Here is a 122,336-nt window from a genome sequence, read left to right on the forward strand (position 1 = left end):
CAAAATAGATAAAAACAATCATCCATCTACTAAATGATGCATGAATGCGCTGTATACTGTAATGATTCAGAAGCACGTTTTTAAAATATCTGCACAACTGCGAACAAAGCACTTTTTGTAAATCTTCCATGTTAAAGAAAATAAATAACATGTGAGACTGTGCCATACCACCTCTCACATGGTACACACATAGAAAAGTATGTGATCTCACATAACTCAACATGTAAAAATGAAAAAGAAGTTCTGCTTTAGTGATATTAAAAGCAGCAGAGACATTAGGCCTTTCATGTATGTGTTTGTAGTCAGGATTGTTATCCTCTGACTGGCCACCAGAGGACGCTCTTTACAAAAGAACCTCCGGTACATGCTCAGAGTGACACTGACAGCTCTGATGCTCAACACTGTCTCAGTGACAGTGAAGACATGCAATCCACCCATCAGTATAGTCTTTATGAGAGCAGGCTGATAGCAAAACAAAAGAAATATCAACCAGCGCTTCAAGAGTTTTATTAGTTTCAGTGTGTCTGGACAGAAACCCTGTAGAAAGAAAACAATCATGTCTTCCAAGCACAGAAAAGCACTCGTACAGTCCAAGAAGCACCTGTTTGTTTGGAGGACACGATGTGGATCTGGAAAAACGTACATTTACTCATGTGAAATAAATGAAACACATACAGCACATAGTTTAACTCAGAGGCACAAACAGTAGTTTTATCCATAATTAAGTTTATTTTTTCTTGTTTTTCATCAACATATTTTGTTTTCTAAAGGTCATAATTACATTTTAAAAGAATAAATATCAAGTAATGTTAACAATAAATACGTCCTGGTAGATCATTAATAGTTCTATGTATGTATAGTACTAAAAAAGTGAATGTGTGATAAGCAGAGAGGTGCAATAAATGTATTAAATTAGTGTTGAGTGCTCATTTTAAATTATCTGCTTTAATAATTACGTACTTTACTAATAACTCATGTATCATTTGTGACTTGAAATACATGTTGGAATTGTAATACACACATGAGTCTAATGAAGCCAAAGAACTGGTGAACACAGTGATATAAATCTATATAAATACAACAGCTAAAACATCTAAATTCATATTTCTTTGAACAGGCTGATGCCAGTGTGACAGATCCAGTGTGAAACTTGAGGTGATGTAATGGCACAAACATGATATCAAGCTTCTTTTTTTTTAACACTCATAAGTCAAATATTTCATTTTAAATCAATATCACCCGAAAAAGGGAAAATGTCAAAGGTTAAAATCTATTCTATTCATGTAAAGTAAAATAGGCTATTTGTGTCCATAAAGATAAACTCTCAGTATTTTTGACAGGATTCAGAACAAATAAAGGACGTGACAAAATCAGCAGATTAACGTAGATGGAAAATATTTTGCTTATCAAAACCTTTTGGTGAATTTATGAACAATAACGATGTGAGAATATTCTGTCACACTTGAACGTACCGTGTGCTGCATCACTAACCTCCATTATTCATGAAATACTTCACTGTTGTGTCTACGCTAAAAAAATAGAGTGAGGTCACGACAGGTGGCGGTCGAGCAGGAACGAGGAGGAAGAGCAGCGGTTCAAATTCACATCATATGAAAAGTATTAGCGTGTCTGAATTCAGAAGAGACGCTGACTCGACAGCATCGCTCTGACGCCGCCGCCTGCCGCGTTCAGTGCTGAGTCTCACTCACTAAGCTTTAGCTGCGCTGGACTCTGTGTCGGTGGGCCTCCTGGACAGGAACCACACCTTCATCGGCTCCTTCTTTCCTTTCATGGTGACGGGGCCGCGATACTCCAGGTTAAACTGAGGGTCAGCGTTCTCAGCGGACTGCAAACACCTGGAAACAACATCAGCACCGCGTCAGATCATTTTCAAACCCGCCGAGCGAAACATCACACCTGCTGGTTTGTGCTTCAACTGGCTTCCTTACAAACCCCTTCAAACCCCTCTAACTTCTCTACAGGTGTGATTAAAATCCACAGGTGAGAACATGTCGCTGATACGAAAGAAGGAGGTGCTTCTACGTACCGGTACGTATATTCCGAGACGTTTATCTTCCCCTTTTCACCGGTAGTTTCTGTACGACTTGTGAGGTTGACCGTGTTTCCAAAAAGGCAATACCTGGGCATCCTCTGCCCAATCACCCCGGTCACCACTTCACCTGTGTGGATCCCAATCGTAATCTGGAAAGACACTTCAGTTAGAGTTGAACCAAAAGTCCCTCATTTCATGTCAAATACTGGAAAAGCAGGAGGAAATATTTATTGTAAGATATTCACAGCACTAACCGGTTATCTGCAGTGAATTCATTACTTAAACATGAAAACCTTTGATTATCTGCTCATGGCAACAGGAAATGCACAGTATTCAGACAAACTGCTGTAACACTGAGAGCTAAAAACAACCCAGCTGAGCCCCCTCTGAGTCTGATTCTTCCAGCTCTCAACAGAAAAGGTGCAACGTTCAGGCGGATTTAAGGTTTACTCTGCCAGAAATTAGATTTTTTTTATTTTTATTTTAGATTTTCAATAAACCAGCAATTCCAAAAGTAGCCCCAGACAATCTGCTGGCTAACATTTACACACGTCGTCTTCAGAGCGCGAACACGCTGAGCGTCTCCGACAAATGAGGATCTATTTTTAGACGCGGGGCCGTGAGATGATCCGAGTCTGTTCCCGCGAGCGAGCCGGGCTCTTCTGCCGGTGCCACGTCCAAAAATAAACAGCCCTTCGTTAACCAGACAGCGTTTTCCAAACTTCAGCCTCAGCGGTCATCGATACAATAACAGTCTGCAGCCGTCGGTTAAACAGAAGTCTGCTGTTTTTTATCCGACTTTTCGCCGCTCGTGGGCTCAGCCTGGAAACACGACGCGCAGATCATTCTGAAACCGATCCCTGAGGGGCTCGAGTGACAGTTTACAGTTTGTCAGCTGCAGAAGAGACGCTCACTAGTTTTAAATGTGATTTTTCAAAGCAATATTAGGAAATTAACAGTGATCTCTGCCAAGTTACCAGATGCATTGCTAAAAAAAAACAAACTCCAAAATAATTAAATATGTGAAGAAAAATAGAAATACCGCTTGCTGGCATCACACGAACCATCTGCCAAATGAAAAATGTCACTGAGATTTAAGTCGGCCAAAATGACGCCAGTTTAAGACGTTAAATGTAGAATTATTAAAATAATTAAACGTGTTGTGATCATTAAAAACACTGGATGAGACTTTTTTCTACTTTTCACTTTGCTAAATTCCTGCAGTCGCTGCAGAGTTTGCACTGAGACGACCATGTGCTGCCACCTGAGCGCCACTTGGAGGAGGGAGTTTCACACCATCCACCACAGTGCTGCGGCACCGTTGGCACCAACCGAAGCTTAAACACACTTTGATTCACTGAGTGAATTTAACAGGAGGAAAAAGTGCGTCTCCACCTCTCGACACGATGTACAGACTGTTTTCTGTGCAGCTGCTCTCATTCCATGATAGCAGAGCGGTCGCCCTTACATTTAGCAAAATAACATGCTAACATCATAGAGAATAAACAGGAAACACTTCTGAAACCGCTCACACCTGCACCGGCTCATCGTCCACTTTGACCTGTCCAGCAATCTCCAGCATATCCAGAGCGAGGTGGCAGATGGACTTGGCGTGGTGGGTGCACGGCTCCGGTAGGCCGCTCACCGTCATGTACTTATCGCCCACTGTTTCCACCTGCGCGAAGACATACGTGAATTATATCATGACCTGTTTTGCATGTAAAATCATCTGCCCCCCCCCGCACTACCAGGGACCGAGCAGCCAGAAATAAACTGAAACACCCTGAAATAAACACTTAAACACTCGCATCAGCTTCCAGACATGCAGGGCCTCTTTGAGCCCGGCTAAGACCCCGGGACCACCTAGCCATTCAGACCCGTAGAGTAAATATTACTTCTTTTGGTGACCCAGTGCCTGAAGCCGCTCCCCTGGCAGCGCAGAGATCTGTTTGACTTCTTAAAGTGCATTCTTGTCTGAAAGCCTGGAGTGTAAATCAGCTGCACGAGGCCCATAAAGTGCTGCAGAGACTCTGTAAAGCTACACTGTGTTTAGAAGTTAGGACTCCTCTTCATATGGTGAAAAACTCGAGTCAGCTGATATAAATAGTCTCTTACTGACATGTATGTGCGGAATTGCGTAACATCATTCACCAAGAGAGGCGGAGTGCTTCACGAGTGCGAGATCGTAGTTCAACCGCTCAGATTCTTCATTTTAGATCGACTTCATGGCTTTGCTGCACTAATCCCTGTTTTTCTTCCTTCACTGAGAGAAACGTACACACATGCATGATGTATTGTGATGGTAAAATTCTTGCTTCCAACCTTGTATACATAAGGGTTATTCCGAGAGTCTGTCAAGATGTCGAACCGCGTGTAAACATCGTTGAGCAGGTTGACTATCTTGATGGCCCCCTCGGCCGAGGCGTGCTTGCTGCAGAAGGCGTTGAACCCCACGATGCCGCTGAAGAGGATGGTCACGTTGTCGTAGCGCTTTGCCGGGACCGGCCGCTTGTGTCGCAGCTCGTTGGCAACGGATGGCGGCAGGACGGAGTAGAGCAGTCTGAAAGAGAGGAGGAGGCGTGAAGAGTCCGGGCGAAAGCGTCGCCGCGGTTCGGTTCGGTCGAGCAGCAGCGTGACGGGCTGCCGCGCTCGGGTCCGTCGGCAGTTTATTTGCTAACCCGCCATCTTTGGGTCGTTTCGCTTTGTGAGCTGCTCTCGGATGGGAGGGTGGTGTTTCTATGGTAACTAGTTAGATCATGGCTGCCTGTTAAAAGCAAAATACTTTCCATGATGCATCATGATTTCAGGACACACGATGTATTTATCTGTGACATCTGCAGACGTGAGCAGGCGGTGTTGTCCTGACACGGCTGAACGGCAGCAAAAACAGCATGAATGCATGTTTTCATGAGCAGAAAACCGACAGCGACGGTGCAGCAGCAGCTCTCTTAAATATTTACAGAGGAGCCAAGAATTGTAATGAACGCTTGGAGCCCGGGGCTCATTGAGACCGGAGAATAACACAGCGATCCGCCGGCGCAGTGAAAGTCTTGTTCTGTGAGAAGCCACAGCAGTCTTAATAAAGGCTGCGCTCCACCTCCGTGCTGCGCTCCAGCTGTCACCTACTGATGTGCCAAATCACTACGACAGGCAGAGTCAGGACTAACTGAGGAGTAGCTCAGGCCAGTATCAACCTGGGTTTAACAATAGAACCTGACCCTCGGGGGTCCGACCGTCATGTAGCCTCAGCGCGGCAGCATGGGACCGAGACCTGTTAGCGCCCCGCTGTGTCTTCAGTGTTTCTTGTCTTCAGCTTGTCTCAATACTTGAAGACACTATTCTTTCATCTCGCTCGAAGACGGACGAATGAACAATCTTTGCCAATTATTTTTCCGACCAAGAGAGACGAAACGAGTGAGAGCAGTGATGTGATGATGTGACGCCCGGCCTGCAGGGGCTGTGTGATTAAACGTCACTCTGACAGTGTGTGAAGGACAACGCTAACGTATGGTCTGAATAAAATCTAGATTTCTTTGCTTTTTACTGGGTAAAAGTAGGTACTTTTACCTCATCAGGCCTCTAAAAAATATTAAAATTAACTGATTTTAGGGGGTAAAAAACCCAAACTATCCCTTTAATGTGTGGATATAGTTTTTCTAGTCGAGTAGCAGCAGCAGAGAAACGGTCCCACCTGTCTGTCTTCTTCTTCTCGTCCTCCAGGGCCCGGAGCGTGTGCTGCAGACGGTCTGTCAGGATTTCCAGCTCTTGGGTCAGCTTGTACTCCTCACGGAACTGCTCGCCCAGCAGCACCAGGTCCCGCGTGGCGTCGTGCAGCGGGATGTCGCTCAGGTACAGCCCCCTCCGCGTGAGGTCATCCAGGTTCATGACACTAGAGAAACGGAGACATTGATTTGTGTCAGTGGCTGCGAGGAAACTGGTCTCGCTCATGTCAGAAATGAAAGTACAAAGCGATGAGTTCCTGCGGCGGGCCCGTCCAAACTGCTCCATGAAGGGCCGTGTGGCGGCAGGAGGGGCACACCAGGCTGGATCCACGTCTTCAGCTGATAATTAGGGGACCTCTTGATTGGTCGGAACAGAAACCTTTTACAGAACAGTGTGGACACGCCTGGCCTACGGTGACCGTCTCCGGGTAGACCCCCCTCTCTGGGATGAGGTCAGACGCTGTGCTGGAGCTGTTGAGGTTCTCCGGTCAGGTGAATGAGCGCTTCAGCCCCTCTTATTTCCTGCCAGGCAGCGACCTTTAGTGAAAACACCGACCTCGTCCTCTGCCGAGTGTCTTCCATCTGTGAGGACAAGATCTCTTGAACTCTGCCCCCCTGCGTCCGATATGTCCGCTGCTGACTGAAGGGCCGCAGAGGCTAATGGAGGTCGCAGCAGAAGAGGCAGTGTAATAATTACCAGCTCGCAGGTTCCTCTGCTTCTCTCTTTGTTTTCCTCTCAACATGGACTCAAACATTGTTATTGTGAAAGCGGAGAAGCAGAAAACATGTGAAGCAGCTGATAAACTGTTTGATTATCATGTAACAACATGAAATACATGATGTACTGCTCTCATACTGCAGTTCAGAATAATTAAAATACTAAAATAAATACTGTCAACAAATCCCTTTAAAAGCTGAAAACCAACAATGAATTCATCGTGTTAGAACTGTGTGCTTGTGAATACTGATGTTCATGTTCATGGACCATTAAAGGGACTAACGGGTCCATTAAAAGGGTTCTCATTTTAGACGTAAAGATCAGTTACTTTGCACAGGATGGAGATGAGGTGTTTTAAGTGTGATCTTTTGAGTCAATCCCATAAAAACTGTCCTGCTACCATAAATACCTGCTATCGCGTGTTAATCCGCGTCTGAAAATAGTTCCCAACAAATGAGCACCTTTTACTCCTGTTTGAGTGACATTTGCCCATCGAGCCTTTTTCTTTTAAATAAAAGAAAGAGTTTGTGTCCTGTTTGTTAAAGCCTTAAAGGATAACGTTTTTTTACAACCTGGACCTTATTTGTAGCATTGAATACGACCATTTACTCCCCCAGACAACTTTGGTGGCATTTGGAGTCGTTTTGAAGAAATTAGCCCCAGAGGAGCGGCGCGTATATCCGTATAATGCGAGTACTCGGGGCATCCATGCGCAGCCTCTATATAACACATAATCTGCAGAAACTCGTTCATATTCCAATATTTTGTTCTGATATGCTGGTGCTATTCCCCTCTGAGCCGGCGGTCGGCTAGTTTAGCTGTAGTTTGGCACAGCTGTGGTTCGTTATTGCGTATTCATAGCCGACCGCCGCAGAGTCAGCCGTGTTGTGGCTGGCTGCTCGCAGCGCGCGGCGTTCGGTAATGACATCATCCACGTCAGAGGTAGTTGCCTAGAGATGCCGGATGTTGATAACATGCCACCACGGGCTCAGAGGGGAATAGCACCAGCATATCAGAACTAAATATTGGAATATGAACGAGTTTCAGCAGATTATGCTTTATATAGAGGCTGCGCATGGATGCCCCGAGTACTCGCATTATAATACGGATATACGCGCCGCTCCTCTGGGGCTAATTTCTTCAAAACGACTCCAAATGCCACCAAAGTTGTCTGGGGGAGTAAATGGTCGTATTTAATGCTACAAATAAGGTCCAGGTTGTAAAAAACGAAAGTTATCCTTTAAAGTCTCCAGAGGGACAAATGTCCCAAACCAGGAATGGAAAATACTGAGGGAGGGACCGAGTCATTGTAGTTAACCAGCCTACGTATTAGCATGTGGGACAGAGGAAACACTAAACACTCAACCAAACTGTTTCAGTGTCTTAATTTGACTTTAATTTAATTTAATTCTGGTTTATGTATAAAGTCGGTTTGAATTGTGAATTCAGGACTTGGGCTCACCTGGGCGAGCACAGAAAAAGGATGTTCTCCGCCTCCGGCAGGTAAATCATCTGTCCTTTCAGCCTCAGACAGCTGATCTCCACCCCCGTCAGCTCGTCCTCGTTCTCCACGGTCTCCACGTTCAGCAGGCCCTCCTGTCAGGATGACATCACTCGGATGAATATTTCATCATGTGCTCGTCTCTAAATCTGCTTCACAACCGGGCTCCAGCTCGGCTCACGCTTTATTTTTAAACCTGCGTGTTTCTGTGTTCCACGTATCGTCCAGGTTTGACTTCAGAGTCGAGGGAATGAAATCAGATTTTATGCGTCATCTTTTTTGTTCTTGCATCGTGTCTGAAGCAGCCTCCCAGAGACCAGAAACAGCTCAGCATTTTCTGTCTCATGAGGACACACAGGTGTGAAAATGCTCTGACTCCTCAGTGAGATCTATGCTCCACCTGTCTGCTCTGCCCTTCCTCCTACACGTCCAGTAAACGTCTAGCTGTCTGTTTCAGGACATTGACGCTCCTGCTGTCGCTGCCTTGTGCACAAACTGCGATATTAAAAGCTTCTTCCATTGGTTCATTGCACACATGCTCTTTGATCTCTGCATGTTAACAATCTCCTCCTCATTAAGTCAGGAGTCAAAATGTTATGCAGCTGCTAAAAATGTCACTGAGCTCATAAATATTAATGGATAAGAGTATAAAAACATTGTGTCGTGTACAGTGAATCCATGTTTCGATCCTTTACGGTGTGTCGGTGCTTTCGTGCCTCCTGGTCGACAACAAACACTGAGTCAGGTGTGGTGTCTACCTTGCTCCGCAGAACGAACACAGTGTTGATGTGGGAGAGGATGCCGTGGAAACTGAAGTCGATGTGAGGCCGGACCAAAGAAAACACGGAGGGGAGGATGCAGGTACCGGGCTGGAGCTGGGGAGGAAAAGAACACGTGCACATTTCAGCTACATCAAATTAGAGGTGATTCCTTCGTCTGGATGATTCATAGCTGCTGGACTCTGGACATGTAAGAAGTCCAGTCCTGCTAACACACAGCAGAGTGCTGACTTCATGCGGTTTCTGCTGCATGTTAACAGACTTCTGCACACCTGAGGCAGGACTCGATAGATGGCGTTCCCACACTGCGTGAGCATCAGGTCTTTGTCGAACATGAGGTGGAAGGGGAAGGCCTTGCAGAAGGTGTAGGGGCTGATCCGGGTCTCCTGCGTGCCGTTCTCCTCGAAGCCGTCCAGGTCCTCGTAGAACGCCTCCTCCTCCGAGTCCTTCTCCTCAATCAGAAACTTGATGTGGTCGCACTCCTCGTTTTTCGGCTGGATCATCTGCATCAGACCAAGATGATGTTAATGTTGCCAAACTGACATTAGTTAAACTGGACCACATGTGGCACTTTGATTCAGCAATTAATGTTTTTTATTAAATATTTCACATTATTAGTGTCATTAATATTATCCAATGAATCACACTGCTGACCTCACGTCAGTTATTATAGAATTAAGGCTGTGCATGATGACATTATTCAGTGGGTCTATGGGCATAAGGTACGCTGACGTCAAGCTGCTGTCTCTGCACCCTGTTGCCACAGCAACAGTGGCTAATATTTCCAGAAATTGGGTGTCACATTTGGAGCGTCTGCCATTTTCTGTGCTTTCATTACACACACGACGGCTGAAAAATGTTATCCTGTCTGTACAATGTGATTAGGTTTGAGGGAAAATGTCACTCGGTCATGAAACGAAGAGGAAACTCCCGCCAGAGTAGAAGGGACGTCTCGGGGGGGCAGTCACTGGTGCAGATTACAGGCTGTGGCAGCGTATGATGTCCAGCTTTTCGTATGACTTTACACAAAACCTGATTATCTGGTGGAATAAATGAGCCAGGGTGAAAAAACCATGCATCTCTGCTCAGCATGAACGATCTAATAAACGTGCAGTTAATTTAAATCCGTCCTCAGTTTGACAAAGTTCAACTAAAATCACGGAAAGACGAAAAAAAAAAAGACTCCCGAGCTCCAGACTCGATCACTTAGATCTAAAAATATCTGGTGACTCAGACGCTGGGCTGTTGTCACGGCGCAGCGCTGCTCCCGGTTTATTTTGGAGCTTTCTGTTGTTGGATCTTCACATTATAACCTCCTCGATCATATTCTCAGACACAAGCACACACGCTACGACTCAAAGCATCGCAGGGACTCAAAGGCTCCACTGAATGCTGATTAGAGTGAATCTGAGAGGAGCAGAGAAAACTGTGAAGTCGTCTTCATTCACCGTCGCGAGCAGAGCGAGCCATCAGAGCTGTGGGTTCAGTGTGCGAGAGAAGAAGAGGGGGCAAAACCAGCAAGGCAGACCTTCATCTCGATCTCTGTTCCGTGGATCTGCTGGGCCACCGTTTTAATGATGCCGATCACGATGTCCTGCAGGCCTTCTCTCTCTGAGTAGTAGTGAAGAATCAGGTTGTTGCCCTTCTCTGCATCCGTGCAGCGGAACGAGGGGGCCCTCATCCCAGGGTAGATGGTGCCCAGGTGGTCATGCAGAGCATCCAAATTCTGAAAATTGAGATTAAAGATGAAATATGCAGCATCCAATCAGAGCACAGTAAATTAAAACCTGGCTGAGGTGCAATGAGTTAAATGATGATGCTGTGACGTTATACATGAAGCATTTCAGGCCGAGATGTCCTAACTTTCAGTCCGGAGTATGTGTCAAGTTCCACAAAGGCTGGATCCTACAATTCCCATAATGCAACACGATAGTTTACCTGCCCGGTAAAGCTCACATGTTTAAAACTTCACACGCTCAGTTATCGACGCAGGATTTCTGTGGAAAATTTAGTCTCAAGCCCAAAGTGAGACGACCCTGATGACATCACTCTGACATCAGCAGGGGTTATTTACTCAGGCTCGTGCAGAGGCACAGAGGTCATCATACGACGTTTTCCATTGGCTGAGCAGACCTCGCTGTCTCCCATCAAAGCTATAATGTGTAAGAAGTGAGCTAACAAACAGCGCAGCATATGACCAGAATATCCGCTAACTGCTGCTCGCTGTACTCTGCTGTAGCTTTCTGTAGCTGCAGCTACTAGCTGCTGTTAGCTAGCCAGCTCAGTTAGCCATGCATGGTGATCGTCGGAACAGGGGAAAGTCAAACCAAGACAGTTTCGGTGAGTTTTATTTTGTTTCTGTTCGAGTTTAACTTGGTGATCAAGCTCGATCAGTAAACGAGAGAAACTTGAATTCAGAAGGTGCACGGTTGTATTTTTCTGTTCAAGAAAAATGTAGCCATGCTACATGTAGCAGAGTTAGCAAAGCATGCTAACTTCAGTAGATATCTCTGCAACACGACACACAGACGTCTTTGACAGAACGTCAGAACCGTTCCTTCTACATGTTCTGTTGATAATGTTCATTTTTTACTGTTTTAAACTAAATTTCTAGCCATACCTCACACACTGCACCTTTAAACAGCGATTTTACAATCATTTGGGTTAGTTTTACAACCAGTCTTTGAACTCTGCTGCCCACCTGCAGGAACTCACGAACATTCGACCCCAGCACTCGTAATATGGTGTCGTATCCCGACTCCTGGCAAAATTCAAAAAACATCTTCCCAAACAACTGCAAGATGTCTCCCGCGTCGATCTCTGAAACACAGGAAGGAGCTCGTCAGCGCTTCAGCTTGTGATGCAGAAACTTAAATGCTACAAAGCTCCATTTTTTTGTCGCATCATTTTTGTTCCAATAATTAAAAGAAAAAAACATGCTTTCACTTACTGAGAACTTTACTTGCAGCAGCAACAAGATCGTATGTTTTGGCATCTTCATATATGATTCTAACCAGGAACTGACCCTCGATATCGAGCTGAGCCTCCCTCCTGAAAACAAAGAAGGCACCAGTCATGAGCTTCAGCAGAAGTAAACAGACCCTGTTAGCAGCTTGTTCAGGCAGCCAGCGACTTCGCCTTCGTGGAACTGCGTTCTGTTGTTGCTTAAATCACACACGGACTTGTGTTTACAGCAGCGTGGAGTCCAGACAGTCAGAGGCAACTTGATTTATACTACAGTAACGTTAAAATATGTTTTTTTAAGTGGTCTTAAAGCTACCCAGTCGATCAGGTTCAGATCTAAGCAGACACACTTTGCTATTTCTACATTTGACGATCCATTTTACACAGCATTGTCAGAAAACTTAACGAGCTTCTGATTACGACTGTTTAGCTAAGAAAACAGAAATGATTTACAGGCCTGACCGGCAGCTGCTATTTTATCAGAACGTGTAACAGCTGAAAAAACACACGAAGCCTTGGAAGCTTTTGCAAAGAAAACAAAAGTTCACTTTTAAACTATTCAGCCCATCAAAGTCCGAACAAACACGATAAATATGAGGGAGCTACATTTGCAGAGATAACAAAAGACGCTGCAGAGCGAGCGCTTTGAGGGCGCTGACACTCGCCAGCTGCTGCAGCTCCTGCTTTTTTTAAGGCTTTTTTTAGGCGGGGTCGAGTCCGGGACAGTTAAAACTACAACTGGAAAATAAACTAAGACTGAGCCAAACATTTCAACATGCTGAAAAAATGACATGTTAACATTAGAGTGGACGACTGGAGTTACAATCCGCATGTGGGTTTGTTGGAGTGGGTCATACCACAGTCTCCCTCTGTACCCCCAAGAACTGCATCGCTGTGCAGTACGAGCTAAGATACAACCTGCCCATGGTGGAATGTGTGTAAATTAGTAAATCTAGTGATATACTGTAAGTTCAGCTTGAAGGAGGTGACGTAGCTCCCACTGAGGACCCTGAGGTCGTCCTTCATCCAACAAATAAAGAATAAATAAAGGATTGTTGATCTTCCCAGAGGAACTGTATCCCTGGCAGTCTGCAGAGAGTCCAGTGAAAACCATGTGAATCTCAATTTTTCAGATCAATTGAAGGATTAAATGTTAGTTAATGGGCTGATAAAATTCCCATTCTTCCTATGCTTAATAAACCAGTTTGAAACAGACCATTTGTCTGAAAATGCGGTGGCACACAGCTGGAAACAGGGCTGCTCGTGTTGGGAGATGAAAGCTGCTCACAGTTATTATCAGTAAACAGAGAAATCTGAGACTTTATTTCAGGTGTCTGCTTTGAGCTCAGTATTTCTAACACTCTCACTCCAGCCTGTTTTGAGGTACTTGTACTTGAGTGCTTCTGTTGTACGTTCTACTGCACATCCCAGTGGGAACAAATGCACATTTTAACTCAGAACATTTATTTGACAGCTGCAGATTACTTTGCAGATGAGTTCACATAAAAAAAAACATATCACCTTTTGTAAAATATGATCATTTGTTTTAGATAAAGTCGGCCAAAAAATATTTAATGACACACAAATGAGTTCCACTGCATTCAGATAACATATTAAAGTGTAACTCACACATTTTTAGCAATAATAATATAATATGACACTTAGAGGAACCACTCTTGTTTCATAATGAGTACTTTCACTTTGGATACTTGTAAGACAATTTTGCTGATCACACCTGCATATTTGTACTTCATTAAATGAGTTGAATACTTCTTTTAACGATGCAGCCTAATTACCAGCAGTAAACTAATGTTTCTGGGCCACATTTCAGCCACAATCTGGAGCTGTGGGATAGAAAATGTGAGCTTCTTCCACTTATCTGAGTTTCAGAGTTTCAGTGTGAGCCTGCAGAGGCCGCAGGTTAATCATTACAGTTACAGCAGGTGTGTGTCCCTGCTCAGGTGTGTGTCCCTGCTCAGGTGTGTGTCCCCTCTGACTCCAGCAGGGCCCAGCAGCAAACACTCACTTGATGTCTTCCCACACATCTGGGCCGTAATTCCTTAAAACGAGGAGCTCCAGGGCGTGATTCACAAAGCCATACTGTGAATTAATGAAAAAAAACACGAGCGACGTCAATATTCACTTCATTAAAACACACATTTTTCCTGAAACCTACCTGGTGCATCGCGTTACACGCGTGTTTTTACCCGACAAATCAAATCCTACAAACACAGAATAATGTAGATTGCGCAGGAGTGTCCTGTCCATCTGTGAATGTGCAGTTAGCTCTCTACACACGGTCAAACTGTTGGATAACGGCTCCACCGCGGTGTCCAAGCAGGAAATGTCAAACGCAAATACGCCACATCGCGTGACAAACGGCCTGATTTACCTGCTGTAAAACATCATATAAAACCGTCATGAACGTACCATGATGACAGCTGCTCTGTTTATCCCGATTTTTAAGCAAAACGCGTTAAATCTGAGGCAACATTCATCGTTTGGTACAGATGCTGAGTGTCTCCGTGTCCATTCCCCCGTTTTTTCCTCAGCCCGTGACTGACAGCGACTCTGGCCAATGGCAGATCAGAGAGGGACCGACGTAAAACAGCCTTGACCAATGAGAGCGCAGCTGCGCTGTCCAACCGGTGGTGTTGAGCGTGAAGTCGCCGCAGGCAGCTGAGCGCTTTTAAAGCTCGATGTCAAGTTTACAGTTAAGATCATCTGCGTGCTCTAACACAGAAAATACATTAAGATTTCTCCGAAAAGTGAAGTGAAAGCTGTATTTTTCTAACATGTAATTTGTATGACAAACATACTTTAAGATTTATAGAATATTTTATCATCATCTGTACTCAAGTTCTTCACTTTAGTAAAAGCACTAATGCCACAGTGTCAAACTGCTTTTTATAAGAATAACAATCCTACATTCAAAATTTTATTAAATAAAAATGCAAAAGTATTGCCAGAAAAACGTACTTTAAATGCCAAAAGCAAAAGTACTAAATTTGCATTATGACTCCTTTCAGTGGGAAATATTAATATATTAGCCTGTTTATTACTGCATTACGAATATTGATGCTTTAATATGTAAAAAAGCATTTTAATGTTGCACTTGTCAACAACTGTATATTCCTTTTGGCTTGTTAAATGGCTGACAATATATCAGAGCCTATTTAATAAGCTCATTATACGTTTTTAATGTAAAATTAGTAAATATAGCTGTCAGATAATCGAACACAGTGGATTAAAAAATGCAAAAAACAAAAAAAATAAGGTGGATGTAAAATATTTTGCTCTGACATGTAGTGAAGTAGAGGTGTAAATAAATAAAAGTGCTAAAGTAAAGCTAAAGCTAAAAGTACAGATACCTCAAAATTTTAACTGCACAAATAAATACATAACTTTAATTAAGTTTAATTAATTTAGCTACCTTCCATCATTGCATATCATGTGTTTATATATAAACAGAATATGATACTGTGAAGTCAGTCACTTAAGTCTGTTAATGTCAATATTTATTGCGCTTTGATTACATTACATTAATGATTAAAGCACATCATTATGAGTGATAGTAGAACATTCATTATTCTTCTTGTGTCATATTCCTGCTGTATAGGAAAAGAGTGCCATGAAACCAATGTAATAAATACAGTATAAACACGTGTACAGTGGAAAAAAAGTAAAAAATACATGTACATTACTTATATTAGGAAAATGCAAACTTGGAATGCTTAATGTTTAATAAATGGAAGTCTAAGTTACACCTTATTACAAATATATACTGAGTTGGAACCACAATCCTCTGGAAGAAACTATTGACATGTAAATTCATATTGAACCACATCTAACAATCTAAAAAACCTAAAAAAAAGCAAAGTAAATATAAGTAGAAATAATGAGTTTGAAGCTCTGACATGTGTGATCCTGCCTGTCTGTGTAGTTCCCATAAGGCACCTGAGTCTGTGCTCCTAAATCTGTCAGTAACTTCTTCATCTGCTTCAGCTTTTCTGAATGATTCTTTATTAAACTCACGAAGCCTGTTCAGTTTTAATCTGGAGCTCTCTGTCATACCGACAGGCCAAGGTGCTTCAGCAGGTACCTGGACAGGTGTGAACTGATCAAATGAACCACACTGAGGATCAACATCCAAAATGTATTTCTGCATTATATCGACATTAGGATGGTATATCTAAACTTCTTCACAGCAAACCAGAAGCAGCTACTGACATGTCTTGAAAAATGGCCACATTTAGCGTACGTTTTACATATTTCGTACCTCTTAAATGTCAAAAAGGAACCAAACAGTCTTTCTTTGACAGCACACACATGTGTCTGTGATTCTGGGAGAAAAAAATAAAGGAAGTGAGTATTTCTCACCACTACAGTTGTACAAATGGATGATTATACAGAGACAAGACTCATGTTTGACAGCTCAGTCATTAAGCAGCTGTGAGAGTTTGACTGATTTGCGATATCATCAATATCTAAACAACCCAAACCAAAATATGCAAGGTGTTCACAACGTGTTCACTGGATATGTTTATGCTTCGTCACATCTGACGGTTTCTGGGCTCCGCAGCAGCTGGACTTCATTTCAGAGTCAGTCTTGAAGTTTTGGAGGAGGCCTCCAAAAAGTAACAAACACCAGGGACGTCCTCTGGGAAGTTGGCCGGAAGCTCCTGTCTGCTCCTGGGAACGAACACAAACTCTGGCCGATCCTTCAGCGATCTGGGACGAAGAGCACACAAATAAAACATGAATCTAAAAATAATGTGGCAAATTATTTGACACGGGAGGAAACACAGAGGTCTTCTAAAAGTTACGTTTCCTGTCGAGAGAACTTTTTTTCTCTGCAACAGCCACATCTGGAAATGAACGATACAGCTGTCGCTTTAAAATCTGTGTATTTAAGGTGGTTGACATTTACTTATTTTTGCATCTTTTAGTCAAATAAAAACATATTAAAGAGTGATTTTCACCCTGGACCAGCCACGTCACCTCACCTGTGGGTTGTAGGGCTGATGTTGATTTTTCCTGGTTGGCTGCAGGACTCAAACTTGTTGGCCAATGTGACGTTGTTCCCGAAAAGACAGTAGCGCGGCATCTTCACCCCAACGACGCCAGCCAGCACTGAACCGGTGTGGAGGCCGATACGCATCTGGAGAGAAGTGCCACAGTCAGCATGGTTCAGGCTTCTGTTGGCTTTTACACATCAGTAGCACCACCAGAGTGCACAAAAGGCGTCCGCTCCACTTTTTAACCATGTATGTTTGCAGTACTTGTAATGTATACATTGGCGGGCAGATCCTATTGGTCAATATTGGCCTATCATAGATATCAGTATCAGTAGCGGCATCGGCCCCAGAAATCCCATAAAATGTAAAAGATCCACAATAAATTGGGTCTTGAAACAATCCCACGAAAGCACCGTAAACACTCGCTAACACGGCTGAAAATAGTCCTCAACAAACACATGACTTCCCAGTTTTAAGTTCCCATGAAACAGTCGGTGGAAGCTATTAGCTTCTGCAAATTGACTTGCTAGCTGTAAAAGGCAGCTAAAAACCAGCTGACTGGACCGGGAGCTCCCGGTGAACACAGCCGGACTGCGGAACAGCCTCAGAGACTGACGTAGGCCAGTTAATGGGACTGCTAGCATGGCTAACTGAGCTAACCAGCAAAGGGCAACTACACTTAGCCGCAGTTAGCGGCTACGTTAGCAACAACTGAAACCGTCTGTGTATCAGGAGATCAGTGAATCTCCTCAGAACTCTAACGTTATATTTCCTGTCATCTGTCGTCCGGGAGGCGCAGTTAGCGGCTACTTTAGCAACAGGTAAAGCTATCTGTCCAGAGCTGAGGCGGAGCAGCCAGCAGACATCAAAGAGAAAACCAGAATATATGATCCAGCTTGAGCCAGATCACTAAATCTAGTTCTAAAGTTGTGTTTTTGTACAGAAATCTCTTTGCACATCATGTATCATGAAAGCTGAGAAAGCGTTTCATTGGAGGCAAAGTTAGTGAATCCCCCCGAGAGCAGGATGGGACCTTTAAAGGGACGCTGTGCCGTTGTTGACCACTAGTGGTGCTGTGGAGTAATGTTTTCATGGGTGGATGCTCGTTATGTCTGTATCGCGCAGGCAGATGACGACACACATTAACGTGGACAAGCAACCGTTTGTTTTCCGCTCATCAACAGCTGGTGGCGGTAGCATACTACATATCATCTATCGTATGTTTATATCATGTTTATTAGCACATATGAACCCAAAACCCAACACGCCATACTGTTTCATGGCTGGACATCCGCAGCGAATGGAAAATCCTCCCTGCCTTTGACATCATTTTGTAAACATTTCCCAGAAATCTGCCTTTTTTATGTTTACTTAGATCAGTTCTGATTAAATGGCACAGCTGACGCAGCTCTCAGTTTTCAGTGTGGCAAGAAAAATCGCTGATTTCTAAGTAGTCAGCAGATCTTTGGCTGCTCGTAACATTTATTCACTGGTAAATGCTAGGTTCTGTAAAGACAAGATAAAAAAAGTGAGATAATTCCAAGACTTATAATTCCAAGGAATAAGGAGCAGTACTCGACCCTCACCTGTATCGGTTCTCCAGTTGGCGTCATAACGTCGTCTGAGAGCTCCATCATCTTTAAGGCCATGAGTGCTATTTGGACAGCGTGAGTCTCGCTCTCCTTGTGTAAGCCACCAGCTACACAATACGCGTCCCCAATGGTCTCCACCTGAACGCAGTGGATGATCATTACTGTGATTTCTAAGCTGGCAGCTGAGACAGAAGAAAGGATTTAAAAAGCTGTTTGTGTGCCCGCCGACCCAAAGTCAAGGACTTCTTTACCCCTGAAGCTGTACGGTATTTAACCTGAAGGATTAAACTTTATTAAAAAGGTCAAGTCAATAAATCTTGAGCAAGATGACTTTCATCAAAAACTCTTTACGATGTGACCTGTTCTCCATCTTACAGTACAAGACAAAAAGTGCACAGAACTGAGGAGTCATATAACCTGAACTGTAACAGTACTTGATCCCCCACCATTAAAAAAGTCCGTATATATCTCTTCTTCCTCTTCTTCTTCTTCAGTTTTGTATGTGTACATCTGGTCCGGAGAGCACTCAGCAGCCATGAGACAAAGTGAAACTATTTTTAGGCTCATGCCTGCGGAGTGGAAACAGGGTCCTGAAGGAACCTCTGACTTCCTCGACTTTTACGAGATATTTGTCAAACACGCTGCTCTCTCTGTTATACCTCGGTGACACTTTGATTACATTATCCAGCCTCCCTGTAGATTAGGAGCGAGCACTGGCGGAGCTACAGTTTCAGTCTGTCCTTTCAACCTGTTGAATGTTGGATTATTCTGTTCAAAATGTTTAATATGTTTTTTAACCTGTGAACAATTTTTATATTTTTGAGTTCTTCATATTTTAATGCATGTTTTAGAAAAATGACCAATTAAAGGGCATCCTTAGGTTTTTTCAGTGACCAATCGCTGCTGTACCACAGAGGTCCAAGGCCTGTATTATCTTCTTGGACTTGAGGAGTTTTGAGGCTGATTCTGATATTTTTCTAAGCTAATTAGCCAAATATATGAGAATATAAGACGACTTTATAAAAAAAATCCATAAATTAAACATATTCTCCATCACAATCACATGCCTGGCTGCGTAGAACATTATTCTGGGAGATCAAATTTACAGGAAATATAGTTGAACAGTTAAAGGAATCAATTAGATCTTAGATGTGATTTGTTTAAATGCTCCTCTGGCTACAGGGTTCTTAAAATATCTGCACCAGTGACTCTCACTCACTTACAATTCATCTAAAACACTGGGATGTTAAAGCTGACTCGGTGTCGTACGATGTCATTCATGCTTGGAAAAAGAAACGTGACAGTTTGACGTAACGCAGAGTCGTTCACCTGCTGCTGGTTTCCTGATGTTTGAGACAACTCTGTGTGAGTGTAACCGTCATCAACTGTCTCCTCAGCAGTTGCTAAAAAGTGCTTAAAAATATGCTCCTATGTTGCATTGACTCACCTTGTAAACATCAAGCTCTCCACAGTGGTGGTCGAACCTGGTGTACAGCTCATTGAGCATGGTGATCACCTGCATCGGGGTGCAGCGCGAGCAGACGGCCGTGAAGCCCACGATGTCGGAGAAGAGCATCGTGACTCGCTCGAACTTCTTGGCCTGGACCGTTTGGCCCTGCCACAGCTGCTGCGCCACCGTGCCGGGGAAGATGGAGAACAGGAGGTCCACGGTCTTCTTCTTCTCCTCCTCCAGGGCTCGGTGAGCGTGCTCCAAGGCCGCCTTGGCCTTCCCCAGCCGCTTCTTCAAGCCGTCCTGGGCTTTGGCCTGTTCGCCGACCAGCACCACGTCACGCAGCGCGTTGTGAATGGGGATGTCTGACAGGTAGAGGCCGCGGCCCGTTAGCTCCTCCAGCTTGTCCACACACGGCGAGCCCAAGAACAAGATGGCGTTGGACTCGGAAACGTAGATCATCTGACCTTTAAGGTCCGTGAGCTGAAAGGAAGAAATCAACTGATGAGACAAAATTCTTTTTGGTGGAGTTTCGTACGTGAACAGCACGTCCTCGCAGCTCGAGGATGTGCTGCTATTAGCTCCTTTTAGTTTCTGAAAGTATTTTATTTTATATTTCCCACGGCCAAACATGGAAAGATAATGTTTTTTTCTCTTAGTGGCATCTGTGCATTAAAAAATATACAGTTTATAGATACATAAACTCTCTCAACACATGCAGACATTTAAACACTAAACATAAAGCGACGCAAACATGTCCCTTGTGTGATATTTGTGTAACAGCAGCTGTCTGTCAGCCCAACTCAAAGACAGGAGCTCTATTTATGTTCCAGTCGAGCAGAAACTGGATCAACAAAAACATTTTTCACGAGCTACTATGCTACGACATCCGTACAGATGTTCATGGCTCCCAGAGGACGACACCCCCTGACTCTGGTGCTGCTCTGACTTTTAGTGCCGCTGTGAGGTTGACATTTGTGTGAGACGTCTCGACAGCTGTTGGATGGATTATTGTGAAAATTAGTCATCTTAGTGATTTTGTGACTTTTCACGAGGTCAGAGCGGTCATTTGTCCTGAGCTTGGATTTATAACTAACTGCCTTCAAAATGAATGAATTCCCTTCAGCCTCAACTGTGCTTTGTGTCTGCAGCTGATTTGGAAATATTAGAAGGCTAATACCTTAAACTCAGATGGTTCACGTGCTGATGTTAGAAAACGCAAACACGTTAATGCTAAATAATACATGAGCAATTAAAACCGTAGTTACTTGTCATGTCATTACTGGAAGTGGATCAGGATTCAGCAGCAAAACCAAACACTGTGTTTTGAGGTTTTAAACAAACGTGTTTTTGTAGAAGCACAAACTTCTCATGTTTTTAGTTATTGTGATTCTGCCAGTTATCGCTTCACGATGGCCGTAAACTGCTCGGTGTGAAACGCAGCTGCAGGAGTATTTAGAAATTCGTGGCAGACTTCACGTTGAACGTGACACTGCTGTTGACATTTCAGTCGTGTCTGTGCAGAGTGGACCCATCAGCTGAATAATACATCACAAACCCCAGACGGAGAGAGACCGAGACTCTCGCTTTATGCTCACTATGACCTGTTTTAACACGGCTCTGCGGCCACTCGCAGTAAAACTACCACTGGAGCGCTGGCGTTACAGGAAGTGGAAGCATCTCTGACTGAGTGTCGGTTGGTCTGCGCCCCCTCACATAAACAGCGCGAGCGTGGCTGTGCCTTTGATGGTTGAGATGGTTTGACATTTGCTTCTGATCTCCGCTGGGGGTTTAATGTTGATCTCTACCTCAGGCCAAGTGCGCCCAAGTCCACCACTAATAAGCTCGACTGCTCATGAACAGCCTGATTTTCTTCTCTGGATTTAAAATGGAGACGTTTCCGCCTCGTTAGCCGTGAGTCTGGCAGAGACGTGGACGTACCTTCCCTGTGTTATCTGTGGTGGAGACTCCGTGCTTGATCCGAATGATAAACTGTGTGTTTAGCATGGTCAGAATACCCTGAAAGGTGCATCTGATCTGGGGAGAGACAATAGAGAAGTGTTCCTGGAAGGTAGCAGACCGCCTCAGTCCGTCCTTCCTGGTCAGTCTCTTCCTGAGCCCATGTCCTATCTGTACCAGAACCAAGTCCTGGTCCAGGATCAGATGGAAAGGGAAGATGGTGGAGAACAGAGAGGTAGGAAGGGTCCCGGCTGAGGTGGCCCGCAGCGGACTGGGGCTCAGATTTTTAGCATCCTTGACTACGACTGTGTACAGAAGACTGGGCTGCGGGCTGGACTGCAAGATGGTGTCTTTGGCACCGGGGGGGTCCATCAGCACGTCCACAGTTGTGTGATACAGCAGGCGGGCAGCAGCTCTGATGACTCCAGGGAAGAAGAGCTCAGTGGTTGGGCGGGGGTTGAAGAAATAGACAGTAAGCAGACCCAGGTCCTTGTCTAAGCACAGAACCGAAGGTTCGTTTACACAATCCTGTCTGTCCGGGCTGTGCGGCGCGCTGCTCTGTTTCAGCAGGACATTGAAGCTGTTGAGGAAGTCGTGGAGAGCCCCCCCCACCACCCTCAAAATGTGTCCGTCCTCCTCGTAACACATGTTGAAGAGCTCCTCGCCAAGAGCCACTCTCAGAGCTTCCATCTGGGTTTCTGTCGGGAGCACGATGAGAAACAGGTGAAGACAATGAACATTTCTTTTTAGCAGAATTTACACGTTACATGATTTGAGCTTCAGGTTTGACTTTACCTGTTTTGGTTGAGTAAACGTTCATCATTTCCACTAAATGCTCTGGCTCGTCGCTGCAACTCTGAGAGTCTGCACAGCAAATTATCGGACTGGAAAAACAGCAAATATGAAAGTCAGACACATAAAACGCTGCTCAGTGCATCACATCTTTGTCCAGTCACTGAAACACACCAGACTGCACCTATTATTTACATTCATTATCAGTTAATCTGCCAAATATTGTTTGTTTTCTAGGAAAAAAAAAGTGGAAAATGTTGGTTTTGCCTTCGAGTCTTTGTCTGACCAACAGACGAGAATCAAAAGAGATTCAGTCTAAAATGATCAAATATGATTTAAAAAAGCAGCAAATTCTCACATTCGAGAAGCTGCAGCCAATGAATGTTTGGCATTTTTTGCTGAAAAACAACTCAGACAATTAATCAGTCGTCATATTTGCAGGTTACTTTGATCGGCTGCACATCATTTCACATCAGACGGTGATGATACTGAGAGTGTGGAGGGTGTTTCACTGTCTGTGGTCTGTGAGGGATTCCTCTCCACCTCTGAGTCTGCATCTCTGATCAGGATCAGAGTAGTGAGAGAGCAGCAGGAGAAGCTAAACAGATGTTCCAGATGAGGCTGCAGCATCTGCACCATCACCACTGTAATCAGAGACAGCGGCTGTGGTGGCAGCGAAGGCCTGCGGTTTCCAGCAGCAGTTAGTGGCAGCTGTATTCACCAACATTACCTGCCAGAGCCCCTGCTGTGGTCCGACAGCCTCATCAGTCGTCGGAGGGCAGCATGCAGCCTTTCAAACTGTAGGACAAAGTGTTGAGCGAGTTAAAGGTCGACATGAATGTTCAGAACAGGCAGGTGTGTGCGCGCTTCCTGCAGCTGTCTCAGCGTCACACCTGGACCGGAGGAGCTGCATGAGGTGAATATTAATCAGCGTGTTTTAACTCACCTCGGGACATGCCAGTTTTCGGATGCTCTCCCCGAGCGTGTGCAGGTTAACTTTGGCTCTGCTGGGCTTCTGCTGAGGTAGATCCTCGCCTGTTTTTCCGTGCACGTCCTCAGAAATCGGCAGCACATCCGCAGCGTCAGTTGAGCGCTCCTCAAAGTCTCCGCGCTCGTCGCGCCCGGCGCGGCTGGAGAACGGACACTCTCCGGATATCTTCAGCTCCTTCAGCTTCGCGCAGAACATCTTCTCCCCCCGTGGCGCTTCTCTCTTATCTAGTCTCGGAGGGACTCGGTCCTGGTCGAGCAGCCGCGGTCTCCGGGAGAAATTCCATCATCTGTCGGGCTCATCCAGGACGCGCTGGTTCAGATGATCGGCACCAAAAACCGGAGACCACATACAATATTCATTGAGAGCCGCACGAGCGAATGATGGCACGGACCCATCGCTGCCAAAAGCCAATGAGCGCGTGGAGACAGAAAGAGCAGCAGGCCAATCCATGCGCGCGAGGGGCTGGTGGAGCTCAACCTATCAGCAAGGAGACGTTATTTCCAGGCGACTCCTCGCAGGCGATGCACTTTCTTATTTAGAGCAGCCTTTGGACTGAGTCCCACCGTGAGGAAATGACCCCCCACTGGAGAATAATCATCAACCTGCATTCACTGAGGGCTTCACGCGTTCGTGACTGTAATCTGTATGTGATGCTGATTTCAATACTATGTGCCGCTTAATCTGTCTGTCACACACACACACACACACACACACACACACACACACACACACACACACACACACACACATTACAACTTCCCTGCAGAATTAGCGCCTTTAATTCACCATAAAAGCTCAAACAGCAGATCAGGAGCTTTTTAAACATGCTGTCAGTCAGATATATAAATACACCTCACTCACAAAATACATCTGCTCTCTGATCATCGTCACTATGCTCTTATTCTGTAGGGGTTCAACTTATCCAGATGTTTCATCGTCAGTTAATTTGTCAAACACTGCTGGATGAATGTTTGATGAATAAGACTTTCCCAGAGTCTCATGTGGCATCTTCAGATCACTTGTTTTGTCTGAGCAACTTTTCTGCACCCAAAGATATTAATTAATTAATTTACACTCTTATAAGACGAAGAAAAGCAGAACCAGCCACTCTTTGATCATTCTTCTGTTGACCTAATGAGGAGCTCCACATCAGAGCCTGCTCACAGGTTTTGGGGAGCACTTCTGGATATGTGAAATATGTTTGTGGCTGCAGAGGAATGAGTCTAATAACGACAGAATGTGGGGGCGTGGAGTTGGAAAGACCTAGACTTGTATCACAGGAGTGCAATGCTAGATCAGTGCTCTTTTCACTAAATAATCAATTATCAAAGTTGTTATAAATGCATTAATTGACTAATCATTCCAGCTGCAGTTGTCAGATGGCCTCCTTGGTGTGATGTGACTGTGTGGGCATATTTACTGAGATTTTATTAACAATGTGCTTTTATTCTTACATGTTGTGCCTCATTAGTGCTGCAGGGCATCTGTGTTTGGGCCATGACTCCCTTTGTGATGTTTCTGATGTTCGCATTTTATTCAGACTAACATGATTTCTGCTGTGCTTTATCTATCACAGCTTCATGCTGCATGTGCTCTCATCTGTGCTTTGCTTCGCTTCGCTTTGCATTGCTACATACGCTGAACCGTGCATGTTATTCTTATTTTTGCCGCTTCCTGTTGCTCTGCATAGTTTGTCTTAAGAATGATGTATGTTTGTGTTTCTTAACCCGTCACCTCATTGGTTTGAGAACATCCTGCAAAAAACCTCAGTTGAAAAATAGCCGGACAGCTTATACTGGCACATTTACAGAAACATTCATTAATAGGCTGTATCCCTATAAATAAAAGTAAAATGACACTCACTGCGATATTTTCCATTCTAACATGTTCTTAAATGCCACAAAAACACTGTGCGAGTTTAAGAGCAACATGAAATGAATCAGATTTGTTTTATTTAAAACTGCTCAGGAAATGGTTCAGTGATAATTACACATGTCCAGCGATCATTTATAAAACTTACGTCAGGAATAGATTTCATTGGCCGCGATGAGGCTGCGGCTCTGCTCGTTGGCCTTGTTTGGTCTTAAAAGAGCATTTTCATTGTCTAACATAATAAATCCATTTCAGAGCTTAAATTATGCACGGCTTTGTCATTTGGGAATTTTGCTCATGATAACTCTGGATGAGCGGGCTGCTCAGATTGGCGATCTTTCAGGAACAAGACCGGGATGTTGCTACCACATGACAACAAAAAGTTTAAAGGTTCGAGAATCCTTTCATTGGGCCCCCGGGTGGCCACCAGCAGTGCGCTTCACTTCACTGTTGCTTCGACTGTGAGCTCAAAAAGTGGCCATTCTAAAACGTGCAGGATGTTTTATCTGTGACACGTTTATGGTGCATTATTTTAAATAATGAGGGTTTGGTCATTAAGCTCGGTCAGTGGAAGGCAAACAGCCAAATCTGGCCTCACAACGAGTTTTCCATTTATATATTTTTTACATCATTTTTCATAAATATGTTGTAAAAAACAGTGTAGATACAAGACTCGTGTAAATCACACATATGCAGATATGACTTTTATGTTCTGCACAGGCTGTTTGAAGCGTGTGAGGTGGTGAAATCAGCAGATAAATAACACATAAATACCTAAACGAATTCAGACACAGGTCTGATCACATGGCTTCAGCTGCTTCACCTGAGCATCGTAACAGCAGTGTTCAAATTCAACCAAACTGATTAATCTCACTGTTTGTGGTGTGTTGATGGCCTGTCTATCACTGTGCAACACAACACATACATTCACACACAGGAGTTGGTTTCTGCCTTTGGCCACAATCCTTAAAAACCTCTAGAATTTATTCTGAAACATGTTAGAATGAACAAACAATAAACTAACTGATTACTCCTGGTTTTTTGGACTTTTTTAGTCTTTAATCTTCATCTACGTTCTGTTCTGAGCAGAATCTCTTTAATTCTTACACTTTATAGGAAGGATTCTAGGAAATTCACTGAGCTTCTTCTTCAGGTGACTCAACCTGTTTTGGTCTCATCATCAGTTTGTAAGAGAGTGAACTTTCAAACTTTAAACCTGCTGTATCCAAATTTAAGGGTCCTGTCAAACAATCAGACTTTTAAAGGCTGTTAAATATCTTTTGCTCTTGTTTTTCATGGTTTGTTAAACAGGACGTCTTCTTTTTACGAGCACATTTCCCCCAAAGCGCAAGATGATGAAGATTTTTTTTTCTTGCATGTTTTTGTACATTTGTCCGTGAAATGCTGAAGTCACTGCATGGCAACAAAACGCAAACATTTTCTCTTTCAGTGCTTTTCCACTCAATAGGCACATGGCCGCCGTGTGGACCTGAAGCAGAGCTCACAGGCTGCCCTCAGGTCTGAGAACCCATCTGCCCCCACAGAGGTGACGGCTGCTGGACCCAGAGGAGAAGTCACCGACCGCGCTGGCTTCAACAAACCTCTTTGTCATGATTATCTATAACGTGGACCTTCTGGTCTTATGTTTGTCTCTCATTGTTGTATTTTCTCAAAGGTGAAGAGGAGAAATGAAGGAGAGAGCGATGGATTCTGAAGCATCCTTCTACAAAATGAGGAGCACAGAGGATGAGGAGCACAGAGGATGAGGCCACGCCGGGAGGAAGACAGTGGTTGAGTCATTTCTCACTGAGCGTCCTCCTGTGCAGACACTGGACAAAGCTGAAGATCTGCACCAACAGAAAGAGGACTGAGCTGAAGCAGATGACTAGACTCTTCGTCACGGTTAGAGGGCGCTTCTGGCTGTTTGAAGTCGGCTGGAGGTTCGCACGTCGAGATGTGGGAAAGGAGGAAGCAGCTCTCATCCAGGTCTGCAAGGACACAAGAACACGTCCTGAATGACATGAAAAGAAAACAGGAAGTGTGAGTAGATGTGTGTGAGGGTGTGTGAGGGAGTATGAGAAGGTGTGTGTGAAGGTGTGCAAGAAGATGTGTGTGAGGGTGTGTGTCAAGGTGTGTGTTTGTGTTCATGCCAACTGGTTAAAAGGGGGCGTGGTAATGAGAGTAGCCTATCACAAAAAGGCACAGAACTTCTTCTCTTTGTTGAGCGACACAAACACACACACACACAAACACACACACACACACACACACACACACACACACGTGGATACATCCATGTGCGAGGTCGAGTTCATGCTTTATTTTTAAGTGAAGTATTGATGCGACTGTACAATCTTTAAATATTCTGTTACAACTTCAAATCCTGCATTTAAAAATCTTCTATGAGTAAAAGTACACAAGTAAACATTGCAGCTTAATTTCACATTCCAGTGTATTATTACATATTACATTATTGCATTATCATTACTGTGTTAGTGTGTTTCTTTTGAGGTGAAGCTACCATGAGCTGCTTTATGTATACAGGGAAGCTTCATGTATAAACATTTTAGGAAGTGATGATTTTGTACATATCGAAATCTTCAACATAGCCAGTAATAAATATACAAATAAATGTAGTGACGTAAAATGTAGTAGTACAAAGTAGCATAAAGTGGATATACTCAAGTACAGTAAAAGTACCTCCAAACTATAGTGACCGTGTTGGCGATGGGGACAGACCGAGGACCCAGAGCTCTGGTCTGAGTCTGCCGCTGTGAAACCGAGGTCACGATGTTTCCACTTTGTGCAGTTCATCACCCTGCAGCTTCCTGCTGTTTACACAGAAGACAACGTCTTCTCGAGAATAAACACGAACAGCAGCCATTGTTATTATCTTTAATGCCCACGTTACGGTTCAAGATGCTTTTAGTGACTGTCAGCGACACTCAAGTCACAAAGAGCTCCATCTGAACATCAAACCCAGAACGAAACAGTTCACATTCAATTTGTAGTAAAAGCTGAAAAAAGTCCACTTTAACTCCGCTGTCACACACACACACACATATATGTATGTGTGTATAACTACTTTCTCATCACCATTGTTACATCATCATGTCATTTTGTCACAGATATTACACAACCAAATTAATCCAAGTCTAAACTTTGCTCGTGTCCATATGACGAATGTGCGTAGTGCCTGCCATATATCCAGTCCCTGTACACACTCCCCCAATGATCCTAATGCTCTGTTTATGATCCACAGAGAGATAGCCAGTCTCGTCACAAATCAAGCCCAGCACAGTAAATCCACAGGAACAGCCGTGACGTCAGACACTTACACACTGTGGCTGCACTCGGTTTAACAAGAAGACACTTCTTCAGGCAGACTGCGACATTCAGGCACAGAAGGACCTTTAATAGACACCAGCAGGAAATCTGCTTTGGAAATGTTGCATTAATGCATTTCGGTGGACTGTCCATCAAACTCATGCTTCCTTTCCCACATTTTCAAAATAAGTTATTCCCATATTGTTATTGGAGTGAAGGTAGAACACAATGCAGCCGTTTTCATCTGCGTGTTGATCAGAGCCAACACCAGAAGCCGGACACATACGCCGTCCCTGTTCTGTCTGCCACATTTAGACGATTGATTTTGAACACTTGTGTGAGATGAACCGTTTCAGCTCCTTTTCCCAGTAATCCTAACAAGCCCGTGATGATTTTATCCAGAAACAATGTTAGATCAAAACACGAGTGACCTAAAAGTGACCTCATTTTCAGCTCTCCTTCCAGGCATGCAGGGCTTTATTTGACTTTGCGCTAATGAAGAAGAATCGTCAATAACTTTGAACATATTATAGTGTTGTAAGGCGTTAAACTGCTTTCATTTACAGATATTCATGTATTTTAGCTGTGATTTATATGCTGCTCAAAAAAAATTGTCCTTTGTTTGGTGCAAAGCAGTCGATTATTCACTGGTGTCTGATTTGTCTATAAATGCAGCCTTTGATGCAGATTTTATTCTTTCTGTTGTTGAGTTCGAAGAGATATGGTGGTGATGTTTGCTGGAAGTGCTGATTGTTAGAAAGCTTCCACTTCTACATGCAGAACAACACACACAGTGTCTCTAACTACGTGTCCACTCACCCTGCCTGGCCAAGCATGCATGGCTGCCATGTGAGAGCTTGAGGCAAACAGACGCAGAGAAGAGAGCAGAGAAACGGGTTTCACTGCTTTATCATGTATTAATTATGATTCTTTGCACTCTCTCATCATTCTTTATCCCTGTAAAAAATGCATATAATATACAAATAAATAGCTGAATGAAAAGACAGAAATATAACAATGTTGAAGCATGTTTTCAATGTGTTGCATAAGACGGGTGACATGGGCACTGATGCTGGAATAATTAGATATAGTATGCATCACTCAACACTAGTAAAGCAGAACCAGCATCAGGGACACACCTAACACTGTACAAACAGCACCACTACAGGAGAGTGTAGAGTACGCTCATTAGCAGTGAGCAGCATGACTGACAGCACATTATAGTTTTTGCTATGATGATTATTTTGCTCTAAATGTAGGACAGACCCATTCCCACTTTCAAGTCCTCGGTAGTCGGACTTTGTTTCTTTCTTTCCTGGGTCTCTTCACATCATGGTGTTAAATGATCTAAAAGAAGAGCAAGAGGTTACCAAAAAAGATGGCTTGCTCATATGATGTGTGATGCTCCTTATTTAAACATGGAAACACTGTATACTTTATTATAATTATTTTTTATATAATTTCTATGCATGTATATGTAGATCTTTCCCTACTTTCACCAGGTTATCTGTGTTGTACATCCAAAGACTGACACTTTGATGAACCAATGAAGATTTAATAGATTAATTAGGCAAAAAAACTACACGTTTTTGCAAAAGCACACAACAGGAAAAACCAATACCTTTCTCTATTAAGAAAGGTATGACAAAAGTAAGGTTATAACGGCTGGCAAGTGGTTCTGTAGAGAGAAAGAAAGATATTTCTCATACACAAAATTATGTTTTGTTTAGTTTTTTAATATTTTTGCTTTGCACATGTGAAATAGTGACACTTTCACCTCCTCGGACCTTTAAAAATACCTCCTCTGAGGCCATCTAATGTAATTTTACACAAACCAAAGAGATATGGGACCAATCGTCACAATGTGTTCCAGCCAAATGTTTCAATTACGAGTTACTTTGAATGCGCCATAAGTGGGCGGGGTCAGTGTGGGCCACTAGAATGCCGCAGCCAGAGACACGTTCTTACTTCCTCTAACACACATCATGTCAGCCTCCGCTCAGACAACAGCACAGAGTTAAGTGATTTAACATTACACGATGGTGAGTTTACAGCAGATAAACTAGCGTTCGTGTCTCTTTGTGTTTAGCTTTATGTGACACTCAGTTCGCTGTTGGCTAGTAGGTTAGCATGCTGGCAGCGGCTCCTCAGCTGCTTCCTAGCTGTCAAAAAGAGCAGGAAATGTCTGTACGTTAACGCTCTAAAGTCTGTGTACTAGTTTTCTTCCAGGCTAATCACTTGTCCTGTGTTATCTCAGGTTGTTGCTGACCCTCAGTCCTCGGACACAGGGACCGTCCTTCGTGTCAGGGGGCCGCTGGAGCTCAAGTGTCGACTGGACAGCACAGATGGTGCGTTCACGGACGTTTCTCTCCGATGTGTCTGACGTAGCTGTTCCCAAAGATACCCCAAGGTTTAATGGGTCCCAGGAGCAGTTTAATTATATTAGCCTTATTTTGATATATTAGCCTTATTTTGATTACAGGGCTCAGACTCCTTGTTGCTGTTTCCTTCTCTGCTGTGACATCATTGAGTTATTACTAATTGAGAGGTGCGCCTGACACTACCTGCAGGACCGTTAGCCCAGATTTTCAAAATAAAGCAGCCCAGTTCAACCACACCCACCGTGAGCAACTTCAGAATTGTAGTATCTTGCCTCAACGTAACAATAAAATATTATTGGTGAAGTAGGTTATGTCCCATTATTTTAATTTACTTATTTGGCCTTAAACAGTAAACCTCCTGCAGCCCTGCTTCCCCCTGCTGGTTTAATGTGAGTTTAATGTATTTTGGGAATGGCATTTTTAGCTGCTCTACCTGCAGCCAGGTGCAGAGCAGGGCCGTGAAACAAAGGAACAGGAGGATTCTGGTTGTGCTTGTTAGTTAAAGATGAATTCATGTTGATTAAGTGCAGGGCTGTATACAATGATGTGCACTGGTGTCTAATAAATGACATACATGCAACATACATGTGAAAAAGCTCTAACACTGTCTGTCTTCTTTCAGCCCGACTTGTGCACAAAGAAATCTCGAGCACATTTGAGACACTTCGCTCTCAGGTGAGATCTGAATCCTGTGTTCTGACAGTCTGTGACAGTCCTGTTATTATTTGGCCAAACAGAGGTGTTCATGCCACACCTGAAGAAATGACTCCAAACACGCCGTGTGAAGACGTACATCAGTGGATACAGTAAGTCTGCTTTTTAAAGTCTGTTCTTTGTTATTGGGAATCCTGTTTTCTTTTGTTTGTTTGGCTGAATTGTGGTTTCCATTCATTTCAGGACAGATGAACAAGAGATTGGTGGCAAGAGGTCTGCAAAAAAGAAAAGCAAGAAGAGCCCAGCAGCGGTGTGTATGGACATGGTTTGATAGCGTGTTTGTTCATTTTTTGCATAATTCTGAGCTAACAGGGGAATAACAAACGTTTTTTTTATTTTCACCAGGTGAACCACCTGGTTTCTGCCACAGCATCTTAGCAGTATTTCCCATTGTAGATGTAATTGACTAATTGCTTGGTTTGTAAAACTTCTCGCAGTTTCCGAGAGTCCAGTGTGACACCTTGGTTTTATCTCACTAACAGTCCTGAAGACATCTTCAGTTTTGTCTGTATGGAAAATGATATCACAGCAGAGGACTTGTTGACTGAATCTCTAACTCCAGGCACTGTTACTGTTTCTCAGTTCATGTTGCACAGACAGAACTAACAGGTTTGTGTGTTAAAGTGGGGGTTCAGTGCCTGGTGGTGTTCATTGTCACCTACACTGCAGGTTAAATGTTTAGTCTAAACAACAAAAAAAGCACGAACAGAATTTCGAGGTGACGTCTTCAAACGTCTTGTTTCCCATCAGAGAAGAAAAACAGCAAATACTCACATTTGAGAAGCTAGAATCAGTGATGTTTTTTGCATTTTTGGTCAAAAAAGTGACAAACGATAAGTTGATTATGAAGACCGTTCCCAATTAATGTCCTGACGATCGACTAATCGATTAATCCACTAATTGTCTCAGCTGTGAACCTGAGGACATTCACTTATTCCTTATTGTCTCTCTGGTGTCTGTGTGTGCTTGAATGTAAACTCACACTTCAGAGCATCATCAACCTTCGTCTGATGATGGAGGCGACAAAGCCCGGCCCTGCCTCGGCCCCGATCCTCAGCAGAACAGTCCAGAAATCCCACTTCCTGTCTGCAACCCTTCCCATGGACTGTGTCGTCCGAACTACCTGCAATGACACAATCAAAGAGTACGTCTCACCTTAAACACACTCGGCTTTATGTTACTGACCAAACCCGCTGCTGTGGATGGTTCTGCACCGCCCCTCCCTGTGAAAGGTTTCTGCTCTGTCGCTGCAGTGCCTGTGAACGCCTGATGGAGGCGCTGACTCACCAGCTGCACGATATGGAGAAAGTGACCCTGCAGCACATGAAGGGCACCACGCTGCTGGTTCCTGAACTGCTCCACTTCCTCCTGCCAGAGCCAGCAGGACTCGTGACGGTGGTTTACCCAGCCGGACTGCCTGACAGCCAGCTAGAGGCACAGCGAAAGGTAAGAATCCCCAACAAACAGGCATCACGTGGCTCCCTGACGTTACAGGTACTCTGCTGTAATGTTAGCTGACAGCATGAAGCATGGAGGTGAATACTTGTTGATCCAACAGGCAGCAGACCTGCATGAAACACTAGTTAAAAGCAGAGCACTGAATCTGCACCTGGTTTATGTTAATATCTCCTCCAGACGTTCACCTGAAGGGGGTCGTGCCTGTGGGATCTCTCTTACTGCTGGACCCATCAGCCTAAAGTTTTTTGTGCGTTTTCATGCCTTCATGCTCAAGGTCCCCAACATAAGTTTTCATTTCCACACAAAATCTCTGTCTACGTAGGCATTGCATCAACAGTTCGAGCTGCCAGAGGACTGGCCCTATTTTAGAAGAGCCAATGCTTACCACTTTCCCAATGAGCCCTACAAAGATGGTTACCTCCGAAACCCCCACCTGGTCCTCACACATCCCATCCTGGACAATGGAAAGGTGATCACCAAAGTCCCACTCTGTCGCAGATGGATGCTGAGATGAACTCTGCAGGAATTAATTACCCTGGTTTGTCTTTTCTCAAGGTGTACCTGGTCCAGGGGATCTACAGCTACCACCACTACATGCAGGACCACATGGAGGACAATGGCTGGGGCTGTGCTTATCGCTCCCTGCAGACCATCTGTTCCTGGTTCCAGCAGCAAGGCTACACAGAGCGGCCCGTGCCCACCCACAGGGAGATCCAGCAGGTACAGCCGCGGCCCTCTAAATGCACGATGCACTACGTAACCATCACGGTATGCTGAAAGAGTCCAAGTGGCTGCTTTTAAAGGGCTCTGTCCTCTCCAGGCTTTGGTGGACGTTGGAGACAAACAAGCGTCCTTCGTCGGATCACGGCAGTGGATCGGATCCATCGAGGTTCAGGCTGTTCTGAACCAGCTGCTCGAGGTCACATCCAAGATCATGTTTGTGAGGTGTGTTGTGTGACGCCTGTGTGTAGCGCCTTGTGTGGCGATGAACGCGTCGTCTGGGTTCATCTGATGTTTGTGCTCTTCAGTCAAGGTTCCGAGTTGGCCTCCAAAGGCCGAGAGCTGGCCAACCACTTCCTGACTGAAGGGACTCCCGTCATGATCGGTGAGCTCAGAACTATTTCAGAAGTGTTGCCACACTCTGTCACGAGCATTTAAACACCAACACTCGCCCAGCCTGTCATTCATGTTCACACACTCAGTGAAATGAAGCATAAACACAAACCGATGCTTACTGATGTACTGAAGTACGAATTCAGGTACTTGTACTTTACTTGAGTAATTCCATTTTGTGCAGCTTTTGTGCAGTACTTCTACTCCACTACTCAGAGGTAAATATTATACTAAAATCATGTTGTATTGTACTAAAACCATGTATCTCCAGATGTGTTGAATGTTTGAGATAAACTGAAGGATGAAGTTTTCCTTCATGTCTTGAGAAGTGTTTGGATCATTCCACAGGTAAACAGGTTGACAACAGGTAACAGGTGATAGTATCATGATTGAAAGGCTCTGTGGTTCACAGCGAGGACGGAGCGAGGGTCAACACTTTGTCAGCACATGATTGGATGATAAGTAAAAGATCTGAGTATTTCCTCCACTACTGCGTAACCCTGCCATCATCCTGATTTCAGGCATCTTTTCAGGTGAGTTGTTGCTGTGTTGCAGGAGGCGGAGTTTTAGCTCACACTATTTTGGGTGTGTCATGGAGTGAGACCACCGGGCAGATCCGCTACCTCATCCTGGATCCACATTACACCGGAGCAGAGGACTTACAGGTTATCACAGACAAGGTGAGTCTCTGTAAGGTACAGGTCTTCACGTCTTCGTGTGCTGTACCGTGCTGACTGCGGCTTGTTCTCTATGTTGTCTTTTTCAGGGCTGGTGTGGCTGGAAAGGACCAGATTTTTGGGATCAAACAGCTTATTATAATCTGTGTCTGCCTCAGAGGCCGAAGACCGTCTGAGCTCGCAGGTTTCTTAAGTCTCATATAAAGTGTTGTCTCAACAACAAAGACACAACTGGAGGCGGAAGTGATGTTGTGTTCCTCATATCATGTACTGTCCTTTCTGTACGTGCCATTATCTAATATTCATCGAGGTCCTCAGAGTTTTGTCATTACTTTATGTCACCAGTAGACAAACTAACCCACCGTGAGTGATGGAAAGCTTGGCCTTGACTCCATGCTGCTCCTCCTGCTCCTCCTGCTGGACCATATGGCTGATTTTACTCAACATTAAACTGTACAATATATTTTACCGTGTCCTCAACTTTCTTTTGTTCCTTATTCAGATGTTTCAAAGTTACAGCGTAGAGCAGAAACGGTTTGTTCAATAATGGATTAATCAATCGACAGAAAAGCAGCTCGTTGATTATCTTTTCTTTGCTCTGGCCAGTTGTCAAGCAAAAATGTCATATTTTCTTATTTTAGCTGCTCAGATTATGAGGTCTTCATACTTTTCTTCATCATTTTTGATGTTAAAGACTGTTGGACTGTTGCTCAGATAAAACAAGAGATGTGAAGACTTTTTAATGGCCCTTTTTCAATATTTTCTAACATTTTATAGACAATAGAATAACTTAGTCGAAGCCTTGTCACAGCCAACCAGACAACACAGACCCCAAACATGGACAAATGGAATAAAAGTGTGTTTGTCATGAGCATCCACGCTGAACGATGTGATGAATGATGAAGTCAAGTGGAAACTTTTCTCACCAGCAGCCATAATAAAATGTGAATTTTCTTTAAAGCTCTCCGGAGCTCAGACTGCAGAAACTTATTGTCGCTCTTTGTCATTTCTCATCCATGGGCTGATTGTGTAAGCATGGGACAGCGACAGAAATGCCCCCATTCAATCCCCATCTCCAGCCATCCTGCATTGGCATGTAAATTCTATGACAGTGACCAGACACAGGTTTGTGCTATAGATGCACCCCGGTCCCATTGTCCCAGCACGTTGGCATTTCATTGGTGTGTGTCACTTCTAGGTCTAACAATGTCATTAAGAGAGAACCCGTGACAAATTGCAGTGTCAGGGGACGCGCCTTTGGATAATACCCCCTCTTGTTAATGGGTGTGCACTAGGGGGAGCAGTTACTTTGGCATAATGGATCCCCGAGGAAAAACTAATGACCTCCTGTTTATTCCTGCACCAGTCCTTATTCTTTCTGTGTTAAAGTGCTTTAAACTTTTAGCTGAAAGAGTCAAACCACTGCAGCGTCACTTTTTATCTGGTTTCTCTGTAAACTAAAAGCTAACGAGCTGTTTGGGAAATTAACTTCAGCAGTTTATGAAAGAAAATGAGGAGTTCTGTGCACATTCAAAATGAGTTCAAATACATTTAACCCATTACAGCAGAAGGCCTTTTCATTTAATATACATTTTTCAGAAGTTGTGACTGCTAGGATCAATTTCAGAAGTGCAAAACTGACTCAAATCAAAATTACGCATTTTTTTTAAAAATTTTTTTCAATTCAAGTTTTATTTGGAAAAGCAGATGGTACAGAATTTCACTTCTGGGTACAATTTGATGTCCACATCAGCGTTGTGGATGCAGGACCGTTAAATGCTAATCCAGGATTTTAGTAACATAACAGCACAAATATAACGTGTTCAGGAGTGAAGGAATCCCTCCAATTATTCACATCAGGAAAAGAAAAAAAAACCACATCAAAGTGTGTCTGTTAACACAAACCTAAACAGGAATGTATGGCATGACAACCTTTCATATGACAATCAAATTCATTTCACAGAGATTATTCTGTCCATTTTGACCAGATCTTGAAAAAAAGGATTCCCTATGGCCTTTGAGGGTGAATGTCAGTTTCTCCAATGTGTAAATATCCTGTACAATATTGGTCCAGTTTCTAGTGATAGGCTTTTTGCCTGCTGCCAAAAGCATTAACAGCAGTTTGTTATCTTTTAGGGTCCAGTTATAAACTGAAATGTCTCCTAAGTACAGGGCTTCAAACTTACAAGGGATTTTCTTAGTAAAAATATTATTTATATGTTCACTAAAATTACTTTATTATTACTGATAAAAACATTTAAACGATTTTTGTAATCCCAACTCAAGGTCTTTCAGCTGTGTTTCTTCAGTGAATCAACACTTCTAAGTGGATCTTATCTTTAGTTAAAGTACTTCAGGATTAAACAGGATGAAAGAATAAAAATCTTTTCTTGTATTTCGGCTGAGTTCCTGTAAATCAAATGTCGAACTTAAGATCTTTTTTAATTCAAATAATTTTTATTCACTTCCAACTTTTTTTTTTCTTCAATTATTATGAAACTAATCTGATTTAGTTCACGCTTGACGCACGAGACACTGCCCAGCTCTGCAGCTCAGCAACCGTTGCCTGGAAGTGACGTCGCATAGTAACCAGGCACCATGTCGCTCCCGCAGGAGTCAGCTGTAGCTCGCTAACGGTGAATTTATTTTAAATGCAGGTTTGCGTTTAGTTTGTTCGTCTTCTCGACGGATTCCTCCCTCCGTAAAGAAGCAGAAGCTGCTGTTCTTCTGCTGGGACACTGTTTGTGCTGCTCGCCCTCCCCAGGTCAGAAACCGTTACCATACAGCTAAAGTTAGCTAATCTGAACATGTAGGTAGACTAAGTTATGCTAGCTTCTTTAGCTAGCTACCAAGATGAATGTGTGCGTTGTAGGTTTACAACATGTTTAGCCTTCATGGTGTGTAAAAGGTTTACAGATGAGGTATATTGGCAGTCTGTAAGCAACACACTTTACACGCCAATGTGTTTTAAGTTTTAGCCCTTTATGGTTTGTTAGTCAATTAGCAAATTCCTGCAACCTGCTTGAAGTGTGTAATTTATCACAGAAAACATCTGCATCGTGTCTGAATCAGTTTTTGACGATGTTACCTTATTCGTATGTGGTAAAGGAGGTCAAACTCATAACGATCATGTCAGAAAAATGAATCCAGACTTGGATTTCACAACTTAATCAAGTTTCTGGAGTCTGTTAACTCATTTTCATGGTGTATGGAACTGAATGAAATCCAGTGGGTCAGTTTAGTGATAGAAAACAACAGTTAGTCTCAATTCAGACACAGCTGCAGGTTTGAAAAATCATTACCTATGATGTAAGATAAGATAAGATAAGATAAGATAAAACCTTATTGAGCTCACTCAGGGAAATGAAGTTGTCAAGACAGCAATAATATCAAGAAAAAAAGGAGCTGTAGAAGAAGAGCTAATAGACAATAAAACAGGATACAAAATAAAATCAACTGTATTCATGTACATTATTCACAGAAGAGTCTAAAATAATTTTGCCTTGAAATGGAAAAATGTTTGAATGGGTAAGATATGGATAATAAAATACAGTATTTTGGACAATTGCACAGTAGAAAAAATATTTCAGTAAAAAAAAAGTAATACTACTCAAGAAATCTGCATGGATGTAATGGATATTAGCAAAAATTAAACATAAGTAATGGAGTAGTGAAAGTAACTAAGTAAGTAAGCATAAGTATCCACAGTAAGTAGACATAATTTGTATGAAGTGGGTTGAAACATGAAAAAAAAATCCAAACATCTTTAATCTTTAGTATCTAACGTCTCAATGTAACGCTGCCTTATAGGCTGAGTCGCTGGAGAAGACCGCCATGTTCAACCACAGTGATCTAGAAGGTGAAGTGGATCATTCGTTTTTCGACAGTGACGCTGACGAGGGCAGCGTCTGCAGAGATGGAGGGAAAAAGATGGAGAAAGGCTTGAAGGGTGAAAGAGAGGGCCCCCCAGCACTTGAGAGGCTACATGCGAAACAGACTGAAAATACAAAAGCTGGTGTGTCCCCAAGGACTGATGGGACAAAAAAACACCTGAAGCCAGAAGAGAACAGCAGCAGCAGCAGAGCAGAAAGGACAGAGGACAGCTGTCAGTCAGAGGACGAGAGGAGGAAGACATCCGGCGCATCTTCTGTCGCCTGCACGTCAGATAAAGTCATTAGCAGTAGTAGTGACGGTGAGGAAGACTCTAATTTGCGCTCTAGAAGGCCCAATGGAACATTAATGGCTTTGTTGGCTGAGGCCAGAGAGGCAGATTATCAGGATGTTTACAGCCAGAGTCCAGACGAGTCTGAGGAAGAAGCATTACCGTCCAACGCCAAACAACGGAGAAATAAACAATGTCATAAAAAACGGATCAGAAGTCGGCACGCCCGAAGTCCATCCCCCACCTCAACTGAAGCCAGCGTGGACGCAGACTCAGAGAGCTCCTACAGCAGCACCAACGGGAGAAGGAGTTTAGATTCCCCCACCCCTCCCAGGCCCAGCAAGTCTTCCTCATCCCCCGGAGCGAGAAGGATCCGAGTGGGCTCGGCAGGATTTGGGGATGTGCCTGCCAGCCATACAGAGGAGTCAGACGACACAGTGACAGATGTGAGCCCCCTCTCCTCTCCCGACTCCAGCCCTCCCCAGTCTCTGGGCCTGAACCACACAGAGGCTGAAGAGGGAAGCCTTAAAGAGCAGCAGCGACAGGAGGAGGAGGAGGAGGAGGGTGTGCCCTCCAGTGGCCTCAGCAACACACATCAAGCCGAGGACTCGGATCAGGATGTGGAGGAGTGTGAGTAAGCTGGTGCTTCATGTTTGCTTTGCTCTTTGCTTTATGTTAATGATGTGCTCGGTGGGGTGAACAAACAACCCCACCACACTCCGCAATTTAAACATAAAACACAGTAACCCTCTTTTAAAAGGCAGATTTAAGATACCATAACAACAAGTGTCCTTTTCACCCATCAGGTTCTCTCAGTTCAGAGAGTCAGCTCGGAGGTAAGCTGGTCTTCTGCTGTCCTGGAGGGAGGAACCGGAAGAACTACTCGTTCACCAATGATGAGGTCCGATCCATCGACCGCGAGAACCAGCGACTCCTTCGGGAACTTTCGCGCCTTTCTCCAGGGCCCAGACCAGGAAGTGCAGTGGGGAGGAAAATGCGTGCGGCCAGTAACTCGCCGCTCATTCGCCTGTCTCACAGCGCGCTCAACAGGCAGCGGGAGCAGCAACGCATTGAGAGGGAGAACCTGGTGAGTTTGGCCTCCTGAGTTATCAATACTCATTTTAGTGGAGATGCTAAACTTTAATTCCTGTCACTCTGCTTTAACTTCATGGTTCATTATCTGTAGCTGAGTGTTATTGATGTTTAGCACATGCACACAAACTGCACCTCCTCGTATCTCCACCACAGTTTGGAGTGTCCAAGCATTATACCATCTGTCCATGGAGTCCAAGTCAGTCCTTCATCTCAGACCTGTGTCATTCCCGTGTCTGTACCTGTTATTAACAAAGAGAAAGGGACAATTCATCTTGAAACGAGTCTGTGGTGATGAATTTTCAGTTTGGAAATGCTTGATTTTAACTTTTTAAAGTTAGGAATATACTCCTCAAAAGCGCTTGATTGTCAACATGATCTGATGTTTCATCCACACAATCACTGATATGAATCTTTCAGTATTTGAAATGAAGCGATCTCATTGTCATATTTGTTTTGTTGTCTCCTGGCGCAGAAATGAACAAGCATTAAACAATCATGATCAAAACAATCAAAATTAATTTGATCAGCTGTTAAAATAAATAAAGTGACAAGTGACAACAAAATCTATATTCCAAAAAAATCCATATTTTTTTGCAATTGCATTTATGTTAATAATTTTGATGTGATGTCTGGAAATGTATGCTTTAGGTACCTCGAAAAGTCCTTAATGATCTAACCTGATGGTGAAAAACGTAGCTGCTGGCGGCTCTTTGAATCTTCTTCTCTTGGTTCACTGTCAGTGAGGATAAACTGTGTGCCAACAGAAATGAACGCGGCTTGTTGCTTCACTTCCATAACACCACGCCTTCATCTCTATTATAGCCTCCTGACATATTCTCATAAAATTCAGCTTCTCAAGCATCACCAAATTTTCAAAAAGGGCTGTAAATGATGCATTTGGTTGCTTTGATCCAGTCGACTGTGTATCTGCGTCAGTGATCTGCTCAAACACGTCTGCACGTCGGGTCAATCACACACTGATGGATTTTTTAGGAAATGTCCTTGTAGTTGGTTTTAATCAGCTGGAATATAGTTTTCTTTGAGAATCTGCAGTTTAAGTAGTTTTTTTTATTGATTAACATATTTTTCTAATATGTGATGTCCTGGAGTTTTATCACTCATTACGCTGATAGAGATTTGCCTCCTGGCGTGCACCTTCATTTGAGGATACTTGTTTGAGAGGTGCTTGGTGGTGGGTGTCAGACTCGGAGCGTCACCCCTGAAAGCAGACACGGATGGACTTGGACAGATGGCAGCAGGTGGCGAGCTTGCAGCAGCACCACAGAGTGACATTACAGGACAGTTAGCCTCTTACCCCCCTTTACTAACTCTGCTTGACCACTTTGTGATAGAAACACAGGAAGAGACGAGCAGCAGTGTTCAGACATGATTCAGGAAATTAGAACTAGCAGCAAGCACAGAGTTTTTGTCTCCTCTTATTTAAGTGTCGACAGAAAACTTCTTTTCTCCACTGGTTTTGTCTCGTATGTTTGTCCTTCTTGCTCATTAGAGATCTCAGATCAGTCGCGGTTGTTGAGTTTAATGTGTTCCAATCATTTTAAGGACAGGCCATTCTCTCTTTCTCCCTGGAGTCCATCTCTCTACGCCGTCAGGAGTGCTTTTCTGTGCCCTCTCTATTCTTAGAGTGAAGTAACTGAATCTGCCGTGTGATCGGTGTATCCACCCCACACATCACACGGGGAACACACCCCGTTTGTCCTGCACGAGTAGACGTAGTTCTGTGTGTGTCAAGATTGGTCAATCACACATTAAATACTGTTTTCCTATCAAACAGGGAATATTAATATAGATTTAGTGTGAAGAGATTTCAAAGTGATTCATGCGTTGGGAATGCAGGAGGTGACCGGTGTGACTGGAAATAGAGGCCCGCAGTGCCTTTTCATGGCCCCTGGAGGACTTGTGAACTTCAGTTGAACAGTCTCTTGACTGCTCGTTGTCTTGCTTCATGTGCAGTTTTAACTCACTGAAGGATTTCTGCACAGCGTGCATGTGGGAGTGTGACTTGCCTATGCTGTTGTGCCTCATGCTGTTCGGTTGTGTTTGCAGTGAAGCACCAGATATTTTTTTTGTCTTCAGAATCTAGTTGGTATTTGTAGGATGGAGACTGACTGTGCTCTATTTCTGAGGCAGATGCTTGTGTCTTTTGTGAATGGTATAAACATGTTGTGGTTCAAAAGTAAAATGCAGTATGTGGCTATAAATCAAATTCTGGAAAGAACTTTTTTGGTCACATGAGACTCCTGTAGTGAGTCACACTCAGAGGCACTGAAGACTTTAAGAGTATATACGCTGAATAAAGCATAAAGAAAACAAAATATACTAATTTTCTAATCTTTTCTGACATAAACTCACCTGAAAACAGCACAAAGTCAATATATTTAAGGTTTGACCTCATCAGCTTCATTGATTTTTGTAAATATCTGCTGATTCTGAATCTGATACAGCAACTAAAGACTGGGAAAGATGTGGATCGCTCCAAAAACACCTGTTTGGATCATTCCACAGGTAAACAGGCTGATTGGTAACAGGTGATAGCATCATGATTGAAAGGCTCAGTGGTTCACAGCGAGTATGGAGCGACATGATTGGATAAAGAGATTAATACCTGGACTCAGGAACACTTCAGGAAGCTGTGGTCAGGTCTCACAATTTTTCGAGTCAGGGTTTTATATTATGAAGGACCCTGAGGAAGTTATCCATCCATCAAAAATGAAAGAAAGTGTGTGACACTGACTTCATATATATGTGAACATCTTTGAAACTGAATGTGACTGTTATCCTGAAAATCAGTTTGCTAACTCGAACATTTAGCATTTCCAATATGTTTTTATTAGCTACCTGCCAGGTAAAAACTGCCGCTGTGTTCCCTTCAGGCTTTCCTGAAGAGGTTGGAGTCCGTCAAGCCTACACCTGGCCTAAAACGCACGGAACAACTGGCAGACTACCAGCGACAAGTGGGATACCTGGGAGCTCCTTCGTACCCCATCTGTGTGTCCACCGCAAAGACAGCGAGGTCCAGCAGTAAGACACCCTCAGGTAGGTAACACTGACACTGTTTTTAAATCATTTATATACCTGACAGCGTGGCTCAGTCACACATTTTAGCCAAGCAGGCGCCTCCTCGGTCATATATTTCATTTGTGTGACTAAACTGAGCCTGGAGATTCTCACTTTAAGACAACTTTAGAGGTTTGCTGCAGAGCATAAAAGCGGAAAGTGTTTTCGATTCCACAAGAGCAGGCTGACGCCGGCAGAAGTATGTGCATCTGCTTTGCGGCATGTGATGATTTGATGGAGGAAAACAAAAAGGATCGGCACGTGGCGGCGCGCCGCGGCGCTTCTCTCAGATTGAAGGCTGCAGATTTATCACACGTGTCTGACCTGCTGCCGTCAGACGGCTGCAGAGATTTAATTAACAGAAGAAGACTTTCAGGCAGTAAAAAGCTGCTGTGGATGACTCATACTGGTAAGAATCACCCATTCATTAACGGGTGTTCCTCATGTCATATTAAACCTTTTTTATTTGTGTATTTAAATAAATGTAGTGATTAAAGAGTTTAAATATTCTTCGTGGTTTAAGCTTCGTATAAGCTTTCTGCCATGTTTGGGTTCAACAGTCAGCAGCGGGTGTGTCAGCTTACCTGGACTCTACCTGCTTGTTATGACCTGTAATGTCTGAAATACACATATTTAATGTAAGGTGTATTATCTTTGGATAAGAAATGAAAAGGCAGTTAGGTAATCAGAAGATAACTCTCTGTTGTCCAACCAGCAGGTCCCAGGTCAGTCAGTTCCGCCCACCACAGCTCCAGAGCGGTTTCCTCCCCCGACTCCGGCAACACACCTGTACCCAGGTCAAAAAAACTGAGTGCAGCCCGGCCAGCCTGGTGCTGAGAGCGCTGCAGCTCGCTGCTTCCCTTCAGCGGCGTCTCTTGGTGTCCGTTCATCATAATAAAAGTTTGGAAGAAACTGAGTCAGTCAGTCTAATCAGTTATAAACAAGATGCACTTTTTTTCTCTCGTTGATGCTGAAATACAGCAGGTGCTGCTCAGAGCTGTTGTGATGCGTTTGAGTAGTTCAAGCATGGCTTCTGAATACTGCAGCAACTCCTCACACCAGTTAGATCGATGTGTTTTTGTAGGAAATATTGGCCAAGCTTCAGCAGCCATGATGACAGAACAGTTAACAGTTCATCATTTCAGTGAGGATGTTTCATCTGAAATGCTTTTCTTTGTCACATTTTGTCACATTTGTACAGATTATGATGCAAATAGAGAAATATGCTTTAAAACAATGAAAAAATGCTGTTTATATTCTGTTTTGAATAAAAAAAGCTGCTTGTTCCACTAGTTAGCAGTGTGCTGTTTTACAACTTTAAATAGCAGAATGGTGAACAGGAAGCCCTGTTCTGACTCACACAGGTCATAACACATTAGCTTTGTGGTCCGGGCAGTGGATGTGCGTGAAATGAATGAATATCTTGCATGTTTTTAAAAGGCTCAGTGCTGTGGTACAAGCATCTCAACTACTTTATGGCTCATTAGCACATGTGGAAGTCAGGGCGTAGTTACTGGACGTCATTTTTTTCTGGATTGTGGATATTTAACCGAAGTCCTAATTATTTTAACCGCATTGTGTTCTGAATGGAGCTTCTTCATTGAACACATTTTAACGTCACTCTTTAATATAATGGAGCCAAAGTCAAAGTGTCTGCTGCAAAAAAGGCCTGTTTAACTGCAGATGACAGGTTGCCATGACAACGGGAGATGCATCAAACAGAGGGGACTAGTAAATCTTTATTCTTAATAAAATAATGTGTGAGGTGGGACACATGGGTCAGAGTGGTCACAACATAACAACACAAGGGCCTCGGCGACTGCTTTCCAAACTGACTAACATGAGGAGCAGTGACGTCATCCTTTACATCGTCATCATCATCATCACACTGTGAGACTGTGCCTTTTCAATGATGGGATATATACAGATTTGTGAGGAGGCATGGTAACCCGGGTCAAGTATACCTACTGTACCTGTCCCGGGCTGTGGCGGAAGATGCCCACGTTGTAATTCACCACAAGCTGTTATCACTCTATCACAACAATTAAGACTTAAACAAAGTGTGGGGTTTCCTTGGGGACTGGGGGGTGGGAAAGTTTATTATGTGAACTTCTTGATCTCGTCGTACAGCACCAACACAAAAGCACCACCCATGCCTCTGATCACGTTGGACCAGGCACCCTTGAAGAAGGCTTTTGCTCCCTCGTCCTTGAGGATCTTCCTCCAGCAGTCGATTGTGCCCTTGTACATGATGTCAGCTGTGGAAATGGAGACGGATGATGACGCGCAATGCCCGTGAGTGCATGCGTAAAATGCGTAATAATGCCAAACAAATTAAACCCGTCACCATAGAAACGTGCTTCCACAGCCATGAGGGATACTCACCTCCTTTGCGTCCAGACTGCATCATCATACGACGTCTGACGGTGTCGAAGGGGTATGAGACGATTCCAGCTGCCGCGGTCACAGTCTGGGCGATCATCCAGCTAACGACGATGTGCGTATTCTTGGGGTCTGGCAGCATACCTGTATGAGGGAGGAGTAAAGCCACGCGCTCGTCACGAGAAAATAAACGCAAACTTACAGGATAAAAACCTGAAAGTCAGATGGACCAGATGTGCGCACCTTTAGCTGTGTCGAAGCATCCGAAGTAGGCCGCTCTGTAGATGATGATACCCTGCACTGACACGTTGAACCCGAGGTAAAGACCTCTGAGGCCATCGGTTTTGAAGATCTTGGTGAGGCAGTTTCCCAGCCCGGTGAACTCTCTCTCAGACGCGCCCTTACCGATGTCGGCAGCGAGTCTTGTTCTGGCGAAGTCGAGAGGGTAGACGAAGCAAAGCGAAGTCGCACCAGCGGCACCGCCAGATGCTAGATTACCAGCGAAGTAACGCCAGAACTGTGTTTTCTGATCCACACCACCGAGGAAGATCCTCTTGTACTTGTCTTTGAAGGCGAAGTTGAGGGCTTGGGTGGGGAAGTAACGGATCACGTTGGCCAGGTTGCCTCTCCAGAAGGAAAGAAAGCCCTGTTCCTTTGGGATTCTGACCACACAGTCAATGATTCCCTTGTACTGCGTCTCTGCGGTGATCTGTTTGCTGGCATGCTGGACCTGGAAGCAAAGACAATAAAAACTCATTCAATGAGATGCTGAACTATCCCAAAATGTGACTGATTCTATAGTAAAACGTTTGCGTAAAGGTGCATTTGTCCTGCATCCTTCTCTGTTATTGTGTCGCATTTCAATCTTAATAACTGATTACGTTTCATATTTTTAGTGTTTAACGTTTTCCGGCCGGGCATTGCTGCTTGTAGCTGTGCGCCCAGCAGTCCACATGCGCTCTGCTGTCACTTGAGAATCAGCTGTGGATTAGATTACATACCTCAAGTTAAATTTAGCAGTTCAATTTCACTAAATATTACTGCTGGCATCTGCTATGTTGGAGTAATAATCAACTTCAGAAACGTACTAATAGCTCATAAACTAGTGCTATGCCATTTTATTGAACACACATATTAGAATCGCCATCATATAGCAGCCACAGCGCAAAGTCCAGTGCGTAAAACCGTGTCCTCGTTGTCGCTGGACCTCTCACTTGCTCCTTGACATGACGCACCAGACCACATGAACTTAAACTGCACAAATGGACTTTGACTCTGTTAAAAACCTTCTCGTTTGGTTCATCAGTAATCCGACATTTACGCACAATTTACGCACAAACCGGGAACCACGCGGCCATTCATTGGGCAACAATTGGTTCAATTATTTTACCTGCAGCAACAACTTGACCCTCTCAATGGGAGCGACAGCTGTTTTAGAGATGGCAGCGGCGATGCCGCCAGCCAGAAAGTCCTTCATGAAACTAATCACCCCGTCCGTCATGGTTGGATGCTTCTTGTGCAGTCTTGAGACCCTCGGCTGTTCCAAACCTCACTAAGGTCCTCAAGGAAACCCAACGCCCCTCCAAGTGAACGAGGACCCCCCCATCTCTCCTAATATATCAGCGCCATTTATCGCGAGAATTTTGAGTGATGGACTTGCATTTTGTCAAACAGATTAACGAGGCCGAATAAATATCCGAGGTCGAAGTTCAAGGCATGCGCCATGTTCCTGAAGTCAAGAGTGAGTCAAGCCGGGGACGTTTAAAGGACACAATGTGTGTAATATGAAGATTATTAAAACATGGATTTGTTTGTAATCTAATCTAATCCCGATCATGAAGAGGTATTTTACCTTAAATGCTGCTGCCCCCAGCCTCTCATCCACAACCTAAACATACACTTGTGGGTCAGTTGAGTTTCCAGAAGCCTTAAAATGAAGAAAATACTTCTGTCCAGTGTGTCTCCAACGAGATCAGCTGTGAGATACTCAGAGTCACCATTTTAAACACTTCACAGGAGGCCCATGACCCTGACCGACAGATGCAATGACCTCCTTCATGTCCTTATGTTCACATATAAACGTGCTTTTACGATGCTAAACACAGTGAATATTAAGGCTTTTTTCATTCAACGGGGGGGTTTAAGGTTGAAATACAGCGTGTTGATTCTGGGTCACAGGTTGGATGAATGGGCAACTTTTTCTGATAAAAGGAAAACAATGAAAGACAGCATTCACTGCAATCACCGGCCACACTCTGCTCTTGTTTTATTCGTGTTTTATTTCAGACTGCTCTTTTCCTCTCAGCTCACTGATTTTCTGCTGCACTTTCATTTTTGGCACCTGTTGAATACCCGCGTGAAGTCAGCTCGAGGTAAGACGAGTAAGGACGGAAGAGACTGTGTCTTTCAAAATAAGGTGCCACCAGCACCCAAAAAAGCAATAACCTGAGTTTTAGTAAATTTTGTTGGGAAAGATCGTACCGGAAACCTAACTGTCGCTGACTTGACGTTACAAGTGCGCCGTGCACGCGCGTCTGACGCGGAAAAGCAACACGATCCAGTGCAATCCGATCCAGAACGAAGCTAAGAGATGCTGGACATGATGTACTACAGCTTCCACCCCACCAGTGAGGCAACACGACTTCATTCATGTAACTACAAAACCTTCAATGGACTATCGAGCGATCAGTATAACAATAATGCATGAATATTAGAAATATATGAACATATTGCATGAACAAATTGAAGCATTAAGAGGGTTTAGAAAAGCATTCAGAGACGTGCGTCTTTACAAACATAATCTTGCGTTTTAAATTAAGATAAAATGAAAATACAAAATTAAATCAGTGGTGTTAAAGGTTTCACCTGTTTGGTCCTCTGCTCAGGAGCGTAAATACCACCTCATGACCACTTGGCGGCGCTGCTTGACTGTTGTTTCACAGGCCAAATTACAAGGTCTCAACATGTTTCCTAACAGGATAATATCAAACTAGTAGCACTTCTGATGCAACCTCAGTAATAATGACAATAATAGTGATATGACAGAGCTAATGGGCCTAACTGAAGGCTGTGCTCCAACTGCTGGAGTGTTGCTCTGATATCAGACATCAACTCGCACATTTTTTAATTTTATTTTGACTTTACAGAGTTGTAGACTATTTTTCAGCTAATATCATTTATGAAGGAGATGTCACTGCAGGATGAAACACATTTTGAGACTTCTCTTCATGCAGTTTGTTCTATAGTGTTGTAAACTTACAGACTGGGGCTCATCTGAAGCTCACACTGGTTTTACTGTCCCGTCTCCCTGCTGCTGTGCTGTCTAGAATAGTCAGTGGGTGGCGCTACAGAGCTGGCTTACATTAAAGGGCATCAACCAACACCCCACCCAGAGTGCGACCGTGGCACCCAGCGGAACAGGTGCTTTTCTGAATTTACTCCACGCTCCTCTTACGACAATACAAATAATGCACCACTTTACTTGCTCCCCACAGGGAAAAAAATCTTAAGTAACCCCCAGCAGCCGGGTCAGAGGTCAGGCTGCAAATGCAGAGCTGGTTTGGGATTCAGCTCCCGGTTCACTTCAGCACTCCATCAGAGGCAGATGCGCGCTGGCACCTGCTTTTAAAGCAAAAGTCGTCTTTTCTTGTTGTTGTTCAGTTTCACTGCGCACATTTACCTCACACCTGGCCGAGTCTGAGCTGTGTGGGATCGCCTGGTTTTATGACGGTTTTATAAACTCTTATTTAGATCTTGTTTTGGCAACTTCGAATTAAAATACTTCTCGTCTATCATCACAGATTATAATTTGTAGAATAACCTATTATTTCATTGTTAACAAAGATGTCGACTGAAGGAGTTTTATATCAGCAAACGTGCTTCTTCTATTATTATTTTTTTTATAAAACACTAACAGTCACTTGTGTCATAATCATCTAAAAAAATCCAGAGTCTCTCGGCCTCCTCCTCATCTTCACCAGAAAATTTCCGTCTCGTATTATTTGAAGAAAAAAGCTTTAATTCCGCGTTTCGTGCTGTTGAATCTCTTTTTGTGCCTCTATTTAAATCTGATCGAGATTTGCGAAAGTCGTTGCTCAGTAACCTTGGATTGAGGGAGGGGTCGTGGAGGGGGGTGAGGGCTTGGATTTGCATTTTGAGTATGAAGAGCTGCAGGTGTCAGACAGTTAGACCCCCCGCCACACACACAAACATGCACACACACACATATAAAAAGCCGTTACGCACGGCTCCAACACCAATACAGTCACTGATTTTATCTGGTGAGAAGCAACTGTGACAAGCATCTTTTTATTCTCTGGTCCCCTACTGTCTGAGACCTGAGGCCTCCGACCAATGGAGACTGGAAGATAATGGAGATTATGAATGTCAGACAGGGTTAAAACCACAGATATTAGGGTCAAAACTCAGCAGCGTGGAGCCACTGGTTGCTTTTGACTGCAGCATGTGATTTAGACTGAAGACTGAAACTTTTCATGAAACCACACCCACGTATACATACTGTTTTTTTGTAAATTTACATTTCTGAATATTTAAATCTAGTTTGTTTGGATTCTGTTGCTGTATCACAAGGCTGGTGCTGTTCTAGATTTTTGTTATTGTCCACAAATCCCAGGAAAAGACCAAAACCAACAGTGTGTTAGTGCATCTATCAATACTCTCAGACCCATTGGTCCCCACCCAAGACACATTTTTTAAAAACTGGGTCATAAATGTATAGTTTCACTTTTTAAAAAGGCTGACTGATTTCCTAAACCAGCTGGGCACTGTAGTTTTTAGCAAACGTTACTCAGGCGGGAATAAATAGTGCGTTTGTTAGGGACTATTTTCTGCTGTGGATTAACACACATTTGGTGCATGTGTTGTCGGCGGAGGGACGGTGAATGTGGCACTGACTCAAAATGCAGGGCCCATGTTCATTTAATGAAAAGCCAGTCCAACACTGGGTCACGACTAACAAAACCTGTCAGTGGGATCAGTTTGCTTCTGGTTTTGGTCTTTTCATTGCATTTGTTGACAAAAAGAAAAATATAGAATAACTCCAGCCTTACTGTTTAAAAGTCACAACACTAGAGCCTCCACAGTAAAGTCAGATTTATAGGATGCACTTTGCCTCATGTGCTGTGTATTACATTTTGGATGTCTGACATGTACAAGCAGCTTTATCCAGCGCAGAGCGACAGGGCTATGTGTCAAAAAAGCTCAGTTCCCACCTAAAAGAAGATCATATTAGCTGTTTATTCCCTCACAATGCTCAATCCCATGAGTCTCCTGTTTATAGTCGCGACATTAGTTCAATCCTCCTGCTTCAAATCCAGCAGGCTGGATGCACACTGAGTTCTCCTGAGCTGACTTAGAGACTGAGCTCTCCGGGGCTCAGGGGGAAGGAGATTATCGAAGGGTTTCCCCTCTTCTCTGTGGTGCCGTTATTGGCTGTCGTCCTGTTTTCATTCATGTGAAATAGGCTGAGGGGACGGTTTGAGCGAGACGCACATGTGTGAGTAAAGAGAAAGACTGCGTCATGCAGCCGACGTCCCCCGGCCGCCGTCAGGACAGCGGCCGTGGCAGAGCAGCCGAGGTGGACAAACACACACACATAAACACGCTGCTGTGGAGAACGAGGACAAATCCCCATGACCAATCAGGAAGACCTTGAGACACGCAGTCAGTGGGGGACGAAGGGATGGACATGGTGGGGGTGGAGGGTGAGCGACTCGGAGGCCGAGGGAGAGAGACAGAAAGAAAAGAGGTTCATGAGAAAGAGGGGTGGGGTGACGTTAACGTGGAGGAAAGGAGCATGAGAGCAGATCTGCTGAGGAGGAAAGACGGAGAGAAAAACAAGTGTGAAGAGGAGGAAGGGTGAGGTTGGACGGGGGGAGTACAGTATGCTGGTTTAAACAAACCAGTGAGTCACCAGTATGGATGAAATAAATCTGAAAGAAACTGCCTCCAATCTCTTAACAACATGGTTTCAGCACAGCAAACAAAGACTTTAGTTTGGATGGAGGCTAAAGCCAGATTCTACAAACATCTCCACATGTCAAAAGTTTGTTTTTTCAACAATGAAAATACGTTTTAATCCAAGCACAAAGATACGACAGAATACTTGCCAGACCTCCTGCTGTGGTACACATGAACTACAGTATACTTACTTCAGAGTCTGTCTGTCTCACTCCTGTTTGTACCTTTGGAGAAAAAAGGGTGCAGAATTTTATGAAAAGAGCATCTCTGCAACTGTTAGCACGGGGGTGGTTCGATCAGGCTTTGGGTTTGTGTGGCAGCCGGGGGCACCGGGAACATTTCAGTGATAGAGGGAAGAACGGATTCAACCAACAAATTCTGCAATCAGGCACCACAGCGTCTCTAAAAAAGCTGAGGATGGACTTGACCACAGGATCATGATCCAAAACACATCCACTATGGACCACCTCGAGAGACGCAAGCTGAAGGTTTTTGTCGTGGCCCTCTCAGTCCCCCGACCTAAACATCATCTGATGTCTGTGCGTAGACCTCAAAGGAGCAGCTCATGCAAAATGGTCCAGGATTGTTACAGAACTAGAAGCTTTATGTAAGTAAGAATGAGTGAAAATCCCCCAAACGAGACCTGAAAGACTCTCTGCTGACTACAAAAAGCCTTCACAAGCTGTGATAGTTGACAAGCAAATATTGTCTGGCATCTTTTATCTACTCTTCAGTGCCCACGTTGGAATATTATCTGTAGGTAGTTTTATTATACTGTAGCTGTTCAGGCATTGCTGATTCGTTAAAGCAACTACTAGGAGCTCTCATTGTGTGTTGATTTTGGCGCCCCCTGTGGACAAACGCAGAAGTGTTTCCACCGTCTTGTGTCCTCAATAGATCTTGATCTATTTCCATCTGCTTCAACCATAAAACGTTGGCGTGAGCTGACATTAATCAGGCCTGGTGACAGGCAGTAAGGATAATTAATATATAGAAATAGTCAGTCTTCTTACTGATGGTGTCATTTGCTGCTGTAGGTCACACGGAGGCGTCAGTATATATGACAAAGTAATGAAGCTGTTTGATAGTCAGTTCAAAACTCCTTGTAGCGTGTTTCTTTTGTAATGAATCTGAAAGCTAATCTATACTTTTGGAAATTGCTTTCCCTTGTTAAACTCTACAAAAAGCCCCCTGACAGCACCTGCTTTAGCCGGTCAGTCGAGCAGCTTGTCAGCACTCAGAAAACACACATTTATATACTCTATATAATTATAATATAATCTTATTAAATATGTGTTCACTTTCCTCATTAATCACACAGTCAACACAGCGTTGCGTCTGACGTCTGACTTGGGGTATGTGCTGGAAACGATGCATCCTAGCCTCTGGTGGACAGCACAGACTCAAACAGTTTCTGTTGTTCAGGTTTGGGACTCTCTGAGGCTCAAACGTGTTGATTCTTCAGCTGTGAGGTCGGGACTGAGAGCAGCTGTGCATGCAGCCCCCTCACAGATTAACTTCCCCAAATTGGATAAATTAGACAAAGTAAACTTTGCTTACAGTCCATTTTCAGGTTTTAGGATGTGAACAATTGGGATTAGTCCAAATAGAGGACAGCGAGATCGTGTGTGTGTGTGTGTGTGTGTGTGTGAAATTGCATCTCTATTAATTATTTTATTGCATGGTGTTATTTTAATGTGTCCTCTTTTCAAACTTATTTGTGTTTGTCAAATGATCACTGTTCTGGATGTGACAGTGCTTTAAGAACCTAAAAATGAGTGGGGACTCACTCTTATTTGAACAATGACAACAACGAACAATGTGAGGTTTAGGACGTTCACCTCCACCTGTTAGATATGGAATTCCCATTAGCACGAATGTAAAAGCAGCCCTGAGAGTTTTTAACGACCCCCCGCAACACAACGTGAAGTCTGAACAAAAGCTCTCATCTGCTGTGGCGTTTCAGCTCCCTTCACCTCCCGCCGCCTCGTCGTCTTCACGCCAAAGCGCAGAAGCTTTTGAACAGCGGCGCTCGCCTCGCTCTCATGGTTAAAGAATTCCACTCGGTCGCTCACTCAAGACAAACTGAGTAATATATTTGTGGCGGCCTGAAGATGAAGGTCCCTCAGACGTTAAGTGTGCGGCCTTCATTCAGCCATTCTTCCCTCCGCTCAGAAAGACAACAGCCTCTTCAAACCTGAAGGCCATTTAAGACGGATTTTGAACCCTCTCAACGGCCCTCAGCCCCAAATTAGTGAGGTCGTTTTAGCTGGGAAATAATCTCATCTGGAATTAGTGTTTAATGAGGAAGACTTTGTCACTGAGCTGTTCAACAGTTTAACCTGCAGAGTGTCTTTGTGTGCCGCTGCTTGTACGTATGTAAATGTGTCGGTTCATCGTGAACAGGTTGTCCTTCCTTTTATGTCGGTCGTGTATTCAGACTGAAAACTAGAAGCAAAGACGGTAACTACTCATCTTTCAAATGACTCTGGAAATATCTTTCATGTCTGTCATCATTCAGGTGTGATGGCACTCGATGAATCTTTTGAATAATGTTTAAAACGGGCAGCGTGGAGTGAAAGCAGCTCCGACTTCGATGCTGCAAATACAGAAGGAACAAAGACGTTACGTTAATTCAGCATCAGCAGCTTTAACAGTTTAATGAACTGCAGCCAGCACTGATCACCACAGCTTCAGCGACTTTTATTATTATTTAGGATTCATTTTGCAGCCTTAGAACGTATTGCAAAGTGTTTGTGTCAGTTTAGCCTATCGTAGCTTTTTAGTGTGTTGATGTGTATGATTCTAGTGGCGGTGCTTCAGGCGAGGTGGCGTCATCTGCAGGAAACCACAGAGAGGAAACAGTCTGGAATATTTAGATATCACAAACACCGAAACATTTTCAGCCTCTGGCTTTTCAAATATGAGAATCTGCTGCTTTTCTCTCTTTTATATTCTTGTAAATAGAATATCTTTGGGTTTTTTTATTTGAGCATCGCTGATGAAACGTGAGTGTGATTTAGTCTTTCAGATATTCTTAAAACACCTAAAGTGAGTGAGAACTTTGGTGACACATTTGCACTCCCTGCTGATAAAACCCCTCCTAAACGTCACGCGCGTTCAGCCAGATGAAATGTCTTCTTTCCTTTAACACCTTTGATAAATCAATTTGTTCTCATGTGTGTTTCTGTGTCGGCCTTCGCGTTGTGCTCGCCTGTCAAAGCGTCGCTGACCCTTTGATTGGGGGATAAGTCGCTGCTTGTGTGTCCATCTTGATCCGATGGCCGGTGAGAGGGCCAGTTGACCCCCCGACCCCTCGCTCCTCGGTGTCCGGAGCTCCTGTCAGCGGGTTAATGAGCGATGCCTGCTCGGGGCACGCCGGGCCTCGGCTAAATGACCGGGCCGGATGACCACCCTCTGCTCTGACCCTCACTCCTCTCTGCAGCCATCGGTTAAACACCCCCTCCTCCACCACAGCAGCGTGTTTCTCCTTCCTCCCCCTCCCAGAGTGAAGCTTAAGCCCAGGTTTGTTCAGCTGCTCCGTGCAGCAGCGCTCCTCCCAGCACAAGCCTACACAGATACGCCTAATTTATTTGAGGAAATGCAGATATTTAAGCTAAAATCACTGCTAACAAAGTCCCGCCATGCAAAATCAGCATCATCATCAGATTTTAGGTTAGCCTTAATTTTAAGATAAGATAAGACTTTATTGATCCCGCACAGGAGAAATTCACTCGTTAAAACTATGTTATGTTGTCAGACATTCATGATCTGTTTATGCAGCAGTTGTGGATGCTTCATGTGCACTTAATGCTCGTAAAAATGTCCCTAAATCTGCTCACAACATTAACGTATGTTGCAAACTGTATGCAAATTGTTCAAATGTTGCTTACAAATGCTAATTAAGTAGGTGGTTAAAAAAATAATCACTTTCCAATATTTTATCAGAGGTTTTATAAGCTGTAACTTAAGAGTGTGGATGACAGATGACGGGGAGCCCATTAATTCCTGATGGACACCTTGATGGACACTGTCCGGCTTATTCAGTGGTCGCTTGCCATAGAAAAAAAAATTTAGACCAATAATTCATATTTTTGTGCATTTTGCAATCAAAGTTTTTTCACCACCCATAAACAGTTTCTCTGTGAACACCTGAGGATGTGACTAATACCTCAGACAATCATTTCCATCCCACAAGTTTCTTATGCAACAGAAAAAAATGTTTATTTCTGAAGTAAATAGGACGAAAACTTAAATACGACTTGTGATGTGAGTCCACTCAGCTATGATGCCAGAGAGCCCGTTCATAGTCTGTAACACTGCTGACGGTTGACAGTTCATATGTTTTGACAGACCAGCTGGTGATTCAGCCACGTCACCGTCCTCAAACCAGTGTGAAGATGTTGAGGAACAAATGATCGGCCATGTTTGCTGCCGGCGGCGGCCTGAAGCGATGAGTTGACAAAGAGTCAGTCAGTCCAGGGGGCGGTGTACTTCCTGCAGCCTGTGCGTTACCGTCACCATCCTGTGGTGTTCAGAGGACGAGGAGCTGAAGGACGACACTCGGTGGTGTGATGGAGACGTTCAGATGTTTCAGTTATGTGTAATAGCGAGGAGTCTGAGCTGCAGAGGTTTGTGGGCCAGACTGGAAGCAGCATTCTGCATTAACGGGAGGCTCGTAATGTTTAACCCAAACAGCTCGCACCACCTTTACTTCTCCTGTTCTCCAAACAGGTTGAGAGAAGAGCTGAAGTCACTCGTCGTGGTAATTAGACGTTAGCTTGTTAGCATGTTGCAAGCTTTGACTATGTTACTCATTTTAGATACAGGAACGGACAGTTCTGGACCTCTGGGACCAGAATCCAGACCATGGTATCTTTTATAAATGTTTTTGATCAGTAAAAACTTTTGGGTTCCCCGGTTGAAAGAAATCCATTCGGCTGCTGGATCTTGTCAACCAGGAGAACTTAATGGATTATCTGAGGTGGAAACTCTTTGACCCTTAATGAAAGACTTTCCAATGTTTAGAACTGCAGACTTGGATTATTAGAAAGAATCAAGAGTTTCTCATCTTATAAAAGCCGTCACATCTTTCACATCTGCCAGTATAGATGTGAACAGGTTGTCACAAAGGGCTTATCGCTGCTCTATAAACATTTAACTTCAACAGTCCATCATGAGCTATTTCTTATTAGCACATTGCAGGGCTGCAAATGTAAAACAAGGCACAAATTATTATTGATCATTAATTAGAAAGGGCCAATGTGGCAAAGCGTCAGGGTTAAAATACTTGTAATGAATCAGATAAAACATAAAGGGAACAATCAAGGATCACAAAACACTTAAGATCACATGGATAATATCAGATTAACAGTAGTAATATTCAACCCTCGTATTGTCTTCCCATCTACTCTGCACCTTTTGTCGTCTGGTTTGACTGCTTGTAAAGCATGAAGTATAAAATAATCATCAAATTCTGTGTTGAACCTTTTCAGTCAACTTGTTTCCAACAACAACATATGTTTTACACTTATTTTTGGAATGTATGATATAATAGATGTAATTTATAAAAAATTACACTTTTTGATTAAAAAAACAACAGAAATTCAGATTATTTTAACTTTGGTTTTGATCTGAGGCACATTAATTGATGTATTATCACAGACTGGCACATGTCAAAGTTTAGTCAGGACACTGTTTTGAAATAATGTAAAATTTTTTAATGGCGGCAAATAGTCACACCTGACCCAGTGTGGTTTGACTGTTTATAAAGCATGAAGTATAAATGTGTGTGTGTGTGTGTGTGTGTGTGTGTGTGTGTGTGTGTGTGTGTTTATTGTACTGGAAAGCACAATAGTTTGATCCATTATACCACTTATTGTGGCCGGGTCAAATTTGCGGGAAGACCACAGATGCTATAAATTTTAATAAAACAGACATAATTCAAAGAATATAGTCATAATTAATTTTACTTGTAGAGAGCATAGTATGGAACCATCCATGTCATTTTCAAGTAATTATATGAGAGAAATCCATAGTTATGATATGCAAACACTTGAAAACGGGTCAAAATTGACCCGAAGACAACAGGAGGGTTAAAAACAAGTAATAAGTAAAAATAGGACTACTTTAAGTTAAGAATTTTCTCTCATCTCTTGCTTCTAATCGTCACATTTGTCTGAACTCTGAATGAATGAAGGCGGTCGGTCAGCTGATTCGGCCCTCAGCGCTGCTTTCTGGGAGCACGTGAAGTCTCGGGCCGCAGCCCATCCCAGCGAGGACGCTTGTTAAAGCGAACAGGGTAATGAATTTTAAACTGCTATAGTAACAGCTCTCAGACATGTGGTGTTAGTGTGTGAGCATGGGTGAGTGGGTGGGCGTGTGTGTGTGTGTGTGTGTGTGTGTGTGGTTGGGATTTGCAGTCGTGTCTATGTATTTTCTATGAATGTAGGGGATATGTGCGTAAATGGGGTGGGGGCTGGGAGTCAGGCTCTGTGTACGTGTGAGTGTATGTGCTGAGGATAAAGACCTAGCAAACCAGCCTGGCTTAGCTGACAGGTGACAAGGGTTGTGTTCAATGGGGATTTTGTAATACCAACAGGGAGGAAAAAGCCGGGCTACCAAGAGACCCTGAAAAGAGAGAAAGAGGACTTTTCTTCTGGCGGTGACGGAGGAGAGAAAAGGCAGTGAAGGCTCCGGGGGACTTAGGGATCCCACTAATCAAACTGCTCCACCGTCTAGCGCACTCATTTTTATTCAAAACGTAGAAATGCTAAATCATTCCAATCGGATTGATCCCTGTGTCAGAGCCTGTGTGGCATTCTCATTCTCTTCTTTCCGCCGCGTCCTCAACTTTGACATATCAGTCAAGCAAGGACAGAGCTGTTACAAAGACTGCTGATCCAGAGGCAGCCTAATGGTTAAGAAGTTGCATTTTAAATGTTGTTTGCACATTTGCATAAATTAACGGGCCCTGTTGAAACGAGCGGCTTCAAATTCGTCTTCGTCTATTGGACTCAAAGTTTCCGAGGCCTCAATATGATCTCAGACGGCACCGCTGCATCGTGTGTGTGACATTATTAAATGAGCACAGTGTGAAACAACACAGAATTAAGACAAAATGTGTGAAATAATTTTAAAAAGCGCTAATAGTTTATATTAAGGTACACATGCTCACCATTAGCCAGTCACTTATTAGCATGGTCATGTTAATTATCTATTATAAGCACTTATTGATCTCTTATTCTGCATGACCACATTCAACTACTAGCCTATTAACTGAGAGTTTAGGAAGTTGTTGTACATGAATTACGATCTTAATAACTGAACCCTTAATAAGCATTCATAAGTGCTTTATAATGATCAATAAATACCAATATGCATTCCAATAAGTAACTAGTCAGTGGTGAATATGTGTACCTTAATTAAATAAATACCTTAAATTATGAACTGCTTCATGAACACTTATTCTGGGATGTTGAGCCGCGGCCACTGCTTACACACCAGCTGACGCTTCAGCTGTTCTCACACTTCACACATCTCTGCTGCCTTCGTCTCTACACTTCAACAGATCACTGAAGCACTTTAACCTCTTCCTCCTCTGGCTTTCAGCCGCTGCTCATCATCTGAGGCTTGAACTCATCGCCTGTCAGTTTCAGCCGCTGTCACTGCTCACATTAAACCTTTAATTATATAAAGTTATTGAAGCAGAGTCTGTCAGTATTTATGTTTCTATGATACATCGATCAGTTTGGTTTTCTGATGAACTCATGCGTCACGTACGCTGTGTCTGGCTGGAAAATCGTAGTTTATGGGAAATGTGGTTGTAATTCTGCGAGTGTGTGTGTGTGTGTGTGTGAGTGGGGGGTGTTCAGTTTGTGTGCATGTGTGTGTGTGGCATTGGGGAGGCATCATGTCTGCATGATGAATCTCAGTGGGCGGCGCTCACATGTTGTGGTGAGTCGACAGAGCTGCTCGCCTTCGCGCTGCACCTGACGGCCTCTGCGCCGCCGACACCTCCACCTTCAGTCTGTGGTTCAGCCTGAGTGAGAAGCAGCTCCAATGAAAGGTTCGGTCCGTTTACTGACCCTGAGGAGGAGGATTATTCAGCCGGGGTCGAGTTACCTCAGAGACTCGTCTTTAATGAAGACCTGCATTTTAACCTGGGGTCACGGAATAATAATAAAAAAGAAATATATCTACCATGCAGGCGTATATTTACCTTTAAACTCACCTGTGTGTGTTAGCTGTGTGATCGTCAGGTGACCTGAGCTCAGTGTTTACTTCCCCTAATGCATGCTGGGAAATTCTCTGAGCCTCTTTTAGGAAGTGAATAAATAATAAACGATCAACTGAATAAATAAATGACATCAAAGAAGTGATGTGAAAGTGTTTATCAGTACATAAAACAGTAGATACACAGTGTACTCGACCAGCTGATGCATTGATATCAACATACATAATATACGCCGCTGTGTGTGTCCAAGAAATCTGATTTTTTTTTTCTAAACCTTCTGCGCTCAACAGAAGGAAGCAGCTCAATCAGCCAAAATTAAAGCTGCAAGCAGCAACGTTTAGGCTCCACAAAGCTGAGCAAGTCACCTGAAGTAGTTTTTCAGTTTACTTTTCTTTTTATGAAGGAGTTAATAAAACAATACCAACAACAAGACAAACACAAATAAAATAAATAAATAAATAAACAATTCACATCTTATATGCAATTTGGGATCATAAGCCCCCAGGTAGCCACGCACACTATCTAGGCCTACCTAACCTCACCTACCTACCCTTACCAACTATAGCTTCCTAGCAGTGACGAGCCGGGCCGCTGCGTGTTCAGCTCCCATACCCGGACCCGCCCCCGCTGACTAAACCTATAAGTGCGCGATCAGCCAGGGGCCCATGTATCCAGATGTAATAATTTTTATGAATAAGTATTTATGAAAATGTATTTATGAATAATGTTATTATTATTTGGGGTTTGTGGGGGGTCAAATCGGCACCAATCACAGATCGACTGTTTTACAGCCGGTGTCTCTGACATCAAAACTTCATCACGTCAAAATTATGTTTGAAGTAATTCTAATAAAATGATAAAAAGTTGTGAATTATTGAGCTGATGACGATGCTGAGTTTGTTTCTGGGCTGTTAAACTTGGGGTCCACAGGGGTAGAAGTATAAGTACATACACAAAAATGCATGTTAGTGGTTCACTGATCATTTCATCATGTTTCATTCACACTTCATGCGTACGTCACACAGTGTTATGCACAGTTGTGACCCCCCCTCCCCCCGAGTGTGTTCACCTCAGTAACTGGACGAACAGCAGGGTGGATTAGTGGCTGCAGTGAACAGAGAAATTGGTAATTGTATTTAAAAGAGACGAGTTTTTAGGGTTAAACACCCCTGCTGTGACCCAGCCTGTCCGACGGAGAGCGTTTACCCAGGCAAACAGTGGCCTCTCCCCCAACCCCACCTCCACCGCCACCCCAGCACACCCACTATACTGGCCCAGAGCGCCCCAAGAAGGAAACCTAAACCCTCGTCCTCTCCGCCACCGTCCGCCGATTAAATCGTGCGACCGCTCAGTGTTTGTGTGGTCTCCTCCGGCTGCGGGGGGGAAAGGATGGACCGGGCGAGACCGGGAGGAGAGGAGGGATCCGGCTCCAGTCAGTGTGTGGGAACCACATAGGGAGAAATCCCCGGCTGATCCCGGCCAAGACACTTTGTTTTCCTCCCCTCCGCTCCCACCCTCTCCCTCCCTCTCTTTCTCTACATCCATTTTTGGGTTTTCATTTTTATTCATAGGGTGATCGGGGTGGAGGGAAGGGTGTCAAGAAAGCAGGAGCAGTGTGTGTGTGTGTGTGTGTGTGCAGCAGGAAGGGATTGTCAGTCGGCTGATGCCGGTGGATGTAGGTGCAGGCCTCAGACCAGGCCTGCCAACAATAGCCACAGTGTTGTTTGGGTAGTTGCGTCCAGGACTCTTGGACATTCTTCCCATGTCAGTATAATCACTACTGGGAGGTAGCTCCATTACGGATTACCATATCATTAATAGTATCCATGACTTTTGTTCAAAGGCTACTTGTGTAATGTTGCCTTGTGGATGACGGCTAATCCGCTGAGCTGCAGCTGTAGGAAAGAAGAGGGGTAGATCCCACCATCGGCCTCTCTCTCTCCACCTCACACACACACACACACACACACACTGCTCCACACATGCAAACACATATAGAGGCATCTCTCTGTCCAGGCCCACGGGGATCAGGCCCCTGAAAGACAGATACAAACAACAGTCAAATACAAAGTTCCCCCCATAGAGAAAAAGAAACATCCATTCTACACTTCCCAACTGATCCCCTCCTTAAAGCCAAAGACCAGCCCACCCCCTCCCCGCCTCCCCACTTTCTCTCCCTCTCCTCCCCGGTCCCTGAGTTGGCTCTCGTCCTCCCATTAAAGCCCCCCGCTCTTTAGCGCAGCCCTCCTCTCAGATGGTGGGCCAGATTAGGAGGGGAACAATAACAGTTTTCAATGTAAAATGTGCATCTTGTTAGTCCTTTTTCTCTCCTCTGCTGTCTTATGATGGGGAGAGAAAGGGAGAAGCGTAAGCGGCCATTCAGAAAGTTATCTGTGGGTGTCTTTTCCCCACAAGCGACGGCTTGTTCTGTGGCTGTTTTAATCCTCCTATATTCTCAGTCTGCCGCTGGATTTTAGCAGGGAATTCACAGCCGAAGCCTAAAGACCAGAGCGTCCGCCGGCGCTTCGTCTCAGGAGGCGGGAAGTTTTATACATCTCCTCCCTGAGAAACTTCTTGACTTCATGTTTGGAATTTATTCTTACTTGATAATGATTTTAAAGCTAAATGAATTTAATAAATGTGATTAATTCTCTCAGCAAGCTGCTCCTTATTGTACAGATTTCTTCATCCCGCCTTCTTACAGCATCAGTTACACCGAGCCGAAGGAGAGCGTCTGCAGATCACGTCTCTATTTATATTCAGTATTTTTAGCACATAGATGATGTTTAAATCATGGACTTTCACTCCGAGTAAACATGAAGGGACACTGAAGACTCGGTCTGGATTAATATCTGACAGATTGAATCTTTCTGTTCAGAGCAGCGGTCTGTTTGGATCCCAGGAAGCCTGGGAGTCACCCCCGGGTGTTGGCATGTCGGGAGGGAGAGCTGCCAACAGCAGATACCTCTGAATGATCACTCTCAGCCCTGTTTGTTTTCCTAATGGGAATTAATGTTGGGTATAAAACAACAGCCCTTTGTGTGTGTGTGTGCGTGTGTGTGTGTGTGTGTGTGTGTGTGTGTGTGCGTGTGCATGCGTGTGTGTGTGTGTGTGTGTGTGTGTGTTGGCTCTGTGCTGATAGTGGGTCTGGAGTTCAGTTTCTGCAGCAAAGTCATGAAAACTTGTAGAAACAACATGAAAAACTGCTTGACGAAATCCTCTTAACTCAAGGTCTGCTTACTAATTTCATGCAGAGCTTTCAGCTGCTTCTCAGCGTCTCATACTTCATACTTCACTAATACAGGACGAGGTTGTGTACGAAGCTAAGCCGACCTTTAAGGTGACTTTGTTATACAAGCTCATGAATGAACTTTTCCACTCAAATACGTAAAAGAATTGTTGGTGCTCTTAGAATACAGCAGAAAACAAACAGGACCAGACCAAGCCTGACTCTGACTCTTGTTTAACTGTAGGTGTGTTTCTCCTTCAGAGCAGAGATGTGGGTTTTCTTTTGTGCATATATCTCTTCTCCAGCCATGCAAACTGTTGGCTGGTTGGTTTGTTTCAGCACACAGAGCCGACCGTGAACAGACAAAACTGTGATAAAAACCCAGAGTGAGGCGCATGTTGTGCTCCTAAAGCCTGAGTTTATATCAAATGCTGCATTCACAATCAGCCCTATTTCAGAATATGTTGTTTCAGAATATTGTCATATTCTGAATAATAGTGGAACATTACTGTGTAAACATAGTCAGAGTCTCCAGTCTGAGGTCTGAGTCCAGGTGGGACATTTCTCGCAGGTCGTCCTCCCTCACTTTTCCTGTCGTACAGTCGAAAAAGAGCCAACAAATACTTTAAAAAGCCATTTAGAAATAGAAAGGAATCGCTTTTTCTCATTACTGCAGTCGTGTTTAAACCACAAAACTCAAATATGCCTTTAATATACTGTGTGTATGTTTCAAATGTTCGGCGGTGGATCAAACTGGGACTAAAAGGTGTGAAGCAGGCTGCGTTCTGGCCGCTGCGCCCGGCTCATTTGATGAGTGACTCGTGTTGTTTCACACTGATTCACAGCCCGATGTGGTCGTTGTTCCACACTCTGCGTTGTGCTGCATCTTGTTCTCAGTGTCGGACACGGGCGCCCTGCTGTGAAGGTCACGCTGAGGTCAGGGAGGGTACGACCGCTTCGCCCACCACGATGGCCGCCGCCATGTCGCCCGCTGCAGCACCAGAGAGAACGCTGCAGCTTCACGCCGCGGCGTCTCTCCTCTCAGGGTGTGAACGCCTCCTCGCTCCTGCTTCGTCTTCATTTATCCTCCCACACGAGAAAAAAGCTCTTTGAGTTGAATTAAAGGCGCTCATTCACACTTTCAACATTCACACGAGAAAACGTATCTGCTGGCTCTCATTCAGCCGCCGTCACTCGAGGTGAAGACTTCGACCCTCGCTGGCTGCCAATCCCGTTTCTGCTTTATTTCTTTCCCTGGATTGGTTACTCAGATCGTGACCTCAGCGGGTGACCCGCGGCGCCCCGGGGTCCCCCCCAGCTGGCCCTACGCTGGCCCCGGACGCAGCTCAACACAGAGGAGCGGCCGTCATCTCGCCGGACAAAAGGGCGAGCGTACCGTGCTCGCCCCTCATGAGTCCAGCCAAGCGCACGGGGAGCACATTAGGACCTCTGGGTTTTATTTACCCTTTCTTTTTGGTCCCGCAAAGAGTCGACCGGGGGCGTCAAGTTTGTCAGGTGCCTCGGCTGTGACCGTCTGACCACATCACGCCCGGCCTTTCAGATCCCAAAGAGCTTCGTGTCGCATTCTCCCGATTCACGTTGTCGGTTTCCATATTCTCCGTTCGCCACTGAAGCGTTATGTTGGAGAAGGATTCCTGGCAGGAATAAACCAGCTTCAGTACAACCTAAAGGCTTTTCTCAAAGAAACCTTCACACGTGAATGCAGCCTCACAAGCACGAGCGTGACTGAAGCTGAAAGGACGCCTCTCCTCATTCAGGCCAAGACGCCGGAGATCTTGAGCTCGTCTCGCAGAAAAGACGAGAAAGAGGCGAGTTGAGTGTGTGTGATGCGGGGAAATAAAGAGCGAAGAGACGGCCGAGACGAGAGCGGTTCACACGACGATCGAGCTCGTTCCAGACTCGAGCTCTGCTTCTGCTCAGGTCCTGCACAGTTTCCCTCAAACGTTTGAGCGGGAACAAAGAAACTGTTTCAAACATGTTTTATATCATTTAAAGCTCTGCTTCCCCCAAACTACAAGCAAGCACATTTGTCAGCTTACTCACGTGGCCTCCTGCCACTCACAGTTTGGATATGCTGATTTTATTAAAATGAAAGTACCACAATGTAAAAATACTCTGTAAAACAAATTTTAACAAACAAAACTCAGATGACTATTTAGCAAACAATTCTTATCATAAAGCATGAAAAGTAAAAGCAGACCGGCCCCCTTCAAATGTTCAGTTTGGAGCTCATCTAATCCAAGCGAAGCTAATTTAGCAGCTTTATACTCCATCAGGGAGTTAATATTTAACAAGACGTCACATTTTATAAACTCGTCAAGCTCACAAATAAATGTGTTGGGCTAAAAAGTGCAACATTTCCTTCTAGAATAAAGCAGACATGATGTGTAAGTACATGAAAGTGTCCAAGTACCTCAAACCTGTGCTTAAAGAACTGCAATACAAATGTTTTAGAGATTTCTGCTTCTGTCCCGACGCAGTGAAGGTGGATGAAGGGTTGTTTGTGGCGTTCACGTGGTGTTTTGTGAGACTCTTCTTATTTGAAATTTGAGGGCAGTGCATGCCTGGGGGGATTCATTTCAGTTTTCAGACAGCAGGAAGTGTTTGAGAACTACAGGAAATGTATGGGTTAAGATAAGATTAATTAAGATTAATCCCCCACAGGGATGTTAAGGTGTGACAGACAGCAGCAGGAAGGAAATAAAAAATAGAAAACAGAAAAATCAGCTGTATAAACACACACTTTTAGAAAAGGAGTATAACAATTAATATTGATGATGGATAGAAACATGGTCAAATATGGCAAATTAACTACGTGTTTTGTTCTGTTGCACAGTAGCTCAGATATATGGAACACAGCAGGAAAAACTCTCTGTGTTTTTCACAGATATTACATGTTAGAGTCACTGCTTCTGTGACAGTTCATGAACTTTAAGACACGGAAAAGGTTGTTTTGTGTGTTTTGACAGACGAGGTGGAAAGAACAGAGTTTGTTTCTCTGTGCTGAAAAACGTAAATTCACCATCTCACCTGTCAGCAGGTGAAGATGAAACATTCTGTTTGCTGAAGCGTATTCTGAAAGGTTTGTTTCCTGTGATGGCTGCTGAGTGAAGCATCGTGTGCTGAAGCTGTTGAGGAAGAAAGAAATATTTATAGCTTTCCCTGCTGCTGTTCATTTGCAGAATAAGCTAAATATCTATTAAAGCTTCTTTAATTTAACGTATTCTCCCAAATCTGAATAATTTATTGATGTTGTCAAACTTAATGCCATTAGCCTTTAACAAAAAGGCCTTAAATCATAAATTATGCCACTCTATTGGAGACGTCTTGTGAAATTACTCACACGGTGTTATCGTTTGCCTCCTCTTTACACCCCCCCTTTATAAACACACACAGGAACTGGAATGTATGGCGCTCTTTGTCTAACTACCATGCAAAATTACCTGATTTATCTCGAGCACTTTCCGATGTCACACTGTCTGTGCTCGTGACAAAAGTGTCCCTTGTTGTGGCACGCCAGATAACCAAACACCACCCTCGTGGATCTCACAGCACCATCGAAAACACACTCTCTCAACCTTTTGTCCCCCAAAAACAAAGAACTGCACTTTCTCTTGGCAAATGATGCCTTAATTGTGCAAGTTAACAAGCTTGCTCTTTTTTTCCCATGAATAACAAAGAGTTTGGTCCCAGTTTGTTTCTTTTTGTTTGTTGTGTTCGTCTTTAACTCTGAGCTCTTTTCTGTTCGCTGCACGCTTGTTGGGCTGTTCCCATGCTGCCCTCTGCCTCCATATCTGCACACGAGAAAAAAAACGAACAACAGAAGAAGACAAAGCGAGGAAGGCGAGGGTGTTCCTGGAGTGAGACGTCCACAGTGGGACGCTCTGTACAGTACCCATTAGGTTTTCATTATTATCGGAGATGTCTTTGACCCTTCCCTGCTCTCGCTCCTTTAAAACACTGCCTCTTTTATCGCTCTATTCATTTTTTGGCTCCGATATCTCAGTTCTAAATGGAGGTAGTGTTGAATAGGACATCTCCATGAATTTGCATAATCTGATGGCATTGCTGGTGAGCACATGGAGGGTTGTGCCAAGTGCAGAAAGGTGAAGCCCTCATCCCTTAGCAGGGGGCAGAGCGGGCTGTTAAAACCCCTCCTGCAGCAGCTCGCATGGCGGATGTGTTCGAGCTACAAACAGCACAAAATGATGACGTGTATATTGATTTTCTGCCGATCTCCTGAAATGTTGGCCTTCCTCCGTCAAAGCCCCTCCTCGTCAGATCAGATTGTGTCGCAGCGATGAGCCGGCCGTCAAAAGGCCTCGATATGTGCTGCCTCTCTGCTCCGAACAGACTCCATTCATGTCTTCTTACAGCGGCCGTCACTCTCCAGACGTCGCCGGTGCCAAGGCCGTAGGATGGCTGCCTCGCTCTGATGGGAAACTGTTGCTCATGTGCTGGGTTGGCTGCCAAGTTTTGGCATTATTGGTAAGAGGAGGGGGAGGAGAGAGGAGGAGGAGGAGGAGGAGGAGGAGGAGGGGGAGGAGGAGGGGGAGGTGTACAGAAAGGGGGCCCTTTCAACCCTGTGAGATAGTGGTATCTGTTGTGGGAATGATCTTCATCCCTTTCCCCCCTTTTCTTAACACTCCCTCCATCTCTCACTGTTTCTCTCTCTGTCTCCCCCTCCCTCCCTCCCTCCCTCCCGCCCTCCCCCGCTCTCTGTCTCTGTCTTTTCATGCTGGAGATCAGACGACCATCCTGAGGTGAGCCACTGGAGGACTTTGATTACCAACCAGCACTGACTGTTGGATTTCTCACAGCTTGTGTATTTCTTTGGCTTCACTCCCAAAACTCGACTGTACACACACACACACACACACACACACACACACACACACACGCACACACACACAGCGAGGCGGCACAAACACACTACAGCATGGTAAAGGAAAGGAGATTTGCTGTTGTACTCTCAGGAGCTTAGCTAACCGTCTAAGCCTGACTTCGATGCTCGTACGGGTGCAAAGATCAAAACAGGAGCTCTCACACACTTACGGCTCCCTGATTGGGCCAAACAGAGCTTCCCCACCTCTTTGGCTCTTAAAGGAATAATTAGACATGTTAGGAAATACAAATAATGAACCTTCTTGCAGAGGGATGGATGGCAGGACTGAGGCCACTCTCATATCTGCAGGCAGCACGTGGTTCGCTGGCTGTGTCCAAAGGTATCTGACAAGCATCACCTTTAACAGCTGATTAACATGACACGTCTCATTTATTTAATCTGTATGAAAGCCAAAGTGTAACAGTGATAATTGGCTGTTTCACAGGTTTCCAGCCAATAAACAGCCAGACAGAGACATTTGTCATCATGTTTTTTGAGAGGGTTGAACAAAGATGCAACATGTTCATTAGTGAGGTTAGAAGTGCTGGAGGGTGCATCGTGTTAGCTTTGGACAGGACCAGGCTAACTGTTTCCCCCTGTTTCCAGCCTTTGTGCTAAGCTAATCAGCTGCACAAAAGCTTCACATTTAATGGACAAAATGTTGAACTGTTCCTTTAAAATGAAGCGACGGCTCATCACAGGTTGTGCCTCAGTGTTTTTCTTTTGTGTGACTCTGGAAAGCCTAAACAATCTGCAGTTGCAGTGAGAATCGGTTGTTTCAAGTATTTTCCAGAATCGGCGTCTTGAAACTTGAGTTAAAAACGTATTTGAAACAAGCTGATTTGCTTCGGACAGAAGTGGAAATCCTCTCACTGCGCTTGAAGCTTTCACTTGTTTTAAAAGTGTGAAGCTGGAGGGATTTCACTTCCAATCAAACCAAACTCAGTCAGAAGAAGATTTCCGGTGATCTCGTGACCCATTAGATTACCCTCAGGGAGCCCTTCAGAGGGGCCTCGACCCTCAGGTTGAGAACCACCAGCTGTCAGTATGTGTTCGTATTCATTAATACACATGTGCTCACGTGTTCTAGTTATTCCTGATAATCCTGAAAATGAATGAATGAAGATTCTTTACATACGTTCATGTTTCTGTAACTGTGACGTTTCATTGCACAGAATTACTCGTTTTGTTTCCTCCTCAGAGCTGGAAGAAGAACTACTGCGAACACTACTACAAGTAGAACTTCTCCTTTGAAGTAAAAGTAATAATATACATGTAAGTATAATATAAGTATCATAGTAAAATGCAGAATGAAGGTAGTTCAGTGTTGTTGTATGTTGTAATATTTAGTGTAAGCAGCATTTTAATGTTGGTCGAGCTTATTTAAACTAGTTTATATCTTTAAGACGTACAATATTTTTGTCTTACTCCGCTGCAAATATTCAAGTAAAAGTACAAGTACCTCTATATGAGGCTACATTACTTGAGTAAATACATTTAGTTGTTTTCCACCACTGTTGGTTATTACATCTGAAACTTGATTAAGAAATTAAGTCCTGGAAGATTAAAGCAGAACGTTTATTCTTCACAAAATCAATCTTGTGTTGCAGTCGCTCAAAAAGTTCGAAAGCAATATTTTATAGAGGCAAAATTCATTTTTCATTAAATTAAATGTCTTTTCTTCTCCTGTTCCTGAAACTCCTGAACCTTTAAGATGAGATTTTTAGTGGTATTACAGCAGCAGAGGTACAAGAACAATAATCTAAAAAAACTAGAACATTATTTAGATTAAAGATGGATTAAAATAGAGTTATTGCAGTTGCGTCTTATACTGAGGACAAGAGCGGCACAACCCACCACATTAACACAAAGAGATGTTTGTGTAAATCGGCCTCTCAAAATCAAACAACCTTTTTTTTATTGATGCATTTTTCATACATTTAAAAAATAAAAGCATCTCGGACTCATTCCCCTCATCGTCCCTCTATGATGGTGATGAACCTTGAACTTCATGCTCATCCGAGTATGAACTGAACTTTCCTTTGACGTTCCAGCGATGAATAATATTTGGAAAAGGCGGATTGTCGATGTTCAGCGTGTGATATTAATGTGAAAGACAAACATTGTCAACCTAAAGCTTTACCACTGCGGCTCAGTTTACATGACAATAAATGGTTTGGAGTCCTTTTTTTTATCCGTGCTCAGTTTATTATTATTCATGTGAGGTGCTGCGGCTGAATCTTTCTCATCTGGCTGAACATAAGTCTTTTTTCCCTGTTTAGAGTCAGGATTTAAACCAATATTGAGGCCGTAGGGATTCAAGTATTCCCTCAAAGCCTTTTCTCTTTTATCGTATTGTCACTTTTTCCATCTGCATGGACACTGTCTTTCATTTCTTTCATTTGCTCTCTTGTTGCTTGTCTTTTTGGTCAGGGGCTGGTTAATGTGGGTTTATCCGACCATCCAGGCGATTAATGTGGGCTAATCCACGAGTCTGTCATCGTCTCATCCACCCAGAGACAAGTCCTCCATCCGTCGTATCCGTCCATACGCGTCTGCACACACCTGTCTCACCTTGCTTGCTGTCTTGCAGTCGTCCGCCCAGGTGTTATCACCTGATGTGGCATGAGAGAGAGGTATGTACAATGGTTTCAGCTCTGCTTCTCCAAGAAACTGGGAGGGAGAGCTTTGTCTTGAGCTCCGCTCAGAGAGAAACTTTGATTTCATGGTGTTGATTATTTTTCTTCGAAATCACTCAAGGATAAAGCACAAGGACGCAGAGATTGTTCCCTTTCACAAACACCACAATGGGCCTCCTTAGTTAAGAAAACAAGGACTTTCCCCCCGCTCTCTTTTTTAACTTCTTCTTTTTTTTTTTTTACAATCCAACTCTATACAACTCACTTAAAGAAAGACAGAAGGAGCCTGGAAGCAGTCTCATGCATTTGTTAAGACTCGGTGCTTCACACATAGCCGACACAAGCTTGGCAAAACAATTCTCTTTTGATCAGAGTAATTCCTTCTTCTGTGGGAGGTAAAAAGCTCTTTCTGTCAGTAACTATTCCCAATATGGCCTCTCCTCAGACAGTGGCAGAAAGGTTTAAAAGGCTTAAGAGCTCACAGATCTGACAGATTTAACATAATGCTGCTCTCGAGCATCTCTGCTTGAATGAAGAAACAACAGTGTTTACATGCAAGCACCAACTTTTACTCCCCTGTCTGTCCTTCCTGCATAACATCTTTCATCTGACGAATAATCAACCTCATTTCCCTAAACATATGGAAATAGTCAAATTTGGCTGAAGCTCAGGAGCAGGACAGCTTTTATCCCGCTTCGGCACTTTCTTCTGTAAAAATGCAGCTTTTTGAACCAAAGACTTTACTTTTGTTTCCCATCATTATGAAACTGCACATTCAATAATGCCTCGCATGAAAATCTTTATTGACTAATTTTCCCTTATCAAGTCCAAAAATGGTTTTGCATTCACTGACAGACTCGAGTTTTTATGCAGGGGGAGTGTTGGGTGCATCAATGGTTTTGTTAAGTGCAGGTTTGTTTAAGTCAGGAGCCCAGTGGGAATGAGGCTCATGTCTGCCCCCTGGAACCCACCGTGACACCCACTGAACCCACAGACAAGCCCAAACACACCAATGTGGACAAGACTGAAGAAAAATCCTGGTCATATGCCGAAAATATTGAGCTTTTATCAACTTTGAGCCCAGTCTGCCTGTCCGAATGATTCACTTTACTAGGAAACATTATTTTATTTCATTTTGTGTCCTAAAATATACGCACGCTCTTGAAAGGCAGATAATGCACTGAAGATGTAAAATGGCAAAATGTAAAACGTCTTCACACAAAGCTGCACTTGGAGATGTTTTAAGCACTTTTTTTCTGGTGGGAAGGTATCAGGATTGTAGTTGCTTGTAATTTTGGTGATCTGCGGATTCGCGCACTTTGCGCGTCAACCTGAAACTGAATGTGAACGATGACAAAACCAGCTGAGTTTAAGTCAGAAATATTTATTTACAGCATGTACACGATCCATCTCCATCATCCGCAAATATATAAATAAAACAACAACATATTTAAACTATTTACATGGCGTGCTGCGCACTGTGCAAACTAAACGTGTTTGCGTGTGTGTGGCCGATGAAGTTGAAATAGTGGTGGTCGAGTCCCTGCACCGGTGACAAGTATCCACCGTGCTGCTGCGTGTGCGCAGAGAGCGGCACTGTCGGGTACGAGATGCCCGGGCTGCGGGCCGAGCTGTGCCAGGAGAAGTGTCCCGGTGGACTCTGCTGATACACGGAGTCAGAGGGGCTGTGGCTTTGGTGCTCCGGGGAGGAGTGCAGCTGGCTGAGGTAGTCACACGGTTCAGGCATCGAGCCGACGGAGCCGAACACAGGCTCGGTGACCACACGGGACTTGGACTGTAAGAAGGCGAGGATCCGTGCGTACTTGATGTCTTTGGTCTCGGCCCTGTCCTCTGTGGTCAGGTAGTGCACCAGGTTCTTCATACACTCGTGGTATCCGTAGTGGAAGTAATTTGCAAACTCAGCCAGCAGTTCTCCTGGAATGAGTCAGAGTAAGCAGCCGTTAACACCCTGCCGGCACAAACGATAAACGAGTCCGGCGCGGAGTCCGGTGCGTAAAGATGGACTTGTAGAAATTTAAGTGAGGTTAAACTAAAAATTACATAAATACACTAATAACTCACACTTATCATTAATCAGCATTGTAGAATTCTTCGCACAGTTTATGAACAGAAATGTGCAGTTGGAATGCGTAAAGTGCCAAAACTCTGTGGAAAGTTTCCTCACCCTTTTCTCTCCCACGGGGGAAATCCGCTGAGTGCAGCGCCCGCAGGTACTGAACCGTCATTTCCAAGATTTCAGCCTTTTCCAGTTTTCCAGAGTTCTGCCAAAAATATAAATGAACAAATGAATAAATCGATTAATGATAACGAGCAGATTCTTTGATAAACTGGCCGACTGATAAACTTTGTTTTGCCAAATTGTAAATGTAATATAATAAATAAGAAGATCTCTGACACAAAAACACAGTAAATATTAAATTTGTCAGTACCTGCTTTGCCAGTGCCATCGGGACAGTTTTTCCTAATTCGTTGAGGCAGCGATTAATTCGGTCCCGTCGCCGTTTCTCGATGACTTTGTGAGAGATCGGAGTTCTCTGCGAAACAAGGAGAGACAACATGAGCACACAGAAACGATACTGCGCACAGCATTTACAGCTATTTACCAGAAATACTAAAAAAAAAAACACACACAGCCTGGAAGGTTTGAATAAAAACAAATCAAATGTGTGCGCGATGAAATATTTTGGAAACTCGATGATGAGATCTTTGCGCGCGGCGCGCTGAGCTCCTCCAAAGCGCGCGGAGGACATCTGCGCTCCGGGTAGTTTCTATAACTCTGAGGCCTTACTGGAAATGTTTTAGATCTCGTTTAGTAAATTTAGCATACTCTAAGCGTTTGTAGCCCAGTAAACTATTCTGATTTCCAAATATCCCGTAAGTGTCAGAAAGGCTGCTTTTAGATCAGCAGCGCGCCGTAGTCATCCTGTAACGCGTGCCATAGGGATGGTGGACAATAGATTTCCCCTTCACTAGCATGAAAATTACTCCAAGTTGTAGTTAAACAAAATTCGGTGGAACTACTGAAATACTGAATCCCATAAAGTAACTGGAAAGTATGAAAAGTGGCGCGTTGCCAGAATAGTTCAGTCCTCATAGTGCAGAGCGCACAAGGAGCGCGTACCTTCCTGTCCTTCATTTTAGATGCCATCGACGAATTTCTGTCAAACTTCTTGAAAAAGCAGTTGAGCTGGGAGTTGGAGAGATGTGTTGCTCTGGCAGGAGATGAAGCGGACTGAGATTTGAAGGGAAAGCTGCTCCTTATAAAGGGATCATCCGAGGGACTCTGGCATTCATGGTGTAAATTATTCCGTGGGATTAGAGCCATGCATTGGGTAAATGTGTGCATTTAGGATCAGTTAAAGAAATAGTAAAAATCTAAAGCCATGGGCTAGCAGGGGGGCAAACCTGCTTTGTTAATCCACGTGGCTGCTCAAAAGACACGTGATTACTTTTGGAATATTATTTGCATAGTAACAACCCAGGCGGGAAATAAGAAGTGAGCGTTGGGATCGCCTGATCCGGCGGGGCGCACTGTGCGCACTGAAAACAAAGCCGGCGAAAAAAGAAACTCTCTTTCTTCCAACTCGCGTTTCTCACACGATCGCCTGTTTACAAATCCCAGCAAGCGATCTTAACTCTCATCCAAGCCCGGTCCGAGTTTTAAGGCCTGTCCAGTGTCATTAGAGTAATTAAGTAAGCCTTTAATAGGCTGTTCCGCCAAGTTCAGGGGAGATCTTTTGGAGACGGAGTCCCCCCGTTTGTTCTCGGCGTTTCTCACACGACTTGGTGACACGTCCATCTTTTATGAGAGATGGCAAGCTTTTTGTTTACATTCTTTATTTTGTTGGACTCCTCGGCAGGTGTGTGATTAGCCCTGGCACACGAGCGTCGTCTGCGTCAAGGCCAGCGTCTCCAGCAGCCTCTGGCACACGAGGGTTACCCACCACTGGAGACTCTTTGGAGAGGCTCAATTTGTATCCTATTATCCTATAAGAAAATGTCTATTCAGTCGAATGAATAGTTTCATTGGCCTAAATTTTAATAATGCTGTGAAAGAAAGGGAGAAATAAAGAAGAATGCAGCTGGTGTGAACGCGCATTATTCCCCGTCACCTGCAAGATGGGTAGCCTGGAGACCCCTATTCATTTGCCTAATTTCGGTCAACTTAACAAACTTTGGGAGAAATTATACTGCCATTGTTATGAAGGGTGAAGCTTTCTGATCGAATTAACAGCATGTTTTGATCCGGTAAATGTCATTAGAAAGAAAGAAACAATCGCGTTTAAAGGGGCCTGGGTAATGCGCCAAGTGGAGACGCCAAAGCGCAAACTGCACAAAGGGTGCTAGTAAATGCCACAGGGGACTTTTGTACCCTCACATTGCTCAAGTTTTTCCCCCCAAACAAAGGGCATTATTTTATACTTGAATACATTTCATACAACAATTGGCTGTTTTCTTCAAACATATTTTCACAGCAAGGTTAACAACAGGTTTATTGTGTGCGCTCCTCACAGACTCAAACTGCTCTCATGCGCCAAAACAGTTTGCTCCGATTCTTTCTTTCTTTTTTTTTCACTGAGAACGTTTTAATCTCGAAACCTTCACCGTGCTTGGATATATTTGATCCTGTGAGCGATGTCGAAGAATAAAAAGCAGCGGAGATCGAGAAAGAAAGGCTCACAAGACATCTGAAGCGTTTGGAGAGTTTTCAGAGCACCATGGAGAGAAAAGCGCGAGCGAGCGGGACGGGGGCATAAAATCCAATTACTTCACTGTGCAGTTTTAACACTTTTTATGTGTTTGTCCTTTGAAATATGGAGGGACTTGTGCGCTGTTGCTTTTATCAAAAAGCTCAATGAAATACTGGAAGTTTTTGCTGACCGACTTTGTAGCAAAGTGTTGCGTCGGTACGAGGCCAAACGATGCGTCAGGATTTATTGTGCTACTGTGGCGTGGAAGTTGTATTTCCGTGTTAAAAATGTTTGTTAAATGGTCTGAAAACTATTTAATTTTACTAAATATAAGCTTTACATATTTATATTCTACATTGTTCTCGAGCCACAACGTGGAAATATCCACGTTTCTGTTTCTGCTCGGCGCCCTCTGTGAATGTGTCATCACTGCTGTGATTTATAACGTGTCTGTTATTTTATAAGCAGTCGACCGACTGTCCCTCACATAAATACATGAAACATATATTACATTACTGCTCACAGTCGACTTCATCTAAATGGCTGCAGTCTTTGCGCGTGTGGAGGACAGATGAGTTTTTGCGGGTTTTTTTCTCGGTTTTGATGTTTTGATTGATCTAATTGGCCCTGATCGGCACTAATGAGCACTCTGCTGCAGTAATATTTAATAGTATAACGAGCCGCTGCCGTTTAGCCGACTCAGCCTGGTCAGAAATGGGTCTTTCTGGAAAGAATTCAAATAATGTATAAAAACATACAGAAATGACTTTACTGTCAATGTGATGCTTTAAAATTAGGCTCACAGAAATACTGCGGGGATAAACGTTACTTTTCCTTTTTCTAGTTCCTGCAGACAGATTTTCTGTCCACAGCAGCCGACTGAATAAAACCTGGATATGAATCCTTTTTATTTCTGTCGTACTTGTGACCCACTGTTCTCTATCAGCTCGACTGGTCCAGTTAGTGGTCGGGTGTGGTGTCACGTACAGGTCTCTATGGTAAATATCTTTAATGTGAAACCAGTTTAAAGCATCGACGTTCAGCTGTTTCCCTGCAGCACAGAGCAAGACAAGAGTGATATTAAAATGATTTAGATCCATTAAAAGTACAAATGAATTGAAATCAATCAGGTGACGCAGGTGAGATCTGCGTGAACGTGAAAATATTAGTGCTGCAGACAGCAGGACAGCAGAGCTGAGCGATGTCTCTGCAGATATATAAAGATCAACTGGATTTCTCTCTATTAGACGGACTGAACATATTCTGGATGTTTAAATTGCCACAGTTTCCTGTTCGTGGTGACTTCTTCGTTTGTTTTAATCTCCGGTGGGACACATCATATATATATACTATAGATATTAACTGTATATCTGTTAGCAGGCTGTTACAGGACAGCATAAACAGCCTCCAGCCGAGCCTCATGTGCGGCAGCAGCAGCGGTCTCTGTGCGCTCTGTGTGTGTTGTCAGGCGCTGCGCTCTGACCCGTGGTGACCTCTGAGGGTCCCGGACACAATCCTTTGGCTTGGTGCGCCACCCTGAGCCTGAACTGCAGCGGTTCACACGGCCCCCATTGAGCCTGTGGAACTGATCTAAGCTGAGTTCAGACTACATGGTTCAGCAGCCACAGGCGCCTTTTAAAAACCAGCAGACAGCAGCAGCAGAGGGAAGTTTCACTGAAGCCTGTAAACACGGGAGACAAAGTCTTATGACAGCATCACAGTAATTATCCAGAATGTAAAACTATTATCAATCTCTATAAACTCACTTACAGGAATATCACAGTGAGACTGTATGTAAAAAAACCAAAACAAAACAAGACTTTTATCACCCAGACACTGAAATAATGATTTACAATATGAAACACCAGCAGATATTTTTATACTCACCATTTTAACACGAGATAAAGTAATATTCAGCGGAGGTATTTACAATATTACAAAAAGAGGGTTCAGTTCTTTAAAAGGTGGTTTTATGAATGAAGTGATGGACCTATAAAGCTCGACTATCATCTTTTTAAAGTGCAGAACTGCTCCCTCCGGTGGTGCATGTATGAAACAGCAGTGGCCTGTTCACTGGAAGATGTTTCAGAGATGAGACTTGTTCTAACAGATTTCAGCAAACTGCTGCCTCCTTTAAAACCTGTAAACTATAGTAAATATACAGTTAATGTGACAGGAATATTTGTGCAGATATCAAAGACAGATAACCAAAAAAATCTCTTATTACAGATAAGATTTGATCTTAAGGAGGATAAATAGAGACAATAATACTGGACCTGTTTGTCACTGACACACATTTTAGGGTTTGTTTTGAAATTATGTCACCTGCAGTAAAGGTTCCACCTCACAATAATCTTGGTCTAAATCCAAATCCAGAAGAGTTTGTTTGATGCAGACGCACTGAGAGACGTTTTATAGACATTTACAGATGAACTTCCATCTTAAACCTTTCCCCACAGCTCCACCCATGGCCCCTCTGCTGTTCTATGTATACATGCAGCCTCTTGGACACATTATACACAAACATAAAAACTCAGCACCACTGTGATGCAGATGACACACAGCTTACATCCCATTTAAAAGCAGCAACGAAGGCAGTTTCCATCAGCTATTGGAAACATGACTTATTTAATGCATTTTAGTAGTTGTTAAGTTCTAATTTCTACAAGTTATTTAAAATGAGATCTTACTTTAAAGAAACTATAAGAAATGGCAACTGCTTCTAAAATCAGAGCAACAAACTGAACTCAATTAGAAACTAATTTACATTTGATTAGAAACAGATCACACAGCGTGTTTCTTTCCAGGAAATCTTTCAGCAAACTTCCAACATGAAAATCTAAATATTTTTTCCAAACCTTCTTTCTGCCAGGAAAAATTCTGATGGAGAAGTGCTGAATGTTTTTTTCATTTCTCAGCCTAAAAATACTCAAATTGAAAAGTACTTAGTCATAGAACACTGGACTTCACCCTGTAATACCAACCAGGTGTAAGGTTTTAACTGCAGAATATAACCGCCCCTTGATTTCTTAAAAAAAATCACAATTTCCCCAATGAAGCTCATGACCACGACCTGTATAGCTGTGTAGCTGTATAGCTGTACCCTGTGACTGATGAGTTTTATCAGTGACATTATTGGACTGTTAACACTGACGCTTTAGTGTGTGAATAGCATCTTAGATTAGCTGGAAAATAATCACACAGCTGAAAACAGGCTGTTTTTCTGAGCTCGCTGACTTTTTAGAGATATGTGGCTCTAATGCTGCAAATATATGAAAATGATGCATTGCCACGTTATATACTGACCCAACAGTATGTGAAGTAGTTAAAATGATCTCAACTTTAAACATCTACAGCAATAAAATTAATCCAAAAACTTTCTAGTTAATAGTAAAACACTGGCTGTTTTCATGAGATAACACTTGACGCTGGGGAAATTAAATTGTTCCATGCAGCAAAGATTGAAAGACAGACATCAGAGGATAAAAATAGTCACTAAAAAGACATACAGAATAAACAACAGAACAAACTGCTATGTGTATGTACATTATATACAGGAGTATGACAGTACTGCTGCCACGAGAGTATAAAAACATACGTTGCCTTCAGATAAATGGATAATAAATACAGTGTTGAACCTGCTGTTTTGCACTCATGTTACTTATGTTTTTCATCCTGAATCCTTTACTTACTGTGGCAACATCACATATTTTTTTCTGGTTTTGTATTTTTTCATCTACTGTTGAATACTATTAACACCGTATTCATTATCCGTTTTTATCTGAAGGACACTTTCTTATATACTCTTGTGGCAGTGGTGTCTCATAATCCTGTATATAATGTTTATATGTGCTGTTTGTTTTTATCCTGTAAACCTTTTTTATTGACTATGCTGATCCTCCTTTGTCTATCTTTTATTGCCTGCTGCATGTGATTTAATTTCCCCAGCGTGGGATTAATAAAGTGTTATTTTATCTTATTTTACTATTGCACAGTAGAAGAAAATATACAAAAACTAAAAATAAAATGTAATGTTGCACAACATATAAAGGATTTGAGGTCTGTGATGTTGTAATGGGAAACATCAACACAGTCTTATGTTAAGTGACGCTGGAGTTGATTTATCTACCTCTAGTTACACTTAAACTTTACATTTTGTTTACATTACTTATATACTTTTACTTCCGTATGTTTCTTAACGCAGGACTTTTACATGTAATAGAGTATTTCCAGTCTGTTGGTCGTAGTTTCACTAAACTGAAACATCCGAATACTTCCGCCACCACCGCACACTGACCAATGACAGCACGCCTCTCAAAGTTTAGGCAAAGCAACACGTGTGCTCGCTCCTGATTGGCTGAAAGCTGCACCAGCTGAGCAACATGTAGCCCGCTCGTGCAGCCGCCGCCCGCTGCTGTCGCTCAGAACCAGGTTCAGGTCTCCGGATCGGCCGCTGCTCACAGGTCAGTGGAAACGAGCCTCACACCGCTTCCGGTCCTGAGCTCACGTTAGCGTCGAGTCTGTCACGTGTTAAATCTTTTGATTGAAGCGTGATGCTGCAACGACAAAAACAACAGATGCTCTGCGTTTATTGCTGCCTTAAAATAGACCGAGCCGCGTTTCGTGCGTCTTCCCCGCATCATGTCTTCGTGTCCGTCTGTCTCCCCCTGGACGGTATGTCCGGGGGTGTCCTGTCTCTCAGCAGAAGACCGTGTCCCTGTCTCCTGAATCTGGTCCGTCAGACACGTCGACTTGTGAACGTGATGAGACGCAGCTGAGGATGAGCTTTACTTTGTTTTCAAAGTTTCAGTCTGACCTGCGTCACACGGATCCGGATCCGCGCAGAGCTCCGAGAACAGGAACAAGATGTCAACTGATCCAGAGCATGACCGCCATATCAGTTCATTTCACTGTGTGTGCGCGCGCGCGTGTGTGAGACCTGGTAACCTGAAAGCAGTCCGCCTCAGCACACATGATGGCGGAAGTGAGGAATGGGGGCTGCAGCAGTTGTTTTTCAGGTTGTAGCCAGCTCCATGAAATCCCTCACAGTGAGGTCTGGATCGTTCCTTCAGGTCAGATGGTCATTATGGGATGCAGTAACAATCAAACTGTTTCCTGACAGCAGTTTCCTGAAGTGTTCCTGTGTCCAGGTATTAATCTCTTTATCCAATCATGTCCCTCCGTCCTCGCTGTGAACCACTGAGCCTTTCAATCATGATGCTATCACCTGTTACCAATCAACCTGTTTACCTGTGGAATGATCCAAACAGGTGTTTTTGGAGCGTTCCACATCTTTCCCAGTCTTTAGTTGCTCCTGTCACAACCTGTTTGAAACGTGTTGCTGCGTCAGATTCAGAATCAGCAGATATTTAAAATCAGTGAAGCTGATGAGCTCAGACAGTAAATATATTGACTTTGTGCTGTTTCCAGGTGAGCAGATGTTAAAAAGGATTGCATTTAACAGAGACATGATCCTTCAAGCTTCACTGCGTGCTGGACTGTTTTCTGTTGTTTCCTCTTACAGCGGGGGGGGGGGGGGGGGGGGGGGGGGGGGCAGTCAGGTGGTGATCTGATCTAACTGCTCCCTCCAGTTCATAGCTGAACTCTTAAATCACTCAGCACATCTGGAAGCTCTCACTGTGCGTCCTCATTGTGTTGTCATCCGTTAATCCACTTTGCGGGGGAAGGGGTGCGGGGGCCGGTACTCATGTCTGCGCGTTCTGGCGAACTTCCCCTAACAGGAATCTGCGGAATGCATCTCGAGTGGGTGTCTGTCGTTTCCTCCCTGCAGAGGATCGTTTGGAACGCTCTCTGTGTGGTCACATGAGCGGCGGCGGTCCGGACAGGATGGACGTAAAGTGACCGTGAGCTCTGAGCCGCGTGGTCCTGCCCCTGAGGACAGGAGCGGAAGCGAGACACTTTGTGGTGGTTCTGGATCAGCATCGGCCTGTCTGGCCGCTCTGGGGTTGATAACATGCACACACCCGAGCTCGCTGATGTTTATGCAGCACCGGAGCGGCTCTGACGTGCGCCCCTTAAAGCAGGAATTTCAGCTCAGGGCGACAGTTAGAAAAGTTGCCTCGCCACCTCTCCTGATGTCGCTGACGGACTAAATTGAATTGCAACGAATCATGTGAGAGAAGCGAGTCAACCATCCGGCTCTACAAACCGCCCTCAGATGATCCGGCTCCTGCGCCGAGCTTTAAGAGCCGAAGAAGAGCCGCTTCAAAGAAATCGTCCCGTTCTGGGAGAATCAAATCCAGTTAAAGAGCGAGTGATGATGGAAAGATGATCCAATATCTTGAACCATGTTGTATCTCTGGACTCCAGCTCTGTTACCTCCTCTGTTGCTGTGGAGATGTTCCTGATGTCAAACTCTGAGAATGAACCACATCACGTGTCCCAGTTAGCATTGTGGGGCAGGTTCCTCCCTCTGAAGCACCTCATTTCTATTCCTGTTTGGATCCATTCGCTTGTTTAATCATTTATTCTTTCCTCAGATGTGTTGCCTCATGTTTTCAGCATCCCTTTAATACCAACACAATAATAATCCCAGTAAAAATACTGATCGGTGATCAGCCTCCTGACCTGCGGTGCCACCTGAACCCGCGGCCTCAGGTGTTTGGTGGGAGGTTGTGGTGTGAGGATGTGATGCAGGTTCCTGCTGACGGTCTCATGATGGTGACATGAAGAAGTGTAGCAATGCAACCGCAATGGTTTAAAGCGTTTTAAAAATCAGCTCTGCGAGCGTTTATGAGGAAGGAAATACGTCTGACACACGTGTGAGGACTTGAGGACGCACTCGATGTGTTTGTGTGGAGAGAAATCCAAAAGCACCTCGAGGTGTGATCTGCTGCCGGACTGAGAGTCTGAATCTGTGCCACAGTCGGTCTTCTTTGACCGTGCCGTGTGGAGGTCACGCGTCCTGACGCTGTGTTGGAAGCTGTTGACGGGGGTGTGACCTTTGTTCCACTTCACAAATCCCATCCTCCCCCCTCCCTTCCCGGTATGTTTCTCCACTGTGTGATCATGTGACTGGCAGTGTGCGATTTCATCAGGGAGGTCGGGACCTGCGGTCTCGAGCGCGGCTTGTCTTGCGCAAGGTCAGCCTCCGCGGCCTAAAGCCGGGGTTAAATGTGACTGGAGGAGGGCGGACACAAGTCGGGCGGAGGGTCCGGGCGGATGAACCGCATGAGCTTCGGCAGCCATCCAGCAGCCGTTTGCTGTCTCTGTCTTCATATTTCTCAGTGACTTGTTGCCGCGCGTCAGCTGGCCCGCCACATTCACCGCGCTGAGACTGACTTCCTGTTCTCGCGTTTACAGCTTGCCTTCAGGGCGTCGCTCGTCTGCCCCTCTGATCGAAAACCATCGGCCCGCCCGCTGCCTCGGGACGACCTCATGCTTTATCTCTGTAAACCTTCATACAAGCCGTTTCACACAGGAGTCTATTGACTCCCTCTGTTTGGCTTCCTCCCTCTGGGCGTGATGTACTATTTGTAGAACTGTTGAATTATTGATGAGCTATTGATGCAACAACCACGTCCAATAAGTCAATAACGCATGAATTTCATGAGCATCTCGCACTTTTCCAGCAGAATCAATAGTGAAGCGAGTGTGCCTCTGCAGCCCGTCAGCGCTGTGCAGAATTTCAGAGATTAGACTGCACCCTGTCGTCTGGGTTACGACTCGTCTGAATGTCTATTCCTGCAGTATTATGACATTTCCTTTATTACTTCATCCCATTTTATACAGTTTGCGAAAAGCTTTGCTGCTGTGACGACATGTTGTTTCATCTGGTCTTGCAGAGGGTTTCGGCTTCATACCGGTTTCCGCACGTTCACGCCGCGGCTGACAGGAAGCTGCCGCTGATGGTCACAACAGGATTAAGTGAAGTGTTTAAAGGCTCCGTGTGTTAATCCTGCAACGAGAAGGTCGTAATAACGAGCTTAAACCATGTGAACCGAGCTGCTCAGGCTGCTTCTGCTTCCTCCACGAGGAGGAACCTTTCTGGGGAAATCAAGTGTGACTGACCCCCCATGTGTTTTATTCTTTTCTACTTCCTGGCTGTGGTTGGAGGTGACAGTTGCAGCAGCACAGCTGTGCTCTGGAGCTGCAGCCTGCTACCAGCCTGCCTTCATGTTCTGTTATGTGTCAGATGAACCAGCTGCCCTCTCCCCCTCTTTTTTCCAGTGTCTTGTGGGTGGCTGGTGTGGGGTGACCGGCGAGCTGGCTCTGCCATTGGCTTGTCATATTCTCAGGCCAAGTATGGAGAGCAGAGGTGGTGGTGGTGGGGGGGTTGTCTGCCAGGCGGGGACCGGTGACATTTGTTCGCTGTTGGCCGTCCGGCACAAAGACGCACTCATGCAGCAGAGCTGACACTAAACCCTCTTTTCATGATTGCTTCATTATTAATTACTCTGAAAAGAAAAGTAATCTGCAGCCGTTTTAGTAATCAGTCGATCAGTTTGAGGGATTTTCAAGTGAAATGAGTGAAAACGAGCTGCAGGTTCCAGCTCGTCAGGGGGCAGCGTGACCGGACGTTTCGTATCGTGTCCTCGGCAACGCTCATATTTAAAAAGATGATTTCAGGAATCAATCAATCAATTAATCAATTTGTATTAAAATGCCGGGAGATTATCTGGTAGTGAATTTAGTTTGATATCAGAGAAATCCTGAAAGCGGTCAGTAACTCGTCTCATTTGAATGATTCAGTTTTAAATTTCAGCAGCAGCGACCGAAGTGATCGTTGAATTTCACAAAAATATTATTTTATAGACATCCAGGAAACTGTCTGACTGTCAGTGATAAACTGTAGAACAGGATGTGATCTGTGACAGCTCATTTCTGTTCAGGTGGCAGCTGATCACGCTCACTGTGGTTCAGACTCTCCAAACAGCCTCAGCAGGATGAAATGTTGCTCAACGTGTGTGAAACACATCCACAGCTTCCTCGTGTCTCGGCTCAAACTGCAGGAAAATAAGATGCAGTTTGTCTCGGCTGTGGTGAAGCAGCTGGAAATTCTAATTCAGCGTCTTAGACTCTGAGGAATGAGCACGCAGGTGTGTTCGCTCAGTGTCTCCGGCCTGTCATATCTGTCGTGTGAATACAAAGACCTTCTTGTAATCGGTGTTTAGTTCAGCTCGGCAGCACAAGAATTGTACACACAGCGTCCAGATAGCGTGTGATAAGATGTCGGTCGTTCAGTCTTGAATAAACAAAACTGAAAAATGCTTAAATCAGGACTCGGCTCATCCTGAATCCGCCTGTTTGAGTCCATTATGTTTAAACTGCAGGCCTGTGTGCACCTGGTGGCCCGCTGTGATCCACCTGATCCACCTGTATGTGTCCGACCCTCCTGGAAACGAGCGTGAAGCCGCTGCGCTGCAGCGAGTGGCTGGCTGCCCTCACGCGTCTCTGTTTCTGTTTGGAAGGGGCGTGTTCCTGCTATTCATAGTTGTGAGAACCTCAGAGGTCTATTAGAGGTCAGCGTGAGTCCTTCTAATAGCGACTGCTGCAGCGAAGGGCCTTTCAGATAACGGAGAGTCCGAGCGCAGCCTCTTTCTTTCTTCACACACTCTGCGGCTGTGAGTATCCTGATTTATTACGTCTCAGTCAGTGCTGGAAATCCTCCGAGCTGCGTTTAACGTCGTCCTGCGCCGACACACGAGCTTTCCGCTGGTCGCTCGTAGCGTCTGACAGTGAGATTAGTGGAGTGTTTGTGAGGTTTAACGTGTGTTCGACAAACAGAGCTGAGTATTCTTTGTGATGTTTGAATAGAAATGAAGATTATCTCTGATCTCCTTTGATCTTTCTGCACATTCAGAGCTTTACTGTTCTTAACCCCTTTACGCTGATTGTCGTGTATTCACATCAGACCACTTTAATCCACATCGCAGCTGAATCGCGCAGCTTTCCTCCAATGCAGGTTTGTGCATATTCAACACACCCAGGAACCTTTGTAAGCTCTGGTTTCTCGTCGGACCGGTCAAAGTGAAAGAACCCCTGTTCTAATTGTTGTTACGATGTAATGGTTATGAGCCAATTTGTGGCTGTTTTGATGAAATAAATTAATTTTGAATACACAGAAAAGATGTTTTTACTGCATTTAAGCATTGAAAAAAGTGGACATACACTGTTTGTGAAAATTAACAAACTCCTCTTAATTTAGGATCAATTTGAAAGCAAAAACACAAAGAATAATAATTTTTAAATACAATTCTAACTAAATTCAGGCGTCAGGGGGTTAAGTTGTCGTTAAAAGTGAAAGAAAAGCAGCTTTTTGTGGCGGCGTGTCCCAGTGGGCACGGGGCCCGTGTCATGGGCTCTGCGGTAATAATAGAAGTAGGTGAGAAGTCAATTGTTGCCTCGATGCTGCTTGTTCACCTACAGAGCTGATAGCGTCTAATCTAGAGGTCAGATGAGTTGAATGTGGTGTACAAAAACTCTTTAAATGTTACTTTAATTTAATGTTTATATATATATATATATATCTTCCCACAGTGTGATTAAATTTAAATTTTACATTAACATGTAATTAGAAGACAAAGACAGTTCTGGCTGTCATTTGACTGTGAAATTAAAATTTTAGAGGAACTCCGAGCTGTGACGGGTTTCAGCCCAGAAGGTCTCACTTCCCTGCAGACGCGAGCAGCGAGGCATTCAGGGTCTGCGTCCTCACATCACTGTGGAGTCACATTTCCTTCCTGTGCACTGCTGTCGAGCAGGATAACATGTCTTCCTTTTGTGCGCGACGCTCGTGGAAGCGCGGAGCGATCACAGCCGCGGCTCGCGTCGCGTTCCTCAGCTTTAAGTCAGAGGTCCGGCTTCAGAGCAGCTCACATCTCTCAGTTTGATGGATTTTAAAGGAGCAGCTCAAAGAAAGCTTCATCGAGGTGGAAGCAGTTCATGAAAAGGTCGTTTCCTCGTTCGCTTCTTTTTGTGTTTTGCTGCCAGTGTTTGATTTTGTGCTCTGAATGCTTAAAACAGCAGCTGAAGCTGGAATTCAAACAGGATCTTTAAAAACCACAGTTAGGAGCTCCAAATGAAGCTGTGTCAGATAACGTCACATATTTTGGACCTGAAGCACTTGATGGGATGTTGTGTTGCTGAAGCGGTGGATCGTGAATCACCGGGCTGAACGCTGTGTGACTCACCGCGTCCGTGAGGCTTTATTTTGGTTTTATACTCCACGTTTCTGCGTCGTTACATCAGAGCGCCAGAAATAAGAAGAGCCGGGCGCCGCTTCAGGCTAAACTCTGCTTCCTGTCAGGATGCTGGAAGAAATCACGCTGAAATGTTCATTTTGTCACGTTGTCCTAACTGAAATCATCACATTTCACAACCTTTAACGAGAGGATGGTTTCAGTTTTTACTTCCATCATTCGCCTTGTTGTTGCTGCTCTATTGCTTGTCATCCACTCTGTCTTTTGTGTTGCATGAGATATTATTCAGTATCATAAAATGGTTCGGTCGCTGTGTGAAATATCAATACAGCAGAATGTGTTAACCTGCTAATACTTTTTAAGATTAGATCAACTTCATTGATCCCAAACTGGAGAAATAGAATAAAAAGGAGACATAGAAAAAGAACAAATAGACAATAAAAATAAAATCAACTATATATTTTTGTATATTATAGACAAAAAGAGTATAAGAGTTATATTGCATTGAGCTGGATGGATCAGTTTCTCAATGGAAAACTTTGCACATGAGTAAAATTTCTGACAAACTCACCTGCAAACAGCACAAAGTCAATATATTTACTGTCTGAGCTCATCAGCTTCATTGATTTTTGTAAGTATCTGCTGATTCTGAATCTGATGCAGCAACTAAAGACTGGGAAAGATGTGGAACGCTCCAAAAACACCTGTTTGGATCATTCCACAGGTAAACAGGTTGATTGGTAACAGGTGATAGCATCATGATTGAAAGGCTCAGTGGTTCACAGCGAGGATGGAGCGACATGATTGGATAAAGAGATTAAAACCTGGACTCAGGAACACTTCAGGAAACTGCTGTCAGGAAACAGTTTGATTGTTAATGATTGATTTTTTTGGAATCAGGGTTGTATTTGTGACGTGGACACACAGAAATCGTCTGTTGCTCTGAATGGAACCACTGTTCTGTTCTGACTCTTCAGTTCCGCGCTCGTGTTGCTGTGTGATGGTCTGAAACAGAGCCATTGATAAAAAGATAAAATCGTACATCCTGTTGCATCACAGACGATTTCCTTTTGAAGTCGAGATAACGCTCCCTCTCTTCCCTGCAGGGTCAGTGCAGAACAGACATGCAGGCTCAGGAAGTCCTGAGGCAGCTGCGGATCCCCGAGCTGGATGATCTTCGGCAGTATGTTCGCGGCTTGCCCACCAACGCCCTCATGGGTATGGGCGCCTTCGCCGCCATAACCACCTACTGGTTCGCCTCCCGGCCAAAGGCCCTCAAAGCGCCGTGCGACCTCGGCCTGCAGTCGGTGGAAGTACCGGTAGGTTTCTGTCCGTCCGCCGCCGTCCAGCTGTGTGTTACAGCAGACGTGACTCGGCGGGGATGTTGAAGGATCCTCTCAGGGAGCTTTAGTCGCAGCTGAAGGTTTTGTTCTGTCACGTCTTCACACGTTAAAGTGCTGAAACTTTACTAACGTTAACAAAGTGCTCGTCTGTTTATCGCTCTGCTAACACTTTGGAATGAGGAACCCTTTATGAGGGTTGATTACTTGTGATTAATGATTATTTATGGTTAATAAGTTATCTACCAAAGCTAAATTTAGCCATTTATAAGAGCAACATTTGGGTTGCCAGGTTGTGAAAAATCCAGCTGGATGCTCGCTTTGTCTTTTCTTTAAGTCATGAACTGCTGATCATCTTATTTACAACTGCAGACATGGTTCATAAAAATTATTAACGACTTATTGACATGAACTGCACACTTAATGGCTTATTAGAAACTCATGAGTATTTATTAATCAATCAATCAAACTTTATTTATATCGCACTTTTCATCCATTTAAAGGTGCTTCACAAAATAAAAGAATACAACAGAAAGAATAAAAGCATAGTATGGCAGACAATATCCCACTCCCAGATATATACACACATGCGCTCACACACACACACACACACACACACGGTGCTGAGACATGGCAATGCATTAACACTGAGAACTGCATTGTTATCCAATCCAATCCAACTTTATTTATAAAGCACTTTAAAAAACAACCAAGGTGGACCAAAGTCCACATAAAAGGGTGTTTTTCACAACCTGGCAACCCCGTGGATGGTTTCATGCCAAAAAACACCTTCAGTTAAATTCCTCCAAAGTCTTCACTACATATATTATGAGTCTGCAGGAACTCGGGTGGAAGCGTGGCTGGTTGGTTGGTGGAGGCGAACAGCGGCGAGGTGCTAACTCCAGTGTTTTCCTGTAGGGCGGAGAGCGCGCGAGGAGGTCGGTGCTGAACGACGGCGACGAGCCATTAGCGTACTACTACAGTGACGCACGCACCATGTACGAGGTGTTCCAGCGAGGGCTCAGAGTATCACGTGAGTGAATCGGCCGAGTGTGACGCCCCCTGACCACTTCCTGCGAGCGCAGGTGTGAGCAAGCTTTCCTTTCTGTCGCAGATGACGGGCCTTGTCTCGGAGCGAGGAAACCCAACCAGCCGTACGAGTGGCAGTCCTACAGAGAGGTGAGACGGGGACGGCGGGCGTGGGTATCTAATACTCCGCCTGTCCGCTGCGCACGGCTACTGAACCTTCTTTTGTTTGGCGCAGGTGGCGGACAGAGCCGAGCACGTCGGTTCTGCTCTCCTGCACAGAGGCCACTCGCATTCAGGAGACCAGTTCATCGGCATCTTTTCCCAGAACAGACCAGAGGTACGGCGGCCGCCGTCCTGTGCGCCGCAGCTCGCTCCCTGTGAGCTCCGGCCTTTAGCGTGTTTGTCATCCTGTTATGTTAATGTATCACCTGAGCTCAGGTGATCCCACAGTGTCCACAGATCACAGGGAGATTTAGAGAGTAGTGACTAATGGTTCGTCAAGTTAAAGACAAGCACAGACTGAAATCACTGCCTCATTCACTCGTTCCCTATTATTCCGGCGTCCCAGAGTCACCCCCCCCCAGTGCCAGTTCACACTGCTCCTACACAATCCAAACAGCACTGCCACGTTCAACTGACCCAGAGATGCTCCAGGTAGTGGCCAGTACCGATGCTACCATTTAGCTAATGCTAATGCTAACCGCTAAGAAGAACAGAAGAAGACAATACCATTCCGATGCTACCATTTAGCTAATGCTAATGCTAAATGCTAACCACTACCTGCTAAGAGGAACAGAAGAAGACAGTAAAGCTAGATTCACCTATACTGTTAATGTTAACTGCTAGATGCCAATGCTAACTGCTAAGATGCTATCATACTACCACCGCTTTAGCTATTGTTAGCTGCTACAATGCTAGCACAGGCCTAGATGCCACATGTAACTGCCAATTGCAGCATTACCATCATCTACCCCTGCCTCTCACCAACTGCACCAATAAAAGCGGGGTGGGAATACAAACCCTGGTTCGGGTAGGGGGTAGAAAATTTAAAGGGTGCTGAAGGTGGAGGCCTAATCCACAGACTAGCCTTCTAACATTTCCTTCAAGAAGCAAACAAAACAGGAAAACAACCAAAAAGAAAAAAAAACAAGCCAACTCTGTATCTTACAACGCAAACTCACCTGAACAGGCCGCATGGTCCCAAAGAGAGACTCTAGGTCTGGTTCTCTTCCTATTGGCAGAGCGAGAAGATGGGGTGGGGAAAGCAGAGCAGAGGAGAGGTGTCTTGTTCAGACTTTAACTTCTTCTCCTGCCGGATTAGGCATGCACCCCCCCCCCCCCACCGCCCCTACATCACCCCCCAACCACTATTATTTCTCCTGATCCATATCCACTGACTAGACCTAGCAGCCTCACCTGACATCTCCCTCACTGTCTTCCTTAAATTTGTTATGTTATAATCTATATAATCGACGCTTTGATGACTAACCTCAGCTCGCTGACCTGAAGACCCTGAACTTCACATCCACTTCTCTATGAACGATGCTGACGTCTGCGTCCTCTGTCTCTCAGTGGACCATTTCAGAGCTGGCCTGTTACACGTACTCCCTGGTGGCGGTCCCTTTGTACGACACGCTCGGCACCGAGGCCATCGGCTACATCATCGACAAAGGTACGATGGAGGGCACCTCCCAACCCGACGGTATAATAAGCTGACGGAGCCTCAAGTCTGAAAAGTGCAAAATGCCGTAAACATTGTTTGGCCCAGCAGGGGCCCATCCACTGGTTGCAAAAATAAGTCTGATTGTATGGAAGCTTATGAGAAAATGACCCTGCTTCTCCTTTGATTTATTACCTAAGTGAAGAGTTTCCTGATGAGTTTCTGGTCTCAGTCACTAGTTTCAAGTCTTCTTCAACACAGTCTGATGTTCATGTGGTAAATTATGGTCCCATGTAGAGTAAAATAGGCGATAAAGTTGGGCATGTTTGGCAAGTCAATCAGGATAGAGGTGCAGCAGCGTGTATCCTCACCACCTCCAGCCTCTCGTCCAAATACGGTCACTTCTGGCTCCTAACAACCAAAACGGCGCCATAATGCCAAAATGGAGGTTTCCAAACAGTAGTCCACAAACCATCGGGTGACGTCACGGTCTACGCTAACCACCCACCACCTGCTCTTTAATCAAAGCCACTGATCCTGATTCATCCGTCAGCGGCTCATTCGCTTCTGTCTGTTTTCAGCTACCATCTCCACGGTGATCTGCGACGTACCCGAAAAGGCCGGTATGATCCTGGACTGCGTCGGCGGGAAAGGTCGAACGGTAAAGACGATCGTGCTCATGGAGGCGTTCGACGCTGACCTGGCGGCCCGTGCACAAGAGTGCGGCATTGACGTTATGAGTCTGAAGGAGTTCGAGGTGAGAACAACCTCATCGGCTGTGGCCTTGTCTTGAACCTGGCGTGAGGTGACAGGTGTCATTGCCACGTTGATGCTGGTGCACTTCCTGTTTCGTCAGCAGAAAAGCGTTCACTCCTCCAACCTGCCAAATCTGCCATTTAAATAGCAAGAGAGGACACTGATTGGTTTAATTCCTGTTACCCAAAACTCACCAGTGATTCATTAAGAGAGCTCCTCGGCTCTTAATCTTCTGTTGACGTCAAGGTTTCTCACCTCTATTACCTTTTAGTCTCTTTTAAAGTATCTACTGAGCGTCGTATCAGCCACCAGCAGACGCTCATGAGATCAGCTGTAGCTGCCGTCGTTGCTGTCATCCAGTCATGGAGCTAAATCTGGCCCCGAGGCTCTGTGTGTTTAAAGTGTGATTATTATCAGCACTTCCTGCAGACGCCGTATGTCTCACTGCATGTGTTGTATTTTTTCCAGGCCTTGGGCAAAGCCAACCACCAGAAACCAGTGGTGAGTTGGAGCAGAACACCTCATTTGACCTGTTGATTACACGACGAAAAGCTCTTCGTTCTCACTAAATTACTGCGAGCAGAATCATCTTTAGATTTAGATCATTTGCTTGTAATCAGCAGGAAAAAAAGTCAGTTTTTCACTCTATTAAAATATACAGTAGCATCATTTTTCTAATGTAACAGCGACTCAGGCTTCGTGTGCATTAGTGTAGATCTGTGGTCTGATTACAGCCCCCTAAACCAGAGGACCTCGCCATTATCTGCTTCACATCTGGAACCACAGGTACTGACACAGCTCGTTACACCTTCAACCTTTTTTCAATGTTTTTATTTTTTTTACCTGTAATCGTGAACATCATTTATCCTTTCAGGAAACCCAAAAGGTGCAATGCTAACTCACGGAAATGTAATCTCCAACACTGCAGCTTTCATTAGAATAACAGAGGTAAACGAACACACCAGCTAGACTCTGGAAGATGTAAAATATTGAATCTTGAGCTAAATTCTGTTGTTTATTAACGTGCTGTATGTTTGATTCTGGTCCCCTTGTTTAAAAGGCGGATTCTTCTTCTTTGATTTACTCACTGAGATCTCTCTAAAAATGTTCATTAATAATAACTGTTCACAGCAACAAGCTTTGTTAGCATGAGCAAAGGATAGATGACTTTTTTTTGCCCTGAGCGTTGCCTCTCAGGCAGCATACACACATATAAGACCCCGTGTCTTCTTGGTGGAGGTTGTTGCTGTATGCTGGTGTCACCACTGATGGAAATCACTACAAACATTTTCATCACAACTCATTTTTTACTAGATGCATGTTTAAAAATAGCATCCTCACACTTTTTTCACACCTTCTGCTGAATTGTGCTTCCAAAAGTTTGGAAACCAAACCAGCTCCATGAGACCTGAATCAAACTGAGCTGTTTGCTCAAAATCTAAAACCCCCACCTGACTCAGGTCGACCCTCTTTCACCTCCTCTGTATTTTCCTGTCCATCCTCCTCCTGTCTTCGCTCCTTCCTCCTCCTCATCCTCCTCTGTGTATGTTGCTGTCCAGGGCCTACTGAAGCCCACCAATAAAGATGTGCTCATCTCCTTCCTCCCTTTGGCCCACATGTTTGAGAGGGTGGTGGAGGTACAGTACGCCACGGCTGACCCGCGCACGTGTTTTGTTTTGTGTGTCCCCCCCCCGCAGGTGCACTGCATGCTGGACCTCCATGATATTCATGTGTCCTATCTCCCCCTAGCTCACATGTTTGAGAGGGTTGTACAGGTATGTGCTGGACTTTGATGCATAATGAAATGACAAGGTGGAGTTCAGAGTCAAAAGACTGCTGCAGAATTACTGTGATTCACTGAAATAAGCTTTCAGTCTGTGTTTCTGCAGCTTTATATAATAATGATTATGATTAGATTTAGTTTGTAAATGATAAAACATTGTGACGTTTGAGCATATTGATTTTTTAAATTTATTTTTTAACTTCCTGAGTACTGGCCGACATGTATTTGTAGCACAGAGTTTCTAAAACTCTACTAAAAGTTGCTAAATGATTTCTAGATTTCTAATCTTATTTCCTTGTATGTTCGTCAGAAGTTTGGTTATTTTGGGCTGTTTTATATCAGCAAGGCTTTTTTGTGAAGATAGAATACTGATGCCTTTGAGAAGTTTGGTTCATTTGGTTTAATAAAAAAAAAACAAAAAAACACATGTTTATTGTCACATTAAGGCATGAAAAGTCTTGTTGTTGTGGTGTCGGTGCTTCAAATGACAGCAGGAACCGTGTGGTGTGATGAGGCGAACAGCAGCGAGCCTCAATAACAAACACTGGATATGAATTCACGACTAACACTGCCCCCTGGTGGACAAAATGATTCCACTTCAGCAAGTTAACTCTCTTCCTCAGGGCGTCATCCTCATCCACGGGGCTCGAATCGGCTATTTCCAAGGGGACATTCGGCTTTTGATGGATGATTTGAAAACGCTGCAGCCGACAGTCTTCCCCGTGGTCCCTCGTCTCCTCAACCGCATGTTTGATAAGGTCAGACAAAGCGCAGAGACGAGTCACCTGATCCACTGTGTGCTTGTTTCAGCTTTCTTCTGCCTTCTCTGATGTTGAATAAAAGATGTGGCGACTCTTAATTCTCCACAGGTGTTCAGTCAAGCCAACACGCCGCTGAAGAGATGGCTGCTCGATTTCGCCTTCAGGAGGAAGGAGGCTGAGCTTAAAAGCGGTGTGGTGAGGAAGGACAGCATGTGGGACAAACTCATCTTCAAAAAAGTACAGGTAAGCACGACATCAGAGAGCATCTTGTGCTTTCTGTTTCTTCTTCTCAAAAATAACAAGTCGCCATAGCACCAATAACACGTTTAAATCATTTCTGTTTGTCTCACACCTGTCAGGCGAGTCTGGGCGGGCGCGTCAGACTCATGATTACAGGAGCGGCTCCGGTGTCTCCGACCATCCTGACGTTCCTGCGAGCTGCACTGGGCTGTCAGGTGAGCTGCACCCACCTGATCGTCTCGTTTATCAATAACTGTGACTAACCGCGCCCTGTGCTCCACAGTTTTACGAAGGCTACGGTCAGACTGAATGTACCGCCGGCTGTTCCATGTCGATGCCTGGAGACTGGGCAGCAGGTAAATGCTGCAGCATCTGCCACCTGTCGCTCAGGTGTTGTGTTTTGTGCGCATCATGAATTTATCTCCGTTTTGTGGCTCCAGGTCACGTCGGGCCTCCTCTGCCCTGCAACTCTGTCAAACTGGTGGACGTGGCGGAAATGAACTACCTGGCAGCCAATGGAGAGGGAGAGGTGAGACGATGCTTCAGTCTAGTACGGCAGTGGGCGGGAACATTTGTGTTGAAAAACACACACAAACAGAGACTTAAAGGGTCATGCAAGTTTTAATTTGACTTAAACAGAGACCTGAAGAGATCAAACACAGGCAGAAAACTATTAAAAGCACATAAAAAAAGAGGTGTACTGTTACAGCTGGTGCAGCTTTTTCTTTAAAACAGCTCAGTATCTGCATTTTCTATTTTTCTTCCAGACAGAATTAATGAAAATAATTAAACAAATGAGGAAAAACTGCACAATAAACTTCTTATTAGTGCATGAAATTAAATCCTGATAAACACAATTAACACATGAAATAATTAAGTCTGAATAAGAGTCTACAGCCATGCTAGTAGCTGTAGCACAGCAGATGTTTGCTTCTTAGTTCTGCATGTTAACAAGCTAACGTTTGCTAATTAGCACTAAACATTAGACACATTTTTACACCTCATGGAGGCACTGGAGGAAAAGTCAGGGGGGCTGACTCTCCATCCAGTAGCCGTAGAGACATTTCAGTGTGTTTACAGTCACATTGTGCTTGTGTTAATGTGGTTTTTCACCTGTTGTTATCGTCCCCCCCTCTCGAGGTGTGTGTCAAAGGACCAAACGTATTCCAGGGATACCTGAAAGACCCGGAGAAAACCGCAGAGGCGATCGACCAGGATGGATGGCTGCACACGGGAGACATTGGGAAATGGCTTCCTGTAAGCAGCCCAGGCTGGGGGGGCACGACTGATCTGTGATTATTGTGCCTGGATGTGTTGAAATCTAGCAGAACATCAGATTAACATTAACTTTCGAGGCGCGTTTCTCTCCTGGTTTGTGGCAGAACGGCACGCTGAAGATCACCGACAGAAAGAAGCACATCTTCAAGCTGGCACAGGGAGAATACATCGCCCCCGAGAAGATAGAGACCATCTACAACCTCAGCGATCCAGTGGCCCAGATATTCGTTCACGGCGACAGCTTACAGGTGAGCCATCAATGTGACACTGCGTGAGTGTGAGATATTCTCCTCAGAATAATCTACAGTCTGGTACAATCTGTGTGTCGCTGTGTGTCAGGCGTGCCTCGTGGGGGTCGTGGTACCTGATCCAGACTTTTTACCGATCTGGATCAAGAAAAAGGGGATTGAAGGGTCCTACTCTGAACTGTGCAATAACAAGGTGAGAGTCGTCGCTGTCAGCGGCCCGGACGTTCAGCGCCGCCTGCTGCGCGTGCTAACATCTCTGCCTGTTTTCAGGACGTGAAAAGTGCCATTCTGGAGGACATCCTGAGGCTGGGCAGAGACGCCGGACTCAAGTCTTTTGAGCAGGTGACGGTTGCCATGTTTGACTTCATCCTCAACAATCTGCATTTTTCATTCATTTGAGCAACAGAAACTTCTTTCAACGCGACTCTGATTCAGTCATCATTTTGTGTTTCTCCTCTTCTAACCAGACCTAAAACGATTAATCGATTTCATTGATTAGAATCACCAAATACTTTGATAAACAATTAGCTGTTTAAGTACCAAAGTTACATCTTATCATTTATGATAATGTGCTGCTTTTGGACAAACAAGCAATTTGAAGACAGATCAGCTTCAGAAACCTGTGACAGACGTTTTTCACGATGTTTATGTTCATAAACCAAACGATTAATCCAGAGAATAACCAGCAGATCAATCAGTAACAGAAGATAACTGTTTCGCTCTGTGTTAATCCTTCATCTTTCGCTCTGTTGTTGTCGGCAGGTGCGAGATATCACCTTACATCCCGAGATGTTTTCAGTCCAGAACGGCCTGCTGACCCCCACCCTGAAGGCCAAGAGGGCCGAGCTCCGCAGCCGCTTCAGGCAGCAAATCGATGAACTCTACGCCAACATTAAGATGTAAACTGGGACGGGGACGGGGACGGGGGGGCACTGCCGGGAAGGCGACAATCATTTAGCTATCAGTTTAATTAGCTCGGAAAATCGCGGTTTCGCTCGTATAATTAAGGGAAACGTGACTCGATTGAGCTTTAACTGCCATTAAATCTGACCTCGTCCTGTCAGAAAGGTCCGGCCCTCAAAATATTTCTATTTTTTTTTTATTCTTGGGAGCTGCAGAAAAAAGAAATCTTATGCTTTTACAACCGTGACAAATACTGAATATTTATGTGCCAGACTATTTAATGTTTTGGTTATTTCTATTTAAGGTGATATTGAATGTAATCGTTGAAGCTGTAAATAGTATCTGCTCAGTCTTTTTGTATGCAGAGTAGAGCTGCTGATTTCCTGCATTCCCACATCGCTCGGTGCTTTAGGATGAAGAACTGATGAACCTGCTTTAATGCACAGCTGAGTCGGGAATATTGTTGCTTGACGGACTTTTTGTGCCTTTTTTGGTTGTTTTTGTTTTCCTGTAACGTGCATGACGAACGTTACTCTGCTGTACATGTAGCTCACACTTTTAGATTTTCACATTTTGTTGCAGGATGAAGCTGCAAACTGTCATTTGTATAATACACGAGCCTTCAGGGTGAATATCTGGAGGAGACAGTTTTTTCTACATTAATTCCACATCCTGTTCAGCATGAACTTTGACTGATGGTCCATGAAGGCATCAGTCTGAATTATGATCATTGCACACATCTACTTCTGTTGGGGCCTCCTTGACAGTTCAAGCCATATTGTACTTGTTTGTGCTGGAGTTTGAAGTGCAGTAGCTTTAATATCTACTGTACCAAATAAACACTTTCTTCCAAAACTGATATTTAGTTTCTGTCTCTTAAAACGGGAAACATATTTCTAAAGGATCTAGAAAAGGGCATCCGTGACTTCTAGACGTTTTGGTAGCTAGAAACCTCATTTCTTCTGCTAAAACTGTCCATGAAGTGCATTAATCCATGTATCCTGGATTTAAATGTGCTAACAGGGGTCTTAAAGTGAATCTCATGTCTACTGGGAATCAAAGTCTGCCATACATTTGAGCAGGAGCTGATCAGAGATGTCCTCGGTGTGTTGTTCAAAGTCGTCCAGGCTCTGTAAGAAGTCCTGGTCGTCCCGGCCGTCTCCCCACACGTCAGCGGATCCCCCCTCTCGAGACGCCGCGCTCTGCGGGACCCGGTTCGGCGCCTGGCTGGGTTCAATGTTGCCGGCGTCGTCCATTAAGTAAGCCTGGTCTTCATCATCCTGTCAGTGAACAGAGAGCACGATGTGAAGACCACGATGTCTCTGAGCTCTAAAAGACGACAGACAGGATTTCCTGGCACATCAGCCAATCAGGATGCAAGTTAAAGTAAACAAACATACCAGGGTCATGATGTAGCTGACACAGATCTCTGGGGGCAGTGGGTGACCTGTAACAGCAGAATGTTGATGTCAGACAGGTTCTGTTACCACCGTCATGCACTCTATTACCTCACAGACAGAGCACGCTGTTTTCAATGGAAAAAAGTCAAGATGGCCGCTCTTGGGGTCAAAACATACTTGAGGACCTGAAGTTCTTGCATTCGGGGTCGTGACACTTCTGGTACCAGACTTCCTCTTTGAGATCCACAACGATCCTGCAGAGGAGCATGAGACCGACTCAGACAGGCGGGCGAACAAGACAGTTTATAAAAAAAAAAAAAAAAACCTGCATGAAACACGCGTACATGATGTTGTTGCTTTTATGAAACCTTTCCACGTTTTCACACCAGCGGTACTTTGCGATGTCGTAGACGAGCAGTTGATCAGCAGCGAAGTAGTTCCATCGTCTGATGGCTGAGGAAACAAACACGACAGACAGCGAAGACGTTACTGACGTACGCCGCCACGATCAGTCTCACTGACAGACGACGGCCACAAGCTGCTGCGTGAAGAACAACATCAGCAGCGTTTCTGACCGTAAACCAGGAAACGTCAAACATGAATCTGTTCCAGCACATGAGGGTTTACTGCTGTTCTGTTCTGTTATTGTGAACGAGGATCTTTGGACTGCTGGTCATCTGACGTCAGTATCGTGGGCTTTCTGTGACATCCATTTTTCACTGTTTTCTGACATTTTATAGAGCAAAATATTCTTCAATCATTCCAGAAAATAATCAGACGATTAATCTATAACAAAAATGATTATTATTATACTAGATATTCAAATGTTTTAAAAGCGACATCTTTTGCAGAAGCAAATCCAGCATCAGGCCAACACTTACCTCCGTGTACGCCATCTTTTCTAACCACAGTTAACACAAAGCGGTCCACTTCCTGATGAGGAGACGACAGGCAGCCAGAAAGTGAATCTGTCAGTGATGGATGAGGAAAACAGATAAATTAAAAGTAATAATACACCGTGTGTGTCCAGAGAGAAGCCTCTGCCGTCAGTTCAGCGTTACCTGGATTAATGTCTGATCCCGGCTGGTAAAGAGGTCTTGAGGTTTTGGCGTCCTTGGTTTCTGGGACGTCCCATGTCAGAATTCTCTGACCTGTGAAACTGACAATACACAGAAATAAACTCTGACGCTTTGGCTTCATGAGGGTGATACAAAAGCTAAAAGGAGTTCAATGTACCTCAAATTACAGACTAAGGAAGCCAAGAAGACACTTTCCTCCACAGAAATTCCCTTCTCAGGTTTGGCGATGAACTTGTTGTCGTCCGCCACCGTGAACGCGGCGTTCTTTCCCACTTTTGATGACTTGTAAAGGCGGAAATTTCTGTTCTTGGTGTAAACACCTGTTTTTGTACATTAGAACCATGATCGTGAATCCATCGGTACATTCTGGCTAGGTTTACAAAAAAGTTCTATGTAAAAGAGGAACTGAATATCTCAAGAGATTTAACCAAAGTGTGTGAATGTGTCTGACCCAAGAGGAAAAAAGGACAAACAAAAGCCTGCAGCTCCTCTTACCAAGATCAACGAAGAGACCGCCTCGGCCGTCCTTGTTCTTCACCTGGAGGAAGGTCAGGTCTTTCTCTTCCAGCTTGCGCCTCTTTGTCTTTGGACTCTCCGCCATGTCAGCCGTCTTTGCAGGCGTCCCCACAGAAGCAGCATGTGATCTGCTGTCAGGACATCATTGAGACAAATTACACAAAGTGATGACAGCAGAGAAGTTAAATGACATATTCTGACAGGTCTGAAAAACAAACCATCTTTCAATGTTTTCTGCCACTGAAGTCCTTCCAACATCCAGGCAACTTCCACCTGTGGGTGTGTGCAGGAGCGGCTGCAGAATTGCATGGATAAACCTCCCTAAAAAACAGAATATATGCACTGAAGTTACTTATGAAGAAACAGTTTTTACTGCCTTCACACAACCCGGAACATACCCACATGTATGTTGTCTTTGAAAGCCACACTTTGGAGATTAAAGATCAGATGTCGGCTGAATTTCTCTTCTGTGCTGGAGTCCAGGTTGAGGACATTGTTTGTGGAGCACTCGATCCCATAAACTTCCATCAGCTTGTCACAAACATACTGTCGACGCATGAAACACAGGGGGGTAAATATACTGTAGATAAGAAAATAACAACAGAAACTACACTTAATGTATCCTGATGATCGTTTGTCCCATATCACAGATTCCAGTGCATCCCTTTTTCACAGTTAAGCTATTTTTTATTTATTTATTTACAGAATTTCTATATTCAACACCTCTAACCTAGACCCAGAGTCTTTACGAATCATCCTTGGCTCATCTGAATCGACAGTGAACCCACTTCCCCTCCCGCATTAGAGCAAAAAATATATATATACAGAATAAATATACTATCATACTGAAAGAAAACTACCGTCTAAAGCACTAAAATGCAGTTGGAAGATTCAATCATAGCAGCTGGAGATTATAAGAATACGAGTGGATGATGAGCAGGAAATGGGTGGATTTATTTTCCTTTGGTGAGCTTTTTTGTTAATGCTGCTCCTATAATTTTAATCACTAACTGACTGTCAAGCGCACACGTTTACAGCACATTATTCTGCTTTATAATCATTAAACTGAACATCTGAATCATTTTGATCTGCATGATAAACATGTCTGAACAGAATGTAGGAAGATACACCGCCAATGAAGATACACGAGTTCCCTACCTGGATAAGTGAGGACACCATATCTTTCCCATCGGCTCCTTTGTTCGATGGCTTGTGGAACTCCAAGTCAAAGTAAAGCTTACAAATAGCACCTTCTGGTATCACCTCATAGCAGTGCATCAAGGTCTGTGTGTAAACCCTAAAACAAACCACCATCACTGCACATCATCACACTTTTTCCAGTCCCACAAAAGAAGACACTTCATTTTGCGATGTAGAATTAGTATTTACCTGTAATAATGCCACAGCTCACTGTAACTGGTAACAAGGTAGATCCTTTGACCCAGGGCCGCCTTTTCTTTTTCAAGTGCAAAAACATGGACAGTCTGGAGAATGCACGGCACAAATGTCAGCATTGTTTTTTCCTTTATGCACTGGATGTAGAAACTAAGGCTTTGTTCAGACTGCCAGCCCAAATCTGTTCTCTGGTGAATCCAGATTGATTTTAAAATGTCTGGACAGCAAATTGGATCCAGGTTTGAAATGTGACTCCAATTAGATTTCTACAGATGAGTCTCAGTGCTCAAACTCTGACCACTCCAATTGGACTGTTTTTTGTCTCACTCGCAATACGACACGCAACAACATCAAATCCAGAGAGAGGGAAGTTTAAGTTTAAGTTTATTTACTTTATTGGTCCCAAGACTGGGAAATTATTCTCTGCTTTTAACCCATCACTGGGGAAACACACACACATGCAACATGCAGTGAAACACACACAGGAGCAGTGGGCTGCAATCAAGCGCCCGGGGGAGCATATTGGGGGGGTTAAGTGCCTTGCTCAAGGGCACATCAGCCGGCTAATGGAGGGGGAGGGAATACTCCACCACACCCACTTTTTTCTGCCGGTCCGGTGGGGGAATCGAACCGGCGATCTTCCGACCACAAGCCGCTTCTCCAACCTCTCAGTGTGGCTGAGCAGAGTCCATGCTGCTGCTGCTGCTGCTGCAGCACGACTGTTTGGAGGGCGAGATGATGGAGCTCAGTTTCTCATGCTTCCTTGTTGGAGAGCCGCGTCACCATGTGACATCATCATGTGTAGTCACTGACAGAACCCCCCTACAGATAGGTTGCTCATGTCTGGACACAATCAGATCTAACCACTTGCAAACACCAGTGTGGACAGTCTGTCTTAAAGATCTGATTTGAGAAACAAATCTGACTTGCCGGCAGTCTGAACAAAGCCTCAGGTACAGACGGAGGAAATGGTCCAGCATCAGGAAAAAGTTTTGTTACCTCTCTGCAGCTCTGAGCGAAGGTCATAGCCATACTTTGACGAGGGAAGAGTTTCCAGACGGAGGAGGGTTGGCACGGCCACAGTCGAGGTTTGTAGCGCGAGGCCAGAGGATTCAGCTGGAATGACTGAGCGAGCTGCTCAACCTTCTTCAGTCTGTCTCCCCACTTGCTCATTCTTAAGTGCTTATTCACCACTTATATATGACCCTTGATTACTTGTTCATCATTTGTCCACATCCGACTCAAGGTCAGAGGTCAGCTACGGTAATTAGACTTGCTCAAAGACACTTCAGCAGAGTGGACGCTTGCGTTCGGTCCTCCTTCAACCTGAAAAAAACATTATACAGGAAGCTCTTATTCCTTATTTAGCCTATGCTCTCTGATATAAATGGGGTGGACAAAATAATAGAAACACCTGTCAGTATCACGCACTACAGTTACTTGGGCTTCCAACTAAAGAATCGGGCTAACAAATTTGGTGCCGTGACCCGGATTGGCTGACTCTGAGACCGTGTCTGATTGGGGACCGTCGGAGTTGATTGGAGGAGACTCTTTTTTCAGACAATTCCAGGCACCTGGAACAAAAAAGGTATGCAGAAAACCTCTTTCTACTTGAAATTTCTGCACATTGGACATACCAAAATAAATTGTCTGAATAAGATTATTCTCTGATCGCTAAAAGCATATTCACTTTCTTTTGGAGAATGATTAATGATTGTTTTTTACTGAAATGGTCACATGTAAAGTAAGAGAACACATAGCCTCACGTGAGGGAAAGTGAATAAGTGTCCTAGTTTAGTTATAGTGAATTGGCTGGAATAAAAGACTAGTGTCTTCTAAATTAAAGGACATATTCCGGGATTAGCCCGATGCCGGGAGAATTTAATTGTTCCGATGCCGCAAAAAGCGATGCCACGTTAGGTGATGCCAGGGAAGCCTGATGCCGGGAGAAGTTAGTTGTCCCGATGCCGTGAAAGGCGATGCCGCGAAAGGCGATGCCAGGGAAGCCTGATGCCGGGAGAAGTTAGTTGTCACCTAACGCTGCCACGTTAGGTGAAGACTCCCGTTGAGCGGAAGAGTAAAGTAAAACCCGGTAGAATTGTAAAGAGAAAATCTTTATGAGGACACAGGGAAAAGTTTGTTATTTTTCATACAAATGTGGGGTGGTTTCCTACTTGATTGATATTTTTACTGTGCATGTGTCAGTGTATCGGACAGTACAGACTGCTCGAGAATTCCTGCACAAACACAGATCTCAAGTTGTTTTGTGCATGGGGGGTTGGAATAGCATATCAAGGGATATCTTAGTTTAGGGTGTTGCAGAAGTTGGTGAATTAAAACGAGTGAATAGGCTGGGAAAACCCTCAACAATCAAGCGCGAGTAATAGACTCTGTGTAGAAGTTTCTTGATTGGGTCCTCACTCGGGCACTGTGCCATTCACCCTCTCTGAATTACACGTGTAATAGTGTTAAAAATGTTTCATAAAATTGTGGATGAGTGGAAGGATTGCAAATCCGGCTCTCTGGGGTTGGTGTTAGCTGAAACAATAGTAAGATGGCAGAGGAAAGTTAAAAAAAAAAAAAAAAAAAGATGAAGCAAAGAAGGGATTAGAGAGATTTGTAGATTGGACGAGGGAAAAGCAGTAAAAAAGGCAGAACAGACTGTCAATGTTTTCTAGGAGTTACCAGTAGTTAAATTCTCCATCCAGTCACCATCCTCTGTGCAATTAATACATCAAATGCCAGTTAAGACCTTGACTCCTCCAGAGACACAGCAACCTGAACAAAAAGATAAGACAGAGCCTGGCCAAACTTCGCGGCTTCTCCTCCTCCCTACACAGAAGCTGATGGAGGCCGTCCAACACCAGATGCCACTGACACAGCCTGACACATACACACCCTGACGCACACACACACACAACCCAAAGTTCACCTCCCATGATAGTCATAGTCATAAGGAAAAAAAATCCCTTTGCTACCACAATCAGTAGCACACAAGTAGAATTTGCACTGGAAGATCCAGCACCAGCAATAGCACTCACAGATATAGACACAGACAGCAAACCCCTTCACCAAGTAGTGCATCATGGCCTGTAGTTAGAGAAAAGTTCCCCATACAGATGAAATCTGCTGAGTTATGCCACATTCCACCCAATGACAGTGAGAGAGGCACAGCCTATCTGTTATGTGTCAGAGAGCTATGGTAGGACAGAACAGATGAAGACCCAGCCATAAGTTGAAATGCTCTTTAGAGGAGCTGTAGAAGCCTCATTGTCCCCCACTATACAAACATCACTGAAGACTGCAGTGGGATTGTCTAGTATGGGCTACACAGTCTGAGTTGCACATGTGACTCAGAACATTGACAATGAACTAGAGCAACAGGAACAGAAAAAGAAAGACCTGGCTACTCTCCAGGCACAATTAGTAAAATCACAGTTGAAGGAGCTGAGGGATAAAGTCAATCAAGTCAAGGCATCTGCTAAACAGATGCCCCAGCAAAGTCAGCCCCAGCAGCCCCCACAGGCTCCACCGCAGGCTCCTCCACCCATGCCATCTCACCATCCTCCTATGCCCTTTGGTCCCTATCCAGACCCTCTCCCTATCCACCTCAACCATCTCATCCATCAGGCCTCCAATATTGGCCTATATTCAAAAACAGAAACAGCTACAGGTAAAGTAATAGAAATGACCTCCCACATCACAAAGAGCAACCAAACCATTGTACATACCACTCATGGAGTAAAAGCATTTCTTGACTCCAATTCATTTACATTATCAGCACATAGGATCCAAGGCCTACAACAACTCCTTAACAAACCCCACAACCATTTCACCAGTGCAGGTGCCAGCATGGCCACACAGATGGACACTAGACAAGAGACCAACAAAGAAATGCAATTGCACTCTACACTACAACAACAACCAATTGAAGATGCTCAAATGACAAATGATATTGTGACAGACATATTGATCACTCACCGACTGGCACACTTGTAACGTCATATTCTGTGGTAGAAGAAACACACACTGGCCTAAAGACAAGCACATATGATACCCCGACCTGCTTCAGCACAATTGTCAGAATTGGTGACTATTACTGAGGCATGTCAACTAGCAAAAGACAAAACTGCAACTATCTACACTGACTCGGCCCATGCATTGCAAGCTGTGCATTTAGACATGTGTCGCTGGAGAAAGAAAGGTTTTGTGACCTCATCTGGCACCCCTGTTAAACATTTGAACCAACTAGTTGACCTTTCCAATGCATTATTAGAACCATAACGAGTAGCCATAGTCAAGTGCAGAGGACATTAAAAAGGAGATGGCTGAATAACAAAAGGGAATAGGCATCAGATATGGCAGCAAAAGCAATAGCAAAATACAATGTAAATTGACAAATGAAAACCAGTGATAAACCATATTGGGATCTATGTGTACAAAACATCAGAGACCTGCAATAAGAAGCTCTCGTGACGGCAATATAGTAGCACCGGTTGGACTACTAAATCTGCTATGCCAAGACGCCCACAGCAGAGGTCACTGTGCGGGCTCAAATTAACAACTCCCATTTTCCAGCACTGGTGGCACCCCCACCTTAAAGTCATCACTAAATATTTTGCGTAGTCATGTGAAATCTGTAATCGATTTAATCCAAAGGTTTCACTCAAGGCAGGACCAGAGGTTTTCCAGTTCCTGATGCCCCATGGAAAGAGATAGTGATTGACTTCACTGACATGGGTGCAGATCACAGAGTGGAGGGAAAGAGGTATCTCTTAGTCTGTGTATATCCATTCTCAAGGTGGATTGAAGCCACACCTACCAAAATTGAAAAAGGGTTGATCATACCATTAAAAAAGGATTGGCTAAAGTCTGCACAGACACAAAACAAACCTGGATCGAAGCCCTCCCTATGGTGTCCATTTGCTACTGCACAAACAGACTGAGCAACTGGGTCCATAAGACACACAGTGCACTGTGAGACAACACTGACTGAGGTTCAGACTGACTTACTAACCTCACTGACTGACCATGACCTTAACTCTGGAAATGAAATCCTACCAGAGTCTGTACAGACCTCAACTGACAAAACACCCTCCAAAAAAGACTCCACTATGGAGACTAGGTGTAGCACTCAAGTGGCTATAACTGTATTGGTTACATTCAAACTGATCATTGTGACACCAATTTTGTGGTGGGAGAGCCAACTGTTAGCCCGATTCTTTAGTTGGAAGCCCAAGAACAAGCCGAAGACATCTTCAGTTCACAGATGTAGAATTTATTTAGGTCACAGGTAAAATAAGGCAGCGCTGGACTCAGAGTAACAGAGCTCTCACAGGATCTCTGTCAGAAGGAGCCCCGATTCCCGGGTGTGGTTCACAGTTTGGGCAGTACCAGCCCAAGAAGGTAACTGTGGCTGTACCCGCACGGGCCGAGTCTCATTGGCCAGTTATCTGACATGAACAGGCCAGCCACTGTTCATGTGAACTTACTAAAAAGTGATATAAAAGATGAGTGGATGTTGTCATTGAGGCGTGTATCTATTGCAACAAACCTGACAGATTAGAGAGGCCTGCTTATCAAAGTAAAATGGTGACATTGTTGATTAAATGAGAACATCCAGTAAATATCACGAGTTAAGTGAAAAAGTGCAAATCTAAAGTGAACAAAGGTCAATTATAACACAACCATCAAAAGCACAATCACTCCAAAGTATTGTCAATAACTCAGTACCAGTTCCTCCCCTACTATGGGTCAACATCTGATTAAACGGTCCTTGAGCTTTGACAACAGACCTGTAAATACTTAGAAGTACCTTACCCATTGGCCCCACCAACGGAGTTCCCACCAATCTTTACCCCTGTCAAAAACAACCACACCTGTCTAGAGAGAACTGATGCTATTGGCTCATGTGTTGGTGAAATTTCTGATGATTGGTGTGTTATTACTGTCAACGTCACTGATTGGACTAATGTTACATCACTTAATCATGCACATTCAGACATTTACTGGTACTGTGGAAATAACTAATTGAGAAATACACCCCCTCCAAATTGGACAGGTAAATGCACCATCCTGTCACTAATAGCCCCAGTCAAGATAATCAAAGCCTCAGCTTCAGAAATAATCTAGTGGCAGTCCATCGCCTATCATGACTGTCAATATTCCCACAGGTTTAAACGTAGCTCATTTGACTTAAATCAGAACTCCCCGGCCTAGATAGATGCAATTGGAGTCCCCAGAGGTGTACCTGATGAATATAAATTAGTTGATCAATTAGTTGATTAAACAAAAATGTGGACAGAATTAACTATATTCATTTTAATGTTCAAAGGCTCAATAATATGACCATTGATGCTATAGCCAGACTACAATAACAATTGGCTGCTACTTCCCTGATGACTTACCAAAATAAAATGGCCCTTGATTTCGTCCAAGCTGAAAGAGATGGTGTGTGTGCTATGCTTTCCCAAGATGTGCTGTGTATTCATCCATAATAACACAGCCCCAGATGGCTCCATAACTTGAGCCCTCTTGGCCTTAAAACTATATCTGAAGAGTTAGCAGAACACTCAGGGATAGACAATCTGCTAACCGATTGGCTAGACAAAACCTTTGGTAAGTGGAAAACATTAATTATGTCTGTGTTTCTTTCACTAGTTGTAGCAGTGACTTTGTTAATCTTATGTGGATGTTGCTGTAGACCATGCGTCAGGCACCTCTGTCTAAAGTGTATCACCACAGCTATTAATGATAAATTCCCCACACCCCCTCCTTATCAATTATCACAACATGTAGGTGAAATTGTTCCACTGGTCTCCCTCTCTGAGCCCGGAGAGGATGAGACTGAAGCTTACAAGGATGTTGACGACGACGAAGACCGCTGTTTATACTCCTGAACACCTATAGATACACTGATTTTGCTAAAGTTACCACATACCCATATATAGCATTGCATACACGTAGAGGCTTGAGACTCATAGTTTTCTCTTATAATTGTTGTGCTCATTGCAGACATGCTATCAGTAGAGTTATGGAAGGTTGCACTCTCCTGGGAAAGAGGTTCTGTTCCCAGTACCATGATGGCTACTCCTGATATGAATTGTTTAGCTTTTGCTTTTAAACATTATGATTGTTTCTGTTGATTTACATTGCTCTGTTTACTATTTCCACATGCAGGTGCAATGAAGAATTGCTTGCTGCAAGTCATTGCAATGAAGAACAGCTTACACACACTGGCATACATATAGGATGCTCAATGCAATGAAGACATGCTTACATATCCACTATACGATCATGGGATTTTTATTTGTGTTGATATAATAGAATTATATCAAAAGGGGGATACCTAAAAAATCTCCCACCTGGTTGTGTAGCAGCTCAGGGCGGTTAGTCACTCACAGTTTGGGGGCCTGTTGAATTGACTGCTGCACGGAGTTTGAACACAATACAGAAATGACATCCCTACTTGTATTTTATTGACATAATAAAATAATGTCAAAAGGGGGAAATGTTATAATTGACCTTTGTTCACTTTAGATTTGCACTTTTTCACTGAACTTGTGATATTTACTGGATGTTCTCATTTAATCAACAATGTCAGCATTTTACTTTGATAAGCAGGCCTCTCTAATCTGTCATGTTAGGTTTGTTGCAATAGATACACGCCTCAATGACAACATCCACTCATCTTTTATATCACTTTTTAGTAAGTTCACATGATCAGTGGCTGGCCTGTTCATGTCAGAGATAACTGGCCAATGAGACTCGGTCCATGCGGGTCCAGCCACAGTTATCCTCTTGGGCAGTACCAGCCCAAGAAGATAACTGTGAACCACACCCGGGAATCGGGGCTCCTTCTGACAGAGATCCTGTGAGAGCTCTGTTACTCTGAGTCCAGCGCTGCCTTATTTTACCTGTGACCTAAATAAATTCTACATCTGTGAACTGAAGATGTCTTCGGCTTGTTCTTGGGCTTCCATAAAGGTAGGATTTATTGCAGAAGTAGATTTATAGCTTTGGAATTATGAGCATTATGTGTTAAAATTATCATTTTTATTGATGTTGCCTGTAACACCAAATTTCCCCAGCTGGGTATTAATAAAGTTGATCTGATCTTATATTTTCCTCTGACCTGTTGTTAAATAAAAAGTTAGACAGACGTATAAAATGAACTAAGTAACGTGCAGGTACCCTAAGGACGTACTTAGGTGACCAGCTTCGTTACTTTCACTACATTTCGTTTGAAAGCAATTAAATATGCATATTTCACCGCTGTAGCCTGCAGACTAACTTACGGAAGGAGCGTTATGAGCCCAAGAAACTGAGCACTCGCGTGTCAGAGCTAATTTGGGCAGCTAGCTAACCGTAACGCTGACTTGCACTAGCTGCTAGCATAACTTTAACATTAGTTTATTCTGTGTCTTAAGGAGCAAGTCGGTCTTAACTCACCTTTAGTTAAGGTTTAGCGGTAACACAGTCCGATATCTTAGTTACGGTGGCATTGTGTTCGTGTCAATAATCCACTCAGCATCTTGTCACTCGGTGAAAACTGTTCGTAGCAGAAATAAAAACACAAACTTCTGTATCCGCGTCTGGTTTTGGTTTTGGCGCGTCTGAAACCGGAAACGCCGCTGTTTCCGGTCACAAATGTCGACAGAATAAAACACAAAGCGGAGTCATGAAGTAGCTCACTGCAGTACTAACTGTGTCCGCCGAGACTGTTTATTAGATATAACACAATGTAGTCTGACGATGACACAAAGCTGAGGAGATGCTTCTAGTAAAGGCAGCGTAAGCGAACTGTGTCAGGATCGAGTACACCAAATTAAGACTTCCGGCTGCATTTTTTTTTTTTAATAAAAGCCTTTCACTGTGAGTGTTGAGTATATGGGTGTAAATGGATGGATGTGGACATGGATGGGCAGCAAACACAAGAACGGCTGCGGTTGCTTTTAAAATCAAAATATAAAAGCACATAAATGTCATATTAAAATGTGCCGACATGACAGTGGGAAAAGAGTTCCTTCTTTTGGCCTTGAGTGAATGTGACTTGCTGTAAATGTTGAAAGTTAAATTAAGGTTAAGGCTATGCAGTGAAAAGGACCTCCATTGGCGAGTAAATAGTGCAAACCATACTTGATTAGAAACACCAAAAATGTGAAATCATTCACAATCATTCCACAGCCCATGAGCCTCTGGTACCGCCTGGCATTGCTTGGATCTGAAGAGAACAGCATGTCGTCACTCAAACTGTGTTAGACCTCGGTGCTCTGCAAACCTCAGCAGACTCAACTGTACCAGCAAGGAAGGAAGGGAGTGAGAGGAGGTCACGAGGTGGAACAGTGCTGAATAGGAGTTACATCCCATCGCTTGGGAACACCAAAGAAAACACCATTCACATCATATAGTCATCAGGTCTGTGCAGTAAGGTAAGTTTTATTTTCATTTTCAGTTATCTGTATCTGGTTTAATACTTTTTAAAGATCTTATTAAAAGATTCTACACTACTTTTACATTAAGCAAAGCATTTATACATTCTTTCCATACTAAATGCTGTTTATGACTGCAAGCAGTACGTATCTAGTCTAGCAGTTCAGTTGGACAAAAGGATTATTAAAGGAATTGCCTGAAAAATCTTGAAGCCCAAATGCACTGCTGAATGTACTCGTGCACTGCACGAGTCAGCGTTCACAACAGCTTACTACGTAACTCAGTAGCTCAGGCAGAGCAAATAACTGGACTTCAGGGCTCCCGTGTTATTTCCCTCCACAGGAAGGGAAAAGCAGTTGCTGGACGAGATAAGGTTTGCACTTCCCACCGACAGCGTTCTGCAGAGGATCATCACACCCCTGCAGTTTGATGTGCATGGACGTGATTTTTTTTTTTGAGTCGCTCCAAGAAATACACTTCCCTTGCTTAAGGTACGTGCCGTTCTGTATTTCAAATGTTGAACATTTCACGTGTTTAATCATTTATGTTTATCTTTACTGATTCAACAAGAAAACTGATAAGGGTAGTTTGAGGGCTTGTCTAAACAGCTTCATGGAGATTTTTATCTCCTGCAATGCTTCTCTTTGATTTCTTTCTCAGCATTCGGTGCCCATAGAAGAGAAGAGGAAAACTTAAAAATGTGGGACAAAAGAAAGCTGCTTCTTGCTGCAATCGTTTTCATAGCTCTCTACCACAAGGTAAGTCTCATTTCTCTTACAAATAGCCATTCAAACGCTGCTGTGATGTTATGCTAGAAAAGAAAATCTCCTCTCTTGAAATTATATTTGAAATTCTATACTCAAAGGTGACTGCAGAGAGAGCAAAACTACTGGACATGGCCCCAGATGCTGTGGACGACATTTATAAAGGATGCCGTAAACAAGCTTTGGAGAGGTTTATCCATTCAGGCCTGCTGAGACAAGAGCTAAACCACAGTGAGGGGTTCCAGAGGGCATGGAGTGGAAACCCCCAGTGTTCTCGTCTGATCCCTGGAGGAATAAAAGAACACACTGCTGCACTTTTGGCTTATGACAACGGAGATGAACATTTTATACAGTCCTTCAACGATGCAGTGGAGACGCTGGGCGTAAATGTTAGCACCTATGAAAACCTCTTCGATTTCAAGTCTCTTCACTTCCTGCTCATGGATTCGATGTCTCTGCATCCAAAGAAGTGCCAGACTGTGTTTGCTCTTCAAGAGAAATACAAAGCAACACAGGGCTCCAAGGTGAGGTTTGGGCGATTCATCACTGCTCATTCTAGCTACGCCAGGCTGAGGAAGCTGGAAGACTGGGACGGGGCAGTCATTTTTAACATCACTTCCTGCTTCTTTGTCAACCTGGGAGACAACATTTGCAGCAACAGGGACATAGTGCTGTTATCTCCCGCTGAAGCGTTCACAGTGGAGGAAGTAAAGAAAGTCGCTGACTCGGACGATACTGAATACACTGCGATCGTCATGAAGCACTCGCAGCTGGACAGCATGCACAACTGTTACATTTTCTCACGGTAAGACTCTTTATAAATGAAATATGCCACTCAGTCCTTTGATTATTGACAACGATTGATCTTGGAATCATGAGATTAGATCTGAAACAGATCTAAGACCACACAGTTTTACCTGGCTGTATGTAAATTACCACATAGTGCTTTAAAGCTCCGAGCCCATGTGATGAAGAACAACATGTTTTAATCTTCAGTGTTTCTCTAAAACCTTAAATAGGAATGAGGATATAGCCGGAGGATAATCAAGCAAATAACAAAGTATGATTCAGTTGGTTACCTGCATTATCTTTGCTTGATTAGCAGTTCAATGCTCTATTTATCTGGAAATAAAAACAGCTAAATTATCATTATCATTATCATTATTATTTACCCTAAAAGCAGTGGAGCTGTGGGATTTCTTCTGCAGTCTTCCTCACAAGCTGCTCACAGCCACAACAACCTCAACCAAGAAGGCAGGACGGCTCGTATGTTAAAAAAAAAGGTGTCTAAATCGCTCATTATTGCACAACTCAATCCTCAAACAAGCCAATAAATGATATGTTGAAACTTTGCATTTCTTTACGTTCAAATTTTCCATTTCTCTCCATCTCAGTTTTATGTTGTGACTGGTTGGGTTTGGGCACAAAAGCCGCCTGTTAGCTGAAAATGTTCTGATGTCTCATTAAAATGTGCAGTTTTGATGCAAGAAACACGTGTTGAGCAACGTCTCGAACATGTGACGCTGCTGGAACACCGAGCAGTGATCTGAACCATGTCACTTTAGAAACGCTGCATGTGCTGCACTGAAATAAGTGAAGGCAAGTCAGACGAGCCTTTTAACATTTCAGTCAACTTGTAGTTTCCTCTTTTGGTTGGACAGGAAGTTTATTGTCTTTCAGTGAATGAATCAAACTGAATCTGTCGAAGTGATCAGGACAAAAGGACAAAAACAGGATCTGGAAAGTGGACGTCACGCCCTCGCGTGCGGGTGTGGCTTGATCAGATTTGATCCGCCCACTTCAAAGCAGCGAGACGAGCACAAAGAAAAAACTACAGAAACAACTGAAACTCTTCTAAAATCCAAAATGTTGTCTTCTTAGGAGCATCCTGTTCATAGGAAGCAGCTGATTTCCAGGACCTTTCAGGTACTTTGAGGCTAATCATCTCTCTCTCTCACCTGTCCAGGTCTCCGGCTGATGTCTCCTCCCAGTGGATTGTGTGGCCGTTTGCAGTTTTATCTCTTTTCTTATTTAACAACAAATAGCATCTCAGACAGCTCTGAGAGTTATTAGAGCACAAAATGCTGATTTCTTATTACAGATGAGCAATTAACTGCAAATCTGTTTGCTAAAATATCAGTTTTTAATTAACTTCTAACAAATGTTTTCAACAATACAATGAAATCTTCTTTCCTTTACGTATCTCAGCAAACATGTATACTAACAATATTTCTGAGATATGGTCGTTTTTTTAAAGCATTTTTAGGGCATTTTGAGCCTTTTTTACACACATACAGTAGAGAGATGACAGGAAATGGGTGCAGCGGGTGGAGGCCCTTCTCACCTTGAGTTCTGACAGAGCGTCCGCCGTCGACCTCACGACCTCATCATGAGTTATGAGCTGCTGCTCACAGTCACAGCGTCCAAGTATGTAACTGCCTCTAAAACCACGAGTGATTTAATCTGTTTCCATCCATGTGACATGAACAAATATATGCAAAATGTAAAAAAAGACGAACAGCGTATCAGTGTATCAAGGCGTACTGTCCACGCCGTACAGCCCAAGTGTTTTCTGACCTTACGCCACGATCATTGTACATAATTTACATAAAATATAACAAAATGCTTTACAGCAGAGAGAAAATGTGAGCTTTTATTGTTTTTTGACATCATAACACAAAAAAGCTGCTTCGCTGTGTGAAACATAAATCAAACAGAATGTGATCACCTGCTCTTTTCTGACAGAAACTCACCTGGAAACAGCACAAAGTCAATATATTTAATGTTCATCAGCTTCATTGATTTTTGTAAGTATCTGCTGATTCTGAATCTGATGCAGCAACTAGACTGGGAAAGATGTGGAACGCTCCAAAAACACCTGTTTGGATCATTCCACAGGTAAACAGGCTGATTGGTAACAGGTGATAGCATCATGATTGAAAGGCTCAGTGGTTCACAGCGAGGATGGAGCGACATGATTGGATAAAGAGATGAATACCTGGACTCAGGAACACTTCAGGAAACTGCTGTCAGGAAACAGTTTGATTGTTAATGACTGATTCTGGTTTTAATTATGTTTTACACAGAGTCACAACTTGTTTGGAACTGGGGATGTACAACAATAAAACACAAAGGCTGTATATAATTCACGTCAACATGTGTTTGAATTTATCAGAATACTACAACACATACTCTACGTACACGTACTGTATACAAAAGGACACACACAGTAAATATCAGCTGTTAAAATGGTCCAAAAAAAACATTTTAATGGCACATGTTTCTCCAGCTGACAGAAATTACAGCAGTAAGCACTTGTGATTTTACATTCTGTCATGAAATGCAGGTAACATCTAACCAGAAGCATTTAATATCAGTGTCACTGTAACAGACTCAAAGTTATCTCCGTTAGAGCAGCATCATACTGTTGATGAAATCCACTCAGTAACAGTCTGATGGCGTTAAATCAAACACATATGCTGCTGAAAGTATTTCATTCATGATGCTGACAAAGTAATAAAGAGATGTATGAGCTGAAACAACACTCATTAAACGTTCATGTATTTCTTGTTTTAACAGAGAAGCCGACACACACACACACACACACACACACACACACACACACACACAAAGATGCATGTAAATGAAATATCTATCAGAAACACATCTAGAATTCCTCGGCTCAAACCATCAACCACGTTTTACAACAGAAGCATCAGCAGCTTTCAAATGATTTCATAAAGTATTATATATTGTAGACCGGACAAACACACGAATGCATCTTCCCTTTAAGTGAATCTCAGTGGCCACTGAATGAATGAAATGTTGAACACTTTACTGTAACGTTAAAAATCTACATATACTGTATGTGCATGGATCAGTTGTCTCTCACTGACTAGTGGCCAATAAGCTTTTTGGGGATTTTGCTGAATAGAATTTGGTCTATTTACACATTTAAATACCAAATAACCAATAAAATAATAAATACATGTCAGATTGCACACTTTGCTAAAAACATTCAAACTAATGAACTTTTCAAATCAATAAAAGACATTATTGTCAAAAGATATCAGATATTTGGAGATTATCTAATATAACACGATGATATGCAAAACACTTTAAGATTCAAGATCCCATTTCATTTCATTATTTTTGATTAAGTGGAAAAAAAATAGTCACTGAGCTGACAGAGCTAGCTTACGACAGCCTGGAGCCAAAATGAAGCCAAACAACACGACAAAAACACTTCTTGTTTGCACTGAAACCACAGAAGAAGAGAGAACCACAGGCGGAGTCCTCTGATACTGAAATAAGCTTACAAACATGATGATTTCCCGTTCTGCAGCTATGAGGAATGTTTCATTTCTCTGAAATCTAAACAGGTTTTATTAGCGTTTATTCATGACAGACACAGAACATAATATCATCTGAGAGCGTAACTCACACTGAATCTAAAGATGTGAGTCTCCTGTCTGCTCAGACCTCAGTCCTCAGGACCTGTACACCTCCAGGACGCTGAGGCGAGCAGGCCTGGACACAGCCTGGACACAAAGACCAAAACGTCACGCCACAACAACCGCCGGAACATCAACGAGGCCAGAGAGCGTCGTACCGCCTCCTCTCTCACTACACGCTGCATCTACTTAGTACTCTTTATACTTCATACTGTGAACTGCTGCACAGTCTCTGCTCAGTATTTACACAGTATTTTATTATTATGCACCAAAACATCAAGGCAAATTCTTCGTATGTGAAAACCTACGTGGCAACAAAGCTGAGTGTGAATCTGTTAAACTAACCCGATGACCTCCATGAGCTGTTTGTGTCAGAGCTGCTGCTGCAAACAGGCCATCGAGCTACAGTAACACCAGAACAACACTGTCCCACCCGGCCTCACACTCTGAAAACCCCTGGTGTTCAAATCAACACTACGCCCAGATTTACCCCACCCATCAGTGATCATTAATACTGACCAGTGAGTGTCCACTGGAGGCGACTAACTCTCTTTATTATTGGGCTCAGAGTTGAGTCTTGACCTGTTTCCACGGGAACAAGTGCTCTTGTCCTTGCTGAGGATGCTGGTGTTGACCCGAGAGAGGGTGCACATGCTGCTCTGGTGACCCGGTCGGTTTCGGAGCTCGAGCTCGTCGTAGCTGGAGACCCGGACGAAGGGACACCAGCGGAAAGCCCGCTTGAAGCCGGCCCGGAACCTGCACCAGAATCAGATCATGCTGCTGCGCACACGTACGCCACCGACATGCGTGTCTGTGTGTGGGGGGACTCATTTGTACTCACCTGCTGTTGAGGCAGCAGTAGATGATGGGGTTGTACATGGTGGAGCTCATGGCCAGCCACAGCACCGACAGGTAAACCTGCTGGATGTACTTCCACTTGCTCAGACGCTTGTTGAGACCCGTCACAATGAAGTAGACATGATAGGGCAGCCAGCAGAGGGCAAAGGTCACCACCACGATGATCATCATCTTCACCACCTGCAAGAGAAAGCAGCGAGAAGCAGCACAGCCCTCCAGTTAGACACCTTCCTGCAGCATGTAGACTGCACCGGCGCTGCAATCACGCCAATGGAAAGTTAACGCTGCATGAGCTGAATCTGGTTGGCTGGTTTCTGCCACTTGGGGGCAGCATAACAAGCTGTAAACACAACATTCATTTGGATTCAAGCTTGTGACCATCTGATGAATGTAAATCCAATATTCAATGATTCACAGACAGAAATAACTGGCTCTGTAGCCTCTAACAGCGTCACTGTGTTCAGCAGCTGGTTGGAGGCTGTCTCTGGTGGCTCGTAGTTTATCAGAGCCTGCTGAAACTGGAGGTGGAGAGACACGTCTGCATGAGGCCGGCTGAGGTTGTGGAAGAGCCAAACACACTGAAACACCAAGCTGGTGTGTTCAGATTTACATCCTCCGGAGACCATTTTGGAAAAGTCTGGATCGAAGGATGACACGGGGAGAAACAGGAAATCTGTTTCAAAAAAATCAAAATCATGAGCTAAAAGGTGCTAAAACTCTCCATCGAGCTGAGAGGAACTGCAGAGTGATAATACAAGTGACGCCTTTCTGGAAGTTTCGAGTGTGTTGTCTGTTTTCCTTCATTCTGATCACAATGGCATTTCCATTTGATGAGTTCAGAACGGCAGCCGAACGAAGGGTGAGAAAGGTCAGCGATGACGCACCGGACCCAGCGGGTGCCAGGTAGGCCGGAGCACAGACCTCATCAGTGCGTCGCGGCACAATGCACAGCTGTGGGGGGGTTGAAAGGAGCAGGCAGCTATTATGCATCGGCAGCAGCTCAGCTGCTAGACGGAGATGAGAGCGACTTCCTCTTATCTGCAGCCCAGGTGGCATCTCGTCAGGCCGGCCCTTTGAATCAAGCCTGACATTGTCTTGTAGCTTTGTGTCCTGACATTTATAAGTCCCTTCTATCTCTCGCAGCTGTTTCGCCATCAATCTGAGCCTCTGATGAGCTTTCTTCTGTCTTAGAAAACCCTCTAAGAGATTGCAAATGGCAAACCTGCACCTGCCTCTGCCTCTGCCACTGACTGTGTTTGTGCTAAAAAAACAATATTCCTGAGGTCTATTTTTTAGTTACTGAAAGTTTTATTTTGCCGTTTACACTCGTTTGACATGACACATTTGAGTTGGATTAAAACGACACTGTTGCTGATGCAGGTTTACGAAATCATTTGTGGGATTCATTTCTTGAATTTCATCCCGAGCGTCCTTGAATCAATGAATTCGTCCTCAGCCTCTCCTCTGCGCTGTCTGTTAACCTGCAGCATTTGTGATGTTAATCAATGTTCTGTAGCTGTAATCTCAGGGTTGTCCTGATAGATGCTCGTCACGACAGCTGCGATGAGTTTAATCCCTGTTTAGCCCGACACTCGGCGTCGCTGCTGCAAAGCACACTGGGAAGTGAGCAAGTGCCTCTGGATGCTTTCCTCTTGCTGTGGGCTGCAGCTGAAGTTGAACAAGTTGTGTTTGCAAAAGAAACATGGCAACATAACGTGTAAGATGTGTTTTCTCTGCTGCTGAGACGTGATTCACTTCCTCCCTGCAGAGGTCTTTGTCAACATGTGGGTGCTTTGTTGATTTTAAGGGTTCATTAGTTTTTTATTTAAGATGGTGAGAGTGCAGGTTTGGTTGCAACAGCAATAGAGCTACTTTCTGCAGAAGGAAACATCTTTTTTGGACATTTTTTTGCATTTACTTTCCAAATGCAAAGACTCTGTCGTTCTTTATTCTTGATTTTGATTCTTGTTATCTTCCACAAAGAGGCAGCTTGTCTCCCAGAGGTCCACGCAAAAGCAATAACAATTTAAAACCACAAGAAAACAAGAAAAGGCAAAACTAGGCAGACATTAGTGACTCATGCTCTACATATGAAACAAACAACAGCAGAGCTCAATAATAACATTTAATCTATGTGAGATTCATCACGTCAGAGTTTTATTACACTCACACTCGAACAGAGAAGCAGAAATGTGAAATCATATCTGCCATATCTGAACATGATCCATAATTTCCATCTGAGACAAAAACCTTTTGCTCCTGTGTATATAATCTGTTCACGAGCTCACCTGCATGCTTCTCCTCCACAGACAGAGTAAATGCATTAAATAAATGTGCTGCTTACCTTCCTTTTAGCCCTGAGCTGTCCATGGTAGTTATCAGATGAGTCTCCGGGGATCTCCCCTCCCCACAGAGTCACCCCCACGATGGTGTAAGTGATGGCCATCACCACTAACGGCAGCACGTAGACCAGGACTGTAACTATGATGTGATACCTGCAAAAGTGGAGAAACACGTCACCGGTAAACTTTAACTGGTGTGACTGAAGAAGTCCACTAACGAGCAGGATGAACCTGACGAATCTGGAGTAAATGACACATACAGCCCAGCTTCATCATGGCAATGACGATGAAGCCGACATAACGAGAAAAAAGGGGGGCTGTCGGAGTTCTCACATGAAGGGGTCGTCGGCCACGCGGGGCCAGGCCACGTAGCAGAGGGTCCTGCGGGGCAGAGCTCGGATAGAGGAGAAGTAGCAGAGAGGGAAGGCCAGAACCACGGCCAGAGTCCAGATGCAGACGATGACTCCCATTGTGGCTTTCGCCGACAGACGAGGCTTCAGAGGATGAATGATGGCCATGTACCTGCAGGTCAGAGGTCACAGGCCTGAGCTATGAATATCTGAACGCAAACATTACAAAGCAGAATCATTTCAGCATGTTACCTGACACATAAACAGGGGGTTTATCATTATCAGGGCTGCAAAAAATGATCATTTTCATAGTCGATTAACCTGTAAATTATTTTCTTGAGTAATTTATTAGTTGTTTGGTCTATAAAATATCAGAAAATGGTGAAAAATGATGTCTTTAAACATTTTGTTTTGTCCACAACCAAAAGATCAGTTTACTGTCACAGACGAGTGAAGAAACCAGAAAATAGATTTCCCACTCAGGTGTGCATGTCGTACACTGGATGTTAGTTCATTAATAAAACAAATCACTGATTGCTTTTTCACTTTTAGAGCTGAATTCTAGACCAGATTCAAATTAAAACACTAAAAATCAGAAGAATAGACATTTTTTATATGGAATAATTCATTTGTTCCATCACATGTGCTCATGTGATTAATCCTCTACATTAACTTACATTCAGCATTTTTTAAAATTACTGTTATTCAGTGGTTTTATTTTCCACCTCGTGTTCTGCAATTTTCATCCTTTTATTCTACCTTATTTTTACTATTATCATCAAATGTGTTTTATTCTGCATCTTATTTTAAATTTATTCATTCATTTGTCCCTTATTATCATTATTATTATTATTACTATTGCGACAATCTTCAGTTGAAAGATGGCTTAATTAATCAAAACGTTTCATGTGGATTATTCTTAGAGTAAAAGTAAACTGACTCAAATTTCTGATTTCATTGATTAAAATGAAATGAAAATCAAATTTCAAATTATAAATAAAATAATAATTTGGAGGCTTGAAAACAGGAAAACTCACCTGTCGATGGCTATGGCGCTCATGGAGTAGATGCTGGCGAACACCGCAGTGACCGGGAAGAAGTTGTGAAACCTGCAGTACACCTCTCCGAAGTACCACTCTCCGTGCGCCGCGTACACGAAGTTGATGAGCGTGTTGAAGGCGGCCATCGACACGTCAGAGAAAGCCAAGTTCAGCAGGAAATAGTTGGTGACGGTTCTCATCCGCTTGTGCGCCAGAATAATCCAGATCACGATCAAGTTACCGAAAACCGCCACAGCCAGCACGGTGCTGTACGCCACCGACCACAGCGCGATGCGCCACGCCGGCTGCACGAACTGGTTGGTCAGGTTCCTGGTGGTGTTGGATTCATGCCGTTCAGAGGCCATTCCTCAATCCACTGTCCTCCTCAGTCCGGGTCTGCGGCGGTCCGCAGCCCGCGAGACACAGAGATGAGTTTGACACCACTGATGCGCAACATGCGCGCGAGAGAGAGAGACAGAGAGAGAGGGAGAGAGAGAGAGAGAGAGAGAGGGGGGGGGGGGCAGAGGGAGAGAGAGAGAGGGATAGAGAGAGAGGGGAGACAGAGAGAGACAGAGAGAGACAGAGGAAGAGGAAGAGAGAGAGAGAGACAGAGGGAGAGAGGGGAGACAGAGAGAGAGAGAGAGAGACAGAGGAAGAGGAAGAGAGAGAGACAGAAAGAGACAGACAGACAGACAGACAGATAGTGGTCCTGATGCTGCCATGCTGCAGAGAATAAAATGAGATGAATTCAGTTTGTCAGGTTTCAGTCGGATCAGATCGTCTCTCAGTCTGTCCGATCAGAACATGCTGTTTCAAAAACAACAGTAATACTTCAGATACTATATGATATTATAAGATACTCGCTGTGATCATTATGAGATGTAAGCAAATGTACATTTTTTGTTTTTGTTGATGGTTTCTGCAGAAATGGAGAAAGTATTCAGATGTGTTACTTCAGTTAAAGTACTAATACACTGTAAAAATACCCTGTTACAAGTAAAAGTCCTGCATTAAGTATTATCTGGAAAATGTACATACAAGTACAAGTACTGAATGCAGAGTAATGAGCGCTGTTATACTGTTGGATATCTTTAGACGCACTAACAGGAAAGCAGGATTTAACTGTTTAAGACTTCAGCCACAGATTATTTTCATTCTGGATGAATCTGATTATTATTTTCTCGATTAATTGATCGGTTTGGTTTGTAGAAATTCTGAAAATAGTGAGAAATGCCGTCACAATGAGCCCGAGCCCAAAGTGACACGACGTTTGTTTCCTCAAATCAATACTACAAAACTCAAAATTTGACATTAAAATTGACTATAAGTCACTTTCTGTCAGTCAACTAATGGATCAATCAGCTGTTTCAGTCGTTCTGCTGGTAGTTTAATTGATGAGCTTGTCGTTTGGTTTGTATGTTGAAAATCTTGATTTGTAAAGTAACTAGTAACTGAATCAAGAAGTGGAATATCTCATTCTGAAAAGAAGTGGAGCAGAAGTAGAAAGTGGCATAAAATGGAAAGACTCAAGTACAAACGCCTCATATTCATAGTATCCGAGTAAATGTAATCAATGCATATTTCAGATTACATTGTAACCCTAACCCTAACCCGTTACATGATGGGAGACACTTTAGTCCAAACGATAACTTTTTTCCTCCTGAAAGTTCGTCCCATGAGACGTTCCTCTACCTGTTGTTACTGTCTCAATTCAAAGAGGAAGACCCGTCCTGTCCCGCGCTGAGGCTTCCTGAGGCCTCGGATGAGTCTGAGTGTGATGCAGTTAATCCTCGATGGCTGTGCCATCCAAATAAAGCTCGTAGCTTCACGACTGTATGTAGGTTGGACTGCATTATATAACCATAAGCTCAAAACAGATTTAAGCATAAAGGCCATTAAGTCTTCTGATGACACGAATGCAACATTTAGGTAAAGAACATTTAACTCACGCAGTCTTCATGTTATTTCCACAGTCTGTTGTCATATGGATCCCTCACATCTGCCAGAAACTCTCAATCAGTGGATCAGTTAATGAGGGGTCAATGCA

At 43.9% G+C, this 122,336-nt stretch overlaps 10 protein-coding genes across 15 annotated transcripts; 4 read left to right on the forward strand and 6 right to left on the reverse strand.

Moving 5' to 3' along the window:
- Nucleotides 1-779: 779 nt before the first annotated feature.
- Nucleotides 780-14,259, reverse strand: gucy1b1 (guanylate cyclase 1 soluble subunit beta 1). The gene is made up of 13 exons (XM_041933068.1): nt 14,168-14,259; nt 13,764-13,837; nt 11,724-11,824; nt 11,475-11,593; nt 10,302-10,499; nt 9,046-9,276; nt 8,753-8,869; nt 7,956-8,089; nt 5,745-5,942; nt 4,376-4,613; nt 3,588-3,728; nt 2,048-2,202; nt 780-1,856 (listed from the first exon to the last, which is right to left on the reverse strand). The coding sequence occupies exons 1-13, from the start codon at nt 14,168-14,170 to the stop codon at nt 1,709-1,711; spliced, it is 1,857 nt and encodes a 618-aa protein (XP_041789002.1). The 5' UTR covers nt 14,171-14,259; the 3' UTR covers nt 780-1,708.
- A 2,070-nt stretch (nt 14,260-16,329) lies between these two features.
- Nucleotides 16,330-23,734, reverse strand: gucy1a1 (guanylate cyclase 1 soluble subunit alpha 1). The gene is made up of 8 exons (XM_041933067.1): nt 23,495-23,734; nt 23,279-23,346; nt 22,552-22,640; nt 21,739-22,454; nt 19,795-20,280; nt 18,342-18,485; nt 16,744-16,898; nt 16,330-16,468 (listed from the first exon to the last, which is right to left on the reverse strand). The coding sequence occupies exons 1-8, from the start codon at nt 23,732-23,734 to the stop codon at nt 16,330-16,332; spliced, it is 2,037 nt and encodes a 678-aa protein (XP_041789001.1).
- A 6,919-nt stretch (nt 23,735-30,653) lies between these two features.
- On the forward strand, nt 30,654-35,966 carry ufsp2 (ufm1-specific peptidase 2). The gene is made up of 12 exons (XM_041933703.1): nt 30,654-30,780; nt 30,996-31,086; nt 31,742-31,925; nt 32,017-32,083; nt 32,823-32,977; nt 33,087-33,279; nt 33,614-33,760; nt 33,847-34,011; nt 34,112-34,236; nt 34,320-34,396; nt 34,960-35,084; nt 35,171-35,966. Exons 1-12 carry the CDS (start codon nt 30,778-30,780, stop codon nt 35,255-35,257), a joined length of 1,419 nt encoding a protein of 472 aa, XP_041789637.1. The 5' UTR covers nt 30,654-30,777; the 3' UTR covers nt 35,258-35,966.
- A 1,718-nt stretch (nt 35,967-37,684) lies between these two features.
- Nucleotides 37,685-44,691, forward strand: cfap97 (cilia and flagella associated protein 97). 2 transcript variants are annotated; one of them, XM_041933895.1, is made up of 5 exons: nt 37,685-37,845; nt 38,892-39,873; nt 40,050-40,330; nt 43,233-43,395; nt 44,132-44,691. In XM_041933895.1, exons 2-5 carry the CDS (start codon nt 38,916-38,918, stop codon nt 44,251-44,253), a joined length of 1,524 nt encoding a protein of 507 aa, XP_041789829.1. In that variant the 5' UTR covers nt 37,685-37,845; nt 38,892-38,915; the 3' UTR covers nt 44,254-44,691. The 2 variants fall into 2 exon arrangements, with proteins under 2 accessions (XP_041789829.1, XP_041789830.1); XM_041933896.1 differs by having other exon boundaries at nt 44,135-44,691.
- Nucleotides 44,692-45,142: 451 nt separating this feature from the next.
- On the reverse strand, nt 45,143-47,373 carry slc25a4 (solute carrier family 25 member 4). The gene is made up of 4 exons (XM_041966756.1): nt 47,189-47,373; nt 46,042-46,528; nt 45,802-45,942; nt 45,143-45,674 (listed from the first exon to the last, which is right to left on the reverse strand). The coding sequence occupies exons 1-4, from the start codon at nt 47,297-47,299 to the stop codon at nt 45,517-45,519; spliced, it is 897 nt and encodes a 298-aa protein (XP_041822690.1). The 5' UTR covers nt 47,300-47,373; the 3' UTR covers nt 45,143-45,516.
- A 24,873-nt stretch (nt 47,374-72,246) lies between these two features.
- helt (helt bHLH transcription factor) lies at nt 72,247-73,956 on the reverse strand. The gene is made up of 4 exons (XM_041934403.1): nt 73,930-73,956; nt 73,238-73,342; nt 72,973-73,069; nt 72,247-72,722 (listed from the first exon to the last, which is right to left on the reverse strand). Exons 1-4 carry the CDS (start codon nt 73,954-73,956, stop codon nt 72,247-72,249), a joined length of 705 nt encoding a protein of 234 aa, XP_041790337.1.
- Nucleotides 73,957-79,861: 5,905 nt separating this feature from the next.
- On the forward strand, nt 79,862-97,518 carry acsl1a (acyl-CoA synthetase long chain family member 1a). Of its 4 annotated transcripts, none has more exons than XM_041933785.1 (21): nt 79,862-79,962; nt 87,768-87,980; nt 88,920-89,034; nt 89,116-89,180; nt 89,266-89,367; nt 90,603-90,702; nt 91,272-91,447; nt 91,915-91,947; nt 92,181-92,232; nt 92,321-92,394; nt 93,144-93,221; nt 93,853-93,987; nt 94,099-94,233; nt 94,350-94,445; nt 94,514-94,586; nt 94,671-94,759; nt 95,371-95,487; nt 95,613-95,756; nt 95,848-95,949; nt 96,027-96,098; nt 96,519-97,518. In XM_041933785.1, the coding sequence occupies exons 2-21, from the start codon at nt 87,786-87,788 to the stop codon at nt 96,657-96,659; spliced, it is 2,094 nt and encodes a 697-aa protein (XP_041789719.1). In that variant the 5' UTR covers nt 79,862-79,962; nt 87,768-87,785; the 3' UTR covers nt 96,660-97,518. The 4 variants fall into 4 exon arrangements, with proteins under 4 accessions (XP_041789719.1, XP_041789721.1, XP_041789718.1 ...); XM_041933787.1 differs by lacking the exons at nt 79,862-79,962; nt 93,144-93,221 and adding exons at nt 84,781-85,083; nt 93,006-93,083; XM_041933784.1 differs by lacking the exon at nt 79,862-79,962 and adding an exon at nt 84,785-85,083.
- On the reverse strand, nt 94,851-109,632 carry primpol (primase and polymerase (DNA-directed)). Of its 2 annotated transcripts, XM_041933788.1 has the most exons (14): nt 109,501-109,632; nt 102,049-102,375; nt 101,044-101,138; nt 100,813-100,951; nt 100,053-100,200; nt 99,873-99,975; nt 99,634-99,785; nt 99,296-99,458; nt 99,121-99,218; nt 98,941-99,027; nt 98,404-98,512; nt 98,237-98,313; nt 98,060-98,106; nt 94,851-97,939 (listed from the first exon to the last, which is right to left on the reverse strand). In XM_041933788.1, the coding sequence occupies exons 2-14, from the start codon at nt 102,220-102,222 to the stop codon at nt 97,706-97,708; spliced, it is 1,626 nt and encodes a 541-aa protein (XP_041789722.1). In that variant the 5' UTR covers nt 102,223-102,375; nt 109,501-109,632; the 3' UTR covers nt 94,851-97,705. The 2 variants fall into 2 exon arrangements, with proteins under 2 accessions (XP_041789722.1, XP_041789723.1); XM_041933789.1 differs by lacking the exon at nt 102,049-102,375 and having other exon boundaries at nt 109,501-109,579.
- Nucleotides 109,633-110,339: 707 nt separating this feature from the next.
- On the forward strand, nt 110,340-114,061 carry si:ch211-145b13.6 (erythroblast NAD(P)(+)--arginine ADP-ribosyltransferase). Its single transcript, XM_041933790.1, has 5 exons — nt 110,340-110,480; nt 110,824-110,972; nt 111,142-111,239; nt 111,347-112,050; nt 113,212-114,061. The coding sequence occupies exons 3-5, from the start codon at nt 111,180-111,182 to the stop codon at nt 113,288-113,290; spliced, it is 843 nt and encodes a 280-aa protein (XP_041789724.1). The 5' UTR covers nt 110,340-110,480; nt 110,824-110,972; nt 111,142-111,179; the 3' UTR covers nt 113,291-114,061.
- A 2,124-nt stretch (nt 114,062-116,185) lies between these two features.
- Nucleotides 116,186-120,654, reverse strand: tacr3l (tachykinin receptor 3-like). The gene is made up of 5 exons (XM_041933631.1): nt 120,287-120,654; nt 119,233-119,421; nt 118,902-119,052; nt 116,541-116,737; nt 116,186-116,455 (listed from the first exon to the last, which is right to left on the reverse strand). The coding sequence occupies exons 1-5, from the start codon at nt 120,652-120,654 to the stop codon at nt 116,242-116,244; spliced, it is 1,119 nt and encodes a 372-aa protein (XP_041789565.1). The 3' UTR covers nt 116,186-116,241.
- Nucleotides 120,655-122,336: the final 1,682 nt, after the last annotated feature.

This window comes from Chelmon rostratus, chromosome 3, assembly GCF_017976325.1.
Source record: "Chelmon rostratus isolate fCheRos1 chromosome 3, fCheRos1.pri, whole genome shotgun sequence".
NCBI lineage: Eukaryota > Metazoa > Chordata > Actinopteri > Chaetodontiformes > Chaetodontidae > Chelmon > Chelmon rostratus.

What these genes read in the sequence shown, in the direction of transcription:
- gucy1b1 (XM_041933068.1), bottom strand. An exon ending in TCTATCGAGTCCTGCCTCAG is followed by an intron (nt 8,870 to 9,045) that starts GTGTGCAGAAGT and finishes TTTCCTCCCCAG; the next exon opens with CTCCAGCCCGGTACCTGCAT. An exon ending in GTCTCGGAATATACGTACCG is followed by an intron (nt 1,857 to 2,047) that starts GTACGTAGAAGC and finishes TGTTGTTTCCAG; the next exon opens with GTGTTTGCAGTCCGCTGAGA.
- gucy1a1 (XM_041933067.1), bottom strand. Translation starts at nt 23,734, where the DNA reads ATGTTCTGCGCGAAGCTGAAGGAGCTGAAGATATCCGGAGAGTGTCCG. An exon ending in GAAAACTGGCATGTCCCGAG is followed by an intron (nt 23,347 to 23,494) that starts GTGAGTTAAAAC and finishes TTTGTCCTACAG; the next exon opens with TTTGAAAGGCTGCATGCTGC. An exon ending in CCACAGATAACACAGGGAAG is followed by an intron (nt 20,281 to 21,738) that starts GTACGTCCACGT and finishes TCTTCCTTTCAG; the next exon opens with CTCACGGACCTTAAAGGTCA.
- ufsp2 (XM_041933703.1), top strand. An exon ending in TCGACTGGACAGCACAGATG is followed by an intron (nt 31,087 to 31,741) that starts GTGCGTTCACGG and finishes GTCTTCTTTCAG; the next exon opens with CCCGACTTGTGCACAAAGAA. An exon ending in GCAAGAAGAGCCCAGCAGCG is followed by an intron (nt 32,084 to 32,822) that starts GTGTGTATGGAC and finishes CTCACACTTCAG; the next exon opens with AGCATCATCAACCTTCGTCT.
- cfap97 (XM_041933895.1), top strand. Translation starts at nt 38,916, where the DNA reads ATGTTCAACCACAGTGATCTAGAAGGTGAAGTGGATCATTCGTTTTTC. An exon ending in GGATCAGGATGTGGAGGAGT is followed by an intron (nt 39,874 to 40,049) that starts GTGAGTAAGCTG and finishes TTCACCCATCAG; the next exon opens with GTTCTCTCAGTTCAGAGAGT. An exon ending in CAGCAGTAAGACACCCTCAG is followed by an intron (nt 43,396 to 44,131) that starts GTAGGTAACACT and finishes TTGTCCAACCAG; the next exon opens with CAGGTCCCAGGTCAGTCAGT.
- slc25a4 (XM_041966756.1), bottom strand. Translation starts at nt 47,299, where the DNA reads ATGACGGACGGGGTGATTAGTTTCATGAAGGACTTTCTGGCTGGCGGC. An exon ending in GGGTCAAGTTGTTGCTGCAG is followed by an intron (nt 46,529 to 47,188) that starts GTAAAATAATTG and finishes CTTTGCTTCCAG; the next exon opens with GTCCAGCATGCCAGCAAACA. An exon ending in GCAGTCTGGACGCAAAGGAG is followed by an intron (nt 45,675 to 45,801) that starts GTGAGTATCCCT and finishes CCATTTCCACAG; the next exon opens with CTGACATCATGTACAAGGGC.
- helt (XM_041934403.1), bottom strand. Translation starts at nt 73,956, where the DNA reads ATGGCATCTAAAATGAAGGACAGGAAG. An exon ending in CTAAAATGAAGGACAGGAAG is followed by an intron (nt 73,343 to 73,929) that starts GTACGCGCTCCT and finishes CTTGTTTCGCAG; the next exon opens with AGAACTCCGATCTCTCACAA. An exon ending in CGATGGCACTGGCAAAGCAG is followed by an intron (nt 73,070 to 73,237) that starts GTACTGACAAAT and finishes TATTTTTGGCAG; the next exon opens with AACTCTGGAAAACTGGAAAA.
- acsl1a (XM_041933785.1), top strand. Translation starts at nt 87,786, where the DNA reads ATGCAGGCTCAGGAAGTCCTGAGGCAGCTGCGGATCCCCGAGCTGGAT. An exon ending in GCGAGGGCTCAGAGTATCAC is followed by an intron (nt 89,035 to 89,115) that starts GTGAGTGAATCG and finishes TTTCTGTCGCAG; the next exon opens with ATGACGGGCCTTGTCTCGGA. An exon ending in GACTCAAGTCTTTTGAGCAG is followed by an intron (nt 96,099 to 96,518) that starts GTGACGGTTGCC and finishes TGTTGTCGGCAG; the next exon opens with GTGCGAGATATCACCTTACA.
- primpol (XM_041933788.1), bottom strand. Translation starts at nt 102,222, where the DNA reads ATGAGCAAGTGGGGAGACAGACTGAAGAAGGTTGAGCAGCTCGCTCAG. An exon ending in TCCTTAGTCTGTAATTTGAG is followed by an intron (nt 99,219 to 99,295) that starts GTACATTGAACT and finishes GTGTATTGTCAG; the next exon opens with TTTCACAGGTCAGAGAATTC. An exon ending in AAAAGATGGCGTACACGGAG is followed by an intron (nt 98,513 to 98,940) that starts GTAAGTGTTGGC and finishes TTGTTTCCTCAG; the next exon opens with CCATCAGACGATGGAACTAC.
- si:ch211-145b13.6 (XM_041933790.1), top strand. Translation starts at nt 111,180, where the DNA reads ATGTGGGACAAAAGAAAGCTGCTTCTTGCTGCAATCGTTTTCATAGCT. An exon ending in TCATAGCTCTCTACCACAAG is followed by an intron (nt 111,240 to 111,346) that starts GTAAGTCTCATT and finishes CTATACTCAAAG; the next exon opens with GTGACTGCAGAGAGAGCAAA. An exon ending in AACTGTTACATTTTCTCACG is followed by an intron (nt 112,051 to 113,211) that starts GTAAGACTCTTT and finishes TCACCTGTCCAG; the next exon opens with GTCTCCGGCTGATGTCTCCT.
- tacr3l (XM_041933631.1), bottom strand. Translation starts at nt 120,654, where the DNA reads ATGGCCTCTGAACGGCATGAATCCAACACCACCAGGAACCTGACCAAC. An exon ending in AGCGCCATAGCCATCGACAG is followed by an intron (nt 119,422 to 120,286) that starts GTGAGTTTTCCT and finishes TCTGACCTGCAG; the next exon opens with GTACATGGCCATCATTCATC. An exon ending in GTGGCCGACGACCCCTTCAT is followed by an intron (nt 119,053 to 119,232) that starts GTGAGAACTCCG and finishes CCACTTTTGCAG; the next exon opens with GTATCACATCATAGTTACAG.